At 43.0% G+C, this 144,179-nt stretch overlaps 6 protein-coding genes across 28 annotated transcripts in view; 1 reads left to right on the top strand and 5 right to left on the bottom strand.

Moving 5' to 3' along the window:
• Nucleotides 1–11,716, bottom strand: part of LOC120051292 (bromodomain adjacent to zinc finger domain protein 2B-like) — a 78,963-nt gene extending 67,247 nt beyond the window's left edge. For 11 of the 12 annotated variants that reach the window (XM_038998083.1, XM_038998090.1, XM_038998087.1 and 8 more), the window contains exon 1: nucleotides 11,552–11,716. The gene's annotated coding sequence lies outside the window, so the exon portion shown is untranslated. Of the gene's footprint in view, nucleotides 1–11,360; nucleotides 11,464–11,551 lie in introns of those variants that run through there. The other variant, XM_038998085.1, reaches the window with a different exon arrangement.
• Nucleotides 11,717–24,377: 12,661 nt separating this feature from the next.
• Nucleotides 24,378–33,989, top strand: LOC120051290 (E3 ubiquitin-protein ligase MARCHF7-like). 5 transcript variants are annotated; one of them, XM_038998078.1, is made up of 11 exons: nucleotides 24,378–24,480; nucleotides 27,312–27,504; nucleotides 28,585–28,725; nucleotides 29,495–29,669; nucleotides 30,002–30,190; nucleotides 30,363–31,527; nucleotides 31,753–31,922; nucleotides 32,028–32,131; nucleotides 32,384–32,485; nucleotides 32,688–32,736; nucleotides 33,188–33,989. In XM_038998078.1, the coding sequence occupies exons 2-11, from the start codon at nucleotides 27,322–27,324 to the stop codon at nucleotides 33,283–33,285; spliced, it is 2,376 nt and encodes a 791-aa protein (XP_038854006.1). In that variant the 5' UTR covers nucleotides 24,378–24,480; nucleotides 27,312–27,321; the 3' UTR covers nucleotides 33,286–33,989. The 5 variants fall into 5 exon arrangements, with proteins under 5 accessions (XP_038854006.1, XP_038854010.1, XP_038854007.1 ...); XM_038998079.1 differs by lacking the exon at nucleotides 24,378–24,480 and adding an exon at nucleotides 24,489–24,728; XM_038998080.1 differs by lacking the exon at nucleotides 24,378–24,480 and adding an exon at nucleotides 24,786–24,808.
• A 1,262-nt stretch (nucleotides 33,990–35,251) lies between these two features.
• Nucleotides 35,252–72,866, bottom strand: LOC120051289 (lymphocyte antigen 75-like). The gene is made up of 34 exons (XM_038998077.1): nucleotides 72,636–72,866; nucleotides 70,540–70,965; nucleotides 67,487–67,660; nucleotides 66,364–66,525; nucleotides 65,444–65,563; nucleotides 63,221–63,361; nucleotides 62,537–62,913; nucleotides 62,179–62,283; nucleotides 61,880–61,968; nucleotides 61,446–61,615; nucleotides 61,108–61,307; nucleotides 60,733–60,875; nucleotides 60,026–60,104; nucleotides 59,852–59,923; nucleotides 59,356–59,485; nucleotides 59,004–59,039; nucleotides 53,846–54,015; nucleotides 53,225–53,289; nucleotides 52,937–53,013; nucleotides 49,691–49,827; nucleotides 49,104–49,209; nucleotides 48,770–48,924; nucleotides 46,867–46,996; nucleotides 46,350–46,570; nucleotides 45,888–46,050; nucleotides 45,496–45,660; nucleotides 40,322–40,444; nucleotides 39,865–40,056; nucleotides 39,512–39,735; nucleotides 39,122–39,332; nucleotides 38,238–38,399; nucleotides 37,261–37,377; nucleotides 36,815–37,006; nucleotides 35,252–36,588 (listed from the first exon to the last, which is right to left on the bottom strand). The coding sequence occupies exons 1-34, from the start codon at nucleotides 72,727–72,729 to the stop codon at nucleotides 36,416–36,418; spliced, it is 5,301 nt and encodes a 1,766-aa protein (XP_038854005.1). The 5' UTR covers nucleotides 72,730–72,866; the 3' UTR covers nucleotides 35,252–36,415.
• A 755-nt stretch (nucleotides 72,867–73,621) lies between these two features.
• pla2r1 (phospholipase A2 receptor 1) lies at nucleotides 73,622–101,183 on the bottom strand. 2 transcript variants are annotated; one of them, XM_038998076.1, is made up of 28 exons: nucleotides 100,853–101,171; nucleotides 98,907–99,287; nucleotides 96,964–97,137; nucleotides 96,686–96,850; nucleotides 96,302–96,415; nucleotides 95,846–95,998; nucleotides 93,338–93,532; nucleotides 92,820–92,977; nucleotides 92,626–92,736; nucleotides 90,870–90,982; nucleotides 90,573–90,745; nucleotides 89,413–89,621; nucleotides 89,004–89,149; nucleotides 84,180–84,400; nucleotides 83,669–83,704; nucleotides 83,339–83,499; nucleotides 82,636–82,700; nucleotides 82,306–82,403; nucleotides 82,012–82,148; nucleotides 80,911–81,168; nucleotides 80,617–80,761; nucleotides 80,049–80,284; nucleotides 77,231–77,408; nucleotides 76,972–77,106; nucleotides 76,421–76,543; nucleotides 75,896–76,072; nucleotides 75,596–75,631; nucleotides 73,622–75,443 (listed from the first exon to the last, which is right to left on the bottom strand). In XM_038998076.1, the coding sequence occupies exons 1-28, from the start codon at nucleotides 100,989–100,991 to the stop codon at nucleotides 75,226–75,228; spliced, it is 4,455 nt and encodes a 1,484-aa protein (XP_038854004.1). In that variant the 5' UTR covers nucleotides 100,992–101,171; the 3' UTR covers nucleotides 73,622–75,225. The 2 variants fall into 2 exon arrangements, 1 of the variants encoding a protein (XP_038854004.1); XR_005477250.1 differs by lacking the exons at nucleotides 73,622–75,443; nucleotides 75,596–75,631; nucleotides 75,896–76,072 and having other exon boundaries at nucleotides 76,431–76,543; nucleotides 76,972–77,080; nucleotides 100,853–101,183.
• A 147-nt stretch (nucleotides 101,184–101,330) lies between these two features.
• On the bottom strand, nucleotides 101,331–112,297 carry LOC120050468 (integrin beta-6-like). Its single transcript, XM_038997057.1, has 12 exons — nucleotides 112,051–112,297; nucleotides 111,376–111,541; nucleotides 110,988–111,149; nucleotides 110,604–110,699; nucleotides 110,205–110,294; nucleotides 108,733–108,867; nucleotides 108,160–108,577; nucleotides 107,754–107,976; nucleotides 105,338–105,435; nucleotides 104,199–104,315; nucleotides 102,383–102,549; nucleotides 101,331–102,281 (listed from the first exon to the last, which is right to left on the bottom strand). The coding sequence occupies exons 1-12, from the start codon at nucleotides 112,227–112,229 to the stop codon at nucleotides 102,177–102,179; spliced, it is 1,956 nt and encodes a 651-aa protein (XP_038852985.1). The 5' UTR covers nucleotides 112,230–112,297; the 3' UTR covers nucleotides 101,331–102,176.
• Nucleotides 112,298–121,532: 9,235 nt separating this feature from the next.
• Nucleotides 121,533–141,698, bottom strand: LOC120051287 (RNA-binding motif, single-stranded-interacting protein 1-like). 7 transcript variants are annotated; one of them, XM_038998068.1, is made up of 13 exons: nucleotides 141,351–141,698; nucleotides 134,183–134,334; nucleotides 132,005–132,063; nucleotides 131,718–131,809; nucleotides 129,606–129,766; nucleotides 129,394–129,473; nucleotides 129,181–129,293; nucleotides 127,928–128,068; nucleotides 127,722–127,772; nucleotides 125,028–125,129; nucleotides 124,738–124,821; nucleotides 124,499–124,574; nucleotides 121,533–124,388 (listed from the first exon to the last, which is right to left on the bottom strand). In XM_038998068.1, the coding sequence occupies exons 1-12, from the start codon at nucleotides 141,399–141,401 to the stop codon at nucleotides 124,506–124,508; spliced, it is 1,155 nt and encodes a 384-aa protein (XP_038853996.1). In that variant the 5' UTR covers nucleotides 141,402–141,698; the 3' UTR covers nucleotides 121,533–124,388; nucleotides 124,499–124,505. The 7 variants fall into 7 exon arrangements, with proteins under 7 accessions (XP_038853996.1, XP_038854001.1, XP_038854002.1 ...); XM_038998073.1 differs by having other exon boundaries at nucleotides 124,750–124,821; XM_038998074.1 differs by having other exon boundaries at nucleotides 124,750–124,818.
• Nucleotides 141,699–144,179: the final 2,481 nt, after the last annotated feature.

The following is a 144,179-nucleotide window of genomic DNA, read 5'->3' as shown; positions in this document are numbered from 1 at the left end:
CTTCTCTCTCTCTGCTTAAAAATACTGCTTCCCCCAGCTTTCTTTTGCGTGTGATTTACTGGCACTGTTTAACTGCGGGGCAGTATCTTTTATCGTTACATGATCTGGAGCTGGAAGCTGACAAAATGGAATCTGTGGCGAGAGGTGAGTGTCTGTTCTGTGGAAAGACGAGGAAGAGGGGAGGGAGAAAAATCTGTGCGCAGAAACGTTTGCCTAAGTGCAATTCTGATCCTCTCTCTCAGCTTATTCAAAAGAGCCTCTCTGTGTGTTCTATTCCATTAAATGGCTTCTTCCTAGACCTGATGGAGAAAGTCCCATTACTGGGGAGTGGGTTATCCCACACAATGTAAAGCACAAGAACTGGCTGAAAAGCAACGAACATAAACACAATCCATTTGTGGGATTTAAGAGAGAGGACACCCTCGAGGGACTGTCATTATGTAACACAAACAGTGTGTGTGTGTGCGCGTGCGTGCCTGCGTGAATGTGCGTGTGTGTGTGTGCACGTGTGTACCCGTTAGCGCATGGGCGTATGTGTGAGCGTATGTGTGAGCGTGATGGTACTGTATGTGTGTGCCATTTATGATTCAGCCCTGGTAACGCTACTCCCAATATGGCTAGAAGCCAATTCCTACAGTAGCATCATGATGAATCTGAGGGGAGCCTCTCTCCGTCTCCCTCCACTTAGCCTATGGGGCTATCATTCACCGGCTAATTGGACGGACCTGCCTCTGGCCTCAGCTTAAAGGTCCAACGCAATCGTTTTTATCTCAATATCAAATCATTTCTGGGTAACAATTAAGTAACTTACTGTGATTGTTTTAAATTAAAATGGTCAAAAAGAAACAAAAATAGCTTCTTAGCAAAGAGCATTTTCTCAAGCAGGAATTTTGCTAGGACTCTCTGGGAGTGGTCTGAGTGGGAAGTGGAAAACTGAAGGGAAAAAATGGTTATCTTTATTTAACTAGGCAAGTCAGTTAAGAACAAATTCTTATTTACAATGACAGCCTACCCTGGCCAATTGTGCACCACCCTATTGGACTCCCAATCACAGCCGAATGTGATACAGCCTGGATCTGAACCAGGGACTGTAGTGATGTCTCTTGCACTGAGATGCAGTGCCTTAGACCACTGCGCAAATCGAGAGCCCAGAGAGGTTCGGAACTCTCTTTCTTATTGGTCTTTTAACTCATTTACAGCATGGTGATGTCACCATGGAAGGCCAAAACTCCATCACAGCAAAACAGGCTGAAATGTATTTTTAAACAGCATTATCATCATTTTCACCATTTCACATTATTATTCCAACCTCATAATATTGAAATATATATAAAACTGTTGACTGCACTGAGCCTTTAAGACACGCTGATGTGACTGTGTGTCATCAGACTGAACACAGCCCACGTTCACAACTGTGGGACTTCATTCATACAGGCTATAAAATTGATAGTTGGCTACATAAATTAACCATAAGAATTAGGATGAAGTAGGATGAAGTTGCCTCTGGAGTAGACACTGATCTAAGGTGAGCTTGCCCCCCCCCCCCCTAATGGTTACAGTTACGATTTAGAGGAAGAAGTGCATATGAGCAACTTACATTTTACATTTTAGTCATTTAGCAGACGCTCTTATCCAGAGCGACTTACAGTAGAGTGCATACATTTTATTACATTTTACATACTGAGACAAGGATATCCCTACCGGCCAAACCCTCCCTAACCCAGACGACGCTATGCCAATTGTGCGTCGCCCCACGGACCTCCCGGTTGCGGCCGGCTGCGACAGAGCCTGGGCGCGAACCCAGCCCAGCCTGGGCGCGAACCCAGAGACTCTGGTGGCGCAGCTAGCACTGCGATGCAGTGCCCTAGACCACTGCGCCACCCGGGAGGCCGGGAGCGCACCACTTGTACCCGGAGCGCACCACTGTCTATCTGAGTGAATGAATGAGAGGACGCAGCCGCTCCGGCGGAGCAGAGCAGAGCTCCATGGCTCAGTGTCATCCCAACAGCCTTGACAATCTACCAAGACGACGCGTGAAGGTCACTCACAGCAGCCGCCAACGCAGCTGTCACGCCTCTCCCACCCACCGCCCCCTCTCTCTCCTGCCCGGCCGGCTCTGGGTCGACCAACAAACCGACCAACACATCATACCCTGCAATAAATCCTCTCTCTGTACTCTCCCTGTTAGCCTAGCTCAGCCTCAACATGGTCTTCCATACAAGATAGTTTGAAATACAAGATGATCACCAAAGTTCATCTACAAGCTAACATTCAACCTAATATAAAGCACAGGGGGAAAGATGAGAGATGTCCATCTGTCTTGATTCCTGCATTACTGTGTTTCGATGGCTAACGTTTCCATTAAATGAATCGCCTGTCTCAATCAGGGAGTCAATAAAAGGCCCAATCCTGTCAAACCCTGAGGGAGATGTGTGTGTGTGTGTGCGCAGATGTGTGCATGTGTGTATACTTGGAGGGAGTGAAGAGCTCTGACAGGTGAGTGATTGAGTGCTTTCATTTCCCTCCCTGTGTTGAGATTACACACACACACACACACACACACACACACACACACACACACACACACACACACACACACACACACACACACACACACACACACACACACACACACACACACACACACACACAGAGATGTTGTTTCCGCTTCTGGTCCATGCTTAAATTAGCTCTAAATATTTGGATTACACGCGGGAGCTCTCACAGAGGATTTAGCCACCGTAGCCTGGAGGCCAGGGGGATGTTTCCATCTTTGAACAAACATAAGACATGCACACACACAAACACAAGCACACCCGCACAAACAAATACAACCTTGCCACACAGGCACACACTAGTTCAAACCACAACACAACAACCACAAAACACCAATCCTACCAAGGCCCACAAGGCCGACTACCCTGCAACCCAATCCATGGATGTTATTATGTAGTCTAAGAGTTTCAGTTAGTAGAGGGTGGATACTAACTCCAAACATTGCTCCCATGCAGCCCTGAGAGCTAGTAGAGGTCAGTGCCCCCCAGCCTGAGATAAAGGCGTCTCCCCGTCCGCTCTCCGAGCGCCTGCTTGGGTAGAGGCGTCTCGCGTTACAGCTGTCTCTCAGTGTCATCGTTTAGAGAAAGGGACAATGCCACAAGGCAGGCAGCTAGCCTTTCATGGCGGCCGTGAACAACAACAGCCACTCTGGGGCAGACGGGGGGAGAGGAGTGACGGACGAACGGTTTCTCTGTTTCAACTCCCGCCACATTGAGACTAGAGGAGAGATCACCACAGCATGTGTCTAGGCTATCTGTGGAAGAGAATGAGGTCTGAGAGAAAATGGTGGCACATTTTCAACTTTCCATTTCCTTCTCACAGGCCTTTAATGAATGACTTGTTACATGTGGTTCCCTGCTTTTTACTGCTTGTAGGCTAAGTGTCTTTTAGTTATTGCACAGCACACACGTACGGGAAAAGACGGGACGAATCCTGATGGAGAACAGATTGTAGAACATCAAATGAATAGATAGAATCCGTCCATTCCCAGGAATAACTCCACGGTGCGTCTGTGCTAGTCACGCTAGTGTGGATTACTTGAATCCCCCTCTTCCCGAGGTGAAGTTCCTGTTCTGACGTCTAGTTCTTAAAACAGCCAGTTAGCTCCGGGTCCAATAATGACTAATCCAATCAGGAGAATGTTTAGGCAGCAGCTCTGTTACTAGGTAGGCTGAGTCAAGCTGAAATCACCATGACATGCAAAGGCCTAATCTATATTGTAGGCTACATTTTACTAGATGAGTTAAAGACAATATCAAACAGAGTCTTTTAAAGTTCAGCACTGGCGGACTTGCCATTAGGCAGAAGAGGCAATTGCTACAGGCTTTACATCATCATCATCATCAAGGGGCCTCATGAACTGTGCATAATAAAAATAAACATATTTTTTCTTTTTTACAAATTTCCCCACTTGAGGCACCCCCCCACGCTGTGTCTCTTTAAGCTAGAGGTATCTGTTTTTTAGCATGGGCTCTGTCCCAAACCACCGCATTCGCCAATGTTGGCCTTCCGTATCTGCGGTTGAAGGTGGCAAAGCTACAGCGGTGTTTGTCAGACAACGAGACATCCCACGAATCTGTATTCTCATGAAAATATCTGTAGCATTCAAACGTGTTTGGCCTACAGACATTAATATAGAAAGGCTCTCAAGAACACGATGGTGTTCTCTGTTTTGCGCTACAACCCCCAGAAGTGTCACAGGACTTGTAATGGAAGTGAATAGGGCATTTCCATGTCAAAGGTATACAGGTAATTCCACAGTAAAAAAAAAAATATTTAAATCCTGAGCTTTCTTATATCTCTCATATATAGGACAGACACTTCAAAACATACTTCCTTTTGATTCTGTCTTTTTAAATGTATGAATCTGTTATTCAACGTGTTTCTATGGACTACTAGATTTTGGTATATCTTTTTTGATACCTACAGGGGTCCTAAATTTCCAAGTCAAATGGTATGATCTTCTTAAAACAATTCCATCTGTTAGCTAAGTAGAAAACCAGGCCTGGGCCCTGGGTATTCACCTTTACCCAACTAGGTCCAGAGCCTGCTGGTTTTCTATTCTACCTGACAATTAATTACACACACCTGATGTCCCAGGGCTAAATCAGTCCCTGATTAGAGGGGTACAATGAAATACAAGCAGTGGAACTGGCTTCGAGGACCAGTGTTGAGTTTGAGGGCTCTAGGGGGATGCAATACATATTTCTTTAGTAAAAAGACAGGCGCTGCTGAAAATACTGCCATCGTTGCCAAGGCAGAGGACATGTATGTATAGCCCATGTATCTTATGCCGACTGGCCAAAAAGAGTATGGCATGTGATACTCTTTTTAGCCAGACAGCATCAGATACATGGGTTACATATAGTAAGACAGAGGGGCGCTGTTTCACTCGCTCAGATGCTTTCTCCAGTGAAATAGTTTCATCCACTTGTGAATCGAAGGAAAGTTGGCGGGGGCACAGTGCACTGTTCAGATGCTGGAATTATTTGGATGAACGTGCGAAGACTGAGTCACTAAGTACGCCCCTGAAGTTTAGGCATATTATCTGTGAATCAGCTCTAGTAAAATACAACAGATATAAGCAACTGTCCTGCAACTGTCTGCTGCATGGATATAGCCTAGGCCTGAGGCCTCTTCTCTTTACTCCTGCCCTACTCGGACAAATGCAAGCAGGACGGTTTACAAAGAAGACCTTACACTGTATGGTTACTGCTGACCAACCCAAAATTAGGCTATTTCATTGCTGAACAGAGTCCTTCTTTCCCCCATCCCTCCACATCCTTGTCAGTTCTTATGGCGCTCAGTTAAAATTAAATATTTAAAATTCTGGCTAGGTTGCAGCAGTCTGCCAGCACAGCTAAAATGAAAAGCCTTTGTGGCAGCAGTGACCAGATTTTAAATGCTGGAACGATCAATAAATAAAAGGTTGGTTGTTGAAGCGCAACCTCAGAGTGGGTGTGTGTGTGTGTGTACCTGTGTGTGTGTGTGTGTGTGTGTGTGTGTGTGTGTGTGTGTGTGTGTGTGTGTGTGTGTGTGTGTGTGTGCCTGTGTGTGTGTGTGTGTACCTGTGTGTGTGTACCTGTGTGTGTGTGTGTGTGTACCTGTGTGTGTGTACCTGTGTGTGTGTGTGTGTGTGTGTGTGTGTGTGTGTGTGTGTGTGTGTGTGTGTGTGTGTGTGTGTGTGTGTGTGTGTGTGTGTGTGTGTGTGTGTGTGTGTGTGTGTGTGTGTGTGTGTGTGTGTGTGTGTGTGTGTGTGTGTGTGTGTGTGTGTGTGCCTGTGTGTGTGAGTGTTTCCTTTTAACAGCCACCCAGGGTCTACTCCATCCTCCTCAATCCTGCAACCAGCTGTCCTAGTATGATGAACAACATTGACCATCCCCGGCACCACCACAATATAAAACCTTACACAATTCCCATTCCCACATCCAAAGATATTTCTACCCGCAATGCCAACAACACTTCAGAATTCCCAGCATGTGAGAGATACTGCAGATACGTGAATAGAGCATGCAGGCTGCACACTATTTTAGTAGAGAATGTAAAAGGGTGATAAGCCAACCAAACAGGCCTAGGCTAAGCTATACTACGATCGGTATTTCCAATACCGTCCCCATTATCACAGTAGGCAGGGACTCCATCACTGGAGCATTCCAGCCACGGCACACACAGGCAATATGACAATCTCTCGCTGGTGAAGACCGCTAAAAACAAGCCCTTTCTAATAGTGGATTGCTCCTTACGCATAGCTTAGGATATACCCTCCTTCAGATGATGTCATTCGAAAGCATCAACCTTGGACCCACTCTGAAGGACTCATGTTGAGCAGAGCTGTGTTTTATCTGACTCTTCTGTCATAGGGTATCAAGCCATACACGTTTAGCATGGCTACAGACAAGACAGAGTGGCTGGCGTTAAGCAGTAGGCCTAGCTAATCTACTACTAGGCTATGAACGGAACCATGTTGTTTTGGGGGAAAAGGATAGTCTTCTGTAGCCTAATCTTGGCTCAGTTCCTACATCAGTTAGCCTAACCAATGCTCTTAGTTCTCATCAGGCTATCAGCATTTTAGATTGAAGTGTGCTCATTCGGGACAGAAGGAAGGAAACTGTAAGGCCTAATACCTGGCTACTGTAAGCAATAGCCTACAGCTGAAATGAAAGACAGTTTTTTGTCTCTGCCTCAAACACCCTCACAAACCAAGTCAATAGGCCTGGTTTTCCCTTTGTGACTGTTTTTAGAAAACTGGCAGGTTTTATGATACAGTACAAAGAAGGAAAAATGAATCGACAGACAGACAGGCTAGCCTACTCCTTTACAGACTTTCTGCAGAGCTCAAGGACTTTGAAAATGAGGCGTTACTTGAGGGAGAAATCAACCTCTTCACCTTGCCAGTGGAACAACAAGCATCTTGACAGACAGACCATGAAAAAATAACCTTGAGTTTCATCAAGGAAATTCTCACATTGAATGATAAATAGGAAGAAGCCCAGGGAACGGACAAAACAAAGACCTTAGCAGCTAATCGGCTCCTTTTCTCCCAAACATGGCCTCCGTGTCTTTGGTATTTCAGAAACAAAGTGAACTTGGCGTGACCTGGTTGTACAAAAGGCATTTATGCTACCATTTTTGGAGTCTATGAAAGCACCAATAACACATGGATTATTTGTACGTGTTAAACAAGCCAGATTGCTGTAAAACTGACATCTGCTTGTACCAGTAATGCTCCCCTTGACACGGTTACTTTCAGATCATGTCACAAACTGAACCAGGCCACCATAGATGCCCATAGTATGTTCTTGCACATTGCTGACATTCATCTTGCATACTACCACCATGTTTGTAAAATGGATGTGTGTGCTATAATGTAGGCTAGGCTATGTAAAAATGCATGCCGCTACTTTATGTCAACTTAATGTACAGTGTGACTAGAATAGCAAAGCGAAGGTGAAGTAGATCATACGACCACTAACAAACTTGTCATACTGTCATTAACTTATGTTATGTTCTGTCAACAGTTGTGCTAATGAGTATTTGCTACCCTTGCTGCAAGTAACATTTTCAGACTTGACAATCATTGTGCACAGTAACAAAGGTTTAATAGCCAACAATAATAATCAGCAGTAGCCTAATTAAACAAGGGTTTTAAGCCAATTCCTGCATCCCTAAAGGGCCATCAATTTCACCACGCATCTTTATAAAAGTTAGTACTTGACTTCTGAGAAGATTGGTGTGTGTGTGTGTGTGTGTGTGTGTGTGTGTGTGTGTGTGTGTGTGTGTGTGTGTGTGTGTGTGTGTGTGTGTGTGTGTGTGTGTGTGTGTGTGTGTGTGTGTGTGAGAGAGAGAGAGAGCTTGAAGTAAACACAGGGATGAATGACTCGGTGACAATCCAGGTTTAGCTAATTAGGCTCTGGTTGATTAATTTCACATAACACAAAACAAACTTTACTTCCTCTTTAGAGTTGAAAACTTGAAATGAGTGTGAACAACACACCACCACTAACTACAGTGCAGAGATTTCACAGACTTTACCCAACTGTTCAATCCCTTACCACACATAAGATCTGTTTACAGAAGCTAATCAATCTCTGTGTAGGCCATACAAAACAACATAAACAAGGAAATCAATGCCAGAAACAAACAATGTAGGCCTTCGTTTCTAGGGTTACAGTAGTAAATGCTTCGTTACAGTGTCTCACAAACAATGAAGGGAAACATTGAAACTAGCACAAGGAGGTGCAGTATAGGAATATAGCATGCTAATCAAATTCAGTGCACACTGCAATCAGTGAGAGCCATGTGGGCATTGCGTTTAAGATCAATTCAAAGGGTGGCAGCGTAGATCGCGACAAACTGCTTGATTGTTGACTGGATAACCATCCTCACCTCATTTCAAAAAGACAAAAAAGTGGTGGACACCAAAGCAGGCACGTTCCTCTAACATTATTACCCCTAATTTCAATAGTACAGGATTAGACAGAATAGACTTGTGTGCATATGGGATTGTCTGTAGAAAAGCTGTCCAAGTTTTGTCAGTTTCAGCACCCCCAGACACAGGGGCTCCTAAACCTAATTTCTCCTAATCAGCTTAGTCAATAGCAACCGTTTCGTGCAGCGTTGGGTAGACATGCAAATAGGGCTTAAACATGTCTATCTTTAATTCCTGAATGTTCAAGTCAAGCGGAAGTCCTTTTTATCTCCTGGCAAAGAAAACAACATTCTGTGGGGGGGAAGAGAGGGAGAGGGGAGGCGAGATGGAGAGAGAGAGAAAGAGAGAGAGGGGGGGGGGGGCAGGGGAGAGAGAGAGAGAGAGAGAGAGCACTACAGTTAATTTTTTTTACTTCTCTTGGCCAGGCATGGAAACATCCCTGATTTGAGTGTGCTTGAGGTAGCACAGTTTGCTTCCATTTCAAACCAACATCACAAACAAGCCCTGACAGATTTGTTCTCTCTCACTCGCATTATGGGGAAACACACAGCAACACAAGTATATTAGTGCTCCTCTGCCCTGTTCTGCTGTGTGTGTGTTCAGCTGCAGCACACACACACACACACAAAAGAAGCTAACAATAGCCGTTTGTAATAGTGGTGGAAAAATGGGAGAGACTGTTCCGTTTCAATTCACTGATACCACTAATGGCTTCTTAGCAGCTCCATGAAATCAAGCAGCTGTCATGTCCATGCATCAGCACAGGGAGAGGAGAGGAGCCATTCCCAGAAGGAAAAAGGCATCGCGCCTCCCTCAGCAAGGATGTTTGGCTAAGCATCTGCTCCTGTGCACTTTAGCTTTGCAGCAGTAAATATCCAAACAAAGAGGGTGGGAGGTGAAACGATTAGATTCCCTATCACAAAGCATCATTGTTGTTGTTCTTTTACAACAACTGCTTGTGAGACAACAACTGAGATCCATTTTAAAGACTATCACACAGGGATATGGTGGATGGATGATCACCAGAACAACTGGTGATGAGAGTATAATCTCTAGTGTGACAGGAGATTCTTCGATGATAAACTAGACAGTTTGCTACTTTGGGTAGCCTATGTTTGAAATCTTTCCTCCGCTATAACATCAACAAAACACACAAATGAACCATGTTATATGTTATAACATGGTAATAAAAAACTCAAACCAGCCTACTGTCATCACTACCTACTGTCTCTGTCACACCTCTGCCATCTTCTCAGAAATGAGCTTTACAATGACAAGACTGTGGATAACGACTAGGCTACATGTTGTTCAATAGCGCATACCACTTATGGCGTGACAATTAGGCCCAGACCTATAGTCATCTAAGGTGAACATTGTGATATTACCAGTAGATAAGCCTAGGCACACTATCTTTGCCTTTTATTTGTAAACACGTGTCAACGACTCCCACATTGCAAAGGGGAGTAAGCAAATGAGAAAAGAGGGGAAAGGGAAAATACTAATAATAGTTTGCTTGACGAATTAAAAGTTGACATTTGTGTAAACATCCATAGCTGTTGATCAATGTCTAAACGTATTAGACTATTTGGCTATTAGTCCATTCAACAATATTTTTTTAAATGCAATAACAAAACATGATGATACACTGGGCTATATGTCATAACATCATTCTGATATAGCATATTTATTCTAATCGATTATGATTAGCCTGTGTAACCTATTGCCTAATTCCAGCGGTTAAACGTTTAAAACACATAATATGTGCTATTCATGTTATTGAATAACAGTGTTGTGACAAATAACATCTTTATCAAAGTGTCATTGATAAACTAGAAACCGTGCATGTAGAAAACACCTAACCAAGTTCAGTGTGAAAAAAATCTAGTTTAAAAAGGCAGTTTGCATGCCATCTCCACCTGCCACTACTTATTAAAACACACCGTTTGTGTATTTTGCGCGTTCAAAAACGTGTATCCGATTATTGCAACACTGTATAATGTCACTGTAACATTGTAGCTGAATCCCACTCTTCTTCAAATGTAACACCAAATTGTTCCTCCTTCCAATCATAGGCTAATGTTGGCTACATTTTTCTTAAACTTCACATGACGTCATCGTCTACATTTCTTTCCGAGTCTAGTTTAAACTTTCTCTATGTAAAACATGGATACGTTTCCTTCAAGCGTGGGGTGCTTAGGGAATTTAAATCAACCAAGATGGCGAAAGGCTTGTTGTTTGGAAGGGTAGAAAAATGGAGGATATTGTAATATACACAAAGGGATACATTTCAACAACTCGGCCAGGCAGCAGCTGCTTCTTGTTTGAGGAAGCAACAAAGATAGCTTTAGCCAGTTGTAAAAAGAGCCTGAAACTCGACAAAAACATCAAACTAATTTTACTAATAAGATATGTAATTTTACATGGCAAACCATAACACAATCTGTTATATTGTTAAATCAAGTATTTATGTTTATGCTTACTAATTATTTTATTTTCGCATTGAAGAGCTATTAGCTGGCTCGGATTTTGCCCTGTCTGTAAACGGACAGCTAAATAGACCAAAGGTAGCTTGTGCTCCCTACCTTCATTGACTCCCACATCGTTCCTTTAAATGTGCACAAAAATACTAGCTAACTTATATACATCAGTGGGTAAAAACATCTTCAAAAAAGTTTTCCTGAACTAAATAAAACAGTTTTTATTTAAAAAAAAAAATAGAACAGTTCAATTAAACCGCACGAGAGAGGACACAAAGACGATTCCGACTATCAGGTCACAACTAGCTTGATCTGAGCAACGACAAAACACTCCGTTTAATCTAGAAAACAACTTTGGTGTAGTCTATTATTTTACCATGCAGTAAAGGCGCACATACCGATTGCTTAGAATAACATTGTATCCATTTGATAAGTTTCTATCAATCTGCAGTTGACGATTGAGGGACACACGCAGAAGCAAAGAAACTACAGCTCGCCTCGCGAAACAAATCAAGCCAGCTACATCGCTTGTTCTATGATATAACATAACGTCTTCTTTACCCCCACCTTGAAATAAGAGGACACTTACCTTTAGTTTCGACACTAATACTTATTTCCAACGGGATTTTGTTTCAAGTAATACTTCGTGTAGCCTTCTAGCCTCTTTTCGATTTCGTTTTGAAAGAGGCCGGTAACAGATGATAAAGAAAGGAATATTGGGCAGTAATTGAGTCTCGGTGTGAGTGAGTGTGTGTGTTAGTTACTAACAGCAGATTGAAGGAGACTCTTCTCAAGGTTTATTCAGCTCCACTTCAAGGAACCAAAGTGACGTCAGCTTACAAGCTGCCACAAAAGAAAACTTGTATTTGACATTAATAGAGATCAATGTTTGTTTTAATTAGGAAAACAATAGTACACTACGTTTAGACAGAACTATGATTAGGACTATACCATGTGCTAATGTGACAAACAAAAGCATCTATTGAGTTGATTCAAGGATGAGGAATCTTATTGGCTTGTTTTGTTTGTTTATTTGTTTTTGAAAAGTTACCTAACTGATTATTCATAATCATTGATATTATTAATAGATGACCCGCGTTATGCAAATAATGTATGGAATGACTGAAACTTCTCAAATTAGAATGATTACTTTCAGTGCATGTTCCATAGGCTAGATATCAACTAGTAACATTAATGTGATTCCAAGTATCAGGGAAATATAGTATTTATTATGAACATGTTGTCTATGGAAATGCTATAATAATACCGATTTTTTAAAACTGTGCATTACTGTTTTAAAACGCATGCATGTGTGGGATTGAAATTAATGCTCAAAATGTGTTTGGTCATAATTTGTGACAGTACATGTGATGCTCAAATGTTCATATTTAATATTAACTCTCACATTCTGTCTTTCCTCATCTTTGGACAGGATAAACGGTGATACTGCTGCCCAAATCTTTATGTGTTTTTTCATAATCTGTTTAGGTTTATAGTGACAGATGAACCCTCATATGATCATCTTAAATGTGATCAAAGTTTCCCCTTTATGCCACTTCCAATGATTTACAACTAGAATAAGTGGGAGGTACTTGTGCAAATGTTGCCTTTTGGTTTTCAAACAGAACGCACTTGCAAAACAGAAAATCCAGGGGAGAAATACACAGATCTTTTCCTAAGGAGAAGATCAATACCATTGCATGGCAAAGACACAACAGCCATCTGTGTGCCTAATTGTACGCTCTATACCTCTCTGAACACATAACAAGCAACAGGCTGAGCATGGGCCCTGTGACCCAGACAAGGGTTTTAGTCAGTCAGACAGGGTGCAGGCAGCCAGATTATTTCATTGAACTGGAAAACAACAAGGGGAGGGGTGGTTAAAGATAGAATGGGTACAACTGCTCGGCTCTGTTTACATGCCCTTGCCCCACCCTTAATTTCTTTTGCTGTTTTCACATGTTGAGCTTAAATTTCACATGTGAAACCATATTTTCACATGTACAAAATGTAGACTTCACATGTTAACACCGCCTTTTCACATGTGAGGAGAATAACATGCTTTCACCTCACAGGTGAGTTGCAGTTTCACGTGACATTTGCGGTTTCACATGTTAAAAACATGCACATGTGAAAATTGTCAATGCAGTGCTATGTAAAAAACATTCACGTGAAAATCTTACTTCCACATGTGGAATTGCAAGTTTACATGTGAAATTCAATCACGTTTAAAAATCTAATTTGCAGGTTCACATGTAAGAAAGCTCCATTTGAAAATCTCACTTTCACATGTGAAATTGCATTTCCACATGTGGAATTGCATTTTCACACATGAAAAACATTCATATGTTAAAATCACATTTGCAGTTTCATATGCGAAAAACATCCACATGTGATTGTTTCTCACGTGAACTTGAAATTCCACATGTGAAAGTGAGATTTTCACGTGAACGTTTTTCACATATAAAACTGCAAATTCGATTTTCGCATGTCATTGTTTTTCACATGTGAATTGCAATGTGAAAGTGAAAATCAAATGTATAGTTTCACATGCAAGAAAATTCCACATGTGAAAATCTCACTTTAACATGTGGAATTGCAAGTTCACATGTGGGGTTGAAATAATGTTAATCTCTTCACATGTGAAAAGATATTGCAGTAGCAATGTTGCAGTAGCAATGTTTCCACCGGTGGAATTAGGGTGACCACATCTAAAAAGCCCAAATGCGGGATAAGGGAATGATTTTGCAGGGCATTCGCGGAACAGTGGACAGAATTAAACATTTTCGGACAGGTTAATGGGTCACGTTTAAATGGCGACATAGTTCTGCCGTATGAAGGTCACTTTGTGTTAAAGGGGCATTCCTTAGTTGCTACATCCATTTTTGGACTTACAAATTAATGATATGTACCCATTGATTCTTGAACAAAGTGATGTATTTTGCCTCATCAGCTCTGTTCAACTGTCCTACCCCATCAGAACCCAAAATATAAGCTCGTTTTACTCCGATGTTTGTAAACAAAGTATATTTAAACCACCACTCTATAGCTAAAAAACATGGTTAAACTATCATTTTGAAATCACGGATGGTCAGTCCTTGCATCCATAGCATAGTCTTCGGATTTGAGAGTGGTTGCATTTCTCCAGCCCCATCATTCAGCTTTTTACTGAAACTGTGGCGGGGAAAACACTTTGTTAATGTTTCAATTAAGGATTGCCACTTTAAACACCTTTAGTATTTTTAAGTATATAATTTTTGAAATGTAACTAGGCAAGTCAGTTAAGAACAAATTCTTATTTACAATGACAGCCCAGGAACAGTGGGTTTAACTGCCTTGTTCAGGGGCAGAATGACAGATTTTTACCTTGTCAGCTCAGGGATTCAATCAAGCAACCTTTCAGTTACTGGCCCAACGCTCTAACCACTAGGCTACCTGCCCCCCCCACTTTAGTAGATTAATAGTGTTATTATATGATGCAATCCTCTAGTGAGTGAGCTACCTTTGTGCCATTAATATCAAGCAAAACTTTTGAAGTCGAGAGGGGGGATTCAAGGTGTGTTTTTTGTGTGTTGTGATTTTTTCATGTGTTTTTTTTTTGTAAGGGCACCCTCTCACCATGGAAATGTTAACCACTCAGAAGATGAAATGAGGAAATGAGAATAGAATAGAGTGCTTCCTTTGTGTCACTTAAGGCAATATCTATGTATCACAAGGGAGCAATAATATTGTGTATGATTTTTAATGTTAGTTTGAAAAGAGCATTCATTAAAAGGAGTTGTAATTAGGTGATAACTAGGATAAATTATTATAACATTATCTAAACACTGGAAATTTATTTTGCAATAACCTAAATACAAATCATTGGTATTAATAATCTGTCTCTAAAGGCAAACCTATCTACACTCAAGGACAAGCACCAAGCACATGGCAATGAACACAGTTAAAAGAAATGTGAAGGTCCATGGACAGTCCCCCCTAGCTGAATTTAGAGGATGACCACAGAATCCCCTTATTCAGCTATTGAAACGTAAAGCCATTTTATAAGCTCCTTCTCCATGCTCTTTGGCCATTGATTTTCCTTCTCCATTACCTGTTGAGATGGGGGTTGGTTGCTCCTCACACGCACAGTGCTGTGGCCAGTAGCAACGGGTGAATTATCCCTCCCCCGCATCGTCATCAGCAGCCAGGGACTGACAAGACATGAGAAATGACAGTGGCTGTGTTTTTTCATACTGTAGCAGCAAGACGCAGGGAATCTTAATTGCATTGGAGAATCTTCATTAAAGAGAGCACAGGGGGGCGGGTACGTGGGGTGCTAGTGGTGGTGGTGGAGGGATGGGAGGGAGAGGGGTGTATGTGCACCTCTCTGAGTTGCATCATTAAAAGAAGAAGCACTCTTTGCCTGCCCGGGTAGCCTGGCTGGGTCCTCTTTGCACGCACTGAGAACATTGTCCGTACCTCGGTCACTTGTAACATAATAAGTGCCAGCACAATGACTGCAATGCGAGCAAGCACACTTCAGGGTAGAGAGGGGCGGGAGGGGGACGGGCAAACAGGCTGTCCATCTATGTCTTGATTAGAAAGTATAATGAGCCACTGAAATAAACTGCTAAAGAAGATCTCTCCTGAGAGTGATGCAAAACAAATTATAATGTGGGGATTTGGATTTCATTATTATTGTTCTATTAGTCCAAGGAAAGACAGGGACACCCATCAGGAGAGAGGGGAGCGGGGAGCTGTGCTTGCATTGCATTTATTGATTTTAGCCTGAGACACATTCAGGGAATACAGATTCATCTCCTCTGTAGCTTACACTAAACCCCACTCACTCCCTCCCGGTTTCCATTAAACACAGAAACCTTCCAGCAACACAGAGGAGTTTAATTTCAACGACACACATTTTCTGTGAGAGCTGAAAATAAGGTTCTCGCTCTTTCTCTAACTGAAAAACTGGCCCTAAGGTTGTCTTTCGACATAATTGAATTAAGGTCCTCTTGTTATGCCCCACATAAAGGCACTGAATGAATAAATAGCCACTAACTGAAATTAAGAGAATAGTCTCTTTATATTGTGTTATTTCAATACAGACAAGCACAGTTGATACCTTGTACTCCTTCCATTTAAATCCACCATCAGTACTACACTAGTGGTGCTTTTAATCTACCGTATTAAATCAATTTGCAGAAGCCATAAAGCTATTAGCTCTATCGTGCTGATTTCTGTCTTGTTTGTAACATTCCTCCAATAGCCTACATCTTCAGTAAGCCTAGAACTGGTTTGAAGCCGAAATGTAATGATTAAGAAAGTCAATGAATTGAACTGCACTGTTGTAACACCAAGGGACCAATAAAGAACATAATAACACATTCGCTATGTCAGGCAAGTTGTTTACATACGTTATTCATTTGTAAGATCTACATTTGCATTTCAAATACCTAATGAACGCATTAACATACAAACACGACTTGAAAATTCATCGAAGCTCAACCCTCAACTATCCTAGCTTAGTGTTGTGCTGCAAGCAATGCCTTGGCTTAGACCTATGCTTTCACTGTCATGAAATTCTGCAATTAAGCGAGACGAAAACAGAGCTATTGATCAGTGTCTTCCAACCACTGGCTAAGAGGGGTTTGCAATAATGTAATGGTAGCCAGAGCCAGCGGTGCACACCACTCCACTTTTGAACACTGGGAGCTCCAGGCAGCAATGCTAGTCCACACTACCACAAGTGGCTCATGGGAATTCATTGTGACAGTGAAGAATGCATTAACCCTTGACCCGGGCACAAGGCCGGCTACAGTAGGCGGGTCAGAGGATGTTAGAGATGAGATGCCTTTGTGTCTTGAGCATTTTTGGCACCGCAGTCGTCTTTCAGTCGTCCATCACACCGTCTGTCACTCAAAGGAGAGAGAAGAGAGGAGAGTAAGGTCAGGTACAATATACTGTAGATAGAAAGCCTCTTAGGGTCTTATTCACAACATTGCAACAATGTAACAGGGATTCACAGATACAGGTCAAAAACACTTGGATTCATGTTGCTCAATAAAACAATGTTTACTGTGTAAAACAAACGTGAACTAATCTGTATCCATTCAAACATGTTTCCTCTTGGCACAGGCAGAATGTGGGTTTTTACAGATTTCCAGGTTTGATTGAATAAGGCTGTAATCGGTTCATGATGTAATCCCGTAGAGAGAAATCATTTACAATCATCAGGATAACAGCCTAGTAAAGAATGTCTCATTATTTAGACACACTCTCATACGCTGTCGTACAGGGAGAGAGGGAAAGAGAGGGAGAGAGAGAGTGACACTGTGACAGAGATGCACACCAGAGAGACAGAGGGAGAGAAAGAGACATTTGCACACACACGCACACGCACACACACATGCACACGCACACGCACACGCACGCACACACACACACACACACACACACACACACACACACACACACACACACACACACACACACACACACACACACACACACACACACACACACACAGTGGGCTGCTGCTTCCTTTGTGGGAAAGCAGAGTCATTAGTGCTAGGAAAGTAAAGAAACAAGTCATGGCCTCAGAATGATGCATCTCCTCACAGAGAGAATGAGATCACGGCAAAATGTCACCATCATCTCAGCGAAGCAGCAAAATGGCCCGGAATCAAATAAAAACACATCTTCACCCGGCCAAATGTGTGTGCAAACATACCACTGGATGTCAGCAGTTTTCCATTTGCTAAAAGCACTCAAAACTGACAAAGGTTGCATCCCAAATGGCACCCTATTCTCTTTATAGTGCACTACTTTTGAACAGGGCCCACGCGGTCTACTCCCTATGCAGTGCACTCCTTTAAATCAGAGACAGAGGCTCTTATCAAATGTAATGCACTATTTAGGGAAAAGGGTGCCATTTCGGATGAACTCTGTGTTTACCTTAGGCAAGTGCAGGACAGAGGTAAAAATAGACGCTGTTTGTTTGGAGAATGTTTGAGGACAGGGAGTCTTATCTGTCATTAGGTTGACCATGCATTCAGCTTGACAGATGACATAATCTACTCATACTAACAGGACACTAATTCCACAACCTGCCTACGTCATATCCTCTTGTCTACATGGCAGGTACTCATTATGGAGAAAGGCAAACATACTGTATCTGACAGGAATGACAGAGACAGTACATTTACTTCTCTACGGTTTTTACAGTCTTTGTCTAGGTATAATGACTTTTTAAATGCTGATGTTGTATGTTACTTTATCTGAAGAAAGGGTGAATTATCTAAAACATTGTCAGGATTGATATGGAGAAAACATTTGGTGGAATATGGATTGAATCCTCTGAGAGATTCACTGAAAAAAAACCTATCAAGAAAAGAAGACCCTGCAATATTCTGTTTCTCTAGAAATAAGATAGTTGTTTGTCATGGGAGGGTTAGTAACACAACCTTGAACAGCAGATCAATTTTCGGGGAGATTTGCTTTCAGCTTTAGTGCTTGCCAACGTCTGTAAAGCTAATTTCATTTGATAGGGCCTTTAGGGGGAATTTAAGATATTGTTCGGCCAACATACCCCTAATGGATTTTTTAAACATTAAATCACTGGATTTTGTAAACCCATACTGTCTTCAGAAATATCTCTGTCAAAACTGGCACCCTTGCAAAATTGCACTTCCCCCTCTCTCTCTCTCTCTCTCTCTCTCCCTTCCTCCATCCCTCTCTTGCCTCTCCTCTCTCTCTTTGTACTACAACACTGCTTCACCAACCTGTATTTATTTTATTCCTGTTTTTCAACAGCTCGTAACATTCCTCTGCAGGTTAAGGTTTTTAGTCATATCATGCCCCTCTTTTATACAATGTGTTCAAGAGGATGAAATGTGGCATTTCATGGCATGGATTTCAGAATCAAGATAAAACTGTGATCTAGTAGGGTTTTGTTGTGACTTTTCGTGCTAGTTTTCAAGGTTGATTACACCACTATTCTAAGGCATCTTAGAGAGTCTATTAATTTCTCACACACAGCTCACTTCAAACATATACACCTTATTCACATTCTTTTCTGTAACCTAGATAGTATTCAGTCTCCTGCGCATCATTTAACTTTTACTCTATGTAGAAGTACGCGGCATTTCTCTGGACGTACACAGTACAAAAACTCATCAGCAGAGGCAGAATAGACTGTGGGAACATTGTCCTTTGCTTACAGGATGTTTCCATATGAATGATACCAGACATGGAAGGAAATAGCCTTGGAGAAGAGAGAGAAACATTCATCTCCAACCGAAAACGAGCCTCACGTTCTCATGTTTCACAGCTCCCCTTTTGTCTGGATATTACCACACATTTTTACAGTCTCTTCTCTATCATGTTTTCCCAGTTGGCTGATCCCTGAGGGCATGTGGGAGTTCACCTCTTAGTCAGATGGCCATTCCATCTACTCCACTGTAATATTGTCCTTCATAGAAAGAGTAAACCCAGAGAGATGTGTGATAGTGAAAGCTTTGTATACGACAAAAAATATCCTATAGCCTATTTTTGATTGATGTTTTGCTGAAGGACGTGTTTCTAACTGCTGAAATTAGATAGCATTTACTCACACCTCTTTTCAACTGTAGGCTTTTGTTAAAAACAACAGAAAAAAAATCTCTCTTAACCATCCGTGTCAGACCCAGACCACAGTCTTGTGTGTCAGAGCTTCTTTAGTCTTGTGTTATGCTAATGGTGGTGTGTCACCGTATGTGTATTAATTAATGGTGGCAGGTCGCTGCTCCTCGAGGCAGCAGCATTGAGGCAGACATTTGGACTGCCCTCCATGACGCCTGCCTGGTCAAAAATAGGCCACCGCCACCACCCACACTACAGTAATGATCACAACGGTGACATCATCACTCCTGTGGGTGTGTGCGCGTGTTTGTGTGTGTGCCCCTCTCAGACAGAGCTCATCTGAACAAAGAGCAGCAGGGATGAGACAGGGGAGAAGGACTGAGAGAGGGAGAGGCAGGGACTGGGACAGCCCATGTAGGCTAAAGTAGATGACATCTGGCACTATGTGTCTGGGGAGAATAAAGATGGAAAAAAAATGTCTAGGGATTTAACTGTTTTCAAGGCCTCTGAGCTCGGACGAAGGTTTCTTATGATTCCATGTAATGTAGTGTGATTGACTGCTTGATTTATTAAAACCTTCTAATGAAAGTTGAAATGAAAGGACCTCCCCTAGCTGTCAGTGTGGCTTCACTTCAACCTTACAGCGGTCTTCTTTATTAGTGTTTAAGTGTATTGTCTTTGTAATTGTAATGACTTGCCGTCTCAAAGGATTCATTGGACAACAAGATATCTCATCCCATAGGGTTTCTCTTGGTTTTAATTTGTTTTTTAAAAATGTGTAGATTATTATCAATGGAGTATAAAGTCATTGATTCTCAATCAATCCCTCTCTATGTAATTCCTTCCAATTAAAAGGTTCCTGACGTTATAACAACATTGAAACAACATGTCCTACTTGTACATCATTCCATCATCAGGGCTAATGTTTCGAGTTCAGGTGATTCGGACTTGAGGCATATTCAAACCCTTTGTGATCCCCGACTGAGGTCGTGTAGTGCTCTTCTCTAATAAAGTATCTCTCCAGGAAAAGAGTCAGTGAGAGTAGAGGGCCAAGAGATTCTCAAGACCTGGAGCAGCCGTGGGAAAGAAAGGCTGTGGTGGAGGAAAAGCAGAAATGTCTCAGGGCATTCCTTTGTGATTACACCGCCGGAGAAGTCCAGACATTCTTGGAGCTAGTCTGTGTCTAAGGGCTCTCTAGCACTCGTTAAGACTGATAATATAGCTTGTGTTTCTATAGCGCACCATTCTGTAACTCAGTAACAGTTTGTTGCAGTTTGCACCAAACTAACAGCTCATCACCACATTTGTCTGGTGAGACTTTGGCCATTGGTTGTACAAGGTTGATTGATTATGCAGGATTAGAACTGACAAAGCAACATAAATGTAGCCCTATTCCCTTCTCTTTATCTCTCTTGGTTGAAAAGTCGACATTTGGCCTGCTGTTAGACTTCTACCCTCTTCGATGAGGTAGAAATTGAGAGTGACCCCTCAGTATCTCTGAAGGATTGTGGATCAAGTTTCATGTAATATGGCTTCACATTATATTTTTTGCCTACATGCCTATAAACTAAAAGATTCCTATGCTTAAAGACTTGCTGATAACCCCAACGGAAAATTGAAAAAAAATCTCCTCCCCTTTCAAAGTAAACATGAATGAAAAATGGCTCCAAGGAATGTTATTTTGTTGTCCAATGAGCAACATCGGGGAGAGCACATGATGACATGAATGGAAGAGTAAGGGCTGAGACCAACTGCAACGGTAGACTAGGGGTGAATCTCAATTATATTTCCTTAGTTCCTTGCGTCCTCTCTCCTTGCCTCCTTCTCAAAATGTATTGGAATAATAAAGATCAGAGGGGAGGAACCTTGTGCTCTGAGAAGGAGACGAAGAGGGAGGATGTGAGAAATCGAGGAAATACAATTGAGACTCACCCCAAAGCCACTCATTTCATCGAGCCTTGCACTTCATCAGGACACTAGGTCACATGTCCTGTTTTGTCAGCCATTAATCTGAGGCACCACTCTCTCCTTCACCTCACGCTATTAGCCTTGTGATGTATTTACACCTGATCTGATCGCCACGCCATCGGCCCGTGGAGTTAATAACAATGTCTCACTCTGTGGATGGTGGTGTATCGGTCGAGCATCTTGTTGACCTTGCTTCTACATATGTATCTGTTGTAAAGCAATACGGTTAACCGTGTTCACTTCTCCATTCAACACCTGACCTCTGACCTCCAACATTATCTTTCACATGCCCTCCAGTTCACAAGCCAGCTTGTTTAGCTCATAGTGGTTTATCCTCTGTAGGCCTTTCTTAAAACAAAAATGTAATGTTGACATTGAGATTTATTTATTTTAAGTGGAAAATAATACAGATCTCAGAATGAGAGAATTATCTGAAATTGTCACAATTAATGGAATATTCTGAGGCTTACTCTAATTAACAATTCATTAAATTAATTGCACCATATTGTGTAAAATGCAAATGAATTTAAAAAGTACTGTATTGACCTTGTGATTTATTTTTTCCTTGACTTCTTTCCATTAGAACGTCTACAAGACCTTTTATATCAATTTCTCAAATAAAGCTCATTAGAGCTGTTGGCAAATGCATTAATTACCTTGGTGACAAAACAAACATGCCTGTAACATCCAAATAATAGAAGAGTACAATCTGTTTTACACCGTGGTTGGATTCAAATGTCAGATGATGCTCCCCCTAGTGTATATCACTATGAACAGCTCATGAGTGTCTGTGGGCAAAGATGGCGCTAGTAGTCATAGAAATAGAATCCATAGAACCTCTAAGACTAACTCGTTTTATGGATTCTATTTCAATAGTAGTCCATCTACTACAAGTTTTTTTTAGGTTGTCAAAACAATTTCTGATTGTCAGCATAAAATAATGATCTAAACTACAGCACTTTATGAATGATGTACATCACCTGCTGTACATCATGAGGGCATTAATCATTAGGCCTACATTTCGTAGTATTTAGGGAAAGGGGGATACCTAGTCAGTTGCACAACTGAATGCATTCAACCAAAATGTGTGTTTCACATTTAACCCAACTCCTCTGAGTCAGAGAGGTGCTGGGGGCCACATAATCGACACCCAGGGAGCAGTTGTTGGGGGTTACCCGCCTTGCTCAAGGGTATAACGGCAGATTTGTCCACTTTGCCGTCTCGGGGACACTTAACCGCTAGGCTACCTGCCGCCCCAATTATTCAATTAGCGAGACATGAGATGTAGTAGCAATCACTGCCTGAATCGTCAATGGCAAATGAGCAACTATCATAACACGTATTTCAGTATGTATCCATATAGACTCCTTCATCATAATCGTCCTCCTCATCAGTGGCTGCTTTAGACTTGTGAAGTTGAGGGGAATGGATGTAAAGTTTTTGAAAAATATAAATCTGTTTTTGGGGACTTTTTTTCTTCTTCTTCCAGACACGGCTCCTTCACAAAGAGTTGTTGATTCTGGCCTGTGGAAAGTTGTCCCACTCCACTTACAATGGCTGTGCAAAGTTGCTGGATTTGTATTTATTTAACTAGGCAAGTCAGTTAAGAACAATTTCTTATTTACAATGACGGCCTAGGAACAGTGGGTTAACTGCCTTGTTCAAAGGCAGAACAACAGATTTTTACCTTGTCAGCTCAGGGATTTGATCTAGCAACCTTTCAGCTACTGGCCCAACGCTCTAACCACTAGGCTACCTGCTAATATTTGTAGGAACTGGAACACGCTGTTGTACACGTGGATCCAGAGCATCCTAAACATGCTCATTGGGTGACATGTCGTGTGAGTTTTCAGGCCATGGAAGAACTTGGACCTTTTCAGCTTCCAGGAATCCTTGCGACATGGGGCCGTGCATTATCATGCTGAAACATGAGGTGATGGCAGCGGATGAACGGCACGACAGTGGGCCTCAGGATCTCATCACGGTATCTCTGTGCATTCAAATTGCCATTGATAAAATGCAATTGTGTTCCTTGTCTGTAGCTTATGCCTGCCCATACCATAACCCCACTATGGTGCACTCGTTGACAACTCGCACTCGTTCACAACGTTGACATCAGCAAAACGCTCGCCAACACGACGCTATACACGTGGTCTGCGGTTGTGAGGACGGTTGGACATACTGCCAAGTTCTCTAAAACGACTTTGGAGGCTGCTTATGGTAGACAAATTAACATTCAATTCATTGGCATCAGCTCTGGTGGAAATTCTTGCAGTCAGCATGCCAATTGTACACTCCCTCAAAACGTGAGACATCTGTGGCAAACTCCACATTTTAGAGTGGCCTTTTATTGTCCCCAGCACAAGGTGCACCTGTGTAATGATCATGCTGTTTAATCAGCTTCTTGAAAGGCCACACCTGTCAGGTGGATGGATTATCTTGGCCAAGTCGAAATGCTCACTAACAGGGATGTAAACAAATTTCTGCACACCATTTTAGAAGAATAAGCTTTCTGTGGTATGGAACATTTCTGTGATCTTTTATTTCTGCTCATGAAACATGGGACCAACACTTTACATGTTGCGTTTATATTTTTGTTCAGTGTATTATCATAATCATACTTTAAATTGTAACTCACCAACATCATCATCATCATCAATTCATTATCACAACCATCCTTTCAATCTAAACTCCCCAACATCATCATCAATTCATTACTATCGCAATCATACTGTACTTTCAATCATAATTCACAACGTCAATTAAAAAGGAGGCAGGACAAGTACAGTGCTTGATATTCTATTGGATGGAGTACATTGTCCTTCACCATCCTGAGTTGTACGTACTTTGTCTGGGGTGTCTGAGTGCATTGTAAATCACATGACCTTCTCTATATCAACACACAGACGCCGTCATCATTGAATGCAGCGAAGCTTGGAAGCAAAGGTGAGAGTGTGCTGCTTTCGCACGAAGTTAGCACCTTATCCGTGATGTTTCTAGCTATAGCCTGCGACATTGTTTTACATTTTAATTTGGCAACGATTAAATTGATTCCTTTGATATAAGAAATGGATTAGCTAGCTTCCCAACGGTATCTGTCAGGACGGATGATCAACAACAGCAGCATAAAAAATAGGCCTACCGTTCGCTAGCTAAACCATCAAAATTATCTCATCGCATTCACTGTCTTGACGGTAAATGTCCTATTTGGATATGACTGACACGTCCTCAATCGAGTCGTTTCTAGTCTAGAAGTTGCGAGTGGTTTCTAACGGTAGGTAGCTAGCTGACAAGCTCCTTCGACATCTGGTAAGCAAAAGAAAAGGGAACTCTTTTCTTGGAAACTGCCAGACATTTTGAAAGGTCGGTTCGGTAATTTGGGTAGCCTTTTAGTTACAGTAGCCACCAACCTAACGTTAGCCATTAAGCTATTGTTGGCTAGCTTGCAATTCATGACTGAGGTGCTAAAGTGTCACCGGTTTGCTCAACTGTTGCGTTAATAAGACTTGTCCTTTCTCTAACTATAGTTTTTTTTGTTGTTGCAGAAAATCTGGTAGTTAACTGGCCTAGACTGGCAGAGAAAAAATAGCTAATGCATCCATGGCCTTGTCTGAATCAGGAAGAACAGCCAAACCGTATCCTAAAAACAAAACTTTTTAGAAAAAAACTGAAATTAACCAAATTCACTCTTCCAGTTTTGCAGAGCCTGACTGAACGTGTTACTATTGCGCAATTAAATATTAACAACAGTAGAGAAGCAAGTTTCGTCATCTTGTGTGCAGATTTCATCAGCCTTACCTAGGCGGCCTCCACATCTTAAATACAAGCAAAACAGAGCTTGACCTGTTATCAAAACAACATTCCTCATGTGTACACTTTGCAATCCTGATGGCTAAGTTTAGCACCACCCATGTGTCACGAGTGTGATTGAGAGAAGCCACAATCTCTGTGGGCTAAATTAGGAGAATAACTATAAAAATATAATTAATGAAAATAGTATATACAAGCCACAGCTGTAGGCTACCAAAGGTGATAGCCTAGGTGAAATAAACATTTTTAGTTTTAGGAAACTTTCTCAGAAGGTTGGGTGGGGCTTTGTAAGGAGATGGGCATGTTTCTTCTCTCTGGTTCTCCTATCCCCATATGGGTGCTGTGATTCATGTAAACCAGAGGAATGCACCTTTTTAATAAATTATCTTGCACTGACTATCATGTGTGATGCAATGCCTGACCTGGCCTGCACAGCCCCCCTACTGCGCTCTCATTCCTCAGGAAATGTCACCATCAAATGCCTGTGACAGTGTGTACCAAATGGCACCCTAATGCTTATGCAGTACACCTACTAGGGTGCCATTTGGGATGCAAAAACAGTGATCGTGATCCAAGAACAGGTGTTGGGATTAGGTGCCAAGAAGCTTCTGGACAGTTTGTACACTGTCACACTTCGGCTGTCTCAGCAACCAGCCAACTCCTTTTCCTGACTGTTGGGGTTTTATCAGATTGGGAGATTCCCTGACTCTTCAGTCTGGTCTTTACGATTGCAGTTTCAAAACGCAGCTAGGTCTGTCTTGTCTTATCTTGTCGTTAAATCATGTTTAGCCTAGCCTAAGGGTTGGGTGGAACAGGCACAAAAGGTTTTGGCAATAACAAAGGTAGGGTTTGGTCAGGACATTGAGCTCTGAGTTATGTATATTGAATGAGTACTGATATGGAGTACTGGATACCAATGGTTTCCACATTTATTTTAATTTTAATGAACTCAGTATGATTTTCAACTTACTCTTAAAGGTTGTAATGGTAGAATGCACAAGGTGCAATTTCGAAATTGGGTAGTGCATAATCAGTTTTCCTCTTGTCATTGCATACACTTAATAGTTGTGAAATCTGTTTGTGAATGTATTGTAATGTTTTAAAAAATGAATAACTGCTGGCTCCTGAGTGGCACTGTGGTCTAAGGCAGTGCTAGAGGCGTCACTACAGACCCGGAATCGATCCCGGGCTGTATCACAACCGGCCGTGCTCGGGAGAGCCGTAGAGCGGCGCACAATTGGCCCAGCGTCGTCCGGGTTAGGGGAGGGTTTGGTCGGGGTGCTTGACTTCGCTAATCGTGCACTAGCGACTCCTTGTGGCGGGCCGGCCGCCTGCAGGCTGACCTCTGTTGTCAGGTGAACTGTGTTTCCTCCGACACATTGGTGCGGCTGGCTTCCGGCTTAAGCAGGCATGTGTTAAGAAATGCGGTTTGGCGGGGGCATGACTCGACCTTCGCCTCCTGAGCCCGTTGGAGTTGCACCGATGAGATGATCGAAATTGGGGAGAAAAAAAGTAGAACTGCCTTAATTTTGCTGGACCCCAGGAAGAGGCAGCGGCTAATGGGGATCCATAATAAATACAAATACCCTAGAGCTATTTATAGCTTGTCAGAAATGTGCAGATCAACTAACCCATGGTCAGCTAACATTGTTTTAGCTAGGTTGTAATGTTTGTCACTCAAATATCACATGAATACACATTAGACAAGGTGTGGTGGATGCGAGATGTTCAATGCTGGAAGGGGGGCCTGAGTGGAAAAAGTTTGGGAACCCCTGCTGTAGCCTACATCAGTCTAGTACTTGTGTACTAAATAACACTGGATTATGTCTAAGCTTACTGTATTCCACTTTGTACAATGTTTGATTGCATGTGTTTCTCTAACATTTTGTTTTCTAATATCTTTCCACGGCCAATCAGTGATAGATCCTGTTGGATTTAGTGTTACTAACATCTTGGTTTTTCCACAGCCAATCAGTGATGGATTCCAAGCCTCGCCGGCTGCCCTTTACGGTGTCCAGCACCACGTCGTCTTATTCTTCATCCTCTTCCCCCTCCTCCCTGGGTTCCCTGGGATCCAGCAGGCTCTATGGAAGATCCAGTGTCCTGAACAGTGATCGATTCACCAGGGCCACGCCCCTTAAACCTGACCTCGACCACCAGGTACTGAACACCGAGGGAGAGCGAGAAAGTGGCAGGTTACATACATTTGCTGACCCTAAATGCCACTTTGTATTCCTTAAATATGTGGCCTCTAGGTCCTGGATTTCAGTGAGAAGTTTCTGCCGGTTAACAATGATAAGAACACTTCAAATGTGTTTATAACCGAAGGGTAAGGCTAGGCAGTTGGGACAAGTTTAGCCTGTTTTCATGAAAACCAATGTTCTCTTTAAAATAAATGCAGTCGAGTGGGTAATTATTTTTCTCCCCCTAAGAACCAGGCTTTCTTTGCTGCCATCTGACTCTTGTCTGTTACTTTCTCTCTTGGTTCCAGTCCTCTTCTCTATTTGGCGAGTTAGCCGTGTTCAGAGAAGGTATCTGTGTACTTTAGCTGGGGCTTTTTATAGGCCAGCCTAGATTCCTGCCAGTGTGTTTTTCAGCCCGCCTGTCCTGTCAAGGACTGTGCCATTAGATAACGTTACGACTGGGCTGTCTGTCTATTTGACTACTCTTCCAGAAGAGTCCTGGGCCCGGCTCAAATGCACAATAAACAACTGACTTAGTTGACACGTTTGCAAACACCTTTTGAGTAGAATGAATGCATTTGATGTAATGAAAAAAGATCAATGGCATTATCTAGCTAGCATGCAAGAATGTAGGAATAATTGGTACAAGAATATTTAGACAAATGCAGTGTTTCCCCGATATTCATTTAGTAGTGTTAGCCTCCTCTGCTAAATTGTTGCCACCATTCCAAATAGAGGCCCCTATTTATTTGTTTGAGTCACTGCTAGTTTAAGAACACGGCAGAAACCATGGCAAAATGTGTAGAATTGCAGGAAATTACTTATATTTATTTTTACAGCCAAATTGTCTTTGAGGGCCTTCAGAATTTTTGGGATTATGCCATTGGCCACACCCACTACAACGCTAACTTTGCCATCGCTGCTGAAAATAGTCCTAGGGGAAACTCTTCTCCTGTTTGTGATGATCTTGGATTTGTACCATGTGTCAGCTACCTTACATTGCTCCATGTATTGACTTGAGCTGACCCCATGTGTTTTCACACCCCTTGTGTCTCAGAGCTCTCGGTTCCTCAGCTCGACCAGGGACTACAGTAGTTCTGACAGCCGCCACTCCAGCTGGAAATCCCCTCTGACTACCTCCTCTGTCTCCTACGATCGCTCCTGGGCCGAGTCCTCACTGAGCAGCCGCAGCAAACTGGTAAACTCACGATAGAACGGGATCTTGTTCATTAGCGCACTAAGCTAACATGTGGAATTGTTTTAAGATGGTCATATTGTGGATCATTTAGCTATTTGATTTAAAATTTTAGGACCCCTTTAGCTATCAATTAAAAAAAAAAAATTGAATAAAATATAGAATTTGGCCTTTACTGTTATAGCCCATAGAAACGAATTGAATAAAACATTTTTATAAATGGCAAAAGACAATCAAAAATGTAACTTAAGGTTTTGACGTGTCTGTCCTATATCTGGGAGATAAAAGAAAGCTTGGTAAATAATGATATATGTTTTACCTATATTTAACCTCTTACCTTCAGATGAGTCCTGTGACACTTCGTAGAGCGACACTGAGAACACCATCGTGTTTGAGAGCCTCCCCTTTCCACAGTGGTCATAGTTTAGACGCTACGTTTCGTGAGAAGACCGTTCCCCCCCCCTTGTTTTTTCCCCGGGATGTCTCATGGTCTGACCAACACCGCTGTAGCTCTGCCACCTACCACCGCAGATGCGACCCAGGCGGATGTGGTGGCTTGAGACACAGCCCGTGCTGTCTTAAACAGACGGATTTTGATGGGGATTTTTAAATGATGTTACTTAGATTAATACGCGCGTCAATAGACTTCAGGATTAAACAGTTTGACTTTTAGGTTTTGATAGTGATATTACTGATGCGCATTGCCAAGTTCCAAGTGCCGTTCAAGTCCGTTTTGTTTCATGTGATGGCATTCTGTGGGTTGTTTTATCAGACTGATTCAGAGACAAGACTGGGGACGTACTCAGGACTTCTCAGCAACCCAACTGATGATGGGGATACCAAACGGGCCAAACTGTCTTATACCAACAGAGCTGCATATACAACAAGCCCCTCCTCCTCTGTGACTGGCTCCTCCTACTCCAGCAGTGTCCTCAACAGAGACTCAGGTATCTGACCCCTGGTTCAAGGGAGAGTTCAAGAGTTACAAATGTTTTCAGTCTCTTTCCTTGAGCCCTTTTTAATGTATGAAAATACCTGGCAAATGTTTTTTTTAAGTGAACTTTTCCTTTAAATATACTGCTGTTAGTTTCCATACACTTGATGAGAGCAGTCATCGCCAAACAATCATCGCCATTGCTTTGAGTGATAATATTTAATCTTCAGTTGTTAACCTTACGACATTGATGAAACGTGTTAATGATTCCTAAATCCTTCGTGGTTTAGCCAACTTATCTTTTCAAACATGCAGGTGAATAACAAACTGGCACCTTGTGTTTAGATTCGTCGTCGTGGAAGTCGTACCGGCCTCTGTCCAGGTCGTCGTCCTCTTCTTCTTCTTCCTCCTCCTCTTCCTCCTCAGAGCCCCTGTGGTCCAGAAGGGAGCTGGAGAAGAGGAGCGAGGGGAGGAGTCTGTCCAGTGTGGCTGATAACACCAGCTATAGGAGCTCCGGACTCACCTCATCCCTTTGTATGTTCTCACACGCACACACACAGTGACTCGTTTGTGTGCATTGACTTACAAACCTATTGGCACATTTACGCACACATTCGGTCATAAAACTGAAACACTTACATACTCGCACGCAAACATAATACTGACACGCATGCAATCGCTAATGTGGACGTGTTTTGTATTTTAGACCGGCCAGACCGGGTGACCTCCACCTATGCCCAGGGGGCCCGGCCCAAGGAGACCCTCTACTCCTCCTCTAGCAGGGAGAGCAGCTCCCTCAGCCGCCACCTCTCTTCCACCTACCAGCGCTCCCCACTGGCCCGGGACTACACCACCTCCACCTCCCGGGCCACCGGCTGCTCCCTGACCACCTCCACCCTCTGCACCGCCAAGGAGCCCACTGAGAGCCCAGAGCCCACTCTAGGAGTCTCCGCCCCCTCTCGTCCCTCTTGGTACACAACCCCCTCAGCAAGACGGGAGGCCCGGGACTCCAGCCCCCCTCCCTCCGCGCCAACCTCCACCCCCAGGACAACCCCGGAGGGTGGCGAGCCATCCGATGGACGTCGCTCCACCCGCCGCCTCCTCTCCCGTCTCTTCTCTCGGCGCTCCAGCCAGGACTCCAGCGGCTCCAGCTCTGGCTCCGCCTCCCGTTCCTTCGACTCGACCGAGGACAGCCCTGTCTCTGGAGGAGAAGGCCCCAGCCACGCACCCGTGGCTACCAGCGAGGAGAGCGTCCGACCCGTAAGCGTGGAGCCCGTTCCCAGAGGCTCTGACGCGGCCCAGGCCTTTGCCTTCCTGAGGCGTCGCAGACAGGGCCTGTCCCCGGTCCAGGAGGGCCAGGCCCAGCGTGCCCCGGAGCCCCAGCCTGGCCTGGAGGCCTGGAGAGGGGGCAGCACCAGTGGTGGTGTTGGAAGTTGTTCTTCAGGTTCCTCCTGGCTGTCATCTTCCATCCGGACCCGCTGCACTCCTCTCTTCTCCCGCCGTAGAAGAGAAGGACGGGACGAAAGCGCTCGTCTGGCGTCCGGTGCCGATGAGGATTACCGTGGTACCCAGTTCCCCCTCAGGAGTGAAGACACCCCCGAGGAAGAGGACGACGACGACGAAGGGGAAGGAGCGGTGGCGGCGGCAGCCTCGGGGGCGATGGGTGCTAGCGCCGCCCTACAGGAGGAGTTGAGAGACATGGCGGGGAGTAGTCAACGTTTGGCGAGGTTCATGAGCAGCCCGCTGTTCCGTGTCCACGACAACGTCATGATCGCCGTGGACATGACGGGCGCTGCCAGGAGCCAACCAGAGGGCCAGGAAAAGTCCACCTCCTCCAGAGACCCTGAGAGACTGAGGAAGATCCAGGAGAGGTGGGGAGGCTGTCCTTCTCTGAGCTTGCTGGGTAGTGGGCTGAACCTGCATGCTTGTGTCCCATCCCCCTGTTGTACATGGCACTGTCCCTGTGTTGTCCATCGTCTTTATTGTGGCCGCACTCGTCTTGCCATTCAAATGCCTGTTTGGATGGACCAACGCTTTAATTATTTTCCTCAGATTTGAATGGTTGATAACTAAATAAACCTCTCTCTCCCCTGTAGCCTGCTGTTGGAGGACTCTGACGAGGAGGAAGGGGACCTGTGTCGTATTTGCCAAATGGGTTTGGAGTCTCCCTCCAACCCTCTGATCGAGCCCTGCCGCTGCACAGGCAGTCTGCAGTATGTTCACCAGGATTGCATCAAGAAGTGGCTGCGTTCCAAAATCAGCTCTGGTAAGAATAACTTTCCTCTCTCTGACCTTAACAAATGATTTTCTGCCCCTCGGTGTATTATGCAGTGATTGCACATTTGCTGCCATCTTTCACTCTCTTGTCCAGGCACTAATCTGGATGCCATCACCACGTGTGAGCTGTGCAAAGAAAAGCTGCACCTGAACATTGAGAACTTTGACGTCAACGAGCTACACAGGACACATGAGCGGGTGAGGGGCCGTTCAGTTAACCCCAGACATCTCCTAGTCAGCCATTATCTAACTGTTAGACTGTGAATGGGGAAATGCGCTGCAGAGAATCACTCCTGTAATGCTCATTCAACTGTAGAATACCAGAATGGGACACTTAAAACCAACTGTTCTGTAAAATGTTATCTTTAAGGTTTAACTGCCTGGGACCCAGTCCTAACTTGAGTGTAACGCATATCTGCAGTTTAAGTGACCACTTCCTTTTCTTTCCAGTCTGAGTATGAGTTCATCAGTTGTGGTCTTTACCTGGTGGTGTTGCTTCACCTGTGTGAGCAGAGGTTCTCTGATGTGCTAGGAGCTGCCAACGACGCCGGGGTAAGAGCCTACACTCGACACCACCATGCAAAACAAATCCTGAACGTCATTCATTTGCACTGTCATTTTGAATGTTAAGCCCAAGGTTTTTCTTTGGCCTCATAATTCACCAACTATTGTATTGTGGGGAAAAAATACTTATTTAAAATGTTGTAGGATTCAGTGTTTAAAAAAACAAAACATTTCCCCATCTCTCGCTCAGTTTTTCAACCTGGCGAGGACCCTTCATGAACACATGGACAATCTTGAAAGTACGTTCTCGAATAATTTCTCCCCAATGCTGTGTACACGTTTTAATAACTTGACGCGAGGCTGTTAGTCACTGTTAATGAATTGATGGGTAAGTATTTGATTATATTGACCTTCTCTGATGTTAAAGGCCCATACGTGTGAAAGTAGAAATCAATTTCTACACGTAGCATGAGGAGAGCTCGGCTAACTTTTTTTGCCCAGCAACACTGCTGTGAATAATTCCCCTTCAGGTAACTATGCACAAGGTCATCTCAGTGGAGGTTATTAGTTGCTTTGATATAATGGTGTGCACTGCAGTATTCATCACTGACAATTAAATGGTCTTAATATTTAACTTTTGAACACCATTCTAAACTAAAAGATACATTTGGAACTGTATTCAAAAATAATGAAATTGACTACTAATAAACTAGTCTCAGGTTTGACTGATAATTGTTCCCTCTGCTGCAGGCTCTTATGGGGAGTCGGATGAAGAGGAGGTGGTTGATACCCGGCCGTCAATCGATTTCTGTGACCTCGATGAAGACCTGGAAGAGGAGTACAATTGATCGGGGGGGGCGACAAGAGTTGAAGGAGTAACCTTCCAGTAGCAACCCATTCTGTTGCTCTGTTTCACCTCATGTGATTTTTACTGAGTGCAATGGCTTGTGGGATTTTTGAAGCCAATGCCAAGTGGACGGGAAGTCACTCCTGACGTAGAGGTAATGATGTCATAGATATGCAGACTGACTTTGAAGTGAACCGAGGTGAGGAAATGCTTTATATCCCCCTTATTGTTAATTTCCCCTTTAGGTCTCCAGATTTGAGTGCGCTTTATTCCGTTAAAATGCAAGATATCTTTTTGAACTGTTATACCACGAGTGCTTTAAATGTTACTGCTCTAAAAAAGCAGAGCTGTCCACCGTGGTGAGATATTGTGTAAAAAAGAGATGGAATCCTGAACACCACTGGTTTGTTAGTTTAGCGGGTTGGGAGAAGGGAAAGGGCTGTTTCGGGGAGAATCTATCAAGAAGTGGCAAATTATCCCTTTTACTGTTTTACTGTTTTTCTTTTCCTATGTGAATTTTCCTTTTTTGAAGTTTTTCAAAAAATAATGTGAAAGAAAGTGTCAACTTTACTTTTCACAGCTGAATAATTGACAGTTTGTTCTGTTTTTCTTTGTCTTTTCAATGTCTGTAGTATGAAAATGCTGTTTTGCTTCCCCCTGAAACTTGTTTTCATTTAATTAATGCAATAAAGTTTTGAATGTACAGCTGTTTGCAGGCAACATTTCATTTAACAAAACTGAACAAGGACACTGAAGTTAATATAGGAAGTAGGGTTAACAATCTGTTAATGTAAGCCATTTCAACAACTGTTGCTCAAAAACCTCTATAGTTAAAAGAACACGGGGAGCTTCTCAATTGAGGTAAACTCCACCCTCTTCTCTGTGACCCGGAAACCGGTAAGTGGTCGCCATATGTAGAAGTGGCAATTCCTTAAGTTTAACGGAGGAATTTGCTCCTCGGTAGCCTCCTCCGGCCGAAGATACTTTGTACCCTACTGAGGAGAGTTTTGTATTCTTCCTCACCCCCTTCAGGATTAAATGTTTTTTTCGAAGGCTAAAAGCATGCACACGTTTAAATGATACACTAGTAATCTTTATAAAATGTCTGGCACAACTAGCTAAATTTGTTATTACCACTTTACGTTTTTGGATTCCTCCTGTAAACGTAATTTGCATGACATGCTACTGGCGTCGTTTCATTAAAGTGCATTTGTTTCCTCGACCAGGTTGTTGAGCAAATGTTATTGGCAAGATTTGAACCTATGACCTGGTCCCTATCCCACTGCACTAGGGGTGTGGAAGGCACAATCCGTGTTAACAGCTTCAAATCTGTTAAATCAAAGTTAGGTTAGTAGATTAGAAATGTATTTAGTTTATAATGTACGGTTGGAAACAAGTCGCAATTGGGATTTGAACAAGTAACTTCGCAGGTCGCAATCTGCGTGTAATGCCCTACCAACCGTAAGCCTATTTAAATTTTTATTATACAGGCATCTGTAAACTGCCCAGTGGCATGTCACAAGCTCTTCCCACTGAGCTTTCATCCAACCAATCGCATTAGTTCAGTCTGTCAGAGCTTCCCTCGTCACAAGGTCGTGTTCCTCTGCTCAGCTGTGGACGCATGCCAGATCTTACATGCCTGGCTAGGGTTTTTACATATCAGCTAACCACATGCTCTAGCAGTCTGGTGCCTGACTACACAGTTGTGGCAGGGGAACTCGATCCTTGATTGAGGCAGGGATTCATTCCAAGTTGTAGAGCAGCTCAAGCGCCTTGGATTGAATCCCAGCCTAAATTAGGGAAACTCCTGAGCTGAATTCCAGGGCTTTCACAATTATTCCTTCCTCGATTCCTTGTCCTTCCTTCCTCAAAATGAAGCTCATGCAAGTTATTGTGGTAGGTCACAGTGATACCCATGTCTGACATCTATTAATTTCCTCAACAACAAAAATGACAGGACCCAGCCCTTAAAGACAAACCTATTTTATTGGAAGACCATTTCCATGACCATATTTGACCAGAGTAGAGTGGATGATCTGCTTGGGACCAATGTAAATATGAGAATGGTAATCCTAGTTAACAAGCATTGTTGCAAGGCAGATCCAAATAACATCTAGAGGAATGTCCAGGTTATTAACATTCACAAGATTCAAAAAAACATTTGGTTTAGATTCTCCATAATAAAATGTAAAAAAAGACAATTTAAATATTTACAAAGCATTTACAGCAGCTGTGTGTGCAGTTTGAGGCCTCAGCAAGTAGTGACCTTTGAAAACGTGAACCCCAAATGAACACCCCAAAAACGTATACTCTCAAACAAGACAACTATTGTGCTTGAACATGGCAGAAACAACTGCTAAGGCATTATTCACAAAACATTTCAATTTAAAGTGCAAATGTTCTCAGGAGTTTGAGTGCATAGGAGAGGGAGGTTACAGTCATAATGACAAACAGAAACCAATGCATCAATGGCATTTACAGTTGGGATGAATTGCTTGTCGTTGAAATGGCCATGTGGCAAATGAGAATGCATGCCACTATCCAAATTGTCTAAGGAAGTCTGTGTTGGACTGCATTAGCTCGACTACTTGTACTAGACTGTAAATAATTGTAAGAAATTATGAAACTATGCCAAGCTAATAAAGATTCTAGTTCTATTAATAACAGTGCCATGATGCAGCTGTTTCTTCTTTCGTCGATGACCATCAGTGAAAAGTACGTCTTCCTCCATTACAAAATAATCACAAACAAAGAGTGAAAACAGAGAAAAACAGTGTTACGAGACGAAAAAATACCCTGACATCACGCATCCAGTGCCTTTTTTGTCAACCCAAAGTCCATCAACCCTGCAGCAACTGTTCAATGTGGCAGCTCTTTAAAATCACAAAGTTCAATAAAACAACATTAAGTAAAAAACAAAACAAATGCTAGTTTGAGGATTTTCACAATCCTTTTGCCAATATTTACAATGTCACAGAAAATACTAAAAAAAGCCTGCTTGGGAATTTATACAAATAAATTAAATGAAACAGAAGCCATGTTTCAGTTTGCTGCATAATAATATTTCCATACTGAATACTGTAGGCACATAACTGCTTCTTTAAGCTGCATAGGTGAAGCCAAGACAAGTCTCACTCTGCATCCATAATACTAGTGCTGTCAGCATCATCAATGGTTCTCCTGTAGCGCACGGTGGAGTTGAATCTGGCCTTGCTCTTCTTATAAACGACGAAGCCGATGGCCGCCAGCAGGGAGGTGAGGACGACCAGGAAGAAGACCAGAGCCACCGGGGCATTACCTGACCCTGGAGACAACACAGCCAGTCAGAAACACATCTCCAAACTGGCCAAGAAAGTCCCTGTTTCAAGCACATCAATGTTTACAAATATATAATAGCCATAACCATAGCGAAGCCGGGGAAATCTATGAGCTTTATACAAATCAACTCTTGTTACATGCAATAGCTTGGAGCGGTCACCAGAGCATGCTGCTATCCACATAGTAAAAAACCATTGCACTATAGTACTCACGTGCGGGTACTTTGCAGACGATGCGGCTGTGGCTGTCCTTGCAGCTGACTCTGCTCCAGATGCCTCCGTCTGCAGACACCATGACAGCACAGGGGTTCTGCTGGGTCGCTGTCTTCACCCCACTAGCAGAACCGTTGGTCTCCCAGTTAGAGAAGGCCAGAGAGGAGCCGTCCACCCAGCCCACTGGCTGACCTGGAAGACAGATGAAACACAGAAGCATTACTGATTATATGCTGAGTTAAAATAGACAACTTTATTTGAGTATAATGTACTGTATTGGCATGTAGGATTTTTATGTATTTTAAAGTGTCTGACTTTCCAAATGAAGTGCACACAGAACTTCCTAAGATGGAGCATACTGTCCAATATAAATATCATGTCTAATAACATCCGTATACAGTAATAAGTAACAAGCATATCCTATTGTACTGGTCAGGTCAGTTTACCTTGTTTGTCCAGGTCCATGCCGAGCCACACCCTACTGGTGATGAGAGGGTTGTCTGCCATGTAGCCAGAGACAAAGTCATTCTCCTCTTTGGTCATTATGGTCAGCAGCTGTGCATCTGTCAATCAAAGGCAAAAAGAAGGCATACATGTACTGTACTGTAAGTAAGAAACCACCTGATCTGATCGTGGTGTACTAATTAACCAATAAGGCCTGAGGGGGTGTGGTATATGGCCAATATACCATGGCTAAGGGCGGTTCTTAAGCGAGACACAACGCAGAGTACCTGGATACAGCCCTAAGCCGTCGTATATTAGCTATATACCACAAACCCCCGAGGTGCCTTATTGCTATTATAAACTGGTTACCAACATAATTTGAATAATCATTTGGAGGGCGCTTATATTTGTCCTGTTACACACAAGTCTGTAATGGAAATGTTTTTTTGTTGTTGCATATTCCAACTCCTCCTGACCAGGGTCGCCATTGTACAACGCTACTGGAGCATTTAGGGTTAAGTACCTTGCACAAGGGCACAGCGACAGATTTTATTTCATATTTATTTTACCTTGTCAGCTCTGGTATTCAAACCAGAAACCTTTCAGTTACTGGCCCAACGCTCTAACCTCGGAGGCTACCTGCCGCTCGAACAGTAAAAAGTGTTTTTTTGTCATACCCGTGGTATGAGCACTGATATACCACGGCTGTCAGCCAATCAGCATTCAGGGCTCAAACCACTCAGTTTATAATATCTGATATACCACAGCTTTCAGATAATCAGCAACCAGGAACCAAACTACCGGTTTATAAGAGTAAATATTAAATAATTGCATTTAATCAGGTTGGTTATAGGGAAACGATTCTCTTACCATAACAACCTAAGCCAAGACGCTGCAATAATACAATGTTCAATACAACTTATATACAGTAATACAGAAATATATACGTGTCAAATAGGAGAGATAGTGGGTGACTTACCAAGCCTTTCACAGATGCTCTTGGCATCCTCCATGCTGTACACAGAGTAGTTATAGAAGGTCATGTCAAAAGCATAACAGTGGTCCTGGTGCTCAACCCACTTAGACGAGCCGCTGTTCTGAGGGCAGTTGTTGGCCACCTGGGGAGCTGCGAGGTTCGATCCTGATTCAGACAAACAAATCAGAGGGATTTATTTTATGGGATCTTAAAAGATTGGTGTGTAACCTCTGCAACAAATTCTGCTCAGACATCAACGTCTTCTTTACACTAGAATTCAAGTTGTGTGTATAATAAATAAATACTAATAGGCTAGGTACTAAGACTGTAGGACTGGGTCTTACTCTGAGTGGTGATGTAATTCTAATAGTCTAGGTACTAAGACTGTAGGACAGGGTCTTACTCTGAGTGGTACTAGGTACTAAGACTATAGGACTGGGTCTACTCTGAGTGGTACTAGGTACTAAGACTGTAGGACTGGGTCTACTCTGAGTGGGGTGGTGATGTAATACTAATAGGCTAGGTACTAAAACTGTAGGACTGGGTCTTTCTCTGAGTGGGGGTGGTGATGATGTAGTAGGCTAGGTACTAGGACTGGGTCTTACTCTGAGTGGGGGTGGTGATGGCATTGTTGTAATAGGCTAAGTAATAGGACTGGGTCTTACTCTGAGTGGGAGTGGTAATGGTAGTGATATAATAGGCTAGGTAATAGGACTGGGTATTACCCTGTGTGGGGGTGGTGGTGATGTAATAGGCTAGGTAATAGGACGGGGTATTACTCTGTGTGGGTGTGGTGGTGATGTAATAGGCAATGTAATAGGACTGGGTCTTACTCTGAGTAGGAGTGGTGGTGATGTAATAGGCTAGGTAATAGGACTGGGTCTTACTCTGAGTGGGGGTGGTGACGGTTGTGTTGTAGCAGATGGCTCCATCCAGCTTGGCATTGCAGTCCATTTTCATCCAGGTGCCATGGGGAGTGATGTACACACAGACACCCTGAGGGTCTGAGCTGGACGTGACAACAGTGTCAGAGAGTCCCGCCTGACTGTAGTGATACTTAGTCCCATCGGACCACTCATAAGACTGAGAGCCACTAGCCTGCGCAGAGAGGGGGATGCAATATTACTCAACAAACTTCACACTGGAGGTGCTTAGAACATTTTGAATTTAGTGTCTACCTGCCGTTTAGTGCTTTGAGCTAAATTTCTGCAAAAGATGACGTTATTCTGAATAGAAATGGCCGCCGTGTTAGTGGCATTGTGGCTAAGCTCCCTTACATCCTGACTGGACAGACCGATCCACAGCGGGAAGCCGTCTCGCTTGGCGATAAGCTCTATGTGAGCGTTGTGACTGGTGCCATGCACGCTGGCCAGGTGTCCGTTGCCGCGGCCACACTCCTCCAGGGCCTGGAACCAGCTCAACTTCCTGGTTATCACGTGGTAGCTCAGGTTGCCATAGCGCTCAAAGTCCCTGGCCGACTGATTGTATTGGTCCTTAGAGTCTCGGGGACGAAGAAAACGGCTTAATAGAGTCAATCAAGTGCAAAATGTACTATTTTATCGTAACAAAATAAAATAATGATAGTACTCCTTGTGAATAGGTGAAGTATGTTTGTCTGGGGTCTACCAACCTTTATCCAGTTTGCAGGCCACGATGCTTCTCTGCTTGAAGGGACTGAAGTGGTGTTTGTTAGTGAATATCTTCCAGACTCCCTCAGTGTTGAGACCTGCCATGAACTCATCGCTGGCTGAGAAGCTTGGTCTTCCATCGACCCAGTTAGAGTACTGGACGTTGGTACCGTCATACCACTTCATCTGGTTATCTACCAAAGACAGGAGCAACCACTTGACATGACACATTTATTACACGTTTCATCACACAACAATACAACAATGATCAATGAGTAAGCTTCAGCCTCGATGATACAGTAGACATTTTACAATGATCCAATTCAGCGTCTCCTCATAATACAGGGCAATGAATGATAATATGAACGTCCAAACAGCAGATCAAACATAAGGACACACTAACTGTCCCCGCTGAGTGTTGGGGAGATGAATATGGGGAACCCAGTCCAGTCCACTCACCGTTGTCATCGTTGAACACCCCTAGCCAGACAAACTGCACCAGGTCTTTGAAGGGAAGGAGCTGCTCCTTCACAAACTCATTCTCCACTAAGTTCCTGATGGTCAGGATGTCTGCATCAGCATCTGAGAAGAACATCAACCGGTAACACTTCATAAAGACTTTAATACTCGTACATAAGCAGTGTGTATGTTTAATTAATAAACACCTTCAATCAGAGCACAGAAGAAGTCTGTTTTGACCAGGCATCAATGTCAATTTTTTAAATCTCTAGCGACCAAATTAAGTTGCAGCTATGTAAAAACATCATATTTTAAAAAAATATTCAAGGCACGCTCTCTTGTGGAAAAGTAAAAAAGGCTGTACACGGGAGTATATAAAACATTAAGAACACCTGCTCTTTCCATGACATAGACTGTCCAGGTGAAAGCTATGATCCCTTATTGATGTCACTTCTTAAATTCACTTCGATCAGTATAGATGAAGGGGAGGAGACAGGTTAAAGAAGGATTTTTAAGCCTTTTTGACAATTGAAACATTGATTGTGTATGCGTGCCATCCAGAGGGTGAATGGGCAAGACAATAAATGTACAGTTGAAGTCGGAAGTTTACATACACTTAGGTTGGAATCATTATAACTCGTTTTTCAACCACTCCACAAATTTCTTGTTAACAAACTATAGTTTTGGCAAGTCGGTTAGGACATCTACTTTGTGCATGACACAAGTAATTTTTCCAACAATTGTTTACAGACAGATTATTTCACTGTATCACAATTCCAGTGGGTCAGAAGTTTACATACACTAAGTTGACTGTGCCTTTAAACAGCTTGGAAAATTCCAGAAAATTATGTCATGGCTTTAGAAGCTTCTGATAGGCTAATAGACATCATTTGAGTCAATTGGAGGTGTACCTGTGGATGTATTTCAGGGCCTACCTAACTCAGTGCCTCTTTGCTTGACATCATGGGAAAATTATATAGATATATTGAAGCAACATCTCAAGACATCAGTCAGGAAGTTAAAGCTTCGTCGCAAATGGGTCTTCCAAATGGACAATGACCCCAAGCATACTTCCAAAGTTGTGGCAAAATGGCTTAAGGACAAAGTCAAAGTATTGGACTGGCCATCACAAAGCCCTGACCTCAATCCTTTAGAAAGTTTGTGGGCAAAACTGAAAAAGCGTGTGCGAGCAAGGAGGCCTACAAACCTGACTCAGTTACACCAGCTCTGTCAGGAGGAATGGGCCAAAATTCACCCAACTTATTGTGGGAAGGTTGTGGAAGGCTACCCGAAACGTTTGACCCAAGTTAAACAATTTAAAGGCAATGCTACCAAATACTAATTGAGTGTATGTAAACTTCTGACCCACTGGGAATGTGATGAAAGAAATAAAAAGCTGAAATAAATCACTCACTACTATTATTCTGGCATTTCACATTCTTAAAATAAAGTGGTGATCCTAACTGACCTAAAACAAGGATTTTTTACTAGGATTAAGTGTCAGGAATTGTGAAAACTGAGTTTAAATGTATTTGGCTAAGGTGTATGTAAACTTCCGACTTCAACTGTCAGTGCCGGTTTGTGTCAAGAACTGCAACTTGTAATCCCGTGGAAAATACTGTATGAAACATGTCACGGAAAATTACAAAATTAAACATACTATGCTGTTTTTACTTAGTGTTTTTTCCCCTGATGCAGGCTTGTTGTCTTGTGTGACTTAGTTCTAACTCTGGGTGTACAGATAAGAGCCGGGTGCGACCGCAGTATGTGACATCCCGTTTGTACTGTCTCCTCTCGATGGAAACATGCAGAAAGGAACAGACAATGGTGGTCAACATCAGCTATCTTAATCTACACAGACAAGCTAAACGCCTTTTATACACTATGTTCCCCACCCCTGTTTGCACACATCTGCTAACTGCCACATAGACAAAGAGGTCGGACTTTTCTATAAAAGCTGAGAGACAACTCTGTCCGTTGAGCTTTCAACTCTGACTATTCTTACTGATGGCTGATTGCTTCATTTTTGCAAATCTTATAATACAATTGTTTGAAAGAATCTGCAGTCTCTCTTCCCATAGAATGTCTCTGACATTTGGGATATAAACTCAGCAAAAAAAGAAATGTCCTCACTGTCAACTGCGTTTATTTTCAGTAAACTTAACATGTGTAAATATTTGTATGAAGATAACTAGATTCAACAACTGAGACATAAACTGAACAAGTTCCACAGACATGTGACTAACAGAAATGGAATAATGTGTCCCTGAAAATAATGTGTACCTCAAAATCAAAAGAAACAGTCAGTATCTGGTGTGGCCACCAGCTGCATTAAGTACTGCAGTGCATCTCCTCCTCATGAACTGCACCAGATTCGCCAGTTCTTGCTGTGAGATGTTACCCCACGCTTCCACCAAGGCACCTGCAAGTTCACGGACATTTTTGGGGGGGGGAATGGCCCTAGCCCTCACCCTCCTATCCAACAGGTCCCAGACGTGCTCAAAGGGATTGAGATCCAGGCTCTTCGCTGGCCATGGCAGAACACTGACATTCCTGTCTTGCAGGAAATCACGCACAGAACGAGCAGTATGGCTAGTGGCATTGTCATGCTGGTGGGTCATGTCAGGATGAGCCTGCAGGAAGGGTACAACATGAGGGAGAAGGATGTCTTCCCTGTAATGCACAGCGTTGAGATTGCCTGCAATGACAACAAGCTCAGTCCGATGATGCTGTGACACACTGCCCCAGACCACGACGGACCCTCCACCGCCAAATCGATCCCGCTCCAGAGTACAGGCCTCGGTGTAACACTCATTTCTTCGACAATAAACGCGAACCCGACCATCACCCTGGTGAGACAAAACCGCGACTCGTCAGTGAAGAGCACTTTGTTCCAGTCCTGTCTGGTCCAGCGACGGTGGGTTTGTGCCCATAGGCGACGTTGATGCCGGTGATGTCTGGTGAGGACCTGCCTTACAACAGTCCTACAAGCCCTCAGTCCAGCCTCTCTCAGCCTATTGCGGACAGTCTGAGCCCTGATGGAGGGATTGTGCGTTCCTGATGTAACTCGGGCACTTGTTGTTGCCATCCTGTACCTGTCCCGCAGGTGTGATGTTCAGATGTACCGATCCTGTGCAGGTGTTGTTACACGCGGTCTGCCACTGCGAGGATGATCAGCTGTCCGTCCTGTCTCCCTATAGCGCTGTCTTAGGCGTCTCACAGTACGGACATTGCAATTCATTTCCCTGGCCACATCTGCAGTCCTCATGCCTCCTTGCAGCATGCCTAAGGCACGTTCACGTAGATGTGCAGGGACCCTGGGCATCTTTCTTTTGGTGTTTTTCCGAGTCAGTAGAAAGGCCTCTTCAGTGTCCTAAGTTTTCCTAACTGTGACCTTAATTGCCTACCGTCTGTAAGCTGTTAGTGTCTTAACGACCGTTCCACAGGTGCATGTTCATTAATTGTTTATAGTTCATTGAACAAGCATGGGAAACAGAGTTTAAACCCTTTAAAATGAAGATCTGTGAAGTTATTTGGATTTTTACTAATTATCTTTGAAAGACAGGGTCCTGAAATAGGGACGTTTCTTTTTTTGCTGAGTTTAGTAAACAGTGAGGGTCTCGAGGCTCTAAAACACCAACTCAGGCCAGAGGGAAGCGCACCCCCAGACTCTCTCTAACAGAGCGGGCACTAAACAATAACGTTCTTTTTCAGGACCAACTCTACAGACAAGTCAAATGGACAGTAATGGCCGCCTGTTTTGCACCCAACTACGCAAATGTGTTTTTAGGACTATGGTTGGAGAGATTTTTTTTTAAATCCTCTTAATCAATTTTTTTGATAAAATCATGTGGTACGGTAGATACAGATGACATAATTTTGCTGTTTCGATCATCTGGAAATGAACTGCTACAGCTCCACACAGAGGCCTTGGAAAGAGAAAATATGCTCAGACAATAACAAAGGCCCCAAAAGTCAAACCAAATCTATTTTGTTACCCAGTACAGCAGAGAGGCATCTCAAATAAAGAATATCATCAAACAGAATTGGAGTAACATAGAAAGTGACCCTGCATTAGGTGAAGATTTCACTGAGCTTCCATGCTTTTCTTCTAGACGCGCGCCAACCCGAAGGGAGAAGCTGGTGCAGTCACAAACTCCCCCCACAGTCAAAGCCAACTGGCTTTCCCAACCCACTGGTACCTTTCTGTGCGGACACTGCAACCACCGCCCCAACATAAAAAAAAAAAAAATGTCACAAGAAAATAACTTACCAAATCCAATCTTTTGTGAATTGCAACCCTGTGTTTGTTGTTTATAGGTTGGAGTGCCCATGTGGTTGTTTTTATATTAGTCGCACAAAAAGGACGCTAAAAGACAGACTGGCAGAACATAAATATGCCATCAAAACAGTGAATGACAATTATCCCACGGCCGTGCATTACCAACAAGCCGGCCATGGTAGCCCGGACTGGCTTAAAGCCATGGCCATAGAGGTGGTATCCATCAACAAGAGGGGAGATTACAGGCTTCAGTGTCTTTTTCTTTCTGGATGCACACACTCAAAGCTACTTAGTCTTTCAGGGTTGAACAATTACATAGATTTTGCTCCAATATATATTTTATTAATCTTGAGTTGTTTATTTGTGTGAAACATTGTATTGGCCAATAGTAATAATTGATTTACTTGTATTATTATTATAAAACATTTTTTTAGGGGGGGGGGGGATATTATTTCCTCTTTATCTATTGGTTAATATTGTCCACGGCCCTTTAATTTCTGGTCATTCATTTCACCTGTCACTACTATGCACCTGTGAACCCTGAAGAAGACCGGTGAGCAATACACGTTGGTGAGTTTGAATGTTTTGCTATGCAATAGCTAAAATGAAGGATTTTTAAAAACTTTTCCACAAGAAAGAATACCTTGGATTTTTGGAAGTATGATGTTTTCACACAGCTGCAACTTCATTTGGTTGCTATAAATTGTACCCCGTTCTCCAATGAGCATCTCTCTTTGTCTTTATATTTGATGCCAAAGCAGCGCTCCCTCTTTTCGCATTTCTAATTGAGACTATAAGGCATGTTTCTAATATGCATCTTGTTTATGGAATTCTTCACAGTACAAATGGTTCCTGACTGATGTTTGTGCCAAACAGTGTCCTTGCTCCTTACCCAGTTTCTTGCATGTCTGAAGTATCTGGCCCTTGTCAAACTCTTCCCATCTGGACGATGCCAGTTGGAAGGTGTAGCAGTTGTTCTTGAAGGGGATCCAGTTTGGTCCGCTGCTCTTGTGAGGACAGCTCACAGCGTTGTCCTCATGGGTGGTGACATTCTCTTCTGGAAACATTGAAAGTGTTCATTCATTAAGAAAATACACAGTCGCTGTCTGAGGAGAGTGCTTGGTTGATTTTCCTCCGGTCTTGTTTTAATTATGCCACTTAACAGACAATTGTATCCAAAGTGCTTACACTTTTGGTATGTGATCCTTGTGGGAATTGAACCTGCGACCATTACATTACTAGACCCAAACTCTTACCAACTGAGCCACTGTATTGCTGTCTTACCGTGTGGAACATGGCAGATAGCCCCTGCCAACTGTTCCATACACTCTGCAGCCTTCCAGAAGCCGTCCGTGTCCAGGAAGACACAGTGTCCAACGGTGGGCTCTGAGGACCACCGACTAAACACCGTGTGACTGTGGTCTGTCCAGTGGTAGTGGACACCATCCTGACAATACAAAACGCTGAGTGAGTTCCTTAATTCATTTAACCAGGCAAGTCAATTAAGAACTAACTGAACTGCACTGTAGAATCTGTGAAATCGTCATTATGAAATCAGCCACTATCCTTCAGTGATTGCAGAACTGAAGGAACGGGATGGGTGTGGCCTATTCTACACGGTGACGGCTCCACCTAGCCTCCCAATGGTCTACGGGTTGTTTGCTTTGCCATATTGCCTTAAACCCATCCCTTTCTTTTAGATCTGCGAACAGCAATGGGTTAGGGTGAAAAGCTATGGCCACTTACGTCGGAGCTGAAGAGGCCGATCCACATGGGGCTGCGTGCGCGGGTGACGTGCACGGTGAGGACCGACTGCTGCAGGGTGTCGGCTACGCTGGCCAGGTCCATGTTCTGGTTCCTGCACTCCGCCTGAGCCTCGTACCACGTCATGTTCTTCTGAACCAGCTTAAAGGTGTGGTTGTTGACCTGGAATGGCTCCAACTGGAACTGGGGCTCCTCTGGCTTGTCTGAGAACATGAAAGGAATTTAAAGGGGTCAGACGAGGGTTCAAACCCTATTCGATATGCTCAATTTCTACTCCGCAAAACAGTAGCAATATCAAGTAACAACTATCAATAATATCAGTCTACTTCATACACTTTATATCTGTATGTAAAATACACTTAATATCAAGAGTCTTTCTATCACAAGCCTTCTGACTGTAGAGTCCACACGTCATCCATTCTTTCACCAACACGGACAAGATAAGCACAGATAATTGGTTGTGTTTGGTGCCCTCTGCTGCTAGGTAGCGGTGGTGTACCTGCGTAGTGCTGGCAGATGGCCACATCCTGCTGGTCAGAGCAGGAGGTGTAGTCCCAGGAGCCCATCATAGCAGAGCTGGGGTCGTTGAACATGAAGATACACAGCTCCATGCTCTCTGGGTCATGAAGCTGCAGAGGCAGACACAACAACATCAGGGACACAGAGAGTTAGTTATAGGTTATGATGACCTTGAACTTTGAAACAGATGTGGAACATGTTTTTAGAGACTGGTATTTAGTATAGTCTATCATAGTAATGTTTATGTAGTTCCATCATTTGTTTAAAAAGGCTACCTGCACACACTCTTACCAGTGGTTAAAGTACATTGTATTTCTTCCCGGTATGGAGACCACCTATCGGTGAACACGTTTTTTTTATGGGCCTAATCATGGAATTACATATAGAATCCCTATTCAAGTAATAGGATCTCTATTGGCCTAATCATGGAATTACATATAGAAACCCTATTCACTCTCTATGGGCCTAATAGTCAAGATTTGTCGTCTTAACTTTTAACCTTTTAATGTGACATAAACACAACTAGTCATATTTTCATCTGATTTTCAAACAATTACTTCGGATTTTAAAACAATTACTTCAAAAAGGCTCATGTAGGCTACCTGCGCACGTTACTCAGGGACGGTGGAACGACAGGGTGCAAAAAAAAAAAGATAAAACATTTATGCCTCACGCAGATATGTTTCTCCTTATAATTTCCGACATTTGGCTGACTATTTGTTCGTCCACTTGTCCATAACTAGATACATGCAGCTTCTCTTGTCATTACTTGATGATTGTTTGGAAGACTAAATAAAGCCTTGCTCACCCGAATGATGTCATAAATCGAGAGAATGACCGATGCATCATCAACAATCTAGTTGACATCAGTAAAGTTCTCTCTTTTGAGTTTTCTCACGTGGACGTTTAGCGACCCGGGAGATTTTCAAATGACGTCAGTTTGACCAGTTTTCAGGAAGTTAAAAGCTGTGAAAACGATCCAACATGTTTCTGATAGTATTTGAGTTCATCTTGGATGCATATGTTATGTGGTTGAAAAGGAAATACTGTCAGCTTTTATGTCGCTGAAAGAAATTGCACGTTTAGGCTACAACAGATTTCTCATTCTCTCAGAATGCTGAAAGAAAGAAATCATATTTCTCCCCTCCTGTTCCAGAGACAAAATTAACATTTGGTCTATAATTTTACTGCGAGGAAAGCTTAATTATGCAGCAGTTAATATTATAATAGGCTACATGTGAGGCTTACAGTCAGTGTCCAGACAGTTACTATACCAACTATTAAGTTACTTAAACTCTGGCATTCATGCAGTGCCATTTGATAAATGCAAAGAGACCACTTACAAAACACCAAAGTGTTGTGAATGACATTTTATGATTGTCATCCATTAACCCTACACAAGACTTGGAACCTGAATTGATGCGTACCATGCTGTCCGCGCAGGTCTCGGCCACTCATCTCTGCCATGGCAAAATGTCAGTGTTATCATTGAACCACATCGCATTTTGAGCGTATTCCACAAGTTTTCAAGTCTATTCACACATTTTTCATGCGACTCACGTGCGGCAATGATAAATAGTGTAATAGACTACAGTTTAAAAAAAAAAAATTGTGATAGGCTCATGTTTTACCGGTATGGGGTACCCCACTATTCTGGCTTACTTTCACCCCTGATTCTGACCAACTGCCCTATGAGGGGAGTATACCTGGTATTTTTACTGTAAAAAATATTCTATGGTTTCAGTTGAATGATAAAAGAGGTTTGTTTACTGTACATGCTACCTGGGGCTTGATGGAATTATAAGTTATAACTCAACTCATAGCCCACTGATCCCTGTGGCCATGCTGAATAGAATTGAGAAGTGAAGTGAGTGGGAACTCACGTTGACGAGTATGGGCCTGAGTAGGCCGTGGAGCAGGGGGTTAAAGTTGAGGTAGGAGACTGGGGAGTCATCCACCCACTCTGGGACCTGCTGTTTGATCTTCAGGCCAATCCATGTCTTACGGGGCTGCGCCGGCAACAGGGAGGTCACAAAGTCTGACCACAACAAACAGATAGGCGCAACTAGTCAACAACCGCCGGTTAAGACTGACATTGAAGGGACATCAATCATTGGTCATCTCATATCTAGGAGAATGGAAGGTTGTCTATTGACAAACATGATGAATAAAAAGACAGATAGGTAAAAGAGATCTACTAGAAGGTTTACTACTCACCCTGTTCAACTTGGTCTGTAATAGTAAGTAAAGTTCCTCTCATCGACTGACACTGCTCGTTGGCGTGTTGAAAAGTAACGTACAGAGGTATGATCACCACGTAGCACTGGAAAAGGCAACGACAACATTCAATAACAATTATTAGAAACTGGGTGGTTTGAGCCCTGAATGCTGATTGGCTGACAGTCGTGGTATTTCAGACAACGGGTATGACAAAACATGTATTTTTTCTGCTCTAATTACGTTGGTAACCAGTTTATAATAGCAATAAGGCACCTCGGGGGTTTGTGGTATATGGCCAATATACCCTGGCTAAGGGCTGAATCAAGGCACTCTGCGTTGTGTCGTGCTTTAGAACAGCCCTTAGTTGTGGTATATTGGCCATATACCACACCCACTCTGGCTTACACAGAATGTACCTGTATGTAGACTAAATCAGAGGACGGGCTCATTGTTATGGCTGGAATGGAACGAATTAAACAGTATCACAACTGGTTTCCATGTGTTTTATACCGTTCCATTCATTCCATTTCAGCTGTTACTATATGACAGTCTCCAGTGTGTGTGTGTGTGTACGACAGACTGACCTTGTCCCTGAAGTGTAAATAGCCGCTCTCACAGGGCAGACCATTGGGGTGAGGCTCTCCAGAGTGGGTCTCTATAGCCGTGATATTGTGTCTCTCACACACGAATGGCAGCTGCAGCTCACAGCTGTACTCGTACTCTGGAGGGGCAGGAGTGTGTCTGAGTGAGTGTGTGTGACCGGTCACATTTGAACCATAAAAGGTAACAACCCACTGGGCACACATTGGTTGAATCAACATTGTTTCAACGTAATGTGTCAACCAATTGGAAATGAATAAAGTTGTCAAACCGGTACTATTTTCATCTATTTTCAACCAGCATTGTAAACATTGAAATGAGGGTAATACTTCAACTTACACTGAACAAAAATATAAACGCAACATGTAAAGTGTTGGTCCCATGTTTCATGAGCAGAAATAAAAGATCACAGAAATGTTCCATACGCACAAAAAAAGCTTATTTCTCTAAAATGGTGTGCACAAATTTGTTTACATCCCTGTTAGTGAGCATTTTGACTTTGCCAAGATAATCCATCCATCTGACAGGTGTGGCATATCAAGAAGCTGATTAAACAGCATGATCATTTCACAGGTGCACCTTGTGCTGGGGACAATAAAAGGCCACTCTAAAATGTGTAGTTTTATCACAACACAATGCCAAAGATGTCTCAACTTTTAAGGGGGTGTGCAATTGGCATGCTGACGGCAGGAATGTCCACTTGAGCTGTTGCCTGAGAATTGAATGTTAATTTCTCTACCATAAGCCGTCTCCAACGTTGTTTTATAGCATTTGGCAGTACGTCCAACCGGCCTCACAAATGCAGACAACGTGTTTGGCATTGTGTGGGTGAGCAGTTTGCCGATGTCAGTGTTGTGAACAGAGTGCCTCATGGTGGCGTGGGGTTATGGTATGGGCAGGAATACGCTATGGACAACAAACACAATTGCATTTTATCGATAGCAATTTGAACGAAAAGAGATACGGTGACAAGATCCTGAGGCCCATTGTCGTGCCATTCATCATCATCCGCCATCACCTCGTTTCAGCATGATAATGCACTACCCCATGTCGCAAGGATCTGAACACAATTCCTGGAAGCTTATAATGTCCCAGTTCTTCCATGGCCTGCATACTCACCAGACAAATCACCCATTGAGCATGTTTGGGATGCTCTGGATCGATGTGTACAACAGCGTGTTCCAGTTCCCGACAATATCCAGCAACTTCGTACAGTCATTGAAGAGGAGTGGGAAACATTCCACAGGCCACATGCAACAGCCTGATCAACTCTATGCGAAGGAGATGTCTTGTGCTGCATGAGGCAAATGGTGGTCACACCAGATACTGACGTTTGTTTTTAAAGGTATCTGTGACCAACAGATGCATATTTCTATTCCCAGTCATGTGAAATCCATAGATTAGGGCCTAATGAATTCATTTCAATTGACTGATTTCAATATGAACTGTAACTCAGTCAAATCTTTAAAATTGTTGCATGTTGTGTTTATATTTTTGTTCTGTATGAATAAATGTACTTAACCTGACTAACAGGTTGTTACATCAATCTAATTGACATAATCATCAGAACTATTTACACATTGAAATTGAGTTACATTCCACATAAAAACGTACAAAATATGTTTCAATAATATATTCAATATACAGTGTATTGGGTGGTTGAAATTGTTGAATTTTAGATTTGATTAGACATATTTTAATTGACCTTGTTTCAATGTTATAGTAAAATGGTACGTTTGAATCAATGTCATTGTTTCAACCTAAATAAAGAGGTATATTGAAATGACATGTGAAGACAAAGTCCAACGATTTCTACTGGTATATGAGGGGTAATGCATTTCAGTGAGAATGAGTCTACAATCCAGAAGCCTACCTCAATGTACCCTGCTCAGCTTTGGAAACACAACACATTTAGACATTTAGAAGTTTAGCAGTAGTTACCATTAGCTCTATAAATACGATGCCAAATTCATGATATGCATGACTTTTACCTTTTGATATTTTCTTGTATATGAAGGAAGGTTGGTTGATTTCAAATTAAATCTACAAGTCAATATGTTGGATCCAGGTCACCATCTCAACCAAAAATCTAAGTTCAAGAATGGGACTAAATTAAATTTACTGGTATTCTTTAAGTTAGATTTTTGGATGAGATGGAGACGTGAATCCAACATATCAATAATTAATTTGTAGACAAACTGGATATATAATTGAGAACGCAACCAAATATCAACATTTGAAGGATATCTTCTACTGGGATAGTATATATAGGGCCTATTGTATATAATGAACAACATACAGTGAGCTCCAAAAGTATTGGGAGACTAACACATTTTTGTTGTTGTTTTAGCTCTCTACTCCAGCACTTTGGATTTGAAATGATACAATGACTATGAGGTTCAAGTCAGCTTCAATTTGAGGGTATTTTCATCCATATCGGGTGAACCATTTAGAAATTACAGCACTTTTTGTACATAGTCCCCCCCCCCCCCCATTTTAGGGGACCAAAGTATTGAGACAAATTCACTTATGTGTATTAAAGTAGTAAAAAGTTATGTATTTGGTCCCATATTCATTGCATGCAATGACTACATCAAGCTTGTGACTCTACAAATTGGTTGGATGCATTTGCTGTTTGTTTTGGATTTGTGTCAGATTATTTTGTGCCCAATAAAATGTATGATAAATATTGTATTGTGTCATTTTGGAGTCACTTGTATTGTAAATAAGAATATACTAGGTTTCTAAACACTTCTACATTGATGTGGTTGCTACCATGATTACGGATAATCCTAAATGAATCGTGAATAATGATGAGCGAGAAAGTTAGATGCACAAGTATCATACCCCCGAAAAAATGCGAACCTCCCCTGTTATTGTAATGGTGAGAGGTTAGCATGTCTTGAAATGAGATTGATGTAACAACCTGTTAGTCAGGTTAAGTACATTTATTTAAGTTTTCCCCTAATTTCAATGTTTACAACACTGTTTGAAATCAGATGAAAACAGTACTGGTTGATTACTTTTTTCAAATCCAATGTATTTTCCACGTTGATTCCACGTCGCAATACGTTGACAAATGACGTTAAACAACGTTGATTCAACCAGTGGTGTGCCCAGTGGAAAGTGTCATAGTAACCAACAGGCTACATTATAATCCTTTCTACACGATCTAAAGGAAACAACTTGATTTCAACTACTCTTTGTACTGTAGTTACATTTTCATTCACCTGGGAAGATGTTCTTGTCACTGATGGTTGTACACCTGCCCAGGAACGTAGCATGGTAGTTTTGCATACGGGATAACCTAGAGGACAGGAGTAGAAAGTCATTCACTCATATTCTAACCAACACACACAATAACATCACTTATATTTGACTTGAATTATGATAACAAGACACGTTTTGGAGGCAGTGTTTTAGAACGTGTGTTGCTGTTGCTGTCTGACCGTGTCAGGGGGTCGTTGTTGGTTGGTGAGGTGTGACTTGCCACATGACCGCGCGACTTTGGGACTCACCTTATGGGGAAGTAGTGTGCAGCATCTCTTACATCCACCCACCAGCTCTGCTTCCCTGCCGGCATCTGCCCAATCAGGTCACAAGTCAAGGAATAAATAAACACACGAGAACTAAACAAAGCCACTCCCTGCTGCTCTCACACACACACACACACACACACACAGTGCTCTCTCTCGACCAATGTTGTCTTCATTTTATTAGGATAGTTCAGTGGCCTTCTTTCTCGCCATTACTGCTCTATATCCATTACAGTCAGGGTTGATACGCTAGCCTTAAAGCTGAAATCTGCATAAGAGCAAACAGCGCCACTGTTCGCCCCCCCCCAGTACGTTTTTGTTCTCTGATGAAACGGAGGAGAGGAACATCCAGCATCGTGGTTAAAAATAAAAATCGCAGTACATATTCTACTGTTCTATTGTAAGTGCAACGATGTCAGCGGAGAACTGTGTTCGTTGTTGGAAGGAACCTCTTTGTTGTTGTAATATTGCAAACAAACGTGGCAGTCACACCATTATGGATTCCAGCTTTAAACTGTTTCTTATACTAGCTAGATTTATACCGTACAAAAGTTTTGATGTATGGTTTGTTCACCACGGTACTGTAATTGCACTATTCTGTACCTGTGGCAGATTATTATGGATCTGTCTGGCTGCGTTGGAACTCTGTGGTGCTGCCAGCCTGCTGCCGTTGCTGTTGCAGTACAAACTAGCCTCCTCGTATGGCAGCTTTGGTTCCGTCACAAACCAGAACTCGTTACCGTCAATGAATATGGATGTCTCATGGTGCCCACCTGCAACAGATCAATATTATTATTCTCAAATCCTATTTTTAGAACTCAATATATTTAAAGAACTCAGCTCATACTTCTTAACGGATGGCTTATCATACATTGGTATATAATTTCATCAGAAAAAGTCAAGAGATATTACCAAACCTACATGTCAACACCAGTCACCCACAAACAGGACCAAGCCTGGCCTGCTGAGGAGTGACAGACTCCATCCAAGCTGGAGGGGTGCTCTCATCTTATCTATCAACATAGACAGGGCTCTAACTCCTCTAGCTCCACAATGAGATAGGGTGCAGGCCAGGCAGCAGGCTGTTAGCCAGCCTGCCAGCTTAGTGGAGTCTGCCACTAGCACAGTCAGTGTAGTCAGCTCATCTATCCCCATTGAGACCGTGTCTGTGCCTCGATCTAGGTTGGGCAAAACTAAACATGGCTGTGTTCGCCTTAGCAATCTCACTGGAATAAAGACCTCCTCCATTCCTGTCATTATTGAAAGAGATTGTGATATCTCACATCTCAAAATAGGGCTAATTAATGTTAGCTACCTCACTTCCAAGGAAGTTATAGTCAATGAACTAATCACTGATCATAATCTTGATGCCATTGGCCTGACTGAAACATGGCTGATGAATTTACTGTGTTAAATGAGGCCTCTCCTGGTTACACTAGTGACCATATCCCCCGCGCATCCCTCAAAGGTGGAGGTGTTGCTAACATTTACAACACACATTTCAATTTACAATTTAAAAATGTAAAAAGACTGAAGACATTTTCTTCATCTTTTGAGCTTCTAGAAATGAAATCTATGCAGCCTACTCAATAATCTTTTATTGCTACTGTTTACAGGCCTCCTGGGCCGTATACAGCGTTCCTCACTGAGTTCAATGAATTTCTATTGGACCTTGTAGTCATGGCAGATAATATTCACGTTTTTGGTGACTTTCACATTCACATGGAAAGTCCACAGACCCACTCCAAAAGGCTTTCGGAGCCATCATCGACTCAGTGGGTTTTGTCCAACATGTGTCCGGAGCTACTCAATGCCACAGTCATACTCTGGACCTACAGTTGAAGTCAGAAGTTTACATACACTTAGGTTTGAGTCATTAAAACTAATTTTTCAACCACTCCACAAATTTCTTTTGAACAAACTATAGTTTTGGCAAGTCGGTCAGGACATCTACTTTGTGTATGACATGAGTAATTTTTCCAACAATTGTTTACAGACAGATTATTTCACTTATAATTCACAGTATCACAATTCCAGTGGGTCAGAAGTTTACATACACTAGTTGACTGTGCCTTTCAACAGCTTGGAAAATTCCAGAAAATGATGTCATGGCTTTAGAAGCTTCTGATAGGCTAATTGAGATAATTTGAGTCAATTGGAGGTGTACCTGTGGATGTATTTCAAGGCCTACCTTCAAACTCAGGGCCTCTTTGCTTGACATCATGGGAAAATCAAAAGAAATCAGCCAAGACCTCAGAAAAAAAATTGTAGACATCCTCCACAAGTCTGGTTCATCCTTGGGAGCAATTTCCAAACACCTGAAGGTTCATCTGTACAAACAATAGTACACAAGTAAAAACACCACGGGACCATGCAGCCGTCATACCACTCAGGAAGGAGACGCGTTCTGTCTCCTAGAGATGAACGTACTTTGGTGTGAAAAGTGCAAATCAATCACAGAACAACAGCAAAGGACCTTGTGAAGATGCTGGAGGAAACAGGTACAAAAGTATCCATATCCACAGTAAAACGAGTCCTATATCGACATAACCTGAAAGTTCGCTCAGCAAGGAAGAAGCCACTGCTCCAAAACCACCAAAAAAAAGTCAGACTACGGATTGCAACTGCCCATTGGGACAAAGATCGTACTTTCTGGAGACATGTCCTCTGGTCTGATGAAACAAAAATAAAACTGTTTGGCCATTTTGACCATCGTTATGTTTGGAGGAAAAAGGGGGAGGCTTGCAAGCCGAAGAACACTATCCCAACCGTGAAGCACAGGGGTGGCAGCATCATGTTGTGTGGGTGCTTTGCTGCAGGAGGGACTGGTGCACTTCACAAAATAGATGGCATCATGAGGCAGGAAAATTATGTGGATATATTGAAGCAACATCTCAAGACATCAGTCATGAAGTTAAAGCTTGGTCGCAAATGGGTCTTCCAAATGGACAATGGCCCCAAGCATACTTCCAAAGTTGTGGAAAAATGGCTTAAGGACAACAAAGTCAAGGTATTGGAGTGGCCATCACAAGGCCCTGACCTCAATCTTATAGAAAATGTGTGGGCAGAACTGAAAAAGCGTGTGCTAGTAAGGAGGCCTACAAACCCGACTCAGTTACACCAGCTCTGTCGGGAGGAATGGGCCAAAATTCACCCAACTTATTGTGGGAAGCTTGTGGAAGGCTACCTGAAACGTTTGACCCAAGTTAAACAATTTAAAGGCAATGCTACCAAATACTAAATGAGTGTATGTAAACTTCTGACCCACTGGGAATGTGACGAAAGTAATAAAAGCTGAAATAAATCACTCTCTACTATTATTCTGGCATTTCACATTCTTAAAATAAAGTGGTGATCCTAACTGACCTAAGACAGGGTATTTTTACTAGGATTAAATGTCAGGATTTGTGAAAAACTGAGTTTAAATGTATCAGGCTAAGGTGTATGTAAACTTCCGACTTCAACTGTAGCTTTGTCCCGTGGAATAAATATTGTGGATCTTAATGTTTTTCCTCATAATCCTGGACTATTGGACCACCATTTTATTAAGTTTGCAATCGCAACAAATAATCTGCTCAGACCCCAATCAAGGATCATCAAAAGCCGTGCTATAAATACTCAGACAACCCTAAGATTCCTAGATGCCCTTCCAGACTCCCTCCACCTACCCAAGGACATCAGAGTACAAAAATCGGTTAACCACCTAACTGAGGAACTAAATTTAACCTTGCGTAATACCCTAGATGCAGTCGCACCTCTAAAAACAAAAAACATTTGTTATATGACCCTAGCTCCCTGGTATACAGAAAATACCCGAGCCCTGAAGCAAGCTTCCAGAAAATTGCAATGGAAATGGTGCTACACCAAACTGGAAGTCTTCCGATTAGCTTGGAAAGACAGTACCGTGCAGTATCTAAGAGCCCTCACTGGTGCTCGATCATCCTATTTTTCCAACTTAATTGAGGAGAATAAGAACAATCCTAAATGTATTTTTGATACTGTCGCAAAGCTAACTAAAATGCAGCATTCCCCAAGAGGATGGCTTTCACTTCAGCAGTGATAAATTCTTGAACTCATGATCATTAGAAAACAAATTACGGAGTCCTCTTTAAATCTGCGTATTTCTCCAAAGCTCAGTTGTCCTGAGTCTGCACAACACTGCCAGGACCTAGGATCAAGGGAGACACTCAAGTTTTGTAATACTATATCTCTTGACACATTGATGAAAATAGTCATGGCCTCTAAACCTTCAAGCTGCATACTGGACCCTATTCCAACTAAACTACTGAAAGAGCAGCTTCCTGTGTTTGGCCCTCCTATGTTGAACATAATAAACGGCTCACTATCCACCGGATGTGTACCAAACTCACTAAATGTGGCAGTAATAAAGCCTCTCTTGAAAAAGCCAAACCTTGACCCAGAAAATATAAAAAACTATCAGCCTATATTGAATCTCCCATTCCTCTTAAAATGTTTTGGAAAAGCTGTTGCGCAGCAACTCCCTGCCTTCCTGAAGATAAACAATGTATACGAAAAGCTTCAGTCTGGTTTTAGACCCCATCATAGCACTGAGACTGCACTCGTGAAGGCGGTAAATTACTTTTAATGGTGTCAGACCAAGGCTCCTAGACCTTAGTGCTGCTTTTGATACCATTGATCACCACATTCTTTTGGAGAGATTGGAAACCCAAATTGGTCGACACGGACAAGTTCTGGCCTGGTTTAGAGCTTATCTGTCAGAAACATTTCAGTTTGTCTCTGTGGATGGTTTGTCCTCTGACAAATCAATTGTACATTTCGGTGTTCCTCAAGGTTCCGTTTTTGGACCACTATTGTTTTCACTATATATTTTACCTCTTGGTGATGTCATTCGGAAACATAATGTTAACTTTCACTGCTATGCGGACGGTACACAGCTGTACACTTTGATGAAACATGGTGAAGCCCCAAAATTGCCCTCCCTGGAAGCCTGTGATTCATTTATAAATGAAGTGGATGGCGGCAAATTTTTTACATTTAAACTCGGACAAAACAGAGATGCTTGGTCTAGGTCCCAAGAAACAAAGAGATCTTCTGTTGGATCTGACAATTAATCTTGAGGTTATATCTTGAGTATTTCACCTGTCTTATCCGGTTGTCCTGTGTGAATTTAAGAATGCTCCCTCTAATTCTCTCTTCTCTCGGAGGACCTGAGCCCTAGGACCATGCCTCAGGACTACCTGGCCTGATGACTCCTCGCTGTCCCCTGTCTACCTGGCCGTGCTGCTGCTCCAGTTTCAACTGTTCTGCCTGCGGCTATGGAACCCTGACCTGTTCACCGGACTTGCTACCTTGTCCCAGACCTGCTGTTTTCGACTCTCTCTACCGCACCTGCTGTCTCTAACTCTGAATAATCGGCTATGAAAAGCCAACTGACATTTAATCCTGAGGTACTGACCTGTTGCACCCTCTACAACCACTGATTATTATTATTTGACCTTAATGGTCATCTATGAACGTTTGAACATCTTGGCCATGTACTGTTATAATCTCCACCCGGCACAGCCAGAAGATGACTGGCCACCCCTCAGAGCCTGGTTCCTCTCTAGGTTTCTTCCTAGGTTCCTGCCTTTCTAGAGAGTTCTTCCTAGCCACAATGCTTCTACATCTGCATTGCTTGCTGTTTGGGGTTTTAGGCTGGGTTTCTGTACAGCACTTTGTGACATCGGCTGATGTAAAAAGGGCTTTATAAATACATTTAATTGAAATTTGATTGACTTACCAGGATTGTACCACTCTGGGTTCTCGGGAGTTTTTCCTATTTCAAAATGAACAAACAAACAGTTATTTTCAACTATGAGAATGCAAGATTGAACGTGTAAAGGTCACCAAACATTTCCCCAAACTCTGATTCCTAAATAGAATTTCTTGTAAAAATGGACAGAGGACTGTTTATGTTGGCCAACCGGTTCAACGTGGGTCAAGCAGACACTACACAAGAGACACTTTTGAGTTGAAACTGAGGAGGAGCTAGGACACGTTTACAATCACATGGCCTGTGTGTGTGTGTGTGTGTGTGTGTGTGTGTGTGTGTGTGTGTGTGTGTGTGTGTGTGTGTGTGTGTGTGTGGTTACCACGGGGGATCTGGCAGACCCACTCCAGCCTGACGTCACAGTGGAATGGTGTGGCGTAGAACGGCAACGGCAGAGGAGGGAATTCATGCATCAGGAAGACAAAGAAACGCTTAAAGGTTCCTTTCAGTGTCTGGTTAAAGAGAGAGAAAGAGACATATGTTTCAAGAAGACAAACCATTTCAGCATCGACATGAGATATGACAACTGTAGACAGATATTCATCGCCAACATGTTTCTGTACCCTGGGGCCAGTGGCTTTTATAGATAGTAAAACTCCTGGCCCTGATGATAATGCCTGACAGATTGTAATGACAGTGCAACATTTGTAGCCACTTCACAAGTAGTGAGCGGGAGCTCTAAAATGGAGCATGTGATGTAGGAAGAAGCTGACATGGACAGAATGAGGGCGGGTTTAAGTAGTGACAACTGCCATGACCACCCACCAGCAGCTGCTCTGCAGTGTTGAGGCTGTGTTCCAGTATCTGAACCAACCCACCTTAAAGGCTGTGCAGCCCCGGTTGTACTCATCATCCTCATGGAACTCTTGGGGGAAAATGGCCATGGACACCTTCGGATGAATCACGACATGTATATTATAATAACGGTTACTTATTATAGTATCTCTATGGGAGTTACACACAGAGGTACAATGTTTGTGTCCTCTACTCACAGGCCTGTTGTCGCTCCACTCCCAGGAACCAGCAGCTGGGTTTCTCCTGTTCAGCCCCACCCAGAAGAACCGGTCATCACTGGGACAGACAGGACACGAACACTGTTAACAAACATATCATTTTCTCACATCTTTTTTGGGAGGTTTATTATAATTTTTTGGGGCTCAAAAGGTGGTGTTTAAACAATCTTCCAGTGTCTTAAGTATATTGTTGCTACTGAATGCACCTTTCCCCTGCAGAGCATTGCAGGACACGGTGTGTCCTGGTATGAACCCTACTGGTTACTATTGACTGGAATCAGCTCACATTAGCATAAAGACGATGATCCTGTGTGAATTTGAAAACACAGATGTGTGTGGTAACTGTGTTGGGTGTTGGCGACAATTACAGTGGTGGGAACTAGAGCGGTGTGTAAGCTCTAAACCTATGAGAGATATGGCAGTGTGGTGTGTACTGCATAAAGCTGGCATTAAGTTGCTGTTGTTGGAATGTGATTATAAACATACCTACATCATTCGCATTGTTTAGTTGAGGTGGCTAGACCAGTCTGACTATTGTGATTGAGTTTGTGTTATCGCTGAGATTAAAAGAATGACGTGTGTGCGTGCATGTGAGTATATGCGCAAGTGGTAGGTGCAGCGTGTGTGCGTGAGTGGTGTGTGCGTGCAGCATGTGTGTGTGTGTGTGTACGCGCAAGGGCCCCTACCTGATGGAGTCTCTCATAACATAGTGCAGGGCTCTCATCTCCTGTGGGTGGTTGAAGCTGGGCAGATGGGCCCCCAGGGCCTCACAGAACCTCTCTGCCTCCTCCCAGGACCGCTTACGACTCAGCCTCTCCTCGTGGAACACCTGGCACAGCATTGCCATGGTTACCAATACTAACACACCAAGACCCTACGGTAATGTTGTTATAACACACTAACGTACTGCAATCGGGTCGTCATGAGACCTCAATGGGCAACGACACAGTAACCTAAACCAACAAGGTCACTAAGGCGCAGCGAGGGGACACATGCTGCTGAGTGAAGTAAACTGGATCTGCGTCAATTCATTTCAAGGACACACACAGGCCTACACATACCTTGTAGCAGTAGGAAATGCCAGGCCTGGATGTCCATCCATCAGGACAGGGGAGGTTAGGGTCAGGCTCAGGCTCTAGGGGCTGTGGAGCGGCAATGTCTCTCTTACAGATGGAGCCAGCTTTAAACATGGTGCAGTTCTTTACCACCCATTTACCCAGAGGATTGGCTGTGGACATCACTGCACAGCCCCCTGCTAGGGCTGAAACACACACACACACACAGACACACACGTAACTCATGCACACCAATCACTCGTTTCTCTCCATTTCTCACCACTGAAACCCCAACAAGGTTAAACCCTCACCCAAATACAGAACAGTTCTCAGTCGGGACTAACCTGGTTCAAACACGCCCCAGTTGGTGTATGCAACGTTGGTTCCCGAGCCATCCTGAGCGACCCACTGGTACTCCCCTGTAGTCTTTATGTCCTGGAGGCCAGTCCAGAAATACTGGCTCTTTACGTTGATCTCTTCCACAAGGAGTCTATTGATGAAGGCCTGCTCAAACCTGTGGAGAACACATTGAAGAACGATTGAGCCTTGCGTCCTAAATGGCACCCTATTCCCTATATAGTGCACTACTTTAGACCTTGCAAGAGGGAACAAGACAATTAGTGAGACCGCACTGAATGTTGAGAGTTAACGTGGAATGCTGTTGGGTTTTGGGCACCCTTCCAAGGCAATTTCTCTGAAATACAGCGTTTACTTTACAGTGACTGGAAAATAAAGAGCTAAAAGGAGAAATGAAAGAGAAAACATGGAATGGCTGTACCTGTTGTTTATGGTGAGGTCACACCTGTCCCTGAACGACACTTCTTTAGAGTCCACTTTGTAGCACGAGTTCCCATGTCTCCTCCAGTCCTTCAGGAAGGGGAAGAAATGTAAACAAAACGAATAAATGAAATCAATAATCATTGAACTGTTAGCCATCACAGCTAGATGCCATTTGTTGTTTGGCCTCAGAAATGAAAACAAAATGAATAAATGAAACAAATGAAATCAATCAAAAGAGCTCGACAAGGTAAAGCGTGTCCTGGGAAGAGGAGGTTGGCGCTGGGGAACAATTCTTACCCCTTCAGGAGGGCATCCTGTCGTAGAAGACTCGTTCACCACTCCTTTCTTCTGACACATGAAAGGCAGCTCCTGGGTACAGCTCCCAACCCTCCAGCCATGAGACTGGAAACATAAAAAGGAGATAACGGCATGGGTCTAGAGATACCGTACATAGACTTCCTATAGGGGTTGTAATGCCCAACATTGCTATGAGTACAATGTCATGTTGATGAAATAGTGAGCTATGGGACCTACTGCCTATTTCTTAGCAAATTGTTAGCCTGTCAAAGCATGTTATTGTTAAAACATATCCAGAAGTAGCCAAGCAAGATCTGTTGTAGGCTAAACCATCTTGCCAATGATCACACACACACACCTCTCCAAAGTAGTAGACACAGTGAGAGTGTCCTGAGGGTTGGATAGGATGATTCCTGTCCCAGTAGGTGAAGGAGACAGGTGTCTCATCAACCCAGCTAAGGATGGCTGGGTTCCCCGTCCCGTTCAGACCGATCCACACGCCCAACACATCTTGTGACTGGTTTCTCTGAGTGTGTGGTGTACCTGCATGGAACTGAGTGCTGATCATCTCCATGCTGTCCAGGCTGTGTAGACTGACCAGGCCTCCTCCGATGGTCTTACAGTAATTCTCCGCCTGAGCAAACATCTTTGGTTCATCCATCACCAGCTTGTAACAGAACATGTTCCAAGGGGCCCAGCCCTCGTCACATATGGTGGATTTATACACCAAAGGCTCTGCAGAGAAAAGCAAGATCAAGAAAAGATAGATAGAAATAATATTGTGTGAGTTAAAAGGCTAGGATGGCCTGACATGTAAATCAAACATTTGAGCACTTGGAAGAGCACTCAAAAGATAAAAAATAGAGGGAAGAATACAGTTGAGTTGCAAAGCTAGGGTGGCCTTAAAATGTAAAGTGCTTCAGCACCTTGGAAAAGTGCTACATAAATCCCTTTGGCAGAGGACAGAAATACAGTATATCTAATTGGAGGATAAAAGAGTAAGACCTTCCCTATTTAATGTGATAAACTGGTTGACTCTTACCTGTTGCTACCGACTGGGTGACGTTGACATTTTTCTTACAGATGTAGGGAAGTTTTTTATCGCAGATCTCACTCTCGTAGTAGTTTTTCGAATTCATGAATCCACAGTCTGACTCCCTAAGGATTGATGTGTGTGGCATCCCTACACACACACACACACACACACACACACACACACACACACACACACACACACACACACACACACACACACACACACACACACACACACACACACACACACACACACACACACACACACACACACACACACACACACAATCTTAGTTTAGCTTTCCTAATGAACCAGAAAATCAGTAGTTATTTCTGTTTGTTTATCAAAGTTAGCAGGCTTGCTCATTGATACTGCTTTGTAGTAAACTCATCGGTACTGAGGTTTGACAAAAACACAACCCAGAGAGGTCAAAGGGCTCTGAGGAAGGACAGTGACTGTCACGCCCTGATCTGTTTCATCTGTCTTTGTGCTTGTCTTCACCCCCCTCCAGGTGTTGCCCATCTTCCTCGTTATCCCCTGTGTATTTATACCTGTGTTCTCTGTTTGTCTGTTGCCAGTTTGCTCCTGTCTTGTCTTAGTTCCTGTTTTCTAGTTTTTCCTGTTTTCTAGTTTTTCTAGTGACCCCTCTGCCTGACCTGACCCTGCCTGTCATCCTGTACCTTTGCCCCACTACTCTGGATTACCAACCTCTGCCTGACCTGACCCTGCCTGCCATCCTGTACCTTTACCCCACTATTCTGGATTACCGACCTCTTCCTGACCTGACCCTGCCTGTCATCCTGCACCTTTACCCCACTATTCTAGATTACCGACCTCTGCCTGACCTGACCCTGCCTGTCATCCTGCACCTTTACCCCACTATTCTGGATTACCGACCTCTGCCTGACCTGACCCTGCCTGTCATCCTGCACCTTTACCCCACTATTCTGGATTACCGACTTCTGCCTGACCTGACCCTGCCTGTCATCCTGCACCTTTACCCCACTATTCTGGATTACTGACCTCTGCCTGACCTGACCCTGCCTGTCATCCTGCACCTTTACCCCACTATTCTGGATTACTGACCTCTGCCTGACCTGACCCTGCCTGTCATCCTGCACCTTTACCCCACTATTCTGGATTACCGACCTCTGCCTGACCTGACCCTGCCTGTCATCCTGCACCTTTACCCCACTATTCTGGATTACCGACCTCTGCCTGACCTGACCCTGCCTGTCATCCTGCACCTTTACCCCACTATTCTGGATTACCGACCTCTGCCTGACCTGACCCTGCCAGTCATCCTGCACCTTTACCCCACTATTCTGGATTACCGACCTCTGCCTGACCTGACCCTGCCTGTCATCCTGCACCTTTACCCCACTATTCTGGATTACCGACCTCTGCCTGACCTGACCCTGCCTGTCATCCTGCACCTTTACCCAACTATTCTGGATTACCGACCTCTGCCTGACCTGACCCTGCCTGTCATCCTGCACCTTTACCCCACTATTCTGGATTACCGACCTCTGCCTGACCTGACCCTGCCTGTCATCCTGCTTCTTTACCCCACTATTCTGGATTACCGACCTCTGCCTGACCTGACCCTGCCTGTCATCCTGCACCTTTGCTCCTGTTGTTGTAATAAACATTGTTACTTCGACACAGTCTGCATCTGGGTCTTACCTTGAAACGTGATAGTGACGTCATCGCCACTCTGACACAGCAGCCGCCCCAAATGGCAGCCTGTTCCCATATACAGTGCACTACTTTTGACTAGGCCACGTGCTAATGGTTATATACAGAGGCCCATTTAGGCAAGTTGACTTGTTGTTCAAGCTCGTTCACGACAGTCCTCAAGCACACACACTGCCTGTCCCTGTGCAGTGCTGCGTCCAGTCACAATGACCCTGCCTGCCTGCTCACACCACAACACTGGCCTCTGTGTTTCCCTGGTGGCATTGTGACACAGGCTGGAGAATGAGATGGGTGCCAGGCAGTAGGGTGGTATGGCTGTGGCATACCTGTACCAACCAACGCGTGTACTATACATGATATGTGCCACGGCTATATCGTTGTACTATAAATAGTTGTAACCTAGTTGTGACATTGCTATAACCATATATGTACCATAAGTTGTCCCATGGTTATTACATAGTTGTACCACAGTTGTACAAAGTACCATGCTAAAGCAGTGTGTCTGTGTGTCTGTATGTGTTGCGTCCTCACCGTTGTCCCAGCGCACGTCGTTGAGGGGGGAGCCGTCTGTCCACTGCCAGCCCTGAGACGTGTCCAGCTGGTGTAGGCCGATCCACATCCTGTCTGGCCTGCTGTTATGGGCCACGTCCACTTCAGTCCGCACAGAACAGAGACGAGACCAGATTAGACAAGCTAATCTAGCTACAAAGTAAATGACAGAATCTTCATTTTTACTGCCCTTGAGGGCATATATCATTTCGGCAATTAGTCAATAAAAAAATAGCTATGTTTTACCCCCTCTTAACAGTCAGGGAAATAGGTCCCTTATATGTCTTCTAACCTGTGATGATAATAGTGTAATAATGATGGATGGTGATGGTTCTGAACAATAACAGTTGTGCGTGCTGTGCAGGGTCTCTCGTCTAAAAGCTTCCTTGTATAAATCTCCCTCTCTGTAATCCAATGAGATCAAATGACATCTGCAAAGTGCACCATTCTGCAGTGCACACAAAGACTTTCCTTTCCTGTGTGGTGAAGGAACAGTCATAGAGAAAGAGCTGTGGCTGCTCTCTTTCTGTATGGGGGTGGGTGCGTGCGCTCAAGCTGCAGCTGCTGCCAAAACTGAAATGATAGTATGAAAACTGACAATGACACGTGATATGTATGTACTTTTATTTCTAAACAATTGAGAGGGTAATTCCAGTGTGTCTAATCCTGAAAGTACTACACTATAAACTCCTACACTACAATACTATTTTTGTGCCAAGTAGTTGTAGTCCCAAGTACTGTAGTCCCAATTACTTCCAAGTAAGTAGTATGTGCCAAGTAGTTACAAGTATTGCATCTTTGCAGTACATGATTCATATTACTCTTCCTGTAATACAGGTTTGCGATGTTTGTTTTGTTTGAATGCGGCCATAGACAGCCACTATAGTGGAGGGCAGTCTTACAGATGGGGAAGGCTTGGTCCTCTGAGCTGGAGACGCTGAGCAGGTCAGCTCCCTGGCTGCGACAAGAGTCCAGCGCTTCCTGCCATGTCACCGCGACCTGGGACACAAACTCATAACAGGGTCCCCCCTCAGGGCCATCGAATAGGGCCTTGCAGCCTTCCTCTGTGAGAGAGATCAGAGAGGGGATTCAGAATTGAGGTAGTATGTGTGTGTATGTCGGGGGTTGTGTGCGTATCCAACAGTACCGCTGAACACGTTCTTTTGCTACAGCATTTCTCAACTAGCATCCAACAGACAAATGTATCGTTCTATATTTCAGGAAAACTTATCGTCAAACATATGCCAAATGAAAACAGTGTCTGAACTCCATACATGTATTTCTAAACTAAGTCAGAACCCCTACACAGCCTCACAGAGGATCATCAGACACTGAAAAATGTAATCCGTCATAAAAGACTTCATCCGGGAAAATATCACACCAAACATGCCAAAGTGAAGGAGCGAAGGACTTCGTGGATTCAGAGCAGTCTCGTGTAGCCAGACTGAAACATTCAAAGACCGTGGAAGTAATCCGTCTGGCTCGAGAGACTAGGTTCAGAGCAGAGTTGGGGTCAAGTCAATCTTAATTCCAGTCAATTCCGTAAAAGGATTTGCACTCCTATGGCCAATTTCACATCCTTAATTCAACTGACGGGAACTGAAATAGAATTGAGCCCAATCTTGATACAAAGATCTTTCTACTCCCTTCTCTTAAAGGGAAACACCATCCAGACTAGTAGACTACTTAAAGGAAAACTCCATCCAAAAACTATATTTTGGTATTTGTTTCATTAGTCCGTTGTTGATATAAACCCAAAATGTTTTGTATGTCAGCAATCGGGCAACTGAATTTGACTGCTGTCAGAAAGTTACAACTGAATTTGATTGCTGACATGCAAAACATTTTGGGATTATATCAACAACGGACTAATGAAACAAATACCAAAATATATTTTCCTTTAAGTACTCTACTAGTACTAGTTCCAGTAATCATTATATGTGAAGGGAAACGGTACAAGAAGACTAGTAGTAGATTAATTCCAGAATCATGATTTATGTCTATAATAAAAAGAAGAAAACTTGCCATGTTTTAGACAATATCCCATCTTTTTGTCAGCGTCATAGTCAGAGGTTGTAGAACACCAGTATAGTTCAGATGATTGGTCGTCGGGGAGGCACTCGTGGTACCAGCTGCCGTTGTAGTGGAAGGGAAACTCGCAGGGCTCCCCGGTCGACGTCCCATTGGTGGTGTGGACAACTATGGGTAGAGGAGAAATAATTTGAATGAATCTCATGGCACCCATTTCAAATGAGTTTATTAGGAATGTCGGAGATAGTATTCGATCTGGACACGTCTAAAGATACGACCTCGCACAGTTTGACTGTCAACTCAACTGGATTTAGTATGTAGGACAGGTCTGTGTACAGGTCCTTAATGTAGGACCTGTACACAGAACACATTCATTGAATACAAAAGCTGCTGCTTTCAATGGAGGGCCAGAGTTTAGATCATGTTAAACTGTATCATTTAGCACAAGGCCACTGGCAAACAACTGGCATACAGTGCCATAGATATGATTTCAAATGGAACAGGGTCAAGGGTATTTATTTAATGTAATGCGCAGGGGGCATCAATTGGTTATGGCACAGTATGGCAGTCACCATACCCTAGTTCAACACCAACAATTTAAAATAGGCTACTAAAATCATTCTAAGGCGGATTCAAATGCAAATGCAGGTTAGCAATATTAGCGGGCTAGCTTTAGAACCATGTGGACAGCTCTGAGGCAGGCTGTTGATCGGTAGTAGAGAACATGTTTTAGGACGCTTCTGAGCGGGAGGGAAGGCTGCAGTGAACAACGCAACTTTTCTCTCAAAATGGCTGTAGATAGCTAGATAACTGCTGTTTGACTTGAAAGGACACGAAACTAGAGTTTTTGTGTTTGTAGAATGTTAAGTCCCCTGTCGACTGAGCCAAATGAAGCTACAGCAGCCAAGGTGATAAAGGCTGGAGTCAATTAAGCTGTTCTTCAAATTGCATTTGAAATTGTGTAGAAATGCAGCAAATGAGCTTCAACTTGATAAAAAAATCCCTTTGCCCCTGTCACATACCCTACGTTTAGTTAAAATGACAGGCCTTGCTGAGTCATATTAGCCATGTTAACGAACACGGTTACAAGGAAGACTGTGCTAATTCTGGTTGGAAAGATTCCCCTTCAATTACAAACGGAACTAATAAAACATCTGACTGCCAAGCAGAGCTCTGTACAGTGCACCTGACATTAGCATACAACAGACCATGCTAAATCTATTGTCTCCAAGTGATACAGGATGTTCTTCATAAAGATATCAACGGAAGAGTCTAGGTACACTACCGTTCAAAAGTTTGGGGTCACTTAGAAATGTCCTTGTTTTTGAAAGAAATGTTTAAAAAATTGTCCATTGAAAGAACATCAAATTGATCAGAAATACAGTGTAGACATAGTTAATGTTGTAAATGACTATTGGAGCTGGAAACGGCTGATTTTGAATGGAATATCTACAGAGTCCCATTATCAGCAACCATCACTCCTGGGTTACAATGGCACGTTGTGTTAGCTAATCCAAGTTTATCATTTTAAAAGCCTAATTGATCATTAGAAAACCATTTTGCAATTATGTTAGTACAGCTGAAAACTGTTGTGCTAATTAAAGAAGCAATAAAACTGGCCTTCTTTAGACTAGTTGAGTATCTGGAGCATCAGCATTTGTGGGTTCGATTACAGACTCAAAATGGCCAAAAACAAAGAACTTTCTTCTGAAACTCGTCAGTCTATTCTTGTTCTGAGAAATTAAGGTTATTCCATGCGAGAAACTGCCAAGAAACTGAAGATCTCATACAATGCTGTGTACTACTCCCTTCACAGAACAGTGCAAACTGGCTTTAACCAGAATAGAAAGAGGAGTGGGAGGCCCCAGTGCACAACTGAGCAAGAGGACAAGTACATTAGAGTGTCTAGTTTGAGAAACAGACACCTCACAAGTCCTCAACTGGCAGCTTCATTAAATAGTACCCGCAAAACACCAGTCTCAACGTCAACAGTGAAGAGGCGACTCCAGGATGCTGGCCTTCTAGGCAGAGTTGCAAAGAAAAAGCCATATCTCAGACTGGCCAATAAAAAGAAAAGATTAAAATGGGAAAAAGAACACAGACACTGGACAGAGGAAGATTGGAAAGAAGTGTTATGGAAAGACAAATCTAAGTTTGAGGTGTTCGGATCACAAAGAAGAACATTCGTGAGATGCAGAAAAAATGAAAAGATGCTGGAGGAGTGCTTGACGCCATCTGTCAAGCATGGTGGAGGCAATGTGATGGTCTGGGGGTGCTATGGTGGTGGTAAAGTGGGAGATTTGTACAGGGTAAAAGGGATCTTGAAGAAGGAAGGCTATCACTCCATTTTGCAACGCCATGCCATCCCCTGTGGACGGCGCTTAATTGGAGACAATTTCCTCCTACAGCAGGACAGTGACCCAAAGCACAGCTCCAAACTATGCAATAACTATTTAGGGAAGAAGCAGTCAGCTGGTATTCTGTCTATAATGGAGTGGCCAGCACTGTCACCGGATCTCAACCCTATTGAGCTGTTGTGGGAGCAGCTTGACCGTATGGTACGTAAGAAGTGCCCATCAAGTCAATCCAACTTGTCCGAGGTGCTTCAGGAAGCATGGGGTGAAATCTCTTCAGATTACCTCAACAAATTGACAACTAGAATGCCAAAGGTCTGCAAGGCTGTAATTGCTGCAAACTGAGGATTCTTTGACGAAAGCAAAGTTTGAAGGACACAATTATTATTTCAATTAAAAATCATTATTTATAACCTTGTCAACATCTTGACTATATTTCCTATTCATTTTGCAACTCATTTCATGTATGTTTTCATGGAAAACAAGGAAATTTCGAAGTGACCGCAAAATTTTGAATGGTAGTGTATATCTAAGTTCAGTGCATTCTTGTAAAATGTGGCTAGAGGTTTTATACATGTAAACAAGCATAGATTGTTTTGCCCATCTCATGTAGGCCTATGTTTATTATATTCTATTATGCTCTATTCTATTCCATTAGGAGAATAAGCCGCTCAAAGGACAGAACACACTCACTGCGCATCGGCCGCTGGCAGATATTATCGGTCGACTCATCCCTCCTCCAGGCGTCTGAGGAGTCGCGCTTGGCACTGACCAGCCCGTCGGTCACCGTGAGGCCCATCTGGTCTACCGTATAGACGGCCCCGTCCAGGCAGCGCCACAACAGCATGGTGTTCTCCATGGGGCTACAGCTGAACAGAGACAGGGCCTTGGTCTTCTCCTCCAGACCCAAGCACTGGGACGTGCCCACGTGGAAGAGACGGTGGCCGGACCCCCACTTCCACTGGGACCCCCTGGAACCGCCACACTCCCCCAGAGTCACGTTGAACCCGGACCCTCCAGACTTAGCCCCTGCTATCCCGGAAACTCCAGTCCCAGACGTGGACATAGCTACCAGGCACTTCCCTGTGCTCACATGCTGTATGGTGAAGGTGTCGTTACCTGGAAATGATCATGAACATGAGTAAATATAGTGATATTATAGTCATAATAAAGTGTTAGTAAATATAGTGACATCACTACAACGATATAAGTTTACTCAACACAATATTTGAGTATGCTTACAATATATTTTGTATCACTATTCATTAGAATGCTTGGTTGATATCTACAACGTCCCATCTAAATGTCAGCTTAGCTTCCGGTTACCTTTTCCTAAATACAGCTTGCCGTGGAGGCAGGGAACCAAGACTAAATTTCAAGGCAATCAACAACAGTCAAATAAGCAAAAAAAAATGTATCTAGAAACGCCAGGGGTCTATTGGGCCTGTGTTTATCATGGTCTCCAACATTGATTGCTGATAATATTCTCAGTGAGCAGGCCAATTGCTTTGATCCTCCATCATGTGGCAGCCTTAAATCCATTAAACATTCTACCAACAATACAGAGTGGTTTTATAATTTCCTAATCTGGACTAAAGAATTTAATTGAATTAGAGGCCAATTAAATACAACTGGCTATGATGTTTCACTCTGAAACACTTTCGATGAGCTGAAAATAGCCTTTATTTTCAACAATTAGATACAGTATAACATGTGCAAATGTGAACGTGCATGTGTAATAAGGAAGACCATATAATGAACTATTAAACAGTAAACAACATAAAATTAAATGGTTTAATTCTCCATAATGTATTGACCTGATTTACTGGACAAACTTGGAAGAAAAACTCAACTGACAGTAGCTGTCGTAAATGTAAAACCATAAACGATATCATGTGTACTGTATAATTGTCACGCCCTGATCTGTTTCCCCTGTCTCTGTGATTGTCTCCACCCACCTCCAGGTGTTACCTGTTTTCCCCATTAGTCCCTGGTGTATTTATCCCTGTGTTTCCTGTCTCTCTGTGCCAGTTCGTCTTGTTTTGCCAAGTCAACCAGCGGTTTTCCTAGCTCCTATTTTTCCAAGTCTCTGTTTTTTCCTAGTCCTCCTGGTTTTGACCCTTGCCTGTCCTGACCACTCTGTCTGTTCTGACCTCGAGCCTGCCTATCGCCTGGTACTGTTTGGACTCTGACCTGGTTAATGAACTCTCGCCTGTCCCTGACCTGCCTTTTGCCTACCGCTTTTGTTATAATAAGGTGGCCTATGCTCATTAAAGAGAGGCTAACCGGGAGAGAGCGAGAACAGTAACGTTGCTTGACCATGGGGATATGATCATGCAAATTGTTTTTACAGTTACACCAATAACGACCACATTCTGCAACATTTGGATCACTTCAACTGCGTGCAACCTTGCGGCAATGACTTTGCAACATTGTATCAAAATACTCAATAGGGCTGCACATTTTAAACGCCAGAGGAGTTTCAAGAGGTCGTTATTTTAATTATGATGGATATACTTTATAAAATGGTCATTACGCATTTTGAAAGCAAATGAGGAATGAGGAAATTGATTATACGGCAAATGTACGTTACTTCCTGCTTTTGAAACTGAACAAAGGGGCTTGAAGTCTGATTATTGAACCTAACCCCCCCATTCAAAACAATAATGGGCTACCACGGACTCTCTAAGTAGCAGTTGAGCCTATGGAAACGCGATAATCTTTCAACTAGTTTAGCCAGCAACGGGGCGCGCATGCCTAGTGATGAAAATGGAAAGCACCCTACTTACCGGAATATGTAGTTGATGCGCAAGTTCCAAAACAAATAGTTTTATCCCAAAAGAATAAGAAAAAACATAGGTAAACTGTTGCTTGGAGTGTCATTTTCTCTATGGTTATAATACCACGTCTTCTCTATTCGGGTTCACACGTCTCCAGTAGCCAGCCTAGTTTGCGCATACCCAATCCTGCGTTTCCAAGTAACACGAGCCTACTTTAAACTTGTTGACTGACAGCTGGTTGTGACGATCCTCAATTCCCCTTCCTAGGCTGTTACCGTTTTCTGCGTTTTTCCCCGTGGAAGATTGCGAGCTCGTGATTCGCCAACATTCAACTACGCATGACAGATAACTCCCAGTCCGCGAACTGAAAATGACAACTGTATTGATGTTATTTTGCAATATAATACACAATTCACAGTACATGTGTATTATGCTGAGTCAACGACAAAAGACACTGATAAACAAAGAAAAGTATGTTGATGCTGCGTCTCCAACTATCATGAGCCACTGTCAATTCTCTCAAAGACAAGCAAATAAGAACAGCAATGCAACATCATGCAGTGAATCATCTCAACCATGAAGCCTGCATTCTCAGCCAACAACAACCGTCAGGCCAGTCCGTAGATGCCATTGCCAGACAAAGAATTTCTCCCAAATGGTACCATATTCCCTACATAGTGCACTACTTTTGACCAGAGCCCTATGTGTCCTCTTCAAAAGTAGTGCACTAAATAGGGAATAGGATGCCATTTGGAACCTAAAGAGACCCACGAGTCCATCCTACTCAGTCTCCCTCATCCACATGATGTCACCCCTGCCCTAGTCCCACACCACAAAGCATCTCAATGCAAATAACTAATTTCAAAGCAAATATGGTAGAAATAAACAGGATAAAGACAATATTCGGATACCACCCCCATAGCGCACTGCCGACCATCTCAACGCAGATGACTCGTTTCAAATTAAAAGTAGTATATAGCAAGACACAATTCAGATACAACGTGGATACAGCTTTATTTTATTTACACTGAAGGCACATAGCATGTGTTATGACCATTATCAATAAAAAATAACAAAAGACAGTAAACATTTTCAAGCATCCGTGACATCCTCTTGCATGTATTTCTTTCCACACAACAGAAAAACCTACATCAACATATTTCATATCTAATAACTCTGTGTACCCAACATAGAAAAACTACAACTGGTAACACAGCAAAGACTACCTCATAACAAACAACCCACACATAAGTCTACTTAGAATACTGAATTCATTCTCAAAGAGCTACCATTTACATAACAGCACTTTGTCATCATTTTTGTTTCATCAATAAAAGTTCCTTTACTCCTACATTTTGACAGATGTGTGGACCAAATGAACAAAATGGAAGTGAATGACAAATATTTTTCTCGTGACGATAAATAATAAAACATAAATAAATGCCTGCATTTTTCTCTTTACTTTTTCTTCCCTTCCTCTTACGAATATCATGTATGTACTTATGAGCTACTTAAAAAATACTGTGAGGGTGTGAGTGTGTGTTCTGTGTGTAGGAAAATACGCAACAGGAATGCACATAAACAAACAGAAAAAACTCTAAACTAAAACATCATCTTTCCGTATTGCATTAATGGAGTTTTGTGCAATAAAGTGCTGACAAAGAAACACCGTACTTTAATGACACTTTTCGATTTCAAAAAATTGATTTGGGGTCTTATTTCTGTTCATAAATATAAAATACATAGAAGACGACTTCAGAATGTATTGCAAAAGTATGACGTTTGTCTTTGCTGTAAAGAATAACTGAATCGCGGCCATTGTTATCTTAAACAAGAAAATAGTTTTGGGTCCTGTACACGGCATTACAGAAAACTAGTCTTCATTGTGTGAAAGACTTGTACTCACAAATACAGTGGGTACCAGCGTTAGTGGGAGCAGTTGGCATTGTACCATAATAACGAAACTGCAAGTTTACAGTGCAAAGAATATCTATCGACTTTCAAACGCATACATTAGAATGTCAGCACCTTTCAAAGTACTTGGGGTAACAGCACTAATCCTTTGTAGACAAAACTTACTTCACATGAAGATGCACTCCCTCACTCTCAGCCACACGATTGGTCCCTAATTCATCAACTACTTTTATAAAGCACAGGAGGTTGGTGGCATCTGAATTGGGGAGAACGGGCTCCTTTGTAATGCCTGGAGTTGAATTGTATCAAATAAATCAAACATTATGGTTTCCAGATGTCTGATGCCATTCCATTTTCTAATTTCCTGCCATTATTACGAACAGTTCTCCCCTCAGCAGCCTCCTGTGGATTAAAGTGGATAAAGCTAATTGGGCTCTGACATCATTCCCTAAGTTCCCTTGCTGTGGTCCATGTCAGAATCCACAGAGACATACCAATGTTCAGTCATACAGAGAGTTCGGCCCATTCCCATGCTTTACCCAACTTTAGAGAACACAACCATTTTGCTGTCTCCAATAAGTCCTATAGTGCATCTGAAAAAGGCACCTTATCCCCTATATAGTGCACTACTTTTGACCAAAGCAGTGCACTATATAGGGGAACGAGTGCCATTTCGGACACAGCCCTATTCTCCAGAGTGAGCTTCCAGATCTGCGATGAGAACATTTCCATCGGAGTCTGTGGCCTGGGAACTAGTATGTCTGTAGTACGCGTTTCCCAGGGACGGCAGTCTGCGGAAGCGCGTCACGTTCCTCTTGTAGACGAACCAGAGGACCGCCACCAGCACGGCGAAGATCAGCATGGCCACCAGGACTGCGGCTGGGACGATACCGTGGTGCAACCCTGGAAGAGACACAGAGGGGTGAGTTTACTGGACATTGAAGGTTCTATTAGTCATGGTAGAGGCTGCTCCCAAGATACCTTGAGTTGCCAAATTATTAGAATGCAAATGAGAAAAACAGCATAACTGTTAATAGCCTCAATTAAATACCTACCATTTAGTGGCGCCACTTCTACCTCAGGGATCATATCTGCAAAGAAGGCGATCTGTTTAACTTGACTGATCTATAGAATACATACATGTACACTGTACAAACGCATAACACAAAGCTTTGTCATAATGGCAGTTGGAGGCTAGTGAGAGGCTGCACTTACACAGGTAGCCCAATTCTGATATTTATTTCAAATATTGTCAAAAAGATCTGATTTGATTGGTCAAAAGACCAATTATTGGCAAACGATCTGATTTGATTGGTCAAACCTGTGTAAATGCAGCCAAAATGTCTCTACTCCACCTGAGTTAGTTTTGCAAACAAAGCCCAGTCTGTCAGTGCACTGAGAGAGGAGCCACATCCCATCAGACACCCTGGTGGACACACAGGTGTCTGCTGTCAGCAGGCTGGGGTCTGGGGCCCTGAAGTTCCAGTTGGAGTAGTCCATAGGAGAACCATCGAGCAATGCCATGGATCCCGCTAAATTGGACCGGACAAAAATAAAATGTTTAATAAAGAAGTTGTGAATTGGTTCATTCGACCCCTCTCCTTCCACCCTACAACGCTGCCCCAGGTCATTGCTGTTTTTTCCCCCAGTGCTTCTATCAACTCACCAGCTAAAACACTAAGTCAATAAATAGTATCAAAATACGACTTGAAAAATGTTGAAATTCATTATGTTACTAACCCTATTAAGCTGTGTCTTATCCCAGTTCTGTCCGAAGCACTTACATTGTCTGTCTTTTGCCAGCTGTTGGTTTATACTGTACGCCAAACCAGCAAGCTGCTTATTTTGAAGAGAGGAAACTTGGGGAAGCATGTGCTTACTGTCAGTGTTGAAGAACATCCCCAGCCAGACGGTTTGATGTGGGAAGCCATGCGACCACAGCTGCTCCAGGACAAACCGGTTTTCCGTCTCTGTCTGTATGGTCAGGACCTCTGATGTGTTCGCTGGAAGAGGGAAAAACCCACCAGACCATCATTATTACATGTGTGTTACTGAGCATGAAGAAGGCAATTCTCTGTGAATGTTTTGCACCCTCAGATCTATAGCTACAGTACAGTAATAGCTACTAGAATGGAGCTAATACATGGATCCCATAGGGGGAGCTCTCACCAAACATTACATTTTGCACAATTACAACAGGGAGTCATCACAAGGAAATTCCCATTGAGAGAGATCCATTAAATCCTTGATCCATCCAAGCATGAGACCAAATTGGCTCCATGGTGTACTGGAGACTTACCGCAGTCGGATGAAGTTGCTGAACTATAGACAGTTTTGCAATTTCCCCTTATGTGTTAAGGTTAGAATTTGGGCAGGGGAAACTGATCCTAAATCTGTGCTTGAGGGCAACATCTGCCGAGAGTTCCTGTACCTTTGTGTTTGCAGTGCTCTCTGGCCTCCTCCAGGGTCAGTCTCTGGACCACGGGCTCAAAGCTGTAGCAGCTGGCGCCAAACCTCACCCACGTCGATGGACACACAACCTCGTAGGTGGTGAACGCATTACTCTCTATGGGATTTTTTTTTTTAGAAAAGCATTATTGTGCATTTGAAACTCTTGAGGATTGACTAACAGCACAGGAAGCTTTAGTAGCCACTGTTTTATAATGTGCTAGGACCCAGGCTATACTCACTAGGTGGTGGGACATGGCACAGGGCTCCCTGGAGCGGCATCTCACAGTCGGCCCTCCTCCAGCCCCCGGTGACGTCCATGTACACACAGTCCCCCAGGATGAAATCATCATCATCGGCTGTATCCCAGTGGGTGAAGACCGTGTCACTGCCATCAGACCACTGGTAGTTTATCCCATCCTGTAGGGGCGTACAGTCACAGGCAGGGAGGAGGTGACACACACTCTCAGGGTGAGCCTACGTTGCTAAGGCGGGTTGCTAAGGGAGATGACGGGGTTGTAGGTCATGTCATGCAACGGAGCAGAAAGAGTAGAGGGAGGCAGGTTCGGCTTGGGGGAAGTGTGGTGTTTATAGACCAATGTGTCTGGCATTGGGTAGAGCGCTGTGAATCAATTCTCTCCTTTCCTGTCCTCATTCCATATTTCACGAGCAAGACATTCCTTGAGTCTATGGGATCCTTGGATCCACATGTTGTGAGTGGCTTAGAATTCCTCCCAGCCGGGCTTGGTGGTGAAGAAAAACTACTCCCATACCGTGTGAGTGAAGCACAAAAATGCGCCCCAAATGGCACCCTGTTCCCTACACAGTGCACTACATTTGACCAGAGCCCTATCGGTCCTGGACAAAAGTCGTGCACTATAAAGTGAATAGAGTGTCATTTGGGACGCAACATAGTTATGCATGGACTGTGGGCCAGGAGGAAAGCTCTGGGGAGCACACTGGACAACTGCAGTAATGGGATAAGTTACAGTTTGACAAATATCTCTGTCACAGGATATTAGCTGTAAGACATATATTGGTATATAAACACCAAACATACAGCGTATTCAGAAAGTATTCAGATCCCTTAAATCGTTTTTTCCCCCCTCATCAATCTACACACAATAAAAAACAGAAATATCACATTTACATAAGCATTCAGACCCTTTACTCAGTACTTTGTTGAAGCCCCTTTGGCAGCGATTACAGTCTCGAGTTTTCTTGGGTATGAGGCTACAAGCTTGGCACACCTGTATTTGGGGAGATTCTCCCATTCTTTTCTGCAGATCCTCTCAAGCTTTGTCAGGTTGGCTGCACAGATATTTTCAGGTCTTTCCAGAGATGTTCGATCGGGTCCGGGCTCTGGCTGGGTCGCTCAAGGACATTCAGAGACTTGTCCCGAAGCCTGTCTTGGCTGTGTGCTTAGAGTCGTTGTCCTATTGGAAGGTGAACCTTCGCCCAACTATGAAGTCCTGAGCGCTCTTGAGCAGGTTTTCATTAAGGATCTCTCTGTACCTTGCTCCGTTTATCTTTCCCTCGATTCTGACTAGTCTCCCAGTCCCTGCCGCTGAAAAACATCCCCTCAGCATGATGCTGCCACCACCATGCTTCACCGTAGGGATGGTGCCAGGTTTTCTCCGGACGTGACGCTTGGCATTCAGGTTAAAGAGTTCAATCTTGATTTCATCAGACCAGAGAATCTTGTTTCTCATGGTCTGAGAGTCCTTTAGGTGACTTTTGGCAAACTCCAAGCGGGCTGTCATGTGCCTTTTACTAAGGAATGGCTTCCGTCTGGCCACTCTACCATAAAGGCCTGATTGGTGCAGTACTGAAGAGATGGTTGTCCTTCCGGAAGGTTCTCCCATCTCCACAGAGGAACTCTGGAACTCTGTCAGACTGACCATCGGGTTATTGGTCACCTCCCTGACCAAGGCCCTTCTCCCCTGATTGCTCAGTTTGGCCGGACGGCCAGCTGTAGGAGGAGTCTTGGTGGTTCCAAACTTCTTCCATTTAAGAATGATGGAGGCCATTGTGTTCTTGGGGAAATTCAATGCTGCAGACATTTTTTGGTACCCTTCATCAGATCTGTCCCTTGACACAATCCTCTCGGAGCTCTACGAACAATTCCTTCGACCTCATGGCTTGATTTGTGCTCTGACATTTCCTGTCAACTGTGAGACCTTATATAGACAGGTGTGTGCCTTTCCAAATCATGTCCAATCAATTGAATTTACCACAAGTGGACTCCAATCAAGTTGTAGAAACATCTCGAGGATGATCAGTGGTAACTAGATGCACCTGAGCTCAATTTCGAGTCTCATAGCAAAGGGTCTGAATACTTATGTAAATAAAGTATTTCTGTTTATTTTTAATAAATGTGCAAAAAAATCTAAAAAACTGTTTTCACTTTGTCGTTATGGGCTATTGTGTGTAGATTGATGAGGAACAATTATTTCATCCATTTTAGAATAGGGCCGTAACATAACAAAATGTGGAAAAAGGGAAGGGGTCTGAATACTTTCCGAATGCACTGTATTCATATAAGAGTTGTAGAAATGTGAATGCGTGTATGTGAATAGAAAGTGCCCAAATGGGACTGAGTAGGCCTACTTTTGAATGGAGGAGATCAGATACATTTGGTGATGATATGGTGCAAACATGCTGGGAATAGTTACAGAGATGAAATCCCCATGCTTTGAAAGAATGACATGGACTGGAGAGGGAGAGAGCGAAAACATCCGAGTAAACAGACTGTCAGATGCACGTGGTCTCAGGCATTTCTGTATTTACAACATTACTTCATTGTGGCCATGCTGTTTATAAAAGACCTCTAGCTAGTGCTCTTAGCTGTTTCCTTGCCGTGACGTAAATCTACTGCACGCACTCCTAACATCATCAAAGGTCAATTCATGCCACAGACCAACTTCGACATGCTTGTTAACGAGCATTATCTACACGCACACACGCTCACATGCAGACACACACACAGACAGACAGACACACACACACACACACAGCACAGGCAGGTAGCAGTACTTAGCAATATAGTATAATACATACGTCTTGACTATACAGTCCAATCCAGTTGGGGAATGCCAATCTATTGACAAGGACAGTAAGGAAAGCCTGGTGGAAGGGGTCGGTAACGCTCACCAGCTCAGACTCAGACTCTAAGCACATATTCAGCGCCTCGTACCAGCTCATGTTGCCACGAGCAACCCTGTATCTGTGGTTCTTGTACTCAATATTGTCAGGGAGAGGGTGGAAGTAAGAGTGGGATGGGGGTTTAGTTGTGTCTGTTGCAGGGAAAGAGAGAGGGAGAGGAAAAGATCAGAGAGATTGTTTCAGGGAGAAGCAAAGGCATGGATTCGACCCAAAATCAACAGAAACACTCATTTCATTGTTCAACAATTCCTGAAGGGGATTTCTCTCAGTGAGCAGACTCAACGGGTGACATTTTGAGAGCACAAAATAGGAAGCTATAACCAGAAACAACAGTTTCATTAATGAGGTAATACAGACATGATTGGTAATATCTCAGCTCTGGGATCTGAAAATAGGCCCCAATGTGTCTGAATGAGGGGTGAGTGCGTGACACAGAATGCATGAAGACAGAGGGGAGTCCTACCTTGGGGTCTCTGACAGACAAAGCCATATCCACTTTCTGTGCACTTCTCGTCGAACCACTTCCCTGTCAGGTGGAAGTTGTGGTTGTTGGAGAGCACCGTGCACAGAGGATCGTCCCCGCCCAGGGGCCCGTTCAGCCACTCATCCTGCAGAGGAGGGGTGCCCACACACACACACACACACACACAGAAAGGTACACAGACACACACACAAACAACCCACCCCCCCTAATCAATACACTATACAGAGAACATCACCAAACAAAGACAATATCTGATGTTTCATTTAACCTTACCGTCAGAGGGTTCTTGGGTTCTACAGGGGACCAATTGGTGTAGCTGACAGGTTTCCCATTGGTCCATTTCATGGTGTCCTCATCCCGTAGACCAATCCAAACGCCCACTGTACTGCCCTGGAGCAGCATGGTGATGTACGCTTGCTCGATCTCGTCTTGGATGGCGACCAGCGTGCCTTGGAAAGAGGAGCAGATAGACTGGGCGTCTCTCCAGGTCTTCCCCTCCTCAGAACGGTTGGGGAGGTGCAGCAGGAGACACTACCAGAAGACACACAAAACAAAGGGCAGAAATCTAGCAAGGTTTTGGTATAGTTCCACCATCTAGATTTTCCTTGTGCGGTGTGAAAGAAGAATTACGTATTTAACTGATCTATTTGATATTAATGGTTAACAATTAATATTTAACTAATAGTAGGACATTTCTGTCCTACTAGTGTCTGTGTTTTTATGGTCTCTACTCTAGTTCCCTGCAGCTAATCTGGGCGTGTGGTCACTGGAGATGGCTTGAGCTGACAAATGAGTTAATAGACAAGAATGTGTTTTACTAGAGATAGCTTAGGAGTAGAACAATCCCTCATTGTCTCGAAATCATCCTTGCATCTGGGAAACGAAGCCAGGGTGGGGTTAAGACAACAACCCACGTGCAGATAACGACAGGATGAACCCAGAGTGGCTTATGATGCTCCTTGGTCTGCATGGGGGGGGGGGGGGGGGGGGGGGTGTTGAACCAACCATGACTGAGCATTGTTAGTGTCAGCCATATATAGTCCTCTGCATTTGTGTAAAGGTTAGGTTACTCGGTCCAACACTCAAGGGTGTGGGGTCGACCAGCCTCAATATTGCAATAATTAATCAATATTAAATAAAGTTGATTGTTTGAAAAGATTACCAAGTCTCTCTCAGTACTGAATGTCCACGACAACGGTCAGATGGCCAAGAGAAACTCAAATCAAATCAAAAGTTATTGGTCACATGCCTAGACTTACCTAGACTTACCTGCGAGACCATTCCCAACAATTCAGAGTTAAAAGGTAAGACAAATATTTGCTAAATAAAAAAAGGAAATAGTAACACAATAAAAACATGGGAGATGAGGTGAACCTTGTGTCCGAAGTAGAGCCATCTCTCTGGACAGCCTCCGATGTGGTGAGGCTCTCTGGGAATCTCCACCACGGACACAGTCCGGCGCTTACATACGTGAGCATGGAGACCGCCACACTCACCCGCCGACCACTGACCTGTTGGTCACAACACGTCAAAAAGAAGTCGGTCATGGTATTTTTGTGTGTGTGTGTGTGTGTGTGTGTGTGTGTGTGTGTGTGTGTGTGTGTGTGTGTGTGTGTGTGTGTGTGTGTGTGTGTGTGTGTGTGTGTGTGTGCGTGCCTGTGATCTCACCTGAGATAGAGGACATGGTAACACACTGTTTCACTGGGGCATCATGGGAGCTTCCTTCTGCCCAATTCTGATAATCCACAGCGGATTTATCACTCCAACTGCACACACACACACACGCACACACACACACACACACACACACACACACACACACACACACACACACACACACACACACACACACACACACACACACACACACACACACACACACACACACACACACACACACACTCCTATTACACCCTCCCCCCACACTAAAGAAACAGCATAATCCATTGAGTGTGAGGTAAAACACAGCATTGAATAAACTACAAAAAAAACACTTACCTGAACTCTTCCCTCACGAGGACTGTGGACAGCCCTATCCACCAGTCAGTCGACCCCAGAGAGAGCTGAGAGAACCAAGAGAAGAAAAGGAATGCTTAGCTCACTCATTCAAGGCCTATTACCGTCCTCCTGCATTCTGCCCTCGCTCCAGTGAAGGGTCAGCCATTCAGCCTCTTTCACGCCACGAGAGCCCATTCAGCCCCTCTCCTCAGCCTTGGCCTCATTCAGCCCCTCTCCTCAGCCTTGGCCTCATTCAGCCCCTCTCTTTGGCCTTGGCCCCAGCCTCTGCTGTTTTATCCACAGCTCTGTCCTTTTTATAGCCTTCAAAAGCCGCTCCACCAGAGGGCCCTTCAGTTTGATCCAAGACGCTGAGCTGTAGTGAAACAAGGCCCTTCATTTTATTCCTGTACGCGAGGGCACGAATGTGCGAATGTGTCGGCGTGTGTGTTTGTATGTGTGTGTAAGAGAGAGAGAGAGAGTGTGTGAGGGCACTTGTGTGTGAACTGTGAATGTACAGGCGCGTGTGGGAATGAGGGCGCTCGCGTGTGAATGTCTCGGCTGGCGTGTGTGAACTCGTGTCGGCTTGTGTGTGTGTGTGTGTGTGTGTGTGTGTGTGTGTGTGTGTGTGTGTGTGTGTGTGTGTGTGTGTGTGTGTGTGTGTGTGTGTGTGTGTGTGTGTGTGTGTGTGTGTGTGTGTACAGACCTTCCCCATGCGCTCTCTGATGAATCGGAGCTCCTCTTTAGAGTGGACAGACAGCAAGTGGGCGCCCATCATCATACAGGCCAGGTTAACACTCTCCCAGGGAAAAGGCTGCCTGGCCAGCAGATACTCTGCGCCTCTGTAGAACACCCAGGGCTCGTTCTCTACAGGACGGAGGAAGGTTAACACAGTCACAATCACACAGTCCCTCTCAGAGTTACAACTGCAATTGATATCACAAATAAGCATATAAATTAATGCATAATGACTCAATAAAATACATCAAAAATGTAAAATATAACAAAATACATCAAAAGGAATACATTTACTTACGGTCGTTATACCAGTAGGGTTTGTTCAGCTCCATACCTATCGAGACAAATAAGGCAGACATTCTTATTGATAAACCTTTCAAATCGATAAGAATACATCAACAAGCAACTTTGAGATTTCAAACACTCCATACATGATAAAGGCAGCTCCCTGCACCTCTCTGATTCAGAGGGGTGAAATGCAGAAGACACATTTCAGTTGAATGCGTTCAGTTGGACAACTGACCAGGTATCCCCTTTTCCCTTTACTGTATATACAGTGCCATTGATGGTAGAAGAGGTGCATTCCCCCCCCCCTTACTATCCCTTACTGAAAAACCACATGGATTCACATGAAATGTACATGTTGTCACGTTAACTTCACACGAGATCACGTGATCACATGAAACATGTGTTTTTGGAACACTTTGCGGGTTCACGTGAAATTCACGTGGTTTTTCCTGTAAGAGACGTACTCTAGGCAGAAAGGCTTTATATCAATCCAACCCGTTAGTTATTATAATAGTGATTACCTCTGGGAACCTTGCAGATCCACTCGTGCTTGGTGTCGCAGGGCTGTGGCAGGAGGGCGTTGGTCAGGTCGCTGTACACGGCACAGCTATGTCTGTCATCCTCCTCGTTCTTATCCTCTACGAAGGAGGACACCACGGGGGTCCCGTCAGACCACTCCCAAGCTCCTGCTGACTGGGGGTCTCTCTTATTCAAGCCCACCCAGAACCAACGACCCTCTGTTCTGAAAAAGAGGAAGAGTAGAGAGAGAGAGTGTCATCATCTTAAATGATAAACAAATCACATTTGCAAAATAAGAGTTTACTTTAATTGAAAAATCCTGTTTTAATGGTTCTTCTTGGATTCTGAATGTTTGTCTCATTTTGAAAGGTAAAGAAAAGAAAGAGAGAAAAAAAAGTTATGAAGTCTTTTTACGTTGCATGTTGGAATTTACAAGGATTGAAGTCCTCTGCTTTTGGGCTAAAGAGCAGAAACCCAGACTTCCTGAAAGAAATTGATGATGTTGATATTGTAGTACTACAGGAAACATGGTGCAGAGGTGATGTTTCCACTGGCTGTCCACTAGGTTATAGGGAGATAATCATACCATCCACTAAATTAAAAGGAATCAAACAGGGCAGAGACTCAGGGGGAATGTTAATATGGTATAAATCTGAACTAATTAATTCAATCGAATTGATCAAAACAGGAGAATTCTTTATCTGGTTAAAAATCAACAAGGAGGCTATCTTGACAGATAAAAACGTCTTCCTCTGTGCCACATACATTCCCCCCTCAGAGTCACCCTACTTCAATGAAGAGAGCTTCTCCATTCTAGAGGGAGAGATTAGTCACTTTCAGGCCCAAGGCAACGTACTGGTCTGTGGAGACCTGAATGCTAGAACAGCAGAAGAACAAGACACTATTAACAGTCATGGGGATAAACACCTACCAGGAAGCAATAACCTTTCCCTCCCCACATACCCCCACAGAAACAACTATGACAAAGTGAAAAACAAAAACGGAGTACAGCTCCTGAGGCTCTGTCGAACACTGGGTCTGTACATAGTCAATGGCAGGCTGAGAGGAGACTCTTTTGGTAGGTACACCTACAGCTCATCCCTTGGCAGCAGCACTGTAGACTACTTCCTCACCGACCTAAACCCAGAGTCTCTCAGAGCCTTCACAGTCAGCCCACTAACACCTCTCTCAGACCACAGTAAAATCACAGTGTATCTGAGAAGAGCAGAACCCAACCATGAAGCATCACGGCCCAATAAATTACATGGTACTAAACAAGCCTATAGATGGAGTGCAAACAGTACAGACATCTACCAAAAAGCAATTAGTAGCCAAAAAATACAATCTCTCCTGGACAACTTTTTAGCCTTAACATTCTCCTTCAGCAATGAAGGTGTAAATTTGGCCGTTAGAAACATAAACTTTATATTTGACAAATTAGCCTCCTTGGCTAATCTAAAGAAGCATAAGAGCAAACCAAAAATAACAGATAATGAAAAATGGTTTGATAATGATTGCAAAAATCTAAGAAAGTCATTGAGAAATATATCTAATCAAAAACACAGAGAACCAGACAACAAAAATATACGCCTTCAATATGGGGAAACACTGAAGCAATACAAACGCACCCTAAGAACAAAAAAGGAACAGCACATTAGAAATCAGCTGGTTGGAATTGAGGAATCCATAGAATCAAACCACTTCTGGGAGAATTGGAATAAATTAAACAAACCTCATCATGAGGAATTGGCTATCCAAAATGGGGATATGTGGAGAAATCACTTTGCAAACCTCTACAGCAATATAACAAAGAGCCCAGAACAAAAAGATATACAAGAAAAATTACAAATCCTTGAATTAGCAGTCAAAGACTATCAGAATCCTGTAGATACCCCAATTACAGAAGAAGAATTATTGGAAAAACTATGCAATCTCCAACCCAAAAAGGCCTGTGGTGCTGATGGTATTTTAAATGAAATGATCAAATATACAGACCACAAATTCAAATTGGCAATACTCAAACTCTTCAACATTATCCTCACTGCAGGTATTTTCCCCGATATTTGGAACCAGGGATTGATCACACCAATCTATAAAAATGGAGACAAATTTGACCCAAATAATTACAGAGGAATTTGCGTTAACAGCAACTTGGGGAAAATTCTCTGCAGTATTATAAATAGCAGACTACATCATTTCCTTGACGAACACAACGTCCTGAGCAGAAGCCAGATTGGATTTCTAAAAAATTATCGTACAACAGACCACATTTACACCCTCCACACTCTAATTGATAAACAAGTTAACCAAAACAAAGGCAAAATCTACTCGTGTTTTGTAGATTTCAAGAAAGCATTTGATTCAATTTGGCACGAAGGTCTTTTTTATAAACTAATAGAAAGTGGTATTGGAGGGAAAACATATGATTTTATTAAATCAATGTACACTAAAAACAAATGTGCGGTTAAAATTGGCAACAAGCAAACAGACTTCTTCTCTCAGGGGCGGGGAGTGAAACAGGGCTGCCCAATAAGTCCAACATTATTTAACATCTACATTAATGAATTGGCAAAAACATTAGAAGAATCGGCAGCACCTGGTATCACCCTACACAACACTGAAATCAAGTGTCTGCTGTACGCAGATGACCTGGTGCTGCTGTCTCCCACTAAAGAGGGGTTACAGCAGCACCTAGATCGTCTTCACAGGTTCTGTCAGACCTGGGCTCTGACCGTTAACCTAAAAAAAACAAATATAATGATATTCCAAAAAAGGTCGGGAAATAAGGATGACAAATATAAATTCTATTTGGACACAGTTCTATTAGAACACACCAAAAACTACACATATCTAGGACTAAATATGAGCAACACAGGTAGCTTTCACATGGCTGTGAATGAGCTGAGAGACAAAGCAAGAAGAGCATTTTATGCCATTAAAAGGAACATCAAAATTGAAATTCCAATTAGAATCTGGCTCAAAATTTTTCAATCAGTTATAGAACCAATTGCTCTATATGGCAGTGAAGTATGGGGTCCACTCTCTAATAATGAATTTACTAAATGGGACAAACATCCAACTGAAATATTGCATGCAGAGTTTTGCAAGACTGTATTGCAAGTACAAAGAAAAACTCCAAATAACGCATGTAGGGCAGAATTGGGCCAATACCCCCTCCTCATTCGAATAGAAAAAAGAGCCATCAAATTTTACAACCATCTAAAAACAAGTGACCCTAAAACATTCCATCACACAGCTCTACAATGTCAAGAGATGAAACCAGAGAAGAGTCCCCTCAGCCAGCTGGTTCTGAGGCTCAGTTCACCAACCCAAACCAACCCCATAGAGCCTCGGGACAGCCCTCAGAAAATCTGGCCCAACCAAATCATCACAAAACAAAAAGAAAAATATATAACCTATTGGAAAGACACCACAAAAAATCAAAGTAAACTTCAATGCTATTTGGCTCTAAACAGACAGTACATGGTGGCAGACTATCTGACCACTGTGACTGATAGAAAACTGAGGAAAACATTGACTAGGTACAGACTCAGTGAGCACCGTCTGGCTATAGAGACCGGTCGTCACAGACAAACCTGGCTGCCCAGAGAGGACAGGCTGTGCTCACTCTGCTCCAGAGGAGAGGTAGAGACAGAGGTGCATTTCCTACTACACTGTGACAAATACTCAGACCTAAGAGCATATTTCTTTCCCAAAATTATAACTCAATACAAAGAATTTGAAACTATAAAAGATGAAGAAAAAATCAAATATTTATTGGGTGAAAAGCCAAAATGTGCAGTTTTGGCAGCCAAATATGTGTCCTCCTGCCACAACCTGAGGGACAGCCAGTGAAAAATGCAAAGTAATGTTGATAATATTTCCCATTTAGCTTAGTTTTGTTTTGTCTTTCATACCAGGTCATATGTCTTCTCAAGTCATATTGACACTGGTCTACTACTGTTGCTTTAATTTATTGTTGTTCTGATTAATATTGTTGTTGTAGTTGTTGTTAATGGTAATCCCATGTCCACTACTACTGTTATTATTGCTGTTGGTCCCACCATTTATTTATATATAAATATATATATATTTTGTATATATATACATATATATTTGATTTTGATTTTCGATATGTATACTTTGACAATGTAAGTAATAACGAACTTGCCATGTCAATAAAGTCAATTGAATTGAATTGAATTGAGAGAGAGACAGACAGAGAGAGAGAGACAGAGAGACAGAGACACACAGAGAGAGAGACAGAGAGACAGCGAGAGAGACAGAGAGACAGAGAGAGAGAGAGAGACAGAGAGAGAGACAGAGAGACAGAGACACAGAGAGAGAGAGACAGAGAGACAGCGAGAGAGACAGAGAGACAGAGAGAGAGACAGAGAGACACAGAGAGAGAGAGAGAGAGAGAGAGAGAGAGACACACAGAGAGAGACAGAGAGACAGAGACACAGAGAGAGAGACAGAGAGACAGAGAGAGAGAGACAGAGACACAGAGAGAGAGAGACACAGAGACACAGAGAGAGAGAGACAGAGAGACAGAGACACAGAGAGAGAGAGACAGAGAGACACAGAGAGAGAGAGACAGAGAGACAGCGAGAGAGAGAGACAGAGAGACAGAGAGAGAGAGAGAGAGAGAGACAGAGAGACACAGAGAGAGAGAGACAGAGAGACAGAGAGAGAGAGAGGTACAGGTATTTTAGAAAAGGTACAGGTATTTCCTGAATAAAATGTGTGTGCTTGATTCCCTGGGACAACACAGTATTATAAAAAGGGAAAAACAGGGGTGTAGGCTATAAAGCACACTAACTAACCCATCAAACATGGAGTGGAGGAGTCCTTTGACGAAGACCTGCTCCTTGTAGTGGTGGAAGCTGGCCAGCTGAGCTCCTAGAGCCTGGCAGAAGAAGTCAGCGTCTTCCCACGACCGCTTCATCAGGACCTTCTCGCTGTGGAACGCCTGAGGACCACAGTCAACAATGACACTACGTCGCCTTGACTACAGCATCTCCTTATCTGCGTTGGTTTTCAAGTGACAGCTAATGGGGCAACCTCTATCATTTGGAGAATTCCAGTGATCATGTCATACTCTCTCAGAGTGGTAGCATAAGCATTGCTTTTCACAACAAGTTAATAACTGAGGAAGACACGAGAAATACAGGAAAAGAGATAAAAGAGAAGAGATAGAATGGAGAGGGGAGAAGAGAAGGAAAGGCAGATGACCTTGTAACAGTGGAGCAGGCCGGAGTGTGATTCCCAGCCTGGAGGACAGGGGGCGTAAGCGTCAATATGGACTGTAGGGAACAGGACCTCCTGGTAACCACTGACGCTCTGTTTACACACTGACAAGGCCTTCTGGGATTTGCAGTCCTTCACTTCCCAGTGACCCAAGGCCTGGCCGCCTGTCATAGCCACACAGCCACCTGCACTGACTAGAGAGGGGGGGAGAGAGAGAGAAAGAAAGAAAGAAAGAAAGAAAGAAAGAAAGAAAGAAAGAAAGAAAGAAAGAAAGAAAGAAAGAAAGAAAGAAAGAAAGAAAGAAAGAAAGAAAGAAAGAAAGAAAGAAAGAAAGAGACTGAGCTGTGAGAAACAGATCCACAACGCCAAGCTAAGCATGCATTGGTTAGAGTGTTGGCACCACAGTATTTTATTAACTAAATGATGGGAATTCTACTTCAAAATCTTCCTGCCAATTCACCATAGCAACAGCATGATTAACGATGCTCTCACACTGACTGAAGGAAGCTGAGATTGTGAAACCTAAATTACACTTCAACTCATTAATCATAGGCAGCATCCCAAATGGTACTCTATTCGGCTATTCCCTTCACTGTGCACTACTAAAGTAGAGCACTACATAGGGAACAAGTTGCCTTTTGGGACTAAGCCACAGTGTGAAGTAAAGTGGGGGGGGGGCGAATGAAGGACAGTAGACAGCCGACACATCCACCTGGGGCTAAACTAACCCACAGCTTTGGCTGTCTTTCTGTTCTGTCTGTTCTGTCTCAGCCCTATTGCTGTCTAAGTGGAGCTGGTCTGTGTGATCGAGACCACATGCCAGTGGGGGAAAAAGGGAAGTGTTGACAGTGGAGTGGTCTGGAAGAACAGAGGTGAATAGAGGAAACACTCAATCCACGACGACAAAACAGTAGTGTTTACCCGGGAGACTATTGTTTATTGACATAGCGTAAGTTGAAGTTTGTCCCTATCCACTGATCCAGGGTCAGATTGGTTTCCTTACCCTACTGATTAGAGAGCCGTTGGAGCCGTTAGTATACATTGCTGGGTAATCTGACCCTGGATCTGTGGTTAAGGGGCAACTTCTACCTGGAACATAGAGTATAGGACGCTACAGCCCACCTCACCACGTCTCCCTTCCCTACCTGGCTGATGCCTGTTCCAGTTTGTATAGAGCAGGGGTAGGGTGGATCCGTTATGTCCCCCCAGCCAGCTGTACTCTCCATGGTTACCCTGGTCCTGTAGGGCCGTCCAGTAAAATACGCTACCGTTGGCTCCCATCTCACTCACCAGGCTGTTCAGAAAGGCCTGCTCAAACCTGCCATGGAGAGAAATCAACAATCATTCCTAAGAATGTATTCTTGTCACTCTGAAATATGGGAGTTCCCATTTGAGGTGTGTAAGAAATGGTTAAGATGAGAAGTCTAAGTCAGAAATCAGACCTGTTTTCCACTGTGACCAGAGGAGCCTTGCAGTAATAACCCTTGACAGCGTCTTCATAGCTCTGCTCGTGGCTCGTCACCATGTAGCAAGAGTGGCCCTTCCGCTTCCAATCCTGTGGGGAAGACATACAGGTGTAGGATCTTCATTTGAGGCAGTTTGCTACAGTAGGAAAATAACCCTCCACAGCAGCAGGAAACGTGAATTATTATGTGGATTATAATCAAAAGACATTGTGTGTAGGGGTTGATCCAAATTAAAGTGGAAATTACAAACTTTACAAACCTTTTTTAACCTCGAATACACTACAAGTTTGCATTTGCTGCTGTGCAGGTACATTCGAAGGAACAAACGAGTGATCAAATGAAGATCCTACATCTGTATCTCAGCTTGATTAAATTAATAAAAAAAATAAAAAAACATTATATGCGTGAATACCGCAGACACCATCCAGGAGTGAGAGCAGCCAAGACAATGCGCTGAATATACTGGAGTAGATAGACTAGAGGTGGGAGCCAGACTCACACATTACTCCATGTCTATACACACAGACACCTGAAAAGAATCTGGGCCGGTGTACAAGAATAGCAACAAGCTCAGGCGAGCCGGCCAAGCTGACTGGATTGTGTTACACTCCAAACATTCTGGCAGTAAGAGCCGCATAGTTTGGAATTAGCAGTAGATGGCAGTGGCTAATACAAGCAAACACACGTGGAGGATTGGGGTTAGGGGAACGGGGGGGGTGGAGGAGGGGGGGTTAGGGCTATGACTGGGCCCATCTGTTAGGACTGGAGGGGGCTTGGGGGGGGGGCTTTGGGAAGTGTCTTAGGGACAGGAAGTAGTAGTGTTTTGACAAGTGTCCTACATTTCACTCCCACCTCCCCATACACACTTGATGACCAATCGCAGCCAACACTTGCCGACACGTGCGTGTAGAAGGAATGTACACCAGTTCCTCCGCGATGAAGGAGATGCTCTCTTTATGTTGTCAAATCCCTTTCCAACTGAGGCCGTTTTCAATGAACACAGCTCGGGTGATTATGTGAATTTCACAACGTGGCCTGAATATAATCAAATACAGTCTCTGAAAAAAGTCTTTATTCTGTGATGTCCCATATTTTTATAGTGCCTATTGATACTACACCTCCAGGGCTATTTCCTGTCCGTTTTAGGACATGGTGAGCAGTGAAACAGCCCTTATGAGTCAATCTGCTTATGTCCTCGTAAACAGAGGTCACAACACCACATGACAGTCAGACAATACGTCATCTAGCTGTTGAATCAGCTCATTGTACTGAATGCAGAGCAGACTCGCCCTAAGCAGGGATCTGAACCCAACCAGGCTCTTTCACTGTAATGGTAATGCATGTCTGGATATGTGGAACGCCACTATTCTGACCACACAGCATTCCACGGATCCTCTGTCTGACAAAGGATGTATGGAATCAACAATGCATGGTGCCATGAAGTTCTTCTGGAAACAGTTGGGTTAAGATTGATAAGAGAGCTATGTTGAATTTCAATTTCACCTTCCATGGATATGGCAGATATGCATTCTTCTGCTCGGGGCTAGGACATATGCAGCTCTGATATCTTGTAGGGTTGATTATCAGATCATCTATGTGTGTGTGTGTGTGTGTGTGTGTGTGTGTGTGTGTGTGTGTGTGTGTGTGTGTGTGTGTGTGTGTGTGTGTGTGTGTGTGTGTGTGTGTGTGTGTGTGTGTGTGTGTGTGTGTGTGTGTGTGTGTGTGTGCCTACCTCAGGACAGCCCTCGTCCCATGCTCCAGTGGGGAGTAGGGACAGAAGTCCTGCTCTCCTACACACCGCAGGGAGCTTCTCATCGCATGGTGCCAACAGCCAGTTCCCCTCCTAGGACAATATTCAGTCAAATAAAGATGACGAACCAACCGCAAACTGTAGTCATACGTGACAAATAATTCAGTTGACTGTACCGTTATGTCAGTCTTGGCACAGAGCTGACTGTTGCTATGGGTAGGATGGTGCATGTGCCAGAGAGTGAGGTCGACTGGGGAGCCGTCTGACCACTCCACAGCTGAGGACGATAGCTTCTTTATCAGGCCGATCCACACCTCTGAGCCAGACCCTGAGACTACAGTACACACATATACATGTATGTAAATGTACACACACACACACACACACACACACACACACACACACACACACACACACACACACACACACACACACACACACACACACACACACACACACACACACACACACACACACACACACACACAACATACTTAGTTGATTTGTCAACATTAAAAAACAACTACCTAAAAGACAATACCCTCCCATGATCCTTTATGACGTCCACACTATCCCAGAACAGAGAACACACTATACACCGTCCCATGATCCTTTATGATGTCCACACTATCCCAGAACAGAGAACACACTATATACCACATACTAGAATATAGAACCCCAGATCCAGACTCACCGTTAGCCAGCAGGCCCAGCAACAGTTCTACATCAGATAGCGAGTGTAGGCTGGTGAGGTTGGCCCCTATGGAGTTACAGGCAGTGGAGGAGTCCTCCCAGCTCCCTGCCTCAGCCTCTGCCAGGGCTTTGTAGCAGTAACGGTTGTGGGCCAGCCAGCCCTCGGAACACACCGTGCGGTAGTACTGCCAGTTATCTGGGGGCGGGTGACGGAGCGGAAAAGAGACGAGAGGTAAGGGTCCAATTCAGCACAAAAACATTAGCACCTGTCATTCTAAGATTTAGGGGTAAAGAGAGAAACGGTCCAAGTATTTGGTATTTTGGTATTTTATTAGGATCTCCATTAGCTGTTGCAAAAACAGCTACTCTTCCTGTGGTCCACACAAAACATGAAACATAATACAGAATGACATAATACAGAACATCCATAGACAAGAACAGTTCAAGGACAGAACTAAATACTTTTTCCTTTAAAGGCACACGTAGCCTACATATCAATGCATACACACAAAAGAGTAATCTCGCATTGCCACTCTTCCAAGTGTCGTTCATCACTCTGGAGAAATATAAATGAAAGAAAGTAAATGGAAGTTCGGTCCGAGGTGGAAACATTCTCAAATGGAGGTGTACTACTTGAACTTGTCTAATAAGAACTCTCATCCTCCATTTTAAAACACTTCCAGCGTGTCATGCCTACTGAATCGTACACAACCTATGTTTTCTGTTATAGCCCTGTTCTAGCCCAGCGCGGAAGAAGCCGAGGTCAAGAGTTCATGTTCCAGGTGGAACCCAGCTGTTGAGCTGCTAGCTGAAGCTCCTCTCCCATTCTATTCGTAGGTTCATTCGAAAGACATTACTCACTGGAGTGACTCAGAACATCTTCTGTCACTGGAATAAATAACAAGACTTCTATCAGGAAAATAACAACCGAGCTGTGCCCAAATGCTGACCTGTTAGAGAAGGTTTTTCAGTACCATTCAACAGTTCTTGTTGGAGAGAACATCGTTTTGGAACATTACAGATGGATAATTCACCAGACGACTCTCGAGCCAGACAGAAACAATTGAGTCATCCGTATCAACCAAAACAAACAGCCAAACGTTGCTCATGGTTATACAGTTTGACCTGTTAGAAAGGGCTGTTCAGAACTGTTAACAAGTACTAGTTGGAGACTGTGTATAAGAATATGACAAATTGGACAGCTCACCAAGCCCTCTTGAGCCAGACAGAGACAGCTGACTCAAGTACCAAACACAACCAAACTCTGTGCATCAGTCCCAAATAGCACCCTATACCCTACATAATGCACTATTTTTGACCAGAGCCCTATGAGCCCTGGTCAAAAGTAGCACACTATATAGGGAATAGGGTGCTATTTGGGATGCAGATTTATAATTCCCTAGGCCCTAGAGCCAGACAGACCTTTTTTATCAGCTTCTACATGTAATCACTACCTATAAACCACAATGTAAAGAGGTTACTGTGAATCTGACAGTAGCTTACAGGCAGCTCGGTGGCAAGTAAAATTCTGTACGTCATATAACAGTAGACCTACTGTAATATAAATACAGTATCAAAGCAAGTACTGTGTAATAACACACAGTACAATACCTTAACATATACTGTATTATACTGTATTATACTGTAAAAAAAAAAAGAAAAAAAAAAGTGAACGCTACCGTAATCGGGATGAATGAATGAATGGATGAATTCATGAAATTCATTGAGGGGAGGGGTTTCTATTTCACAGCATTTTACAGTAGCAAGCAGGTTGGCTGCTAGGTAAAGTGTTCACACATTACAGTATATTAATTACAATTTGGTGTTTTATATCACTTACACTTCTAGAGGCCTTAACAAAGGCTTCCAAACTGGCAGTGACTACAGTGCAAAACAGAACAAAAGGACAAGGTTTAAGACTTGCTGCCACTCCAATCTGTCCCCTACTGTATCTGTCCCCTACTGTGGGGCACTATAACCACATAGGAGTTAAACTGCTACAGCATTCTCCCTTCCAGGTGCAAGAAATATAGCCTATTACAAGGCACGCCTCAAAATATGTTAATTAGCCAGAAACAACACTACCATGCACCCACTAGTGGTCTAAAGGTTTTTGGCACTCCAAAGATGAGGGACAGTACTCTATTCTGTGGGTTGGAATTACAGTACCATTCGAAATACAGCAATTCTATGCCCCGCCCACAACATTTTCACACAATGCACCATCATTTACAGTATGCTGCAGCAAAACATTTCATAGTATTTCACTGTTGAAAATACCCCAAATTACTGTATAATTTACAGTTTTATGTTACAGTGCAGATTATTAATCATTTCTTGTAGTACAATGGCTGAGCACTGAGGCAACAATAGACTGAGCGCCAGTCTGTTTGTGCCATCATGCCAACTCTTTGTCTCTCATTGTCATGACAAACGCTGTTTTGCACAAACAGATATGGGACCAGGTTAGGGCCACAATATGAAACATATAGGACCATTGACGTCTTACCTAGTGGCTCAGCTCTCCTGGTGTCATTGGGGGTCTTCTTACAGATGTAGGGTAGAGCAGACTCACAGGACAGACTCTGCCACTGGTGCCCCCCTGAGGCTGAGTTATACACTCCACACTGCCTGTTGTCCTGCAGAGGGCTGGATGATAGGCCTGGGAGAGACCAACACGGGTAACGGGGGAGTTACAGGTAGAAAGGGAGAAACGTTGGTCTAGTTTCAAACACACATTTCTGGCTCCCACCACTGCTACAGCAGGAACTTCTTGATTCTCCCCGCTGAGATCCAAATGGACTGGACCGGTTTGAGCAAAATGGCCAGAAACTCCACTTCAGAGGGCTACATGAAGCTATTACATCTTATTACTAACGCTAATGCTGTTCATTCACATCTTAAAGGGGGAATCTGGGCCTTGGAGTGGGAATGAAAAGGCGGGAGAGCAGCCCAAGTCTCTTACCCGAGGTGAAGTTAACCAAGGCCAGAGGAGCTCCATCAGACCACTGCCACCCTGTTCTCTCACTCAGATGGTTCAGTCCGATCCACACCATCACCCCCACGTCAGCCAACCGCTCTGAAAGACACAGAACCCCACACATGAACACCACTAACTCTGGGCAAAACGTCTTGTCCTTTCTCCAACCTGAATAAGCAAAACTATGAACACAAGTCCGTTTTAAGGCATAATACCGCACCCAAGAGTTTATAGTTTATACAGTTTATACCGTATGTGTAGCTCAGACCATACCACCCACCTTGTCTCCTTTCCTGACTAAAAGTTTAAATAAAGTTTTAAATGTTTAGATAGAACTATTAAATATAGTGATAAAATAGTTTTATGTACCTCTGATGTACATCTGTTCAGTGAGGTCAGTGATGCTGAGTAGACTTCCTCCCTGGGCCAGGCAGGAGGAGTAGGCCTGGCTCCACGTCAGGATGGTGTACAGGTTGAACTGGTAACACGCACGGCTCTCCTGGTTCGAGTCCCAGAACGTATCGCAGCTCAACTCTGGAGGCAGAGACAAAGACATTTGAATATTATCATGGTTGTGTTGTATCGAAGAAATTCGATCAAACCCACACCGTACAATACTGTTGTGTGTGTGTGTGAGTGTGCATCACCTTGACTGGGACAGAAGCCCCATTTCTCATCCTGGTCGTATCGATTGGTGGTGGCACACCAGCGATGGTGGTCCTCGCGCCCCTCTGCCGTGCACTCAGAGTACCACTTGTTGTTATATTTGAACGGCAGGGCACAAGGCATGCCGTGGGCATTACCCAGCAGTGTGTGGATCTCTACGGAGAACAACATTGTCACCGCCACCTTCTTTGGGCTCATGTTCACGGTTATATAGTGAGTCCGTTTGTTTTCTTATGTAAGGGATGAGCAGCATTTGCATGGCTGCATTAACATCAAACCAACTGTGCCTCAATGAAACTGTCTGTGTAGAAAGAGGTCAGTCAGTACATGTCACGACTACAATATACTATGTATGCTAGTGATGCGCGGGTTGACTCGTAACCCGCGGTTATATCCGCAGGGCGGGTGGGTTTAGTGTCATGAAATATTGTGTGGATGAAGGACGGGTTGAATAAAGAGAAAACGATGCATTAAAAATCCATAAATGTATCCTTCTTATGCAATTCATATGTATAGGCTACAATGAGGTTTGTCTTTTATTTGTTTTATCTGGCGTTAGTGCGTAGGCTAGCCTAAGCCTAAACATTAGGGCCTAACCGTAGAGCGCCAAATACGAACACCGATTGCCAGATGTTTAATTCGATAAGAAAATAGAGAGTTCAAATGAAATGGAGGGGAGGGCCAGAACAGGTATCTAATGTTTGGGAAAGATTTGGTGAAGTGCTAAAAGTGGATTACAGCAGTGCCGGCGATGATATGCGTGATGATGGTGAGGCTCTATACAAATTTGAGTCACAAGACAGGGACTTCAAAATGGCGCGTCTAGGGAACTGTACTGTTCAGACAGGTTAAATGTGATAGCAGCTGAACTGGACACTGACTGTAGGTCGAGAACTTCTCATAGTCTAACAATGTTAACTTCTGCTAAATGAATTATTTATTGCAGTAAAACGATACACCGATAGTGACGGGGGGAAAAATCGATATGGCAACATATCGGGATACTCTTTTTGACGACTTATCGTATCGTAAGCAATGTTTTTGGAACAGTATTGAATTGCAATACATATAGAACCGTGAGAATCGCAATACATATCGTATCGGCACTTATGTATCGAGGAGGTCAAAGAGCTGGCAGTGTGGTGCCAGGACAACAACCTCTCCCTCAATGTGAGCAAGACAAAAGAGCTGATTGTGGACTTCAGGAAAAGGTGGGCCGAACAGGCCCCCATTAGCATCGACGGGGCTGTAATGGAGCGGGTCGAGAGTTTCAAGTTCCTTGGTGTCCACATCACCAACAAACTATCATGGTCCAAACACACCAGCACAGTTGTGAAGAGGGCACGACAACACATTTTCCCCTTCAGGAGACTGAAAAGATTTGGGTCATTTTAACAGCTTTTAATTTTCTTAAAACCGGTCAAACTGATGTAATTTGGAAATTCTGCAAATTGCATTTTCTCCCCGGTCCCTAAATGTCTTTGCTCTGCAAGAGAAGCAGAAACTAAAGAGAATAGAGAAAACAAACTTTATCGACGTCAACTACATTGAAGCATTTATTCTATACATTTATGACATTATTCTGATGATTTGGTCTTCTAGGGCAACAAGTAATGACAGAAGAGAAGCTGCACGTAAAGTATCTAATTACAGACAAGTTCATTGACTGAAAAATAGCCTACCTAAATGTAAGGATATTATAAGCAGTAACATATGCCGATCTAAAAAGGCTTGTCAAAAAATCATTCCACCTTCTCTGACTGTACAGCGCTTTTTCTATATTTGCGGGTTAGGGTCGGGTGCGAGCCTCGGATTTTCAAGTTATCATATATAGTTGGGCGGTTACGAATGGGTTATTAGCAATTGCGGGCGTGTGCGGGTGAACAAACAGCTGACCCACGCATCACTAATGTTTACTACTTACCCTCATAAGGATAGGAACATGGCCCCTCCCCCGGGGTAGAGTACCTCCGCCACTGATGATAACTGGCCCTCTTGACCACCACCAGGCGTCCAGCCACGGACAGCTTCAACTGGGACGCCCCGTACAACGTATTCCCATTGCACCTCCACCACAGGGTCCGGAGGGGTGAGTCACACTCGAAGGTGCCCAGGGGCTGGGTGGAGTCGCTGATGTTCAGGCCCAGACAGAGGCTGCTACCCAGATTGAAGAGGCGGTGGCGAGACACCCACTTCCACAGCATATGGCGGGTGGGCCTCTCACAGCTCTCCAGGACCAGGTTAGAGGAGGAGGAGGAGATGCAGCGCTTCAGCTGGGTACTCTCCATGATGAACAGACCCTTGTCTGGGAATAGAGGGATTGATGGATGGAAATGTAGGATAGTGGTGAAGAATAATAGCATCTTGTACTGTAAACTTTACTATGCTCTCTACGACACCAATATTGGTGTCTGAGCACTAAAAGGCCCTGTCTTAAGGCTTCCGTCATGCTTCGGTTCTGCTGGACCGAACGAGTGTGCTCGCATACTCCCTTAAAAGACCTTTGCTTGAAAAACGAGGAAAAAGTACTGTTTGTCCAACTTGAGAAACCATAGCCAGTATACACTTCCTCATAACAGTCAGAATTGATAAAAAATAAAAAATAAAGATATCTGTCATTAATTTTGACGTTTTTATCGAGATCTTGCGCAATTTTAAATCTAACTATGATGTTTGGTGCAGTATTTCTCAAGTTAAAAAAAATGGCATGAATACGAGTCATCTATTGTTGAATGGCAACAAACACTTTATTGAAGAATCCCTACTGTTGACCAATGACAGATGATGGGGCGTAAACGTCGCCCCCCGAACTTCGGCATGCCTCGAGAAACTGTTTTGTGTGCACGAACAGTCGAAAAAAAACGTGCCGAAGACCAAAACGCACAAAAACTTCACAAATGATCGTCATAATATATGCACGTATTGTTCCGAACTGTTTATTGTTCAGGGGCCTATCCGTGTCATTCTCCTATACACATGTCTGAAACAAGTGTGAATGTTTATAGGCTGCTCAAATGTATTATTAGGCCTACGCATAATAACATTACTATAACAACATTACCACTAGCCAAGATTGTCATATCCGATAAACATTTAAAGTTCAATGAGACTGGAGACTGGAGTTCAGGTCATGGACAGGCCTACTCTCTGTGCCCAACCAAACAACATGTCTGAGCCTGTCTCTCTCTCTCTCTCTGTGTATGTGTGCCTAGTTAAATAAAGGTTACATTAACATAAAATAAAAATGTGTGTGTCCTCCTGTCATTCCTTTGGCATAATTCCATGACCCAATTTGAGCTCTCTCCTGTCTATACCAGGCAAACATGCCCTCTACAGCCTACAGTTGCTATACTGTGCAAACAGTCTATCCATTACCTTTACCTGACCCTAATCTGTCCGTCCCTTTACCCATAACAGCATCAATGTTGATGTTTTATTCTTTCTGACCTGTCCAATCTGCATCAGAAGCCTGGTCACATGATGAGTCCATTCATTAATTGATCATGCATAATAAGGGCAACATGTTCTTATTACGAAACCATTTTGCAGTACTTCCAGATTACACAACAATTCAACTATCTTTTCTTATATTGTTTATTGTATTTTTCCATAATCGAAACCGAGAATAATACAACGCATCTCGCCATGCATCTAACGGCGCAGCGCTGTAGCCTACAGAAGCCTATGCAAATATCCTGTCTTGCACATACAGTATACCACACTTGCGTACACAGGAGTTTTTCTTATTGTAGACTTTCTTGTCCTGACTTGCATGACTGACCTATCATTTATAATTCTTGAAAAAAAAACTAAACAGTAGGCTACTAGTGGACACATTTTGATGTTCGATGCAGTCTGAGCTGGACTTACTGTAGAGTTCGGAAAGATCTTTTTTCTCCAACACCACATCGTCTTCAATCACACAGTTGCAGTTATTCACAAAGACTATTGCAAAGATTAACAAGAGCACTCCTAAAGATTCTGTACAGCGTGATAAATATATTCTCATTTCGACGACAAGTTGCGGAATAAAAAGGCAGGAGTTGGAACATTCCTTGGTTGTTTTTCTCGTCAAGAACTTTCCGAAAGTTTGGGTAATCGCGACGTCACGGCCCAAGGTCTCTGCGGGGTAGTAAAGGCAGCATAGCCTACATTTCTTCCAGACAATTTTTGGGCGGGGGTCGGCTTTTATGGTTTTTATACACGTTTTAGAAGAAAATTTCTAGTCTATTTCAAATAATACTCAACAATAGGTTTACATAATTTACACTCAACGATAACAAATCAAAACATGACGAACCTGATGACGTGGCAACAACTCAAAAGTTCAACTTTATTTTTTGCGCCATACATTAAAGTTAATCAATTATTCTTCTCAAAATTATTCCAATCAAGATTACATAATTCAAGGCTCAGCCTCGACTCAAAACCCAAAACAAAACATTCATAACACAAAAAACATGAAACATCATTGCAGTAGTATCAAACCTACTCAGCTTATTCTGTTTTAGGCTACCTATGTCCCAACCCAAAGTCTATGAATAAAAGTAAAGATGTAGGTTCTTAATTTGAGCCAGTTTGCTACATCAAGAAAATAACCCTGCAGCAACCAGAAATGTAAATTATTATGTGGATTACAATTAATGGACAAATCTAACATTTCAAAGCGGGAAATTACAAACTTCAGAAACCTTTTTAAACCTCAAATACACTACAAGTTTTACATTTCCTGCAACAGGGTGATCAAATTAAAATCCTACATCTGTAACAACCTAAATGGGAAAATCCAGTGTTCAGTTCAGCAGAGCGTTTGTACCAGAGACAACTTTAAGAGCAGCAAAATCAAAGTCATTTCATGTAGAGATGATTCATAGCTAGACATTCCATTGTCTGTCTGCTGATATGAGATAGCATCCCTGAAGAAGATCCAGACCTTTTGGAGTGATACAATGTTGCACATTGTGGTGATTGCAATTTGTCCTTACACCACAGACATACACACACACACTTGCATACACATGCACACACATGCGCACATTCACGCACACACACACGCACGCACACACACACACACACACACACACATAACACACATAGATACTATACAACATAAACATCTCCACAACTGCCCTAACGGACTTCCAGTGCACTCAACTGCTGGTAAATATTTTACATATAAAAGCTGATGTCATCATCAGTAGCCATCCATTGAATGAATATCAACTTTCGGTCCCCCTGCGCTTTTATAAGTTACATTTTTAAACGTTGATGTCGAGCTTCTAAACAGAGGGTTTGTACCCTGTGGAGAAAGAAAAAAAAACAGTTTAACAGTAAATTATACAAGAATGTCAAAGTAACTGACATGAGACAGAGCAAATGAGGATAAGGACACCATCTTACCGACTGCCATTTAGCCTTTGCCCTCTCGGCCTCAAACTTGGCGACCTCATTGCGGTCGTGGACTGAGATCAGCAGCTTCCACACCCCCAGCAGGATGAGGCCGATGGTGAGGATGGACAGAGAGACCCCCAGTACTATCATAACTATGTTGGGGGGCTCAGGACAGTCTGGAGGGATGGAGAGAGAGAGAGAGAGAGAGAGAGAGAGAGAGAGAGAGAGAGAGAGAGAGAGAGAGAGAGAGAGAGAGAGACAGACACACAGTTACGTCCGTAGTCATCACAGAGACACTTTTTCGAGGTGTAATTGTAATAGCAAGTTTTGTTAGCACACTTACATGCTGACCAGACCGGACACGTCGCGTGCGCGAGCGTCGCAAAATAAATTTAGAAATCCATGTTATTCAATTATTGCACCCACACTGCTTGCGCTCCAACGAGAGTCTGCGACACCAAGGGCTAAAATAGATGTCGTTCCTATTTCTGACGCAGATCGCGCTCCAAGTCCTGCCTCTCCCATCTCCTCATTGGTTTATAGAAGCAGGTACCCACGTGCCATCTCCTCATTGGTTATACCCACGTGGGTGATAGAAAGACGAACTGTTTTGCCGGTAGTCGTGGTAATACAATGAAAGTTTAGATGCGATCACTATATAATTTAAACGATGAAAAAGCCTGGAAGGAGGAGAGATGACTAGAAACGATTCGGTTGGCCGTTTTATATGTGGATTAATTGTGGGAGTAGAGATCCTTGTGCATTTCAGGTAAAATAACAACTCAATGTTTATATCCCAGGACAAATTAGCTAGCAACAGCAAGCTAGCTAAATAGGACAAATTAACGTTAGCTAGCAAGTGCAAGCTAACTAGCTAAATTACCATACATGTTTAATGCTTTTTGACCTGTCCCCAAATTAATGTCATTGGTTCAGAGTTTGTTTTGATATTTTAACCTGCGTGTCGTGATCGCGTTTGGTGTGGGGGGGGCAAAATACATTTACGCGCAGCCGATTTGGGCAAGGTGTTAGCCCTTGGTAACGCAGACGCTCGTTGGCGTGCGCGAGCAGTGTGGGTGCAATAATTGAATAACATGGATTTCTAAATTTATTTTGTGACGCTCGCGCACGCGACGTGTCCGGTCTGGTCAGCATGTTTGCGAGATAAATTCGTTGATCATTACAGTAACCGTTACCCTGGTTGTGATGGAAATTGAGAACTTTTATGCTAATGTTATGAATATATATTTTATATTGGTCACATGATGAGTCATTACAGTGATCAGACTCATCATTTGCTCCCGAGTGGCGCAGCGGTCTAAGGCACTGCATCTTGAGGCGTCACTACAGACACCCTGGTTCGATTCCAGGCTGTATCACAACCGGCTGTGATTGGGAGTCCCATAGGGCGGCGCACAATTGGCCCAGTGTCGTCCGGGTTTGGCCGGGGGTAGGCCGTCATTGTCAATAAGTATTTATTCTCAACTGACTTGCCTAGTTAAATAAAGGTAATAAAAAATATAAAAAATAATGTGGAAACAGATCATTGGGAATTCCGTTTCCAATGTTTCCCACTGAGAAATTCACCTCTGCCTGTTCACGGACTTACGGCCCCATCAGATTCACTAAGACCCTTTACCAGTTGCACTCGTTACTTCCCGGAAAGGACTGTATAAAACGATTCACCATGAATGTCTACTTTCACTTAAACCTCTGGCCTCCTTCCTTCGCATACACGACCTTCATCCTCTCACTGTCCATACCCTTATGTGAAGTTCAAAAACGTCTCGGTGAATCCGTCCCCAAGGTGTGGCGTTGAACTTACCGTACGTCTTTAGATTATACACAGTGCTCCCTATGTCTCCAGCCACCACACTGAACGAGATGAAGCAGTTGTTCTCACTCTTTAGGGTACACAGCGTGGACCGGCTCTCGTCGTATTCTGAAAAGGAACGTGGACACATGCACAGCTATGAAGATGGGATGAATGAACACGCCACATATCAACTTCCCTCTGCATTGTAATAGGACGTAAGAGGATACCCTCCTCTCTATTCTGCTACCAATATGATTTCCATATCAAAGGCCAAGATCTATGTTGTGTGAATGTGTGTCTGTGTGTGCGTGTCACACCATTGCATTTCACATCTGAGTCCTGAAGATCTGGTGCGATGATCAGATACACCTCTCAGCTTGCATTAGTGTGAGCGCGTTCAAAATAAGCTCCCCTTGAAAGGAACAAACCCGCAAGAGTCAGTTCCTTGTATTTTCAACCAGCAGCACAATAGCCTCGTCTGTAGGATATGGTAAATAATATGTTCCCCTTTGTCTAGTGTCTGATGAACACTGGCCTCAGACAGTGTTCTGATGGAGAGGGAGAGGGTTGAAGAGAGAGAGTGAAGACAGGGGCAAAGAGAGACACTTGATGCAGGACGGGCCAGCATACCTCCAGATCTCTGACCCAAGAGGGAACTTTACATGCTAGTGTGTTTAGTACCAACGCGGGGCAAACAGCGTGGGGTGATCATATTAAAAAGGTAAGAGAAAGGGCCAGACAAGGGAAAGTTCCCCTCAGAAACTTCTTCATCAAGGTTGGCAAGGAAACAGTGTACCATTGTTGGATCCAGACCTTTTGGAGTGATACAATGTTGTACATTGTGGTGATTACAATTTGTCTTTACACCACACACACACACACACACACACACACACACACACACACACACACACACACACACACACACACACACACACACACACACACACACACACTTGCATCAAGCCTAGCAATCACACATTTGATTAAAACAAGTGGTCAATCTGGACAGGTCTGTGTAATGCTGTTTCTGCTGTCACTCTCTCTCTAGTTCTCATTTCACTCTTCACAAAATTCATTTGAATCGTATCAGTCATGATTCGGCTACTCGTGTCTATAAACGGTTCGGACAGAAAGGAGTAACTAACCTGTGGAATTGTTGACAAAGACGTGAGGCACGCTGCACCTCTGGACGCACTCCTCTGTGGCCTCGTCTTCTGCTTGTAGATGACACTCCACACAGGTCCTGAGGAACACACACACATACACAGCATCTGTCACGTGTTGAGTGCTGACCTTAAGAGGAGGGTTATTTGTGTTCCCTGATAAAGAGTGAACAGAAGAAGCCTTAGCCAGATTTCAGTTTGTTCCCAAGGTTGCTCTCTCTCTCTCTCTCTCTCTCTCTCTCTCTCTCCCTCGCTCTCTCTCCCTCTCTCTCTCTCTCTCTCTCTCTGTGTGTGTGTAGTCTAGCACATAATGGTGTTGTCAGATGGACTGTGTGTGACAGGTCCTTTACAATGGAGAAAGGAAATAGTCCAGCACTGTTGTTGGCTGTCTTTTGATGCCCTCAGGAACAAGCAGACAAATTCAGACAAGATGAGGTGAACACTATGTCCCAGTACTGAAAATAGGCAACAAACCTGGCTTGGATAAAAACAACAACCATTAATCAACGTAAAGACCGGCAAGAATCAATTAGTTAAATAAAAAGCAAAGGGCTTCTCAATATTGTAGGTAAACATGATTGGTTATTATTGGACCTCAAAACAGTTTCTGCTGAACATGACCCAGGTTTCACACGATGTGGGCTAGTGTGGAACATGACCCAGGTTTCACAGGATGTGGGCTAGTGTGGAACATGACCCAGGTTTCACAGGATGTGGGCTAGTGTGGAACATGACCCAGGTTTCACAGGATGTGGGCTAGTGTGGTCTAAACATTTGCTATAAGTGTTGGCATCTCATCACTTTCAGTACCGTATTTGTTTGCTGTACTGTCTACAGTCGCTGTTGCCATTCCTGAAACAGAAATCCTACAGTGCCTTCAGAAAGTATTCACACCCCATGAGGTTTTCCACATTCAGAATTTTGTGTCACTGGCCTACACACAATATCCCATCATTTCAAACTGGAATTATGTTTTTACAAAATGGTACTAATTAATTCAGGATGAAAAGCTGAAATGTCGTGAATCAATAAGGATTCAACCCCTTTGCTATGGCAAGCCTAAATAAGTTCAGGAGTAAAAATGTGCTTAACAAGTCACATAATAAGTTGCATGAACTCACTCTGTGTGCAATAATAGTGTTTAACAGGATTTTTGAATGACTATTTTGAATGACTAATGACTATCTCATCTCTGTAACCCACACGTACAATTATCTGAATGGTCCCTCAGTCAAGCAGTGAATTTCAAACACAGATTCAACCACAAAGACCAGGGAGGTTTTCCAATGCCTTATTAATTACCCTTTGGATGGTGTAGCAATACACCCAGTCATTACAAAGATACAGGTGTCCTTCCTAACTCAGTTGCTAGAGAGGAAGGAAACCGCTCAGGGATTTCACCATGAGGCCAATATTGACTTTAAAACAGTTACAGAGTTTAATGGCTGTGATAGGAGTAAAATGAGGATGGATCAACAACATTATAGTTACTCCATAACACTAACCTAAATGACAGTGAAAAGAAGGAAACCTGTATAAAATACAAATATTACAAAACATGCATCCTGTTTGCAATAAGGCACTAAAGTAAAACTGTTAAAAATGTGGTAAGGAAATTAACTTTATGCCCTGAATACAAAATGTTATGTTTTGGGCAAATCCAACACAACACATCACTAAGTACCGGTCTTGATATTTTTAAGCATGGTGGTGGCTGCATCGACAAGGACTAGGGAGTTTTTTGAGGGATAAAACTTAACGGAATAGAGCTAAGCACAGGAAAAATCCTAGAGGAAAACCTGGTTCAGTCTGCTTTCCAACAGACACTGGGAGACAAATGCACCTTTCAGCTGGACAATAACTGAAAACACAAGGCCAAATATACACTGGAGTTGTTTACAAAGACGACATTGAATGCTCCTGATTGGCCTAGTTAGTTTTTACTTATATTGGCTTGAAAATCTATGTCAAGACTTGAAAATGGCTGTCTAGCAATGATCAACAACCAACTTGACAGAGCTTGAAGAATTTTTAAAAGAATAATGTGTAATCCAGGTGTGCAAAGCTCTTAGTGATTTACCCAGAAAGACTCACAGCTGTAATCACTGCCAAAGGTGATTCTAACATGTATTGACTCAGGGGTGTGAATACTTATGTAAATTAGATATTTCTGGATTTAATTTTCAACACATTTGCAGAAATGTCTAAAAACATGTTGTCACTTTGTCATTATGGGGTAATGTGTGTAGATGGGTGCGAATTTGTATTTATTTAATCCATTTTGAATTCAGGCTGTAACACAACAAAATGTGGAATAAGTCAAGGGGCATGAATAGTTTCTGAAGGCACTGTATATTATTACACATTGGGAAACTGGACAGGTGTGTGTTCTTCTTACCTAGCAGAGCTACAGGAGTCTCCACAGGTAGGGCACCTTTCACAGGTGTCTCCAGAGGCTCCGGGCATGGAACACACACACTTCCCGCACACACACTTCCCCCGTCCGCTGCACAGCACTCCGTCCTCCGACACACACGTGTCCCTGCTGCTGCTGCAGTTACAGTACTCCCCCATCCAGCCGCTATGACACACACACTCGCCGCAGTCACAGTCCCCGTGACCTACACACACACACACACACACACATTAGCACGCAAGAAAGTAACTACAGTATATCCTGCTGGTCATATGTTATATTACTGAGTCATTGTGATGTCAGTACATTATTTGTTTTCATCAAAAGAGGAAGAGGTGAAACCACAACGCTCGTCATGAGAGTCCGTGTTTCGACCGTACGTACACACCTCCACAGAGTAAACCTCGGAACCTCACACACGAGAAGTCGTCACACTCGCAGTAGGCCCCGTAGACGCGTCCGAAACTAGACGGGTGACACACACACTGGCCGCAGTAACACTCCCCTTGCCCGCTACAGGACTCCGCAGCGCCACTGGCCTTGCAGTTACTGCTCTGGGCGCTCTCCTCCGTACACTCACACTTGGAACCCATGTACCCTGGATCACACAGGCAGGAGCCACACTCTAGAGATCCCCGGCCCAGGCTGCAGTGGCTGCTGTTGGGCTCGGGGGTCTGGTGACAGGCACAGGAGCACAGGGACTCCAGGTCTATCTCCAGGGGGTCCTGAAAGCCCACCGGTTTGATGAGGAAACGCTGGGGAACGTCGAGACACTCAGAGAGTTCTACAGTCACGTTGAAGGAGACCTGGGAATCACAGAGATTGAAGGGTGGATGTTATAGCATACATGCATTGAGGTGGCTGGTATAGTCAGTCGGAAACTTGTTTACGACAATATGAAAATTGAGGAATATTGTTCTTTAATATCACTGACCAACTGACGAGCAAAATGGGAACAAACCGTGTCTCCAGCTTTGACGTTGGAGCATCGTTTCTGTCCAGGTAGTACCGTGCCATCCTGACAGATCGCTGTGAAGGAGATCTGTAGATCCTCCGTGTCTCCTAGTACCTCCAGCTCTATCTCAGACCGCAGCTCCTGGAAACACAAAGGTAACCTATAACGGGGCCATGGTCAGGTCCTAGACCTCGTGAGGGAAGAGTTCAGGTAAGTGTTTTTTTTGTAGTTTATTCAATGCTGTATTTTACCTCACACTCAATGGATTATGCTGTTTCTTTAGTGTGTGTGTGTGTGTGTGTGTGTGTGTGTGTGTGTGTGTGTGTGTGTGTGTGTGTGTGTGTGTGTGTGTGTGTGTGTGTGTGTGTGTGTGTGTGTGTGTGTGTGTGTGTGTGTGTGTGCGTGCGTGTGTGTGAAAGAGAGAAAGGGAACCATTATAAGCTTCTGCAACCACTGACTTACTACACACTTTTTAAGTCTACAGTATGCTCCAACACTGCTAAGGTTTACTCAGCTGGGCCTATTCATTCCTAGTCTTCCACTATATTGGTAAGTCCCTTTCTCTGAGTGGTTTGAGTCATGATCCCTGTAACTTCCCAGGTATTCCGTCAAGCTCCCAGGTATCTCAGGTGTTAGTAGCCAATCACCACAGGGTATAGTGAGGTAGATATGACTCTAATATAACTCTTTCTCTAAGTGAGCACAGTGTTGACAGAGTACTTGACATTTTTATCCTTTCAGTTCCTTCAGGCCTTTGGGGAAGATGTGGTCTGTGTGATGCTTGAGAGAAACAGCTTGAGCTGAGACACAGTGTACTCACGCGCAGTGTACTAGGAGGAGCACTAAATCAATATCTAGCTATCACAAAAATAAGCTACATCGGTAATGTGGCTAACCTCTCAATAGCTTTCACATAAAGTATGTGCTGTACATTTCTTATTATGCTAGATGCTAGATGCTAAGTGCTTTGCCATTAGCTCGGTGTTGAATAAAGCTCTCAGTGAAGCCCCTTGGCATAGCTAGAGGGGCCAGACGTGACTTGGCTATGGTAGGCTGTTCAGGAAGTGTCTGATGAAGTGATTAGAAGCACACGCACATACACACACACCCTCGTGCATACACTCGCACACACACACGCTGCCTGTGGGCCTGAAGCCAATAGGGATTAGACTGTAGGGAGGAACACAAAGCCACGATAGAGGATCAAACAGCAGGGGCGAGTACAGACCTGCTGACAGCATACCGAGGTGCAGAGAGGAGAGGAAGAGAGGGGGGAAGGAACGGAGAGACAGGGATGAGAGAGAGGAGGGAGAGGGGTGGTGGGGAGAGGAGGGAGAGAGAAGAGATAAACAGAAAGGAAAAATCTAACCCGAGGGAGCTATTCAGAGGTCACTGTGTCCATGTACTCCGCAAGTCTCAATAGTCCTGCTAACTAACAAACACACTGTACACCCACAGTGACAGAATCGTATTCTCACTTTATACGCCGTCACAATCAGTTCCAGGATGTTCCTTGAATCTGATTCCAGAACCCCCACCGTGGCACCAGGTATGAAATTTGCATAGTTCTGTGATAAAACACACAACAGACACACTGTTACTGTTCATGTAGGTTGGTCGACCAGTCACAGCAACTATCATAAGGAAATAAGTTCAACCGAAAACAGGAAGAAGAGAGCGCTTGTTCCAACACGTCCACTGAGAGCCCTTAGCGAATCAAACATGATAACCTCAACGATACACAGAGATATATGTTCCTTCTCCATTCCATAACCCGGCTTACCGCATACCTCGTTTCAACCCGGTGTTTTCTTACAGGTAAACGTCACATTGCCGTTTGGGAAAAGGACAATGGAGGGAGAAGGAGAAGTTCTCACCTCGTAGTTGTGTTTCTGATTTTCCGTCACAGCGAATATAAGCAGGATATTGTTCTCCACCAGTTTATCCATCAGCTGTCCCAGAGTTGGGTATTCCTGGATGGACAAAGTCAGTATTTTAAAACCTAAGACTATCGCATTTTATCCCAATGAATGAAACAGTTACATGTATTTCTAAAGCCCTTTTCACGTCAACAGTAATAAAAAGGGATTTACAGTCACCCGGCCTAGACCCCAAAGAGCCAGTAGTCTTTACAGTAAAGGGACACTCCTTCACCATGGATAGGAATGACAGCCACGTTATAGTATCATAAACAGTGAACCCTTGTACTACAACCCCAGTCATAGAAACAATGAATGAATCTGATGTGACTGTCCCCTTACCAGATGGGCAGCCATAGAGTATTCATTGTTGCTGTCCAGATGGCACTCTCCGTCGTTAGGGACGACGATGCCTGACATCTTGCTGTCCATCCCAAAGTGAGAGTCGGCGTCGCTCACAAACACCAGCAGGCGCATGGAGTCGTTCCTCCAGCCTATCTTGTCCTAACAGGAAGAGACGAGAGATTATTATACCGCAATAATACTATAGTCCGTTGTCAAAGCACGCCCGAAGATCCCTTGAAAAATGAAGATATTCTATTCCCTTCCCTTATATTCTATTCTATTCTGCAGTATTATTTTCTATTCAGCTCTATTCTCTTCTGTTAAAATGGCTACCATCTTTGGGGACAAATCAAATCAAACCTGAACCCCAGACTCTCTCACTTACCCCACAGACAGCAGCCTGCATAATGGCATCGAAGCCACACTCCGGCAGGTCGATGTTGGCAGACACACGCTGGTTGGTGATGATATTGTTGAACTTCTCTGTGCTGCTGGTGAGGGGTAGGACGTGCTTGTATCCAAACGTTGGCAGACAGCTCTCATCCACACTCCTGCATGGGAATTCCATAGAGAAACATAGCGTATTACATCCATGACCAGAGTTCCCACTCAAAGACAAATTCAAAATAACAGAACTTTCCATGACTTTCCATGTCTACAGATAAGACATTGGGGGGCCAAATATTTCCATCACCGTTTAACTAACGAATTATTACTAGATATTACTATTACTTTACAACAAGTAAGCTTGTTACAAGCATACTCAAAAACACTGTGTCGTTTACTAAGCTCTTTTATTGAGAAAATCTGTCTCTTCCACAGAAAGATGGTCCTTTGTAGCTTAGTTGGTAGAGTATGGCCCTTGTAACCCCAGGGTAGTGGGTTTTGATTCCCGGGACCACCCATACATATTCACGCATGACCGTAAGTCGCTCTGGATAAAAGTGTCCGCTAAATGGCATATATTATATTATTATATAAAGAAAGTGCCCTTCATTCGTACTTCAACCATAGAGGATGTGGTTTTCATTTCAGTTCTCACAAGCACACTGTACCCTACCTACAAGGGTTATCCAGCTCTCCAGGAGTGATCTTAATGAACGGGAGGACTGGTTTCTCAACGAAGGACCCAAATCCAAGTCTGAATTTACTGGTGAGCTTTGCCATCTCCTTGGACAGGGTGGAGCCCAAGTCTTTAATCATCTCCAGGTCGTCAATCATGGAGGCTGAGAGGTCCATCAGGTAGTAGATGTCTACAGGGTAGTCTTCTGTCTGCTGCACACTGATCTGGAAGGTCACCTCACTGCCTGAAAGAAAAAATAAGAAATAGAATAGAGTGTTTTCTGTCTCTCTCTCTCCGGGCTCTGTTCAGTTCAAGGTCTGACCATGCTAGTGAGAAATTCTATTCATATTATTATCTTTATGTGAAAAATGGTGTGAAAATATAAATTAAACATCCTTCAATCATCAAAAAGAGTTTCTAAATCAACTTCAAATCACCGCCAGCATGTACCCACTGTGTGAGCAGTGTACCCAATAGCTGTATAAATAATGGACACAGCGACTGCCCCAGGTCTCCATCAGTAACTGTATAAATAAGGGTTTACCAGTTCTGAGTTTGAGGGCCATCTTCTGTGGTGATATCTGTGTGATGTTGGTATTTCCTGTCTTCTTCCCGAGAGGCTGGTCCCGGAGGACCTCTGAGTTGGTCACTGGGAATTCTACCTGGTCCTGGGGACAGCCTCTCTCTTGGAGGAGGTACGGTGTGTCACATCGCTCACTGATTAAAAACGAGTCTGTGAAATTCTGAGAGGTTAAAAACACCACAAGGTTTTACTCCCACATTACAACCAATCTGACACAGAGACTCTTAACATATTTTATTGGTGTTTCGTAGGTCAATAGACAAATTCATACTATAGTACTGACTGAAAGGTAGAACTTCTGAAGATCATTTACAAATATTGCCATCATTAAATCATTTAACCATTTTTTTTGACTCTGCATTGCAGTTTGCTCCATCAACAACATGTCGCATCAGAAATCCATATCAAGTTAGGCTAGTTGCACATTAATGAATTCATGACACGTTTTCCTACTGGACTTGCATCAATGTTATCCCCTAGATCCGCGTTCCTCAATAGGCAGTGATTTTATTCGGCCCCCAAAGTTCTGTGCAAAATATAGATATATATTTTTACACATATATACATTTCGTTCTTGGACATAAAAGACTGTACAATCAGCAGAAAATGGCGTCAACGTTATTTTTATTCAGGAACTCTGTTCCCTAGTATTCCCACGCATAAATAGAGGCCTATGTGATCGTATCCCAACGTAATTCAAGTTTGAAATTCTTCTGTTTTTGTCAAATATTTCATCTGTTTGGAATTCTTGCGGTCAATTTGCAGTGCACAAATTATTTATAACTATAATGCGGCCCCCCGACCATCCGCTCAAGTAAAAATCGGCCCACGGGTGAATGTAATTGGGTTCCCCTGCCCTAGATGTATAGCTTACCTCTTGTGTGCACCATGCACAGTGGGGACCAAGCTGGAGACACTCGTCACAAGTCACTGCACTGCCAATCGAACATGTTCCTACATGGACACCACACGGGGAATATAGAATATAGAAGTGGTCAGCGTGGTTGGCCCTGTCTAGCACGGGTTACATCTTCTCATGGCACTGCTGCCTGGCGTGTTATACTATAGTATATCAATATATGAGTGATTGTTTAGTCCCTCTGTCTTTGTGATGCGCCTGGTTAATTTGCGCATGAATAACCAGAGGAAATGCTCGGTTATGTTATCATGATAAATCACAATAATAATTGTGGGTGGGGGGGGGGGGGGGGGGGGGGGGGGGTTATAAATAAATATTTGTATATATAAACCACTGGATCAAATAAACGAATTGAAATGTAATCAATACATTGCATTCATGTATGACGTGGAATATTAACCTCTATAAAATAATAATAAAGCTATTATCATCTTGGGAAAAATCTGGATATACTGCAGTTACATGTAACCTTGAAAGGAGAAGATATTTAATTAATCAAAGCCATTCGATCTGGTCTCTAGTCTTACCCTCCACGTTGTTGATCCAATGCCGAAGAATCAGGACCAGAAGTACAGCAATCCCCATTGGTCCTCGCGGTTACTGCTATAGGGATATGAAAGAACAACAAAACATTCTCTGGTACTCTCATATGTACAGTAAAATCAACAAAACAAATAGTTATTTCCAGCCTTAGTAAGCTTCTCTTGGTATCACTGTCTAGGCTAAACGACAAGAGAATGCGCCGTCTTTCTTACCTGGCAGGAAAGACGTTGAGTGCCTGCGTGGTTCAGACATTCTTACCTGCCCAGCCTTTTATGTTCACTTCCGTACAGGTGAGAACATAAACGGAACGGGACTAGAGAGAGTGAGTGAGAAGTGAGTGTGCGGGCGTGAGCTATGAGAGGCCAGACAACAGCTACATTGAACTGGGTTTTATTTCAATGGAAGATTATTTGATAATCGAAATATAACAGAAATTAACTTGTATTTTTACATATATATATATTTTTTAAATCAATATAATTTGTTAGCCTGCAATCTTAAATTGTTATAACAAATATTGAAGTGAAGGTTATGGGATAAATTATCAAATCCATGTAACTATTTGTACACACAAATGAATATCTTGGAAATAGTGTTTCAAACGTTCACCAATATTTCAAAAATGGGGAAATAGCATGTTTCATTCTGCCTTTCTAAAGAAGCCTGTTATGTGTCCTAGGACTGATCATTCTTCATTTTAAATCTGCCATGACAGGACCTCTGATTCACTGCAAAATATATAGGCTAATGTTAAAACTTTGAATATGAGTATTGATGCAGTTACGAAGGCCATAGTATTTGTAAGGTGTGTAAATTGACTTATTCTTATACATGGGTAATTCACTTGTATTAATGCCTTATGACCTATAATGGCAACCTGATACATACCTAGGCCAGTAGGCCTATTCCCTAGTGGTCACAAATTAATATAATATTTGCCATTTAGCAGGCATTTTTATACAAAGCGACTTATAGTCATGCGTGCATACATTTTACATATGGGCGACTCCAGCGGGAATCGTACACACAACCTTTGGCATTGCGAGCGCCATGCTCTACCGACTGAGCATCACAGGACCAAATAAACTTGATCAAGTTAAATCCCAGTGGTTGTAAAACATCATACTTTCGAACTTCCAGAATATGCAACAGAACACTTACCCATAGTTCAGTGGGTCACGACTGCCTGTCTGTCGAGGTGTTGCATCATATGTTTAATCATGTCTTCACTGCCCTGTCCTTGAAATGTATTACATCGTGGCACACATTGTCTTGTTTGTAGCATTTCTGCACTATAAGACGTCTCCATCAACTATTGTTTATTGGCTTTAACATCATACTCTATTCTATGTTGTGTTGACCCATATAGCAATCTGACCTGATCCATTCTGGAGCTGTGCATAAAAGGGGGTGTAGGGCATTGTGATAACCATTGTTTATAGGGACAATCAACTGTCCAGACGTGCCACACCATAAGTCATTACCCCTGAATTACTCAGATGAGATACTCCAACTGAAAAAAATATGTTAATATTTAACATGACAAACCCCTCAGAAATGTACATATCTCAAGGGTTCATTTTTATGTAATGATTAACAGTAGGGACAAAACTACATCTCAGGTTCTTTTGAAAAGTAGTCTATTGCTCAATACAAAAATCCCCATAAGCTTGTGTGTGTGTGTGTGTGCGTGCGTGCGTGCGTGCGTGTGCGTGTGTGTATGTAACCTGTGAGTGAATAGGCGGTGAATGTGTGTGTGCGTAGCACATGGAGTGTGTGTCTTAACAGGCGGTGTGTGTAGGTGGTGAACAATTGACAGCTGCAGTGTGGATTTCTCAGCTTGTCCGTTCTAGACGGAATATCCTACTAAAGCAGCCTCACACCCCTCCGAATCGCAGTAAGCCCTTCATCTGTTACTCCAAACCCCCTCCTCTCCTTCTCTGTTACTATCCCCCTCTCATCTGCTCCCTTCTCCACTTCTCCTCTCATATTTACTCATCTCTCCAAATTATTCTTCCATTATAATCTCTCCTATAGTCTACTCGTCTTTTCTCCAGTCTTCCGCCACCGTCATCCTTACTCCTGTCCTCCTCCACCCCCAGAGGCACCCAGCTGTCTGTCATTTCCACTGTCATGGATGGAGTGACAGTGTAATGACAGCACTTGTCCTCTGCCACTTTGCAGCTCCCTCCATTCTCTATCTGACTAGAGGACAAACATTTGTACTGTTTTGCCACCGCTGTTCAGAGAAAGTACACAGGCCACCCATAAAAATCTTTAAAACATACACAAGTGTGACCTTTTAAAATATGATCTGTTGCTATCTGACAACTAAGACATCCATTCATTCATTAAGTTGTCTAACCTAATTGTACTACCTAATCCACTCAGGTCATTCATTAAATTGTCCTACTTAATTGTCCTACCTTACCCTCTCAGATGTCCATTCTTCAATTAAATTGTCCTACCTAACCAGCCCAGATAATCATTCTTCCATAAAATTATCCCACCTAACCAGCCTAGATAATCATTCTTCCATTAAATTATCCTACCTAACCAGCCTAGATAATCATTCTTCCATTAAATTATCCTACCTAACCAGCCTAGATAATCATTCTTCCATTAAATTATCCTACCTAACCAGCCCAGATAATCATTCTTCCATTAAATTATCCTACTTAACCAGCCCAGATAATCATTCTTCCATTAAATTATCCTCCCTAACCAGCCCAGATAATCATTCTTCCATTGAATTATCCTACCTAACCAGCCTAGATAATCATTCTTCCATTAAATTATCCTACCTAACCAGCCTAGACAATCATTCTTCCATTAAATGATCCTACCTAACCAGCAAAGATAATCATTCTTCCATTAAATTATCCTACCTAACCAGCCTAGATATTCATTATTTCATTAAATTGTCCAACCAAACCATTCCAGATAATCATTATTTCATTCAAAGTGTCCTACCTAACCAGCCCTGTGTCCCAAAAAAGTGTACACCAGCATGCCAATAAACCCTTAGCCAATCTTTGGGTCAGATGGTCATATCTGACCATACAGTGAGAAAGAGAAAAAGCTTATTTTCATATTCAATGTTGCTTTTCCAAGGTTTCATTCCCACCATCCGTCCCATTGTGAGGGAGGAAGACTCTCCCACACAAAACCTGCCAGCATTCCTAACTAGACTCCAACCTCTACTCCCGTTGTTGAGACATGAACATGATATTGGCTTTGTCAAGTTTAGGGATTCCCAAGAAACTGAATCCTAGTCATTACTCCTAGTCATTCCTTACAATGAGATGCCTGCTTCGGATTGAACTCAGTGCTGTGTGATATGATATCACAAATATATCAGTGTGTGTTTGTGTGTGTGTGTGCCGGGCAGGCCGTGTTAATACACAATACAGTCGGTCGGCACTGCAATGAGACCAACTCACCTACAGGGGCCTCCTCTAGTACCATGCTGTCCTGTCAAAGGGGCGTTGCGTCCTTGTCACCGCCTGAAAAATGAGGGGAGAGGAATCAGGGAGACACCGCCACTGCCGCCGGCCCTCAAAACGTCCAGTTCCAACTGCAGCCCTTGGCAGGAGTAACTATAAACCTACAGTAACAGACAGCTTTACGAAGCATGACGCTGCCTGTCCCTCTCATCCTCCCCACTGCCCATGCTCCCAGGCTGATGGGGGTGGAGGGGTGCTGATGAGTGATGGCAGCAACTGCTGGTGGGTCTGAGACATACAAATAACAGCCGCCTTCATTAGAGAGGGATGGTAGCAGAGTAGCGGAGATCCAGATTGACTGACAGGCCAAATGTGCCAGTGTTGCCCTCTCTTGGTTGAGGCAGTAGGTTACAGCTCCCTGTGGGGAACTTGTGTCAAGATGTAAAGCACAAATATTTAGGGCATGTGTGCGTGTTTGTTGTTTATGTCGCTGTCTTGTGTTTGGAAGTGAACATCAAGCCCAGTGAATTAATTGAATCAAGTGCAGTGGAAGGTCAGAGATGAAAGGAGAGGCGTATATCGTAGGAATGAGAGTCAAACAGCACATTCAGGCAAGGCATCGTTCCCAGAAGTCAATGTGGTAACGATTCTGGTTCAAAATGGCTACCAGGCTAATCAGGCTGACTCTTTGCTATGTGGTACAGTTACCCTCTACTACTGTAGAGTAAAACACATTAGTCACTTTTTACATTGCCATTGTAAAATGTATCCATAGGCCATACTGTAACCCCATAAAGATATGTGCCAGAAATATTTATTTAAAGGCCAATCAGCCCATTTCCTATGAAATACCATTGAACAGAAATGAGTGAATGAATCAAGACACTAGATACCACAGACCCTCTCAATGTCTGCACCCCCGATGTCTGCACAGGCACCCCCAATCTGACCTTGGCCCTACTTTAGGGAATAGCGCCATGTGTCCCTTCAGCTGTGGAGAATTAGACATCAGAAAGAGCGAGAGAAAGGAGAGCGAGAGAGAGAGCGAGAAGGGGGGTGGGGGGTGAGACAGAGAGAGTGCTAATCCTCCATCATTTGCTCCTTATGTTCATAGGGCCGATTTTCTTGCGTGGCGTGGGGGGGCATATGCCTGGCATTACAGTCTGGCGGGGTGGTGTCCGGGGCGTATGTGTGTGTGGTAATGGGGGATCTTGCACCCCAGTTCTTTTTCATCCCTTTACTGGTAAGATATATGGGACATGGTGCCTTTGTGTCTATGGCATCAGCTCAAGTAAGCTGCAGGCCTTAACAGAGAAGCCCCATAAAAGACACTGATATTACAAAGCATACATTACAACAAACCCCCTGGATGCTAGACACGGTGTGAAAAAGAGCACGGTTAGCGTCATGGATATATACTGTATACTCACGTTTATATACATCACCGGTTAGCAAGTACATTGATACATCAAGTTCTTATCAAGACAGTGCTAACGATGACTTAAAGCGGAATCTGAAAATATATATTATTCTATTTATATGATTTTGGACATCTACTAGGTCTACTTACTGATCTGAATGCATAGCCCCCTCTGCTGTTGATTGAAGGTACTTAAGGTAAATCAAATCACATTTTATTGGTCACATATTTAGCAGACATTATTGCGAATGTAGTGAAATGCAGTGCAGTAGTATCTAACAATTCACAACAGTACACACAAATCTCAAAGTAAAATAATGGAATTGAGAAATATATAAATATTAGGACAAGCAATGTCGGAGTGGCATTGACTAGAATACAGTATATAAACTCAGCAAAAAAAGAAACGTCCTCTCACTGTCAACTGCTTTTATTTTCAGCAAACTTAACATGTGTAAATATGTGTATGAACATAACAAGATTTAACAACTGAGACATAAACTAAACAAGTTCCACAGACATGTGACTAACAGAAATTGAATAATGTGTCCCTGTCCAAATCAAAAATAACTGTCAGTTTCTGGTGTGGCCACCAGCTGCATTAAGTACGGCAGTGCATCTCCTCCTCATGGACTGCACCAAATTTGCCAGTTCTTGCTGTGAGATGTTACCCCACTCTTCCACCAAGGCACCTTGCGAGACATTTCTGGGGGGAATGATTCTAGCCCTCACCCTCCGATCCAACAGGTCCCAGACGTGCTCAATGGGATTGAGATCCGGGCTCTTCGCTGGCCATGGCAGAACACTGACATTCCTGTCTTGCAGGAAATCATGCACAGAACGAGCAGTATGGCTGATGGCATTGTCATGCTGGAGGGTCATGTCAGGATGAGCCTGCAGGAAGAGTACAACATGAGGGAGGAGGTTGTCATCCCTGTAACGCACAGCGTTGAGATTGCCTGCAATGACAACAAGCTCAGTCCGATGATGCTGTGACACACCGCCCCAGACCATGACGGACCTTCCACCTCCAAATCGATCCCGCTCCAGAGTACAGGCCTCGGTGTAACGCTCATTCCTTCAACGATAAACGCGAATCCGACCATCACCCCTGGTGAGACAAAACCGCCGCTCGTCAGTGAAGAGCACTTTTTGCCAGCCCTGTCTGGTCCAGCGATGGTGGGTTTGTGCCCATAGGCGACGATGTTGCCGGGGATGTCTGGTGAGGACCTGCCTAACAATAGGCCTACAAGCCCTCAGTCCAGCCTCTCTCAGCCTATTGCGGACAGTCTGAGCACTGATGGAGGGATTGTGCGTTCCTGGTGTAACTCGGCAGTTTTGTTACCATCCTGTACCTGTCCCGCAGGTGTGATGTTAGAATGTACCGATCCTGTGCAGGTGTTGTTACACGTGGTCTGCCACTGCGAGGACGGTCAGCTGTCCGTCCTGTCTCACTGTAGCGGTGTCTTAGGCGTCTCACAGTACGGACATTGCAATTTATTGCCCTGGCCACATCTGCAGTCCTCATGCCTCCTTGCAGCATGCCTAAGGCACGTTCACGCAGATGAGCAGGGACCCTGGGCATCTTTCTTGTGGTGTTTTTCAGAGTCAGCAGAAAGGCCTCTTTAGTGTCCTAAGTTTTCATAACTGTGACCTTAATTGCCTACCGTCTGTAGGCTGTTAGTGTCTTAACGACCGCCCCACAGGTGCATGTTCATTAATTGTTTATGGTTCATTGAACAAGCATGGGAAACAGTGTTTAAACCCTTTACAATGAAGGGTTTTTACTCATTATTATCTTTGAAAGACAGGGTCCTGAAAAAGGGACGTTTCTTTTTTTGCTGAGTTTACATATGAAATGAGTAAAACATTATGTAAACATTATTAAAGTGGCCAGTGATTCCATGTCTATGTACATAGGGCAGCAGCCTCTAAGGTGCAGGGTTGAGTAACCGGGTGGTAGCCGGCTAGTGACAGTGACTAAGTTCAGGGCAGGGTACTGGGTGGAGGCCGGCGAGTGATGTATCTTTAACAGTCTGATGGCCTTGAGATAGAAGCTGTTTTTCAGTCTCTCAGTCCAAGCTTTAATGCACCTGTACTGACCTCGCCTTCTGGATGATAGCGGGGTCAACAGGCCGTGGCTCAGGTGATTCATGTCCTTGATGATTCTTTGGGACTTCCTGTGACATCGGGTGCTGTATATGTCCTGGAGGGCAGGCAGTGTGCCCCTGGTGATGTGTTGGGCAGACCGCACCACCCTCTGGAGAGCCCTGCGGTTCGGGCGGTGCAGTTGCCATACCAGGCGTGTTGTGTCGTCTGCAAACTCGATAACTGACGCAGTCATGGGTGAACAGGGGGTGCAGGAGGGGGCTGAGCATGCACCCTTGTGGGGCACCTGTGTTGAGGATCTGCGTAGTGGAGGTGTTGTTTCCTACCTTCACCACCTGGGGACGGCCCATCAGGAAGTCCAGGACCCAGTTGCACAGGGCGGGCTTCAGTTAAGATTTAGTAAACAAATACATCAACAAATAAAATATGAGACATAAATGACAAAACAAACTCACCTCATAGGGCTGATTCATGGTGGGTTTTTATTCAAATGTTTTTATAAAGGAAAGCACAAGGATAAGATTGGTAGAACAATCTGGTGAAACAATGGCTGTAACATACATAAGGAAACAAAAATACAAAATGAGCGTATTTTTCTTTTCTAACTGATGATACCCAGCAGCATCATCACCCGGACATGTAAAACAAAAAAGTCTATCTTTCTGCATAAATTACTACTATTTCATTTTATTTATCGTCATCAGCCAGTCTATATCACACAAGTGTTGGTTGAATTTGCTGTACAACTAGCCTATTGATCCAGACACAGAATTGCGCTTGGTTCAGACATCGCTAGCTATGCAAGACTACAAATAGTATGGTTGCAATTTAAACTTCCATCTTTAGACTTCCGCAACCCCCTCACCACATTAACTGCCAACACAAAGTCCCATACAGCGAAGGTATGTGTGATTCAAGGGAAGAACAGATCCAAGTCTAGCCGCCTACACTACCACGTGGTGGGTTTGCATTCCTCTTTTATTTAAAAAAAAATCGCCTCATTCCCCAGCCTATTGGAACCTCTGTTCGACAAGCAGCACTTTGTTTTTCTTTTAAGAGACTCCAAAACTAAGGCGGAGCTAAAACCATATTCTACCTGTAACAATGTTCATATCGGAAAAACACAACAAAAACAAGATTCAGCATGATACTAAACAAAACAGAATGTTTCTTTATTTGAGGACAGAGTGGTAGGAGGAGGAATTGTAAAAATTGCTATTGGCCAGCTCCTGAGCTTGGCTTTGGATGTGTCCCAAATCACACCCTATTTCCTTTAGAGTGCAACGCTTTTGACCCATAGAGATACATAGAGGACTCTAGTGCCCAGAAGCCTATTGACTTGGCAGCGCCATTGAGGACTTTCCCCATTTTGAAGTAGTCAACTGGGTGGGACTTCCAATGGGTTAAAGGGATACTTCGGGATTTTGGCAATGAGGCGCTTTATCTACTTCTCCAGAGTCAAATGAATTTGTGGATACCATTTTTATGTCTCTGTGTCCAGTATCATTGAAGTTAGAGGTAGTTTCGTGAGCCAATGCTAACTAGTGTTAGCGCAATGACTGGAAGTCTATGGGTATCTGATAGCATGCTAGTAGATAAAGGGCATCACTGCCAAAATCGCGAAGTATCCCTTTAAGGAAGGATCATATCATTCCATCCAGGTCACCAGAGGTATCAGCCAATGAATTATACTCATGAGTAAATATTCCATAACTACAGGTGGCAGTATATCACCAACCTTATCTTTATACCTGTTCAAAACAACACATTCTAGATGGCAGTGTGCACCCTTTCAGTTTGTTTACCAACTCAGAAGTAGTAGAAGAAATGTACTTCAAAATGGAGATGGCTTCAATGGAGCTGCCCGTGCTCTCACAAGACGGCATAATGTGATAAATACAATGATGTGATGTCTATCTAAGTCTATGTTTTGAACATAGCCCTATGTGAAAAGCCTATGGGTCAAAAGTAATGCACTACATAAAGAAAAGGGTGCGATTTGGTCCGCAGCTTTTGTGTTCTTCTCTGGTGAAGCGGGCTGGACCTGCAAACCCAGCCATACCAGCCCAGACAGAACTCTGAGGTAGATAAAACCAGTCACACATGACCACACATGGTCAAGATGACCATTAGAGCAAAAAGTTTAATTTTCTTTAAAGACAACCCCGTCAATTTAGCGTAAAGTAAAACAGATTGTAATTTCATCATTAAAGTTAAGCATTTTCTATTAATATTACTGTATCTGTTGAAGTAAAAAATAGCAGAGAAAAAAATGTAACCGCCTTGACGTTACCTCACAATTTCAAGCTTGCATTTCTTTTTAGATCTATTTGTGTTTTTTATTTCAATTGTAGGCTATTTTGTCTTAATTAGGGAGATGAGATCAGTATGTGTAGCATTTGATGGAGGTCAACATCCCTGGCTGTGTGTGAAATATGACAAAACAAGACACCTGCACTGTCAAAGTCTAAAGAGACCTTACTATGGACTGACAGTAGTTCTAATTAAGAGTGGCTGTTCTTTTTAATGTAGCCTGGTTAGACCAGGCTGAATACTGTGATCACCATGAAGTGAAACAGTGAAACGTCAGGGAATCAGTTTGGATTCTGCCAGGCTATGTAAAATGACTATTATGATGTTAGCGGAAGGCACATTATCCAACCCATCATCTATTTGGCAAAACATCTGCTTCTTTATCAGTTCTCTATTCATAGATTGATTGACAGCTGCCAAACGGCCAATTCTACATATTTAATCTGATACAGAAAATCATGTCAGACATTAACCCTAAAAGCCTAATTGAATGATAATATCTTATAAAGACCAAAAATAAAAACCAGTAACACCTCACCAAGTGAACACTTTTTGCAAGCAACATTTTTTTCATCATATATCTTGGCTAATAAACTACCTATAAAACCCATTGGAAATCTCTTTTCCCTTAAGTCAACAGATTCCACAAAAAAAAGAATCAATCTCATGCATCTTTTAACATCACGCTGTAGGCTACTTGTCCCATTGCATCCACTTGGAGAATCCGTGGTAAAAAATACACGTCTTTTCGTTTATCAAAATAAAACATTTTTTCCTGTTTTGAAGGGGGGGAATAATTGTTGGTTTTGTCCATTTTTACACCTCTGTCTTCGTTTTACACACCATAGTATCATTGCTGTTGGTTCCATCATACACAGTTGTTTGGTTGAAGCTGTGCAAAATAGTTCTTACTGAAGTCTGGTCTGGTCCAATCAGGAGAGGCTGTGACTGTGACATCATGAGTCAGCGCCCACAGCTTCCATTACTGCTCACAGAAGTCACCTGACAATACACAACACAATCAGGATCACTACTCCTACTATGAGCAGTGCTACAGTACAATTAAAACTATCACTTCCATCTCATATAGGGACTCATAAGGAAGCACATACCTTATCGTTACTTGCTCTGTTGACTGTAGGGAGACGAATTGTTGGACGAATCCACTTGTTGCTGTGAACCATTTTCCTGAAGAGGGAAAAACTGTGTAACTTCACATCTTAATATCTGGTATTAGCACCATCAAGTAAGTAATGGTATGGGATGTCAAAATTGATGTAAAATGTCTGTACTCATGATGAGACATGGATGAATGAGAGGAGATCAACACGATGAGATGGCAAAGACGAACCTCGGAACTTACGGCTGTCTGCTGCATGTGGGCGTACTGAGGAATATAGGCTGCCTGGACTGCAGCGTTGGCTGAAATATACTGCTGTCACAAGGAAAACAACAATATATTAGATTAGCTCAAATCGTGATTTAAGAGATACTGTACCCCTCAGAAGTTAGCCAACTCATTTTCACCCAATCCCAAACCACCACCTATTCCTTAGCCTCTGTGCACTTTAGATCTGAGTTTGCATCAGGTAAAATGAGACTAACTAAATTGCACCTCCCCCTTCCCAGAATCCCCCTCACCGCTCCACTGCTGCCCAATGAGAGATGGCCCATCTGCTGTGTCATGACTGCGGTGGGCTGCATTGTCATGGTGTGGTCCACAGAGGGCGACATTACAGCCTGCTGTAGCAGAGAGAGAGAAAGAGAGAGAGAGAGATAGAGAAAGATTATAATTCTAGAATCAATACAAGGTCATCCTCATACTCAAATCCATTGAGGATCAATGGAAGGTCTGCAGACAAAAATATCTGGCTTTAAAATGATTGGAATTTGTGGTTAGGTTTAACTGTAATAACTCATTCATAACACTGATTCGGTACAGAGCTGAACAGGGACTGGTTACACTTAATTACATTAACAAGCCTAACAAATGTTGGTTATTTAAAAAAAAATTGAAACAACTAATTGACCGACATCGGTTCAATTATTTTAATTCCATTTTGTTCATTTTGTTTTGGTGACCTCGATGTGCAGATTCTGTAGAGATAAATCAGATCAAGCCTGAATTGTGCAATATAGTAGGGAGTTGCAGTTTCAAACAGGCCAATATTCTACATAGTTTAGCGAAGAAAACATGATAATTAACTACAATGACCATAATCCACTGTGTGCCCAGTTTAAACTTGTCCGATCTGTGCGGAGCAGACATGGAGACAGAGAACAGAGAACGAGTGGGATGGAACGGAGTTGCTTCGCGAGCTTGAAAATGCAGGATCTAAGTGATTGATAGTTGGTTTTCAGCAGTCATAAAAGTATGCCTTATTTACTTTGAAGAACTACTAAAATAGTGATTTTGTCAGACAATATTGGCAGCAGCTTTATAGAGATGAGATAATGACTTGGAATTAAATAATAAAGTCATCAAATAAAGAATTTTATTAAACTATAGTAATGTGAATAAATGATGGTTAATAAGTGATAAGCAGTAATGGTCAGTCACTACCATCAATAATAGTTATATTCTGTGTTGTTACAGTATTCAACCCACATACTGCATAGTGCATTTAATGTAAAAAATAAATAAAAAATAAATAAAAATAAAACCGTGATTATTTTGTAATAATCTAACAGAAACTGAAACAATCTCAAAAAGCACTAATCGCTCAGCACCAACCAAGTGTAACTTGTGACTTCAAGTTAGTTCGATTAATCAGACAAGCTCAGCACCCCCCAAAAATACATATTTTTTAGGCCTCAAGGCCATCCGTATAAGCCAAAAGGCCTTGAGGGAATGTACCATTTCCTTCTCAAAATGGGGGGAAACAGACACAGACACTTGTTCTACTTGAAACCATCTGCTGAGAGATGCAAATCGTTCAGTCATAAGACCGTGTCTGCTGCAGGCATTTCCTGTTGGCTCCATACAGCAGTGGGAGCAGAGAACTAGAGGCCAGAGAGGCACAGATGTATCTTGGTCCCAAATTACACCCTTTTCCCTCAAACTCAACTCTGGACCATTTTTCATTGTTCCCCTCTAATCAGGGACTGATCTAGACCTGGGACACCAGGTGGGTACAAATAATTATTAGGCAGAACATACAACCAGCAGGCTCTGGATCTAGTAGGATAAGAGTTGAATACTCCTGCCCTGTTCCCTACATAGTGCACAACTTTTGACCAGAGTCCAGAGTCAGTTAGCTACAGGAAAAAAGAGCTCTCTGCTTTTGTCTCAGGCTCTGGTCAAAAGTAGTGCACTATATAGGGAATAGGGTGCAAATTCAGACGCAACCTTAATCCACCGTGTCACATCCAGATGATAAAAGGAAAAGAGCTCAAGAGCTTAAACTCACCAGGGGAGGTTCCCCTTTAAATACTAATCAAAACAATTGATTTGTTCCGCACTCACTGAAATATGAGGGAATGTTCCGGTTCCCAGAACTGGGCTCGGGCTCGGCTCTGTTTTGTTCTGTTCTCTTCCCACACAGATTTTGGGGGTGTTTATTCTGCAGCGTCAGCAGAACTCGCTGATTAAAGTAACACATTCTGGTTTTGAATCAGGGTATTTGTAACTGAGGTAACATGTCATATGTCAGCCTCTCAACAAATACTATCAGTGGAATAAGATATATACAGGGGCGAAACTGACTTTTAACAAGGCACACCTGTTAATTTAAATGCATTTCAGGTGACTACCTCATGAAGCTGGTTGAGAGAATGCCAAGAGTGTGCAAAGCTGTCATCAAGGCAAAGGGTGGCTATTTGAAGAATCTCAAATATAAAATATATTTTGATTTGTTTAACACTTTTTTGGTTACTACATGATTCCATATGTGTTATTTCATAGTTTTGATGTCTTCACTATTATTCTAGAATGTAGAAAATAGTAAAAATAAAGAAAAACCCTTGAATGAGTAGGTGTTCTAAAACTTTTGACCGGTAGTGTATATGTCCCCCCACTTCTAAAACCAAAGTTGCGCCCCTGGATATATATTTAACAATTTTTTTCACTATGTTTTTGTATATGGGAAGTAGCCGACTAACTGTATTATTAGTCGTATGTATGAGATACGCATGGTATAAATCGTCCAATTAAATGTTTACTTGCAGTATGTCTGTAGTCTACATGCATAGCGCTATGAATTGAGTAAGAATTAGTTTCTTTCACTGTGTGTTTTGTACCAGGGTAGGGTAGTACTCCATTTGTGGCAAAATGGTCTGACACATATTTTCTAGCACTGTGTGTGTGGAGTAAGAAAGACATTTCATTTCTCTTACCGGGTGTTGCATGATGTAAGGCTGGTGGGCCATCCAGGAAGGATTCTGTATCTGCCACATGAAAGGGTAGGGTTAACCTCATGCCACATTCTTCATATTTACATAACATTTACATTTTAGTCATTTAGCAGGCACTCTCATCCAAAGCGACTATCATCTTTTGATCATTTATATTGAATTAACTCCAGGATAAATGATGTGCCTACCTGGTAGGAGGTGACAGGAGACATGTAGGGGGACATGGCTTGCTGAGCCATCATTCTATTGGCCGTTAGGGTGTAGGGAGAGGCATAATAGCCGTTCTGCATAGCAGCTGAGGTGGGGTCGTAGGTGAGAGTCATCCCGCCCTGGTTGGACAAAACAGAACCGTCACACAAAGCCAGATCCTTATCATCTAACCGTCACATTAGCATCACAATACCAACCATTAAATCAGTACCGTGATCTGTAATGGGCTATGCAGTGGTTCCTAAACTGTGGGGCGTGCCCCCCTGGGGTCGGCAGGGGGGGCACCGGTAGAATTGTGTAGAACTGCAGGAAATAAGCTTTAAACCTGCAGAATGCAGTCCACAAAGAAGAGGTGGAAAAAGTACCAAATAGTCATACTTGAGTAAAAGTAAAGATACCTTAAAAGAAAATGACTCAAGTAAAAGTAAAAGTCACCCAGTAAAATACTACTTGAGTAAAAGTCCAAAAGTATTTGGTTTTAAATATACTAGTATCAATAGTAAATGTAATTGCTCAAATATACTTAAGTACAAAAGTAAAAGTATAAATATTTTCAAATTCCTTTTATTAAGCAAACCGGACAGCACCCTTTTATAGTTTTTGGATAGCTAGGGGCACACTCCAACACTCAAACGAAGCATGTGTGTTTATTGAGTCCGCCAGATCAGACGCAGTAGGGATGACCAGGGATGTTCTCTTGATAAGTGTGTGAATTGGACCATTTTACTGTCTTGCTAAGCATTCGAAATGTAACGAGTACTTTTGGGTGTCAGGGAAAATGTATGGAGTAATAAGTACATTATTTTCTTTAGGAATGTAGTGAAGTAAAAGTAGTTGTCAAAAATAATAATAGTAAACTACAGATACCCCCAAAAACTACTTAAGTAGTACTTTAAAGTATTTTTACTTAAGTACTTTACTCCACTAGTCATGAACAGTTCTTGTGCCCATAGAAATAGACAAGGTGTGTGTGCTCAACTGCCGGGGGGGGGGTCCCGAATGCTGGAAGGGGGACCCGAGTGAAAAAGTTAATGAAACCCTGCTCTAATGAACTGGTCTCTCAGGATAGGATTAACACTGGGCCCTGGGCAAGTCAGTCAACACTAGAAATGAGGTCATGCATTTTATTCTTAAAATGGCCTTTATTAGTCTGGCAGGGAGAGAAAACGTGCAGTTGTGGGTCCTCCCACAGAGACATCCAGACAGATGGGACGGACAGAGAGGCACTTACAAGTCTGAGCTCTCCCTCTCTGGGCCATGTCCGACCGCTGGGGATGTATGGACTGTGGCTGTGCCTCTTCCTCTGACCATCGGCAAACTTACACAGCAGGGGCTCAGAGGGAGCTGGAGAGGGAAAAAACACATCATCCTCACCATTAGCGAAACCAAAAAGTGAGCATCGCAGCCCAAAGCATGAGAGAGAATAAGAGAAAATAGACCTTACCCATAGTTCCAGGCGCTGTCTTGATAAACTTCCCATTGAAGTGGGCTATGACTGAGTTACACATCTCCTTGGACTCCATCCTGAGAATAGTAGACACAAGTCACACATGAATCAATGGGACCGAAATGAGAAAAAGTAGCAGGATTTGAACCCACAACCCTTCGAGTTACCGACATCCGTCAAACTGTTACTGAGCATTGAGATGTTCTCACCTGGCGAAGCCGACCCCTCTGCTGGCCCCGCTGTAGTCTCTGAGGACGCGGGTGGAGATGACCTGTCCAAAAGGCCTCAGCAGCCCCTCCAGCTCCTGCTCGTCTACAGACACAGGCAGGTTGGAGATGTACAGGTTGGTGGGGTCCTGCTCCTGTTGCTGCTTAGAGAGAGGGACAGAGAAATGAACCGAGAGGTATCAGGATCCTTTCCCTCCAAAGAATCTACGGTAATTTGGACGGCAACACCAACTTAAACCACAATAGCACTCGAGGACAACCACATGGACATTTCAACTCTGATTAAAATGAAGCGTTGACACGATTTGAGTCTGTGATGATATCCAAGCCAGGATATCCAAGCCATAACAACAACAAAAGAACACAACTGAACATGAGTCAGCTAGGGTTGTGTGTTGCCTTAGTGACGGTCACGTCCAGGTCATGAGGGGTCTTCAGTCAACAACTCTGTAAATGCGTTATCAAGGACTTGAGTTTCTATGGCCCTTGATTTGCTCATTATGGCGATTGGTCTCTTTTTCTATTTTCTACGCATCCTCTCCATAGATTTAACACCTGGTTCAGTTCTCCCATCTTTACCATTACGAGCTCAACAGCTGAGCAGTACAGTTATGCAGCTACCATAAAGGCACACTGTGTTCTGCTGGCCTCGGCAGAAATACAGGAGCTAGCTAGACACAGGTCCCCTGAGAGAGAGAAAGAGAGATAGCAGAAATGCGCTGACGGAGAGAAATATATATGGAAAAGTGAAACCGGTGAAACTGGGAGGAGGAGAGCAGTGTTAAAGTACTTATATAAAAAATATTGTACTTTTTACTCCTTACATTTTCCTTGACACCCAAAAGTACATTTTGAATGCTTAGCAGGACAGGGAAATGGTCAAATTCACACACTTATCAACAAAACATCCCATCTGCCTCTGAACCTGGTGGACTCATTAAACACACATGCTTTGTTTGTAAATTATGTCTGAATGTTGGAGTGTGCCCCTGACTATCCGTAAATGTAAGAAAACAAGAAAATGGTGCCGTCTGGTATGCTTAATATAAGGAATTTGAAATGACTTATACTTGTACTTTTACTTTTGATACTTAAGTATATTTTAGCAATTACATTTATTTTTGATACTTACGTATATTTTAAACCAAATTCGTTTATACTTTTACTAAAGTAGAATTTTACCGGGTGACATTCACTTTTACTTCAGTCATTTTCTATTAAGGTATCTTTATTTTTTACTCAAGTATGACAATTGGGGACTTTTTCCACCACTGGAGAAGAGGTTCAAATCATAGGTCGAGGCTGAAAAAAAGACCACCCTATTTCACCAAAGAAGTATTCAAACTAATAAGCATAACATCAGTAATTGGACATGGAACGTTAGCATAGCATGCTAACTCATAACACAGCATGAAATTCTACCTGGGAGTATCCTAACCAGAGCACATTAATTAGTAGTTGCTGTGTGCCACGAGACAGTCATAATATTTGCATAGCAGCAGAAATCTGTCCGTCCTGTTCTGTGCGTGCATGTGGACCGACTGTTTTTTGGCAGCGAGCGGGAGAGGGAAGGGAGGACATCTGGCTTCATTTGAGAACGTGAATGGGGTCACCGCCTGAACAGCCAGCCAGTCAGCTGGGGTCATGTGACTGACTCTGCTGCTCTGCTTTACACACACACACAAACATACACATACACACACACACACACAAATGCACGTACATGTACATTGCACACACACACACACACACACACACACACACACACACACACACACACACACACACACACACACACACACACACACACACACACACACACACACACACACACGCGCACACGCACACGCACACACAAACACACACACACACAGTTAAATGCACACGCACAGTCTACTGCTCCAAATAATCTGTCATTGTAATTTACAAAACAGAGACATGGAATGGAACATTAGCATAACATGCTAACTCATAACATAGCATAAAATGCTAACCAGGAGTATCCTATCCCAGAGCACATTAATTAGTAGTTGCTGTGCTACGAGACAGACAGTCTGTTGTTCTGCTAACAGAAGAACACAGAGTTCCTCTCACCTTAGCCATCTGGGCTTGTATCCCACTGGTCTTTAGGGCATGGACCGTCTTCTGGGCTGATGCAGGGCTGTCAAAGTCCACAAACCCGTACCCTGGAGTTGGAGGAGCACAGAAACAACCGTCATATACAGTACTACAACGTAATATTAGTTTGCTTTACATTACATTGCAAATGCATTTGCTTAGTAGCATACCAGTGTGTGATACTATCTGACAACCGTAAAATGTATCATTTGTTTCGATAAATTGGAGAAAAGGAGATAAATATTAGCATACGTGATACTGACCTTTACATTTGTTGGTTGTTTTATCGAGGATAGCCTTTGCCGATACGATCTTGCCGTATCTATGAACACAAGAAGAATCGAATGTTAATAACAGGATGTTGCTCTCTTATCCTTTAACTGTATTGATTATCACTACAATATGCATACATTATTGTTTTAAAGGTCAAACTATATTTCAATCTACCGATCCTCTCTATTTGGTACAGTATGTGTTATGAAGGCTCAATGGTTAAAGCTGGTTGAAATGATGTCAATACAATCAGTTTACAACCCACATATGGTTGTAGTTACGTCATTTCAACCACTTGCTGGTGGGGGGGGGGTTCATTTTAGCTTCAAATATATGAATTCATTAAAAAAATACTGTATGCCCTATATCGCAGACAGAGTGTCGCTCTACTGCTAAACTTCTACAACAAGGGCCGGGAGTCAGAACGCTAGGCTTGCACAAGAACGCATGACATCATCGCTGAGAAGAAGGCAGCCATTTAAGCCGGGTAAGGCAACCGGGTGGTGAGGCTTGGAGGGAACATATTAAGCCTTATGACCACACAGCACACCATGTTATTTCGGTAGACTCATTTAAGAGAATCAATTCCTCATTGTGTCTTTAACCACATTGTGTCTTTAACCGAATTAAACCCCCATACTAACTGGCATACTAAAAGGCACTTCTGCCGAGTCACTGAATGACGTCAATAATTACAACAGACTAAAGACAAGAGGTTAACGCAATCCATTGCGATCACACATTGCAGTATTTACACAGTAGCATACAAATATATGTATAAAACTCTGAAAGCTTTGGGCAGTGTAAAAAATAACAAATTGACTCCCCACACAGGAACCTAGCTACAAACATCCATAATATGTCAAATATGTGTGGTGGGATGTAGATATATAAAGAGACAACAAACATTGCTACAACAGCCTACGTTATGTCAAAGAGCAGCCTGACGTTAGTCCAAAGAGAAAACAATAGATGCCTAGCATAGCCTAACTATTTGTTCATGTCAACACTCCATGTTACAGTACTTGAAAAACAGCATGTGTCATAAACTATGCTCAGACTCAGACAGAAATACCCGAGTTGAAAGGATGCCAAGCCGTTTTGCGGAACTGGTATTTTAAGGACGTGCATCATGCTTTGGTTGAACTAAACGCTTGGCTAACATTAGCCTGGTTGCAATGAAAGGCTCTTTCATTCCTGCTTTGTGCCGGCGAGCAGGCCACCACCGTTGGGAGCAAAACACAAGCAAACAACACAGCAACAGCGGCTGTTGCCCCTGGTAACATGGTTGAATGCTTCGCTCCATATGCTTGTGGTCCAGCGGAGGCCAGAGGCGCACAGAGACAAACCCAACCAAACATGACAATTGCTGCATTCACCAATCCCAATACTGTAGAAAACAGTCACGTTCCCTAATCTCTCGTCTCTACAGATACAGTATCATGTAAACACAGTTCCCATGGTTTAGTTGGTTGGAGGGGTGCTAGCTAGTGGCATCTATGCTTGGTTCATGCATGGTCCACATGAATATGGTATTGGCATATATAGCTGGAACAAGCTGTTCTAATTCATCATAATAATGTGTGTAAGTCAGTCAGTGCTTGTGTAGACTTGTGTGTGTGTGTGTGTGTGTGTGTGTGTGTGTGTGTGTGTGTGTGTGTGTGTGTGTGTGTGTGTGTGTGTGTGTGTGTGTGTGTGTGTGTGTGTGTGTGTGTGTGTGTGTGTGTGTGTGTCTGTGTGTGTAAGCTTTCATGTTTGTACGTGTGAGTGTGTGTGTGTGTGTGTGTGTGTGTGTGTGTGTGCGTGCGTGCGTGCGTGCGTGCGTGTGTGTGCATGCGTGTGTGTGCATAAAAGAGATACGGAAAGAGAGAGAGAGCGAGAGAGAGAGAGAGAGGGAGGAGGTGGACAAGGTGACAGACATACATTGTAGGAATTAGTCAAACTGCACATTCAGGCAAGGCATCATTCCCAGAAGTCAATGTGGTAACGATTCTGGTTCAAAATGTGTGTGTGTGTGCGCGCGCGCGCTTTCATGTTCATGTTTATACACGTGTGTATGCCTACGAGTGTGTGTGTGTGTGTAAGTGAGTGTGTGCGCGCGTGCTTTCATGTTTATACACATGTATGTATGCCTACGAGTGTGTGTGTGTGTACTGAGCAGTACTCACGGCTGGCAGAGCTTGACCAGGTCCAGGTCAGTGGTTGCTGGAGGCAGGCCGCGGATGTACAGGTTCGTTTTGCTGAGCTGGTCCCATCCTGTGGTGCTGCTGTTGCTGCTGGTGCTCACCGTGCTGGGGCTGGCTGGGGCCATGGGGTACGACTGCAAGGAAGAGACAAGACACTGTCAGGTACACAGTAAACACACGGTCACTCTGTTGTCCTCCGTTAACAGCGGTGTCTGTGCCTCAACCAGGAAAGAAAAGGAAATCCTGGACAGACTAGAGACGAGTTTCAACTCAGACACATTTGTAGTTATATGGTATTTACACAGGTAAGAGACAAGAGAGGACATCGGGTACACACAATGCCACTGACTTAACACACACACCGGTAAGCAGGCAAAAACACACACATATATGCACGTGGACAAAGACACACCCACACACAGACACACACACCCTCACGTACACAGACACACAGACAACACACACCCTCACGTACACAGACACACACACCCTCACGTACACAGACACACACACCCTCACGTACACAGACACACAAACACACACAGAGACAAACTGGTGTCCCTTGCCTACGGAAATATGAAACATGGCCTCCAGTGGCCTTTGTGCCACACCCAGAAAATACATCTGGGAATCTAGGAAACGTACACAGTATCATGATGTTTTTCATGCTTTTACTCGAGGTGAGACGCAGGTAGCTGATAAGACCCACGGCACACTGAGCACAGACTGTCAACAAGGCTCAGCTATATACCTAGCTTCCGCTTCCTGACACGCGAGGCAAAACAGTGCCCCCCCCCCCCCCCCCCAAGCTAGTCTATAGCGTAACCGAATCAACCGAAGCTTATGACATGACAGGCTCGCGTGCCATTCTTAGCTGGTGACGTGAGACTGAGATTCTATTTCACATAGACTATAAACACATCATGATGTGTTTTTTCAAGAACAGTCTATGCCATCTTATCGCGTAATTTCCCATCTGGTTTTGGACATCCAAACCATGATGACATTCTAATGTGTATTGTGATATAATGTGTGAGTGCAGCAGGGAGATAACAAGGATGTATGTGTGTGCATTATTTGACTCATGCCCTAATCAACTGACTTACCACTGTGAGTTACACACAGTCACATATTAGGTCAATGCATATCATTGTAGCTCCAACACTAACTCCAGGGCATCAGTGGTGGGAAAAGTACCCAATTGTCATACTTGAGTAAAAGTAAAGATACCTTCATAGAAAATGACTCAAGTATAAGTGAAAGTCACCCTGTAAAATACTACTTGAGTAAAAGTCTACATGTATTTGGTTTTAAATATACTTAAGTATCAAAAAGTAAATGTAATTGCTAAAATATACGTAAGTGTCAATAGTAAATCATTTCAAATTCCTTATATTAAGCAAAACCAGACAGCCCAATTTTCTTGTTTTAAAAATGTACAGATAGATACAAATGAAACATGTGTGTTTAGTGAGTCCGCCAGATCAGAGGCAGTAGGGATGACCAAGGATGTTCTCTTGATAAGTGTGTGAATGGACCATTTTCCTGTACTGCTAAGCATTCAAAATGTAACGAGTACTTTTGGGTGACAGGGAAAATGTATTGTGTAAAAAGTACATTATTTTCTTTAGGAATGTAGTGAAGTAAAAGTAGTCAAAAATATAACTAGTTAAGTATAACTACTTAAGTAGTACTTTAACGTATTTTTACTTAAGTTCTTTACACCACTGGAAAGCATATAGTAGTTGACAGCACCAGTCACGCTATTCGGCCCTGCTACAACTGACAGTAGTAGTGAGATTGTGTAATCTGTTGAGCTAGTGCATCAGCTATTCATCTGTGAAGAGCACACTTCTCCAGCGTGCCAGTGGCCATCGGTTACGATGCTAAACTGCATTTAGGTCAAGACCCTGGTGAGGACGATGAGCATGCAGATGAGCTTCCATGAGACGGTTTCTGACAGTTTGTGCAGAAATTCTTCAATTGTGAAAACCCACAGTTTCAGCAGCTGTCTGGATGGCTGGTCTCAGTCGATCCCGCAGGTGAAGAAGTCGGATATGGAGGCCCTGGCGTCGTTACATGTGGTCGGCGGTTGTGAGGCCGGTTGGATGTACTGCCAAATTCTCTAAAATGACATTGGAGGCGGCATATGGTAGAGAAATGAACATTCAATTCTCTGGCAACAGCTCTGGTCTTACAGTCAGCATGCCAACAGCACGCTCCCTCAGAACTTGAGCCATTTTTAGCATGTTGTTGTGTGACAAAATTACAAGGTGCACCTGTGTAATGATCATGCTATTTAATTAGCTTCTTGATATGCCACACCTGTCAGATCGATGGATTATCTTTGCAAAGGAGAAATGCTCACTAACAGTGATGTAAACACATTTGTGCACAACATTTTGGAGAAATTTGATTTTTGTGCGTATGGAACATTTCTGGGATCTTTTATTTCAGCTCATGATGGAACCAAAACTTTACATGTTGCGTTTATATTTTTTGTTCAGTGTTATATATATACACGGTGCCATGAAAAAGTATGTGCCCCCTTTCTGATTTTCTCTATTTTTGTATATTTTTGATACTAAATGTTATCAGATCTTCAACCAAAACCTAATATTAGATAAAGGGAACCTGGTTTTACAAATAACGAAATATATAGATATTTATTTTATTTATTTATTTAACAAAGTTGCAGTATGCAACACCCAATAATTCCCCTGTGTGAAAAGGTAATTGCCCCTTACACTCAATAACTGGTTGTGCCACTTTTAGCTGCAATGAATGCAACCAAATGCTTCCTATAGTTGTCGATCTGTCTCTCACATCGCTGTGGAGGAAGTTTGGCCCACTCTTGCATGCAGAACTGCTTTAACTCAAGGATATGTGGGTTTTCAAGCATTATCTGCTCGTTTCAAGTCCTGCCATAACATCTCAATTTGGGATAAGGTTTGGACTTTGACTAGGCCATTCCAAAACTTCAAATGTGTTTTTAACCATTTTCATGTAGACTTGATTGTGTGTTTTGGATCATTGTCTTGCTGCATGACCCAGCTGCACTTCAGTTTCAGCTCCCAGACGGATGGCCTGACATTCTCCTGTAGAATTCTCTGATACAGAGCAGAATTCATGGTTCCTTCTATTAAGGCAAGTTGTCCAGGTCCTGAGGCAGCAAAGCATTCCCAAACCATCACACGACAACCACCATGCTTGACCGTTGGTATGAGGTTCTTACTGTGGAATGCAGTGTTTGGTTTTCACCAGCGATAATTGGACCCATCTCATCCAAAAAGTTGACTCAAGTTTGCCAAAAAGCACCTGGATGATCATCAAGACTCTGGGAAGAATGTCCTATTGGACAGATGATTTAAAAGTCTAACTTTTTTGGACGACATGGGTCCCATTATGCCTGTGAAAAGACATTCAGCACTACTGTTCTTTCTAGAATTTTCTAGCATGGAGTTTTTCCATTTCACCAAGCTCCAGAATGTCGGCAGTGAAATATAATGAGATGAATAGGGGTAGGAGTTTTTCGTAGTCACATGGTCAGGAACAAATCCTCACCCTAGTTCTATGCATTGCAGAATGCACTATAGGCTATAATAATAATGGGTGCTTATGTTTGTCTTTATATGTGTGAAATATGTGTGTTTTTTGCATATCCCAACTCCCCCATTATTCACAGCAATTAGGGTTAAGTGCCTTGCTCAAAGGAACAATAACAGACTTGTCACACTTTCAGGTCAGGGATTCAAACTAACAACCTTTTGGTTACTGGCCAAATGCTCTAGCCACTAGCCTACCTGCCGCTAGGCTATTTCCCTGGTGACATTCTTGCGTGGGGTGCTGTCTACACTCCTTCCATCACGGTTCCTTCCTAGTACTACAGTCTGGTCTGGTGTGTCAGTGGGAACCTACCACACATTCTCTGAGGCAAACCAGAGCCCTCCTCTGCAAGGCATTTCCTTCCTCTTACTCATTAAAATAGCTCCAACCCCGCAGAAGCCCCCCTAGGAAAATCTAGAATGGCATGCGGCAGACCAATTCATCTGTGAATTAAGAAAAAACATGTTCTGCCTTCCACCATTTGAAAACATATTTCCCAAAACAAAATGGTGAGCTAAATTACATTAAGATGGCCACCACATTGAATTAGGGCTAGGACTACTGGTATCGTTTAGGATGGAGATATCTTAAGCCTACCCACAGAATGCACACATAATCACCTCCATCTTGTGGACTAGAATCTTTGACGAAGCGAAGAAGGAAGAACCGTTGCATAACTAATTCAGATAAACAACAGATGATTATGCCTATGGATATCTTTACGGGTGGAGATCTACTAAGCCTACCGACAGAATCTACACACAATCAACTCCATCTTGTGGACTAGATGGTTGAATCAGCAGCCTGGTCTCATAGACTAGACGTAACATAGTACATCACTGGGGCTAAGCTTCCTGCCATCCAGGACCTATATACTAGGCGGTGTCAGAGGAAGACACAAAAAATTGTCAAAGACTCCAGTCACCCAAGTCATAATGTTCTCTCTGCTACTGCACGGTAAGCGGTACCGGAGTGCAAAGACTCCGTCCAAAAGGCTCCTTAACAGCTTCTACCCCCAAGCCATACTGTAAGACTGCTGAACAATTAATCAAATGGCCATCTGGACTATTTACATTGACACCCCCCTTTGTTTCTACACTGCTGCTACTCGCTGTTAATTATCTATGCATAGTCACTTTACCCCTACCTACATGTACAAATTACTTCGACTAACCTGCACCCTCGCACATTGACTTGGTACTGGTAACTCCTGTATATAGCCTCATTATTGTTATTTTATTTTTATTTTTTACTTTAGTTTATTTAGTAAATATTTTCTTAACTCTATTTCTTGAACTGCATTGTTGTAAGTAAGCTCGTAAGTAAGCATTTCACGGTAAGGTTGTATTCGGCGCATGTGACAAATAAAATGTGATTTGATTTAGTTAACATAAATCGGGAGCACTGAAATTAGTATAGGTTAAGTTTGGTATGGTTACATAAGACAGAAGGTTACTTAAAGTGGCAATATGTCACTTTTTGGGCGACACGACCAAATTCACATAGAAATGTGAGTTATAGATCTATCATTCTACTTGAACGCAAGTCTAAGAAGCAGTAGATCTGTTTTCTATGATTCTCGTTCTTAAGTATTGTTTTTGCATCTTTTACTTTCGGTTTTGTACACCAGCTTCAAACAGCTGAAACAACAATATATTTGCTTATGGAAAATACTTCACAGCGGTTTAGATGGCACAATGATTCTCTACACTATACTAGTTTATTTTGTCACAAACTGAAATTGGGCTAACTATTAGATTTTTTACAATCAGGAAATGGCACGACGATTTCTGCATCGGGCATATAACGTGTACGTCTAGCATCCCAAAGGTTGCGTGTTCGAATTTCATCACGGGCAACTTGTGCATTTTAGCTAATTAGCAACTTTGCAACTACTTACTACTTTTTAGCTACTTTGCAACTACTTAGGATGTTAGCTAAACTTAACTCTTTAACCTAACTCCTAACCTTAACCCTAACTCCTAGCCTAGCTAACATTAGCCACCTAGCTAACGTTAGCTACAACAAGTTGGAATTCGGAACATAGCATAAGTTCTGGAGATTCGGAACATATCATACCAATTGCAGTTCGTAACATATCATACGAATTGTAATTAGTAACATATCATACGAAATGGAAGACGGACATCCACAAATGAATACATACCATACAAAACGTAACATATCATACTAATTGGGGTGTCCCGGATTTACATGTACTATGTCTACCCCTGAGTCCAGGTTGGAATCAGTGGTGAACTACAGTGTGGAGTGGTAAAGAAGGACTGAAGAACCAACTAATTTAGATGACTACCTGATTATTGGGCCTATTGGAATCATTCAGTGCGGATATAGCTACAAATCGCAATCACCTCCATCTTGTGGACTAGACGGCTGAATCAGTGGTGAACTACAACAGAGTAGTGGTACAGAACCACTGCATAAGTAGCTACACCTGAAAAGGCTCATTATAGATGCATGAACACCCATGCTCACTCCAGCACACTGACCCACATTAGGCAGAAGCTGAGCACGCCACTCACTAGAAGGCCTACCGGGCCGAACTTACTCAGGTGGTGGAGCAGGGCCTACTGTATCACTAGTCGGCCTATACAGAGCATGTTCTATTCTAACAATACCAACAAGGAATCTAAGATGTAGTAGGCCTGCAGTGCCTTCTGTAGCTATGCATCATCATAACTATTCTATTCTTTATTACTCTGTTCTATTGCTATTCTATTCAATCCTACAAGGAATCGAACAAATGGGACATTTGAACTACAATTTAAATGCCATACATTTGTGTGACCTGCGCGGCCTATTTTCATTAAAAACATGCTGAAGAAATAATGTATTTCTCCTCCAAGACTTGGGGATGTAGAGATAGAATATCGTAGGCCTACATTTGAAAAGCTGGGGAAATAAAACGGTGTATGTTCGGTGTATAAGGTGATTCTTCTTGTGAACATTATAGCAATGTTATTATAGCAATAGGCCTAACCTGGGTTACCTGGACCATACGGAGGGTCTCTCTCTCTTTCTCTCCCTCTGTCCTCCAGTAAATGAATGCGTAATTATATCATACATCATATAGGTCTATTCCTTCATCAGTTAGTTACCTTCTGAATGAGCAATTCGATGCGTATCTATCTGAACGTTAAAAATGTTATCCTATTTAGGGAATCAATCTATTTGGATGATAGTTGTTATAAGCCATTAGGGCCTAATACAATAAAAGCTGCTAGATAGGCTATTCTGTAATGCTAATTCAAGGACAAAGCCGATAATATAAAATGGACACTAATGCACAGAACATACTTGACCAAAATGTAGTGTAGCGAGCTACGGACAGTCACACTACATCACTTTGCAACCTGACTATAGGTGAGCGGTGTTATAACACTATAATAACGACTGTCGCTTCTCGTGACCGTGTTAACTGAGGTGATAAGACAGCTGGGCCGTACGCACATTCGAATTGGATGCGTTCAAGGGACTTATGGCACCGTTTTGGACCATCCCAGCCAGGGCTTTTTTGGCCTACCTGCTTCCGATATGTGCTCTTCAACGGGTTGGCAGTATTTGCAAAGATCATCCTGGATAGTCTATTCCAGTTATTCCGAGATAAAAAGCTTGTTTCCACAAAAAAGTCAGCTACATGCAGACCCGTTTATTAAAAGCCAGTGGGTTTATTTGGAAAAAATCCGCATATCGACCGGGTTAGAAATAAACTCCGATATTTCCGTTTTCGATCCTGATTCAAATGTCCTTGTCGCGTTGTCACATCTGTAGGCTACCTAACATAGGCTACACTGCGTAGGTTATATGGTTTAATCCCACCAAAGTGTCGTCCAACCCAGGCATCAAAACTCATTTCAGTTCATTGATCTACGACGTCCTACTGACCACTCCTGAGTCCCACCTACTACAGACCAAACCATTGCGCATACGATAGAGGTGCGTTTAAAGATATAATCAAATAACCTTGATATTGAGTACGGCTAGTATTAATATTCTGAACACAAAACACGTTTAAATGTTTGACAATCAACATATAACTAGTCACTATCATGAAAGATACATGTGAATACGCAAATTAATACATTGTATCAATTTGTCGTTCCCCATACCCCGCGTTTTGTTGACGCCCACACATACCATACATTCTTTACCCCCTCCCCCATTGACTCCCTCCCCCTCCCGGAGTCCAATGGTTAAAGCGAGAGATGAGAATTGACAGCTCAAGATGTAAAGGATAGGCGGTTCTGTTAGATAAGCAAAATACTGTAATATGTCATTGGTTTGTGCCTCACTAACATGAACATTCAAGACAAGGTGGTGTCTAGGGTGTTTTTAAAAAGGGACAGGGATAGAGATAGGAAGGATATAGGTTAGAAATTGTAATCTATGGTAGGCTATTTCCTCCAGCTCCTGTGATGATGTAGACCTAAGGACGGTGGGAGTAGAAACTAAATATAGACTGATCTATGATCACTAAAAAGTGCACTCTAAAAGTCCAATCTGTAATGGGAGGGTAATTTCACCTCAGATCTCACTGCGCTCAGACCACCTTGAATGATTTACTAGGCTAGAGGAAACCATTACGAATGCACCTGATATTTATCAACAATAAGCGTCTTTGCAGTGGAGGAAAAAGTACCCAATTATCATACTTGAGTAAAAGTACAATACCTTAATAGACTCAAGTAAAGGTCACTCAGTAAATTACTACTTGAGTAAATGTATAAAAGTATCTGGTTTTAAATATACTTAAGTATCAAATTAAAAGTAAACGCTATAAATCAGAAGGCACGATTGTCTTGTAATTGTTTATTTACAAATAGCCAGGGGCACACTCCAACACTCCAACACTCAATTAGTTTGTTTAGTGAGTCCACCAGATCAGTAGTAGGGATCAGCAGTAGGGATGACCATGTGTTCTCTTGATGAGTGCGTGAATTGGACACTTTTCCTGTCCTAAGCATCTGAAATGTAACGACTCAGGGAAAATGTATAGGAGGAAAGAAATACATATTTTCTATAGGAATGAAGTGCAGTAAAAGTAAAAGTTGTCCAAAATATCAATAATACAGTAAAGTACAGATACCCCCAAACACTACTTAAGTAGTACTTCGATGTTAACTTTAGTTACTTTACACAACTGCATCTTTGAATATACAACAATATCTGTACCATTCAGTGGTATTTTGTTGTAGACAGTCTCATTCATGTATGTTAAAATGTGTATATACACATATATATACTGTATATACACATTTTAACACATACATTGCCTTCAAAAAGTATTCATACCCTTTTACTTTTTCCACATTTTGTTGTGTTACAGCTGAATTTAAAAATACATGTTTTTGTCACTGGCCTACACACAATACCCCATAATGGCAAAGTGGAATTATATTTGTTGAAATTATGACAAATTAATTAAAAACGTAAAGCTGAGATGTAATCAGTCAATATAAGTATTCCACACCTATATTATGGCAAGCCTAAATAAGTTCAGGACTAAACATTTGCTTAACAAGTAATAGAATAAGTTGCAGCTCAGTTCATGGACTCACTCTGTGTGCGATAATAGAGTTTAACATGATTTGTGAATGACTACCTTATCTGTGTACCCACAAATACAATCATCTGTAAGGTCCCTCAGTCGAGCAGTGCATTTCAAACAGATTCAGCCACAAAGACCAAGGAGATGGGTAAAAAAAAGAAAAGCAGACAACGAATATCCCTTTGAGCATGGGGAATTTTTAAGGCCAAGCACCACAGGCAAAAATTTGGATTTTGCTTCCACCTGTCAATTTTCAGATTTTGGGATATTTTGCAACTATAACTTCCATACTTTCATAAAATGTACAAATACATCGGTAATAATAATATAAATACTTTATTTGTATCTTTGTATAATTTTATCCCAACTCCGTCAACTACACCTCCATTAATGTCGTTCTTGATAGCTAGCATGTTTCATGTAAAACTCAACTGCTATTTTTAAAACTTTCCATGTTGAATCATATATCATTCAAAAGATTGTTTTCCGGAGCATATCGTTAACTTATCCATACATGGCTATTTCGTTTGTAGACGTAGTGCTTCGTGTTGAAAGGCTAGTTATTTCCTGACATCCGATTGGTTACTGGCATTTAAAGGCCCTTTCCGGAAACCCGATTGGTTAAAATGCCTCACGTGCCACGCAGCACTTCCTCGTTTGAAAATATCTCCCGCGAAGAATCAACGTAAAGAGAGACAAAATTAGAAATCTCGAAGAATATACCTACAGTATGTGACTAAAAATAGGCTATCTCAGTTAGCCAATGCGAGAAAAGCAGTGAATGAAAGAAAAAATGTGCCTGAT

The sequence above is a fragment of the Salvelinus namaycush genome, chromosome 7 (assembly GCF_016432855.1).
Source record: "Salvelinus namaycush isolate Seneca chromosome 7, SaNama_1.0, whole genome shotgun sequence".
In the NCBI taxonomy this organism is placed as follows: domain Eukaryota; kingdom Metazoa; phylum Chordata; class Actinopteri; order Salmoniformes; family Salmonidae; genus Salvelinus; species Salvelinus namaycush.
This window is presented reverse-complemented; position numbering and strand designations above follow the sequence as displayed.

Excerpts from the sequence above, each read along its gene's own strand:
- LOC120051287 (XM_038998068.1), bottom strand. The coding sequence starts at position 141,401 with ATGATCTTTGCAAATACTGCCAACCCGTTGAAGAGCACATATCGGAAG. Across the intron at positions 132,064-134,182 it reads CTGGTCAAGCTCTGCCAGCC|ATACGGCAAGATCGTATCGG; the intron begins GTGAGTACTGCT and ends TTGTGTTCATAG. Across the intron at positions 127,773-127,927 it reads CTCCTGTCACCTCCTACCAG|ATACAGAATCCTTCCTGGAT; the intron begins GTAGGCACATCA and ends TTCATGTGGCAG.
- LOC120050468 (XM_038997057.1), bottom strand. The coding sequence starts at position 112,229 with ATGGACCTCTCAGCCTCCATGATTGACGACCTGGAGATGATTAAAGAC. Across the intron at positions 111,150-111,375 it reads TGCAGGCTGCTGTCTGTGGG|GACAAGATAGGCTGGAGGAA; the intron begins GTAAGTGAGAGA and ends TCTTCCTGTTAG. Across the intron at positions 110,700-110,987 it reads ACTCTATGGCTGCCCATCTG|GAATACCCAACTCTGGGACA; the intron begins GTAAGGGGACAG and ends TTGTCCATCCAG.
- LOC120051289 (XM_038998077.1), bottom strand. The coding sequence starts at position 72,729 with ATGACACTCCAAGCAACAGTTTACCTATGTTTTTTCTTATTCTTTTGG. Across the intron at positions 49,210-49,690 it reads ATTTACACTTCAGGGACAAG|TGCTACGTGGTGATCATACC; the intron begins GTCAGTCTGTCG and ends TGCCTTTTCCAG. Across the intron at positions 36,589-36,814 it reads CGTCTGCAAAGTACCCGCAC|GGTCAGGTAATGCCCCGGTG; the intron begins GTGAGTACTATA and ends TGTTGTCTCCAG.
- pla2r1 (XM_038998076.1), bottom strand. The coding sequence starts at position 100,991 with ATGAGAATATATTTATCACGCTGTACAGAATCTTTAGGAGTGCTCTTG. Across the intron at positions 97,138-98,906 it reads ATGTTCCTATCCTTATGAGG|AGATCCACACACTGCTGGGT; the intron begins GTAAGTAGTAAA and ends TGTTCTCCGTAG. Across the intron at positions 83,500-83,668 it reads ACCCTACTGGTATAACGACC|AGAACGAGCCCTGGGTGTTC; the intron begins GTAAGTAAATGT and ends TCCGTCCTGTAG.
- LOC120051290 (XM_038998078.1), top strand. The coding sequence starts at position 27,322 with ATGGATTCCAAGCCTCGCCGGCTGCCCTTTACGGTGTCCAGCACCACG. Across the intron at positions 30,191-30,362 it reads CGGACTCACCTCATCCCTTT|ACCGGCCAGACCGGGTGACC; the intron begins GTATGTTCTCAC and ends TTTGTATTTTAG. Across the intron at positions 32,486-32,687 it reads GAGCTGCCAACGACGCCGGG|TTTTTCAACCTGGCGAGGAC; the intron begins GTAAGAGCCTAC and ends TCTCTCGCTCAG.